Below are 144,179 nucleotides of genomic sequence, written 5' to 3'. Positions count from 1 at the left end.
CTAAAGTATAAGTGGGGCAACCAGGGAGTGCCCCCCACAGAACAGGGGTCCCACTAGGGCTAGAGTAGTCCAAAAATATTAAGAAATGTAATTTCTGCACTTATCCTACGTACAGGAACTGGCCGCCTCTGCTGACAACCAACGCTATGGAAGCAGCTAGTTCTCTTTTGAATTAAGGATTTACTCATGACACCGTGACATCAGCATGTCATGTGACTACTCCTGGCCCTTGATGCAGAGATCATAAATGTGTTTGAAGGCATATAGGGCAAAAGAAGCTGAGAAATGGGGTTTGTGGGTAACAAGCAGGTATGGTGTTGCCATGTTATGAAGAGGGGGGCAGGTGGAACACATGTTGTTGATGTGGGGGACATATAGAGCTATAAATTGCCACTATATAGGTTAGTCACAGAACTAAAAGGTAAAGGTTAGGGTATATGTATAATTTTTATTGCAGTAATAGTGCCAAGTTTTCAATCTATCAATGTTTATAACTGTTGCTGCCCCATTATTGTATTTTATTTGTAATGCTGAAAAATAAATATTTTTAGCATGCATTGAGTGTATTCTTTTTTGTCCTTTTTACTCAATGGGGTGAATTGGGGCTGGGGCATAAGAGTGATCAACATGTCATCAAGCCCCTTCCACATCTTAGTGCACAGAAAATAGAGTACTTGTCCTTTTTTTAGGACTCAAGCACTGCCCCCCTCATTTGGCACTCTGTAATGGGGCAACAATGCACTGACAAGGCTGAAAAGCATTACCTGCGGGCAGTCAAGGTAGTTTTTTTTCTGGGCCTGTGGATCGGCAGACGCTGGCTTCATTTTGACAATGATCTAGTGGAATATTTTACTCTTTGTGGGGGATTTAATTAGCCGCCAAGTGTCTCTGAAACGTCCGTGAGACACTTAGTGGCGGAGATTTGACAGAAATCTCTACTCATTTTTCCTTGCACCCCATTAAGGTGCAAGGAAAAATGAGCAAAGATTTCTGCCATAATTGCCGGTAATGAGCACGGTGCAACGTCCGCGCGCCACATCGTCGACAATTGAATTCTCCCCTTTACCTTCTGTAGACTTAAAGAGCTTTTGCCAGTGGGCACTAAGGATTTCTATACAACATTACAACATGCTATCAAACAGCTTGGTCACAAAGCAATTGGGATGATACACAGAATCCGTAGCCAAAATACGGACTTGGCTTAAAAGCAAGGGCAACTTATTGAAGGTGCAAGCTCAAAAAGCTACAATTAAATGCAACACATGTCATGTACTGTACATCAGAGTGAGGGGACTCCGCAAGTAACTTGCCATTAAGACCCCATGAATCTTTAGCCATATCTGGTGTTAAGTGTGACTGAAATCCAACCCAGTGGTAGAGATAGATGGATTGGATGGTGGAACCACTTCATTCAGGAGGTGGCTGTCATTTCTAGTGGTGTAAGGTGTGGATTTTAACACTGATTTTAGCAACTTTATCAGTCTCCATCCAATACAGTGTAGTTTAGAGCAAATCTGAATTGTTGTGGGTCCGAGGACGGCAACCACTACCAACATACAGACTCACACGTGGAAACACGTGTTTGAAAAATTTAGATTTATCCTGATAAAATCAGAAGATGAATAAAAGTTTCTCAACTTTTCTGTGAGTTTTTTTTCTTTTTCTGTAATTGTCCACAGAATTTCAAAGATTTGGCCAACGCAATTTGGCTTTGGGCGTTCCGAGTCCTACGCCATCCACACCACACAGCAGAATGAATTGACCACTGTCGTCCCAGCTCTCTTCTTAGATTACAAAGTCAAAAACTGAAAATTTAAAAATATGGTGCAGAACAGAAGTGGAACTCCAATTTCAGAATTTCACACCCCCCATGTGTAAGTGTTGTATACAGTATAACTTTTTTAGCTTGTAGAGTTTAGTTGTTGCACTGTTTGTGGTGTATGTTGGAGGAAGTGTGAAATCCTTGACTATTCCTGAAAGCAATGTCACAAGACACAGTAATAATGTTCTTCTCTGTCTGCTGGTGCCTCCTGTTTCTAGATCCTCTGAATCGTAAGTTTATTTTTTATTTCTCTTGTATTATAAATGCAAAGTGTCTTGAAAAGTTGTGCTAATTTACAGGTCAGTTTCAGCACTGTGAGAGCTATGGGCACATTTTAAATGGTTTATTTCACAGATTTTAACTGGGATAAAGATCATTTGTTTACAGACATGTACATGCATAATCTCAGTAATATCGCAAATTAATTTCAGTTATTTGATATGAAATACATGCTAAATGAAGTAATATATTAAGGTTGGTTTAGAGGTGTTTCTTGATTTAAAGGTAACATCCCAGAAGAGTGTTTTTTAGGAATGTTATAAATATTCTCTCCAATTCCATTAAAATACTTTGACGATACTCAAGATAATGATAGTTATGCTTTTATTATTTTTTTTTATATACTTATGGGCATTAGTCTGAATGTATTTGAATTTATTTTTTATGATTTGTAGCAATAGGGTAGTTTTGAGCACCTCTAGTGACCACATGCACAATTATACATGAATAAATCTATACTATAAGTAATACACAAGAAAGTTTACAGTAGATGGAACGGGTAGTGGATATAATTCTCCAGACTGTGAAGACCTTCTACCATTGACTTACATGTTCCGTACCGCTACTTCTAAATTTTAATTTCAACCAATGGTTATACTGTTTTTTTAATTGTCAATAATATGTTCTGATTTAAATTGTATGTAGACCTTTACTTTAGGTTAATTAAAGATGTCGGGCCTGATTTATCAAGAGATGTAAACAACAATTGTATTGCATTATCTGCAAAATCACTCTGCGCGTGCCCAGAACTGTTCCATACACCACAGAACGCAGCAATTAATCCTCAAACACAAAGGACACTAACTACAGCCTATGAATTCAGGGAGGGAGCTTTGTGGGGAAGGGGCGCTTGACGGTAGTCAATGTAAAGTAGGGGCGTGACAATAATGAACGCACACAGCAACGTCTGATTCAAACTCTGGGCATCTCACAGTTGCTTGTTTTTTCTGCCGTATCTCTTGCTCCAGCTACAGGGCTAGTCTAAAATCCTGATCAGCAGGGACGACATTCATTTTTTATTTTTTTTTGAGAATTTATATTTCACATAGGTATTGGACATGTTCAACAGTGTCGAGTGCAGTAGAGCAAAGCAGACCTAGACCCGAATTCATCAGTGCACATATCTTTAGGTCTGTTTTTTGTTGAATTCGGGCATGTGCAGACCAAAATTACGTGAGTTCTGAAGCAAATGCACATTGCGCTCAGTATGCGTGTCTTGATTCAGGTCTCTGTTCTCTATATTACTTTTATTTCTAGCAGACTTTACACAATTTACTTATTTATTAAATTCTGTGTTGCTTTTTTGATTTTGTTTCTCTCCAGAAAAATTCAAATAAAGTTTTTTAAAAAAAGAAAAGAAAAAAGAAATCCAATTACAAAAGCAGTATTTGAAGTCACATTCGCCAAAATTAAAGTTGGGATTGCTCATAACACTAATTAACACCAAATTTATTTTGTCATCATTCTTCATATTACCATATTTTTGCTTGGTAAGAAAAGAATCCTCATTTGGTGGAGCGATACATCACATGTAACAGTTTCACATGTAATGTGTCCTGACATTTGAGATGTACAGCATTGGTGTATGTTTCTAGATCTATTTTGCTTACAGCTTGAAGTTGATGATTTAAATTTCCTGGATGAGCTTATTTATCATACCATAATATGCTGCTTTTGGACCCATTGAAACTGGATTGCCCATAATAAGCGTAAATAGGACAATTTTTAAAATAATAAAAATAATGTTTGTCTTTCAGTACGCACAGTAAGACACGAGGGAAACTGTGATTATTCAAGTTCCCCTTTTGTTAGATATTGGAGAACCAACAAAATCAAATAGAAATTTTTAGAAAACCACAACATCTAATGCAGATTAGGATCTTCTGACATCACTTCCTTATTGCTCTACATTTACGCAAAGACAGAATGTGACTTCACAGCTTTCTAAACTCAAAACACATGAATATTAATTTACAAACGAACATGTGTGACTATTTGCCAATCAGTGCATTTCAAGCCGACATCATCAAAAATACTATATGCTCCTAGTTTGGCAGTTTGGTTATGTCGGAACGAATATAAAAGTCACTTCAAAGTCCAGCCTACTAACACACTATTCTTCAAAAGTTCTCCTAAAGGGTGGGGACATCAAAACATATAATAGGAAATGCACATAGCACAGCAATAAAATATTCTATATAAAATGACGTGTCTCTACAGGGTACAGTGTGGACTCTTCCACAAAGCCTCAATATACTTCTCACCTTCTTGGTCAACTCTATTCCACTCTATTCCAATTAATACCATCTCCGAATATATCTGCAATACATTAGAGTACAAAAAAAATGTATAGAAAATCAAAGCCTTTATTCTCAGACCGTATGTACCAATTTAGGTTTATCAAAAATAATCCTGTTTAAACCTCTGTAATGGATTTCATTGCTAATATCTTGTAATGAGTTGGATGGTCAGATCATTGTACTTCATTACAATTGTATGACTAAGCTTCAAGATTTTAATTTAATAAGCTTATTACCTTAATTACTTAAGTGGTATCTTTTATATTGGTGTGAGTATAAATGTTATGCAGAACATATTTGGGTGTAAGAAAATTTCATCCAAAAACAGTCATTTAATTATCTTAATTTAAGATCATTCAAGTGATTCCACAAGCCCTTTGGTGAACTTCTCCAGTTTGCTTCAGCCCAAATCAAAGAGAAACAAACCCCTTTAGTAGTTCTAAGGGTAAATGTATCAAGCTGCGAGTTTCCGACGGGTTTGAAAAGTGGAGACGTTGCCTGTAGCAACCAATCAGATTCTAGCTATCATTTTGTAGAATGCACTAAATAAATGATTACTCGCAGCTTGATACATTTACCCCTTAGAAGGAAGTGACTAGAGCTGTCTCTGGTTCTCTATTATCAGAACATAAATAGCAAATAGATATGGGTAAAACAGCTATTTACTGATATATTTGATCATATGTGTTCATGTGAATTTTTTTCCTGCATTTTTATTGGCCCAAAATGTATTTAAACTACGTATTGGATCACTGCCAATATCATAAATTATATTTTAGGCCTTTAAATAACAAACCAATTATTTTGACCTGGCAATGCCATTTAGATTACAACATGCCAGAACCATTTTGGTTGGCTCTATAAACATATCCGTAAGGAAATAATTAAATATTTTTATTTTTCTGAGGTAGTTGGGGAGTGTGATTGTTAATACTTCTAAATATTATAAAATAAACTAAACAGTCGGTTCTTTGAAACAAATGTTACTGAGACTGACGAACCGATCTTACTTGTAACAAAATGCTTCTTTTCATTTTAGATGTTTTCTCTTCTCCTTGTGGATCTACAAAAACTCTTAATGTTGAAGAGGGGAAAGACGTTATCCTACAACTGGACCAGCAGACTCCAATCACTTCTACTACTTGGGAATTTGAAAAACATCTTATTGCTACCACGAAACCAGGTCAACCTTTAGAGCTGGGGAAACATAGCTCAAGTTATATTGGGAGACTATTTACCTTGGATGAAGGTTCTTTAAGAATTACGACGCTAACTACGAAAGACAGACGGATATACCGTGCTGAATTATTTAATAAAGATTCAAACTATATTTGTGCTCAGCTTTTTGATCTCAGAATTGATGGTAAGTTGTAAATTGAAACATTCACAGAATTTCTTGTAATTTTTTGGGGGAAAATCATTATACCTTGAATAAAACTGTGAAGGGGTCATATAAAAGGACACACTGTATTTCTACTGTGGATTTTCGCCTCAGAAGCAACATGTTTCTCAATCGTCAATGACAAATGCGTTAGTGCAAGGTTGGTCTGCACCAGTGTTGGCTAACCTGTAACACACCAGGTGTTGTGAAACTACAAGTTCCAGCATACCCTTCCAGCAATAAGCTACTATATATTGGCAAAGCATGCTGGGACTTGTAGTTTCCCAACACCTAGAGTGTCACAGGTTAGCCAACACTGGTCTACACCATTTAACGTGACAATCAGTTTTTGTGCCTTAACATTCATGACAATATCTTGTTGCTTTACATTTTGAACACTTGAGTGCAGATTCAGGCACATTGCTCAGACATTAAATAAACAATCCACCCATCCACTCCCACATCTAGACATGCTAATTTATCTGCCGACCTATAAAATAGACACGAGTGCACAGAAATAGGTGCATATCGTAAAAGAAGACAACATAGGTTTTTCCATGTTGCAAAATTATGTTTAAATTTGCATTTCATTTATTGACAGTTCTTATTCCTATTCAATTTCCAGAGCCCAGTCGGATTCCTCCAGATATTGGTAAGTTATATATTCATCAATCTCACGTATGGTAAATGTATTTGAACACTGCACCTCAAACTCACCTTCTTGTTAAAAGATGTACATTTTCTGTGGAAGTGTTGGGGCATTGGACAAGGATATAGAATAATTGCTCTGTAAGTTGTTTTTCAAGGGACAATTCTGTCCAAAACAAAACATTTTATTTTTGGTTCCAATAGGTGATAAGTGATAAACAAAAACATTGAACTTAATTGTGTTGCACCAATCCTACAATTCAACAGGTGCCTTGATTCCTTTTACGATCCCAAGCAGGAGTTCGTCTCTTCCACTCAGGTTCACAAAGTCCCAGTAGGCTTATCACTCCCGGTGAGCTTCCTATTCCGAATGATCCATTAATGCTACCTTATCAGTATATTTGCACGCTAACATTTGTTTGTGTGAAAAAGCACCTCTGTTTATTAGAATATAATCCACAGTAAGAAAATCCTTATCTTCTCTCCCTTGATTGATTACCTAGTCTTCAACCTTCAATAATTTGAGTTTCGCACTGGGGATTTCAATACCTCAGTTGCCGGTAGGTGAGTTGGCCGTTGGGTACAACCCTCTGAGTAAAGACAGGCAAATTCTTGTCATCCAATTACTATTTGATACAGGTTGGTAGAAAGCATGTGATCAACAATTTAAGGAGCTTCTTTCTGTACAAATCGACCCTTTTAGTTTATTAAGTACAAATAAAATAAGTCTGCCAATGTAGACGTTTTAATTATAGTTATTAAAGATCAGAACTTACAGTATAAGAATAACTCTATCATTTATCTATTTTTTCTTAATATATATTTGAGATAATAGGATAATTTGACCTAGGAATGAATTCTAAGATAAACACTATGGACCTGAATCATTAAGGAGAGTAAAGCAAAAAACAGGAGTATATTTGCTCCTGGACAAACCATGTTACAATGCAAGGGGTGCAAATTACTTTATTTTTTTGCATGTAAGGAAAATACTGGCTGCTTTTTCAAGTAGCACACAAATATGTGATAGCTTTATTTTTACACTGACATTTAAAGTTGATCTAGGGCTTGTCCTACACCAGCTATAAATCTGTCCCCATAATTTAAATTTACCTCCCCCCTCCAATGCAACATGGTTTTGCCAAGGTGCAAATTTGCTCCCTGAGGTTCAGCCGTCAGAAAAAGAGAGTAGAAATAAACTTTTGAATTTGCCGCTGTTGTTTACCCTTATAAGTCATAAGAGAGAGAGAAACCAGGTGACCTTGACCCATTCTTATCTCTAAATAAATCTTATCCTGAACCCATGTTGTCTCCAACAAATTTGTATTAAATATAATCATTGCCATTTATTTCTTAATATATGCAAGTTAATTTACATTGACAATCATAGGAATAAACAGAGCTGCTGACACAAGAGGCTGGTAGCTTGGTAGGTAACATTTTCGAAGCCCTCTTATTCTTACCTCACTGTGACTGAATACGTGACCCCAAAACTAGGACCCAGAGGAGAGACACAAGGGACTTTTGTTGAGCTGAGCACAACCGAAGCAGGATAGAGATAAGGTTGGGAGAAGAGGCAATTGGAGTGGTCAACAGTCAGGAGTTGGTGTACACTGACATCTGGGACGGGCCCTCTGGTCACTTAGACCCTCACCCATGAACTAGCCAGGACAGAGGATTTGCAAGTGAGGAAGTGCATTGACCATCTATGTACCACAGGACCACACACACACACACACGCACTGACAGGGGGTTACATAAGTTATGGCCACAATTCCATGAATGTATCAAGACTGGCTTCACAACAATAATTATAGAACTGGATCTTGTTCTTCTAAAGTATTGATTGACTAATGCTTCATTCTAGTCCCACCCCTTTAGCAATTGATTGAATACAGACATCTCTGCAAAAGAGAACTGAATACACTTGAGTGTAGATTTATCAAACCTAAAAAGGAAAACCAGAGTTGTTGCCCATAGCAACCAATCAAATTCTAGCTATCATTGTCTAGAATGTATTAGATAAAAGCTAGAGTCTGATTGCTTGTTTTTAGAAGGTTTGATAGCTCTACCCCTTAGTGTTCATAAATATATAAAAAGTTATACATTGCAATCTTCTAAAATATGTCTTAAATTAGACGTGTAAACATTTACTTAATAAAACCTTGCAATTATACAGCCAATATTTATACAAACTAACAAACCACCTTATGAATGTGAAATAGCTAATATATCGATGTGTCTGTATATTTTATTAGAGCCTTCAGAATCCTGTGGTACTACAATACGATTGGTTGGGACACTTGGAGGAGAAGTTACTCTGCAACTTCCTAATCATCCTAACGTGGCTTTCATTACTTGGGATATTAATAATATAGATCACATAGCAATTACAGGACCAGGACAAGTTTTGGAAGTGAAGAATAATAATTATGTTGGAAGACTTTCTGCCACAACTGATGGATCTTTAAAAATATCTGGCTTAACCACGAAAGACCAGAGAGTCTACAGAGCTGAATTATTCACCGGATACTGGATTTACCGATGTACACAGTTTTATGACATCAGGGTCAAAAGTAAGTACAAAAGGCTGAATCATACTTGGGTATTGTAAAGCGAGATGGGATTTTTTTTTTAAATGAGATAAAGTGGGTTAAAGGGACATCTTATGCTTTGTAAGTATTTGATCTTCCTTCTTCCCAGCACAAAAGGATTTGATTTTTCTACTACCATTGAGATGTTGGAGCTCAGTTCTTGACCACTGGCGGAACTTCTGTGGGAGCAACCATCCAAGGGCCCTATGGGAGGCTGCCTGCACTCCTGGAGCCCCCACAACACCCATTGAGTCTACCAGCCACATATGTTCAGAAGAGGCCTTGTTTGCTCTTGACCTTGGTCTTGACACTAGACTTCTAATAGGATCCACTTTCAGTTGCCTTTCAGCAGTAATGTTAATTTTTAGGTCTAATGAATGAATTGGGTGCGCCTAAATTTAAATTAGTTAGTGGCGTCTTTACTGTTTCTACCATGTGGCTGTTCAGCATCATCCGCAAACCTGAAAAGCTAGGTGATTGGTTATATAGTGGTGCTTTCATAGATGTGGGCGTATACCGCGAAATAGAAGAATGGGTACTTAGGTGCTACAAGAGTTAATTTGTGATGTAAGAGCAAAAACTGTTCCTTAAAAGGAGTTCTGGGGGTAGATTTACTGAACCTTCTTAAAAACAAAACTGGAGGTGTTGCCCATAGCAACCAATCAGATTCCAGCTATCATTTTCTAGTAAATTGTAAAAAAATGATAGCTAGAATCTGATTGGCTGCTAATGGGAACACCGTGACTTTTCCTTTATAGAAGGTTTACTAAATCTACCCTCTGGTCTCCTTAGAAAGTACAGAAATAATTGAACAGGAGAGTTATATCCCTCTTGTCTGCATATAAAAATAATTGGCAAATAATTAAAGCCTTAGGAAAGTAAGCCTAGGATGATATCAATTTTATTAGAAAATCGGAATTAAATTAGCTTAATGCTTATGATCATTTTCAAAATGATCAATAGGACAATTCAGTCCCAAACGGCAAAATATGACATCAATGACATTGCTATAGACAGCATAGGTGGAATAAATTGTGTAGCAGTCAATTATGTACAGCTACCAGATTCACCAGGTGTGAAGCAAAATTCATGGAGATACTCTCCTTTAGGAGCAAGTGCCTCAAAATATTCCAGAGCAGTAGAAACAATAGATATATGCAGCTTCACTCCTTAAAAGAATAAAAAATCAAATAAGGTTTAAGGTTACCATAGGTTAAAAATTGGGCAGACTAGATGCGCCAAGTGGTTCTTATCTACTGTAAAATTCTATGCTTCTATATGTGTACAGTACAGTATAAGCACAAGTTCCTGAACTCACATTTGGTTATTGTGTCCATGTTTCACTCTTCACTCTCACAGTTAACGTTGACCAACCAGTGATAACAATATCTCCTAATGAGGTGACTCTGGGACAAGAAGTTGTTCTGCGTTGTGAGTCCAAGAGAGGATCCTTCCCCAAACAATACCAGTTTTATACTAAAGAGAGATTCTTAGGAAGTGACAGAATCCAGCAGAAAGGAGTAGGACAACTACGGCTGACTATCACTTTACTCTCCATGGCTGGACCTTATTATTGCGGCTCTAACAATGACATCTCCAGAAAGGAAAAAAAAAGTAACATGGCTATTCTGACTATAAAGAGTGAGTAAAACTCTATGATAGAGGTCTCATGTTCATGTCCGTTTGCAATCCATGTATAAAATATTAGTGTACTTTATTTTACAATAAGAAATTGCTTTATCTATGATTATTGTTATTCTTTATTTGTAAAGAGCCAGCATATTATGTAGCATTGTACATTAAGGAAATCATAATATAAACAAATTATGTGCAATGATATGAACATAATCCATAATTTTAGGCACCAGTCACCAATATTAAAGTTGGTGATTAGCACTTCTGTTCAGCTTCCGGTGGTGCGGTGTCGTTGGCATGAAGAGAGAGACAGTAGAAATCTTAAAACATATGGTTGCTGACCACCAAGCCTGTCTATCATGGTATGCATTGACCAAACATCCTCTCTGTTCTGGTTATGGACAAGGCATTTGTTTTTGTGCTATATGGGTATCTCCCCTGGACTCCGAGCCAGGACACTTGTTTCCCATGTCTGCGAAAGTTGTGGTGGTAGCTGCTGCCAACAAGGAGGTTTCAGAGATCATCAAAGCATCAACAATAATGACAATTATAACCCATGGCTTGCAGTAGATGTACTTAAAAAGTATTGCTGTAGATCTGTGAAACAAGCCAATGGTGTGATCGCACTCCGCGGCACTACTCCCTCTGTCTTCACAAATTTTTACAAACCTTTGAAGCTTGCCTTAAATCCTTCAGAGGAAGAGAAATATTGTGCCAATTATGTGACCTAATGTCTTATGAGCCAGTAAAATAAATAGGTTTATATACAGTTAAATAGTTTCAAACTGTACTTTAACCCACAGCAGCCAGGTATTATAAGGTTAGATTAGGGGCTCACTTTAATCAGCCTTGTGGAAGTTACACAACCACCTTCACTACACAGGAAAAAATAAGGAACAATAAATAAAGTTCACATATACTTACAATATTGTAAGTTCAATTCTACTGAGAGAATAGAATAATCTTTAATAAAACTTATATTGTAGCTGTTTGGTGTTGAAAAATCATAAAACTAAAGTTTCAGCACCTGGACAGCGGTATTATTGCAGTTAGTAATACCCCATTCATACTACACCAAAATCCCGGGTTTTTGCCGGGGCGAGCTCAAACGAACCGGGTCTTGGTGCAGTATGAATGGTACAAGTCAAAAATCCCGGGTCTAAAAACCCGGGTCTTCAACCCGGAATTTATCAAGGGGTAATTCCCGGGTCGGACCCGGGTTGCCTGCACTATGAATGGTGCAACCCGGGTTTTTCAACCCGGGTTGCACAGAAAACAAGCTGATTGGCTGTCTGCCAATTCTATTGTCTATTCTATTAATCCAATTGTCTACCTTTCAATGACATCACCATTTTTCAGCCAATGAAAATTGCTCTGGTGATGACTCCCACAAATTGCCAGGGCACAGACTTGTGCAGTATGAATAGGGTCAACCCGGGAAATTCCCGGGTCCGAGGTGCAGTATGAATGGTGTTTCTGAGCTGGGACGCTCTGAGCCCCGGCAAAAACCCGGCTTGAAAAACCCGGGATATTGCCGGGGCGGCAGTATGAAAGCGGTATAAGAGGCTCAGCTTTATTGGGTCTCCAAAAGCAGTTTTCCATTCCCTGGTCTGTCTCCTACTTACTGCTGAACACTGCCGGGGTTATAATCACCAGATAAAGCTGCTGTTCATCATTTATCTTAATGCCTGTTGTTTAGTAAGATACCAATGCAATATCTGGCAAAGCAGAGCAATTAGCAATAGCAGTAATTTCCACTTCTCAGTAAAAAACCACCTACGTAGGTTCTTGGAGAACCACTTTTTATAGAAGTTGCTGTTAAAAAACAATATATCATTATCAAGTGCACTAAAACAGGAATGTTTTAGCGCACCATACTGATTAAGTTTAAGCGGAATCCCTACCGTAGGGATTAATTTTAAGGTAATATGCAAATATCATGATTGGCAAAAAAAAATAATTTAGACATATAGCCTGATTTTGCTAGAAGGATGCTCAAAAAATTCACCTTTTGTGGTGAAGATTTTTTTTATGTAAAAAAATTCCTTTTCTTGACTATTGCAACCTCCTGCTCTCTGGCATTCCTGACACCCATATATCCACACTTCAATCCATCCTAAATGCTGCTGCAAGACTGATCTTCCTCTCACTGCTCCACATATGCTGCACCACTCTGCAAATCCCTACACTGGCTCCCAGTGTCCTCCAGAATCCAATTCAAATTACTCACCCTTGCACACAAAGCCCTCAACAAAGCCATCCCTTCATACATCTCAAATACTCTCCCTCTCGCCCTCTTAGGTCTACCTCTGACCTGTGCCTTGTCTCGTCTCTGGTAACTACCTCTCACTCCTGCCTACAAGACTCCCGTGCTGCTCCCCACTTATCGAATTCCCTACCACGCTCAATCAGACTTCCCCCTAGCCTTAAAATCTTTAGACGCTCTTTTAAAACCCATCTCTTTTTTAGAGGTGACCTTATCCTCGATAACACTATTCACACTAATGTATGATAACAACTCTCCCAATCTTTACTCTAAGTTACTCGCTCCTCTTGTTTCAGCTGTGCCCTCCTCCACTTAGAATGTAAGCTCTCTAATGAGCAGGGTCCTCCGTACCCTTTGTTATCATGTCTGCTTTTATTTTGTCTACTGTTTTATGTATGTCCTGTTTTATGTATGTACTGTTTACCCTACTGCAAAGCACTGTGACGCCTTACAAATCTACGATAATAATAATAATAATAATAAAAATAATAATAGTATTAATAATCTTTCTTTGTACTCTGCTATAATGTCCATAGAATCTTCCTCTTCCCTCTCAGTTACATAGGCTACACATATCTGAATATCCGAAACAAATGCCAAATGTACACTATGTATTCATGTCAGATGCACTTTGCACATCACATGTAACATTGTCCTTAAGTATAAAGAAAACCTAAATTTCTAACAGAAAACAGCCAAAACGGGAAGTTACACATTGCAGGATAGAGTGATGCCTGTTGTGACACATTGGTTAGAAAGAGGAAGTGAAAATTCATGGTGAAACCAGATATAGGGCCCTTATCGAGATACATACTTAGATGTTGACTTGCTACATTAGCTCAGCTATAAAATACGATCGGTAAAAAAGTCATATTTTATTTTATCATATATATTTTATTATTTTTGTAACATATACATATTGTTCTACTGAGTTTTTATCATCTCCATTTCTAAATCAGCTCTCAATGGGAGCTCCAATATGTCTACGGTAGACACTATGGGCCTGATTCAAGTTTGGACGCAACCTGCATGAAACTTGCTTTTTACAAACACGCACAGAACTTGAGCGTAATTCCGACCGGATTCAATGTCAAGCAGATCTCAAAGCATGTTTTCATTGGAATCCGGCTGGAAGTACGCTCTGCCTAAACTTTACTTGCCGCATGTAGACAGATAGAACAGACTACAGTATACGCACAAGCGTCTGTTCCCTAAAAGGTCACATTACAGAAAAAAATTATAAAATAAATGAACTACTCTTAACAGTAAAATCATTAATACAAATATAGATTTTACATTTTTTTACTTTTTTTTTTTTACATTAAATACATAAATCAAGATGCTTTTTAATGCACGCTGTACATATGTGTTTATATATTCAATTTTTCTTGCAAAAACATTTTCGTTGCTATATTGTGGCACGCCGCATAGGTGTAGTTTTTAATACAAAGACTATGTCTAGTCAGTCATCACTATCAGTCAGCACTTACACCTGTAATAGCTGGTACAAATGATATGGCTTAAAAACACGTACTTTTGAGAAACCGGGACTTGAATTGGCTGCATCTGCATTGGCACAGCCCTTTTTGTTCATTCCCTCCACTGTTCCGCCCTCCAAGTTACAGGCAGTAGTAAGTGTCATTTGCGTTCAGACATGAACTGCATGCAATTGGCATAAGGTCCATTTCGGAGCAGCAGGTGCAGTGATAATGGGTCCAGCGGCACTGGGAACTAATGAGCTGTGGGCCCCTGATTCCCTCCTCCCAACTTCTCTGCACTGGAGCCCACAGCTCTCTAGCTCCACCTGTTTCAGAGCATGCACAGAGTGAATTCACACAAGATACAGAACACAAAGAGGCTTACGTCCAAACATGAATCAACTTTGGTTATTGTTTCCATGTTCTTCTCTTCTGTCTTACAGTTGGTGTTGACCAACCAGTGATGACAATATCTCCCAATGAGGTGACTGTGGGACAAGATGTTGTTCTGCGTTGTGAGTCCAAGAGAGGATCCTTCCCCATACAATACATGTTCTACAATGAAGAGGGATTTCTGGGAAATGTCACAAGCAGTAAGGAAGGAGCCGCACAGCTATGGCTGACAAACACATCACTGTCCATGGCCGGACCTTATTACTGTGGCTCTCACAATGACATCTCCAGAGAAGAGGTGCTGAGTAACATGACTGTTCTCACTATAACAAGTAAGTAAAACTCCATGATCCAGGTCTCGTGTTCACGTCCGGTTGCACTCCATGTATAGAATATTAGTATACTTTATTTTACAAAAGCAAACTGTTGCTCCTATTATTTATTTATAAAATACCAGCATATTATGCAGCTCTGTACATTGAGGAGCTCATAATAGAAGCAAATTATATATGTTGACTTAAAGCAGAAGGTACAGGTGGTTCTGCCCAAATGACATTATGATCTAAGAGGGGTGGGAAACACTTGATACATGAGGAAGCAAAAGATCAATGTTAGATGCTAGCAGGAAAAGCGCCTGTGGCTACTGAAGGCAGGGGCATTATTAGCCACCAAACCAGCCATCGGTGACTGGTATTTCTGTTAGGCTTCCGGTGGTGCGGTATGGTTGGAATGAAGAGAGACAGTAGAAGGTGGAGACAGAAGAAGGCTGTTGACAATGATGCCTTTTCATCATCATATACATTAGCTAAGCGTTTGTTCCGTTTCTGGGCAAAGATTTAGTTTTTGTCTTGTGCTGTGTTATATGTTCATCTCCTTGCTGGACACAGAGGCAGGACAATTGTTCCCCATGTTCGCAGAAGTTTTGGTGGCTGCCAACAAAGAGGCCACAGAAATCCCAAAAGGTGGAACAGCAATGGGAACAGCAATGGCAGCTGAACTCCCTGGGTCAACCGGCTGATCTGAGTATTGTAGTAGCTCTGTGAAACATCCCCATCCTTGGTGTGATCACACTCCTGGGTGCTATTCTGTAATTTCTCTCTCCAATTCTTTGCGAACCCATGAAGCTTGACTTAAATCCTTCAGAGGAAGAGAAAAATTATGCCAAGTTTTGACTTAATATGTCTTATAAACCAACACAATAAATACGTTTATACATAGTTAAATAGTTTCAAACTGTGCTTTAACCGATAGCAGCCAGGCATAATAGGGACTGATCAGTTGGTTACTTTCATCGGTCTAGTGCAAGTTATAGAGCTATCTTCCCCATACAGTACAGTGCAAAATAAGGCTCAGTAAGGTAATAATAAAGTAAGTAATAAAGTTCACATATACTTACAATATAATAAGAACTGAGAGAGAAGGAAAATGTTCTACATCTACTGTAGCTGTTTGGTGTTGAGAAAACATAATACAAAAGTTTCAGCACTTGGACATTACAGTTTAGTAAGCGGTTCAATTTTGCTGGTTCTCAATAACAAATATCCATTTCTCGCGGTGTCTCCTGTTTATTGCTGAACACTGCTGGGGTCTTCTCAGACATTGCTGCTCTTCACCATGTATCTTATGTCAGCTGTATAGTAAGATTCCTCTGCAATTTCCGGTGAAGAGGAGCAATTATCAATACCAGTAATTTTCACTTCCGGGAAGAAGACACCTATGTGGGTTCTTGGAGAAACACGTTTTATACAATTTGTTGTTAAAAACAATATATTATGGTCAAATGCAGTATTTGATTGATTTTAAGGTTATATGCAAATATCATTAATTAGCCAAATTATGATTTTTTCAGACTGATGTCCTCATTTTGTTAGAAGAATGCATCACAAAAGTCTCATTTTGTTATGAGTTAGTAAATGATTCTTATTTGATTTTTTTGTACATAGTAAAGATGATATTAATACCTGCTATAACAATGTAGTGCCAGGTGCGAACTTTCGTTTTATACTGTTATAATCTTCGAAGAATTTTAATCTATAAATTCCTTAAAAGGGAAATGTTAAAAATATTCAGGATTGGGATAAAACTAATGTACAGTACCCTCCCTTCCTCCCCCTCCCTCTCTCTCCCTCCCTCCCTCTCTCTCCATCCCCCCTCTCCCCCTCCCTCCCTCTCTCCCCCTCTTTCTCTCTCCCTCCCTCTCTTTCCCTCCCTCTCTCCCTTGCACTCCTTCCTTCTCTCTCTCTCTCTTTCCCTCCCTCTCTCAATCCCTCTCTCTCTCTCTCTCCCTCTATTTCTCCCCTCCCTCTCTCTCTTTATCTCTCTTTCTTTCTCTCTCTCTCTCCCTCTACCTCTCTCCCTCCCTCTACCTCTCTCCCTTCCACTCTCTCTCTCTTTCCCTCCCTCTCTCTCTCCCTCCTTCCCTCTCTCCCTCCCTCTCTCTTTCTTTCTCTCCCTCTATCCCAACCTCTCCCTCCCTCCCTCTTTCTCTCTCCCTCCCTCTCCCTCTCTCTTTCGCTCATTTAAAATTTTTAATTTGTATAAATTAATTAGATTAATCACTCAGTTGCAGTCATAAAAAAAAGCCTTGATTTTGCTTTGGCTGAGTAATTAAAATGTTTTCATTTTCTCCAGAATTCAATTCAAAAGTATCAAAAGTATCAGAAGTATCAAGAAGTTACAGTCTTCAGAATACAATTCGCCTGGGTCTCTCTGTCTGTATTCTTATTATCACTCTCTGTATATTATTCTACCACATGAAAACTATAAAACGAATCAGTGAACATTCTGATGCCTGAGCTGGGATTTCAGAGGATGAATGAAGAAAGATGTAGTTCTCTGCTTGCACCACAAGAGGTCACCAAACAGCGCAAGAATAATAAACTTTATCAATACCCTATGGTGACAATATATGATGGTGATTGGCACTTTGCTATACAGCAGTGTCTTTTTTCTTCATTTGGTGCATTGAAAGATTACTTGCTAAATACTTTTTATATTTGAAATAAGGTTTGTAATGGTTATTTGAAACAGTTATTAAAAAATCCTGTATTGGATTTGTAAATCATATCATTTTAAGAGCGTTAATTTTATTTTGCTGAAATTGCTCTGTAAAGAATATGTACATAAACCATTTCATAAAGAGAATTATCATCATCAACAATTATTGATGATGATGTTCTTGTTGAAATCACAAGCCTGCCATTGTTGTGTGGTGCAAATTGTGTATGTTTTCTGTAAAAGTGGGTGTGAAGACTTAAATACGTAGGTTGGTGTCTGTAAGTCTTTAGCCTGTAGAGTTTACTTGTTGTTCTATAGGCAGGGATGAACTATTAGAGGAAGTGTGCAACAATACATTATCCCTGAAAGTCAGAAATGTTGCAAGAAAAAAATATTCTCCTTCTGTTTGAGCCTTCTGTTTCTTTATTCTAAATAATTTATGTTTTCAATTTTTTTTATCTTGTTATATTATTATTATTGTTATGTGATGTGAAAGTTGTGCTAATTTACTAGTCTGTCTCAATGCTGTGATGGCTTTGGAAACATTTTCAATGGTTTAAATACAGATGATAACTGTGATTAAGATCATTTGTTTAGCTAGATGTATATGGATAATCTCAGTATTATACAGGTCATTTTAGATTATTTTCAGTTATTTAAAAGCAAATTAATTATTCAGATAACATATTAAGGATGGCTCAGGGGTGTTCCTTGATGTTAACATAATTTGTAGAGTTTCTGTGAGGTTACAAATGTCATTAAATGCCATGAAAACACTTGTGCCTGACGTGTCAAATAAGAAACAAAACAAAATAGAGTTATACTTCAATTTGAAGAATTTCAAGAATGTGTTTTATTTTTAAAGTGTAAATATATTTTTAGACATCTATAGTTTTGTTCCATAGTTTATAGTAACATATTTTATTGCATACAGTCTGTGACACTAACAACCGCCAGATGACGGACATAACCAACCTCTTGCTGGAAAAATAGTGGTCTTCATTGCTCACATCACAAATAGCGCTGCAGACTTTTGCCAGGATGACACCAGGCGACCCTCGCACTATCTAGACATAGTTCACCTTCGTAGCCATCTAGCTGGCATTGGTCGTCCACAAGAACAGACAGTCTTTTTATCCTCCACCCAAGCACTACAAACCAATCAAAAACCAGCAAACCAATTACATCCATATGGTGCACCTGTGTGTTTGTGCGCTTCATGAGAGACCCAGAGAGAATTTAATCCTGTCTGCAGCCTCTATTCAGCAGAGGTGTGGCAAATAAGTTTATTTGTCACAACCCATACTAAATTTATGCACAATTGTGGGGCTCAACACAAGTAGCGTTTTCTGCATATTAATACTTTTTTTTGCTTCTGCACATGCCACAAAGCATTAGTGACTGCTGTGGCCATATGCAGACTGAGTTGCATTTTGCTCTTACGGCTGCTGGCAACTCCTTCCAATAGAAAAGGTGGAACGTAAGAAGGTGGGGACATGTTGGAGCAAATGCCACTCAGACGCATATATGTCAGCGAGTAGACGGGAAAGTTGCGTGTTATCGATCAATAGCATAATTTATTAATGGAGAGTGATCATCATCATCATCAGCATTAATTTATGTAGCTCCAGCAAATTCCATAGCGCTTTACAATTGGGAACAAACATTAATAAAACATTACTGGGTAATACATACAGACAGAGAGGTAAGAGAACCCTGCTCGCAAGCTTACAATCTATGGAACAATGGAGTTTGATACACAAGGGTAAGTGCTACATCATATTGCCCATTGGTCCAGCTAGAATACAAAGGTAAAACGTATTGAGTGGGCTGTATGATCAGTCACACAGCAATGTTGGTCAGAGGGTTGTTGTCTTGTGTTAATTGTGTAGAGGGTGGTAATAGGGTAACCTAGGGAGATTAAGATGACGGTTGATGAATATTATAACCTTGTCTGAAGAGGTGGGTTTTCAGAGAACGCTTGTAGGTTTGAAGACTAGAAGAAAATCTTACTGTGCGAGGGAGGGAATTCCACAAAGTGGGTGCAGTCCGAAAAAGTCCTGTAACCGGGAATGGGAGGATGTGATGAGAGTGGGAAAGAGGCGTAGATCTTGTGCAGACTTGAGGTGTCGTGTTAGGAGATATTTTGAGACAAGTGAGGAGATATATGTCGGTGTAATTTTGTTGATGGCCTTGTATGTTAGTAGAAGAATTTTATATTGGATTTGTTAAAAAACAGGCAACCAATGTAGAGACTGACAGAGTGGCTCAGCAGAGGAAGAACGGTTTGCAAGGAAAATCAATCTAGCCGCTATGTACAAAATAGATTGTAGGAGTAAGTCAGATTTTGGGGAGACCAGAAAGGAGGGAATTGCAATAGTTGATGCGGGAGATGATGAGTGCATGAATTAAGGTTTTTGCAGTTCTTGTGTCAGATATGTTCATATTCTGCAAATGTTTTTTAGATGTATGTAACATAATTTAGAGTAATAACCATCAGCTTAGGTGCGCTCAGCTCAACATACCTGTATAAAAATGTGTCTTTTTATGCAGACGTTTTAGTCGTAAATCACATCTAATTTTATATAAGGCCCTGTATGTCTGAAGCAGAAAGAGGTTTATTAAAAATGTTGTGTCTCTGTTCTATATTTTTTTTCTATTTGAGGTACATAATATTTATTTCTATTAGTACACAAAACTCCTGAGTTATGTCAAATGATCATTTCAAACAAATTATGTATCTCTTGGATTTTGCACTGTTATACTGTCTGATGTTTTTCCCTCTGTAATGGACTAAACATGTTTCTCTTAGCTCAATATTCCAGTTACTGATTCAGTATCTGATGTTCCATCAACAAAATTGCAAAGTGCGGTGTAGTTACAATATTGATTAGCAACAAACTTGTTTTGCTAATGCAGTGTTTCTCAACTCCAGTCCTCACACAACCCCAACAGCTCATCTGTCTGTGGATACAGGTGGGATAATTACTGACCCAGCCAAGTAGACTAAGAAGTGCAACTAAAATGGTGCATGGCCTACAACACAAAACTTACTCGACTAAAAGATCTTTTTGAGCAAAGAAGGGAAAAGGGGGAAAATACATAAACTAATATATCAAAGGTTTTAACAAGCTACAGGAAGAGAAATATTAGAACACGAGGACATGCACTGACACTGGAGGGAAGAAGGTTCAGAGGAAAAGAAAAACTATCCGATTCTTTACTGGAGTGTCTGATTCTTTACTGGGGTATCTGACTCATTACCGGAGTATCTGACTTATTACTGGAGTGTCTGATTCTTTACTGGGGTATCTGACTCATTACCGGAGTATCTGACTTATTACTAGGGATGTGCACCGGCGACTTTTGAGGTCTCGTGTTTTGTGTTTTGGATCCGGATTTTCGTTATTTTTGAGGTTCGGATTTGTCTCGCAAAACACTTGACGAAAGGTCTCGGTTCGGATTTAAGGTTTTGGATTCGGATTTTTTTTTGAAAAAAACATAAAAAGTTTAAAAATCAAGTTTTTGGGCTTATTTTCACTCCTAGGCTATTATTAACCTCAATAACATTCAATAACAAGCATTTCCACTAATTTACAGTGTATTCTGAACACCTCACAATATAGTTATTAGTCCAAAACGTTGCAACAAGGTATCTTTCTGGACTGCGTAGAGGAGTGGGTCACCACAATATATTAAAAACCCTGAACTTTTATGATTCGCACCAATAAATGTACCTGGACTGCGTAGAGGAGTGGGTCACCACAATATCTTAAAAACCCTGAACTTTTATGATTCGCACCAATAAATGTACCTGGACTGCGTAGAGGAGTGGGTCACCACAATATATATTAAAAACCCTGAACTTTTATGATTCGCACCAATAAATGTACCTGGACTGCGTAGAGGAGTGGGCACTGGGCACCACAATAAAATATATAAAAAACCTTCAACAGATCTGCATTACACTACACATACGGCTGCTCCTCCATCCTCTCCATCATATACATGTTGGAGTTTTAGCGTGTGACAACCTCTTGTTTTTGATAATGTCAGTGCATTTTGAATATTTTTCAATTTGCCCCACACCACTGAATGTACTTTATCTATGATACGCAATACGCATCTATCTATCTTGACTGCGTAGTGTGGTGGCCCCGGTACACAATTTGGTACCGAGGCCACAATATAATTAAAAAACCCTCCACGTGTCAGAATTCCACCAAACAAGTATCTGGACTGCATAGTGGGGTGGCCCCGGTACCCAATTTGATACCGGGGCCACAATACCTCCTCCAAACATGGTACAGACAATTCGTCATTGAGATCCCAGACAGACAGGGTCGAAGTGTTATTCGTTGACTTTGTAAACCCAAAAAACTGTCCCTGTTGCACATAGTCGTGCAATGAAGACTGACTTTTTCATTTAAAGGCACGATCTTTCAAGTGTAGTGTTTGTAAGTCTAAGTCATATTATACTTTTGGTAAAATTGGTTTATTTTGTTCCTCTTTATGGTAATTAGTAATAGAATTAAAGTATGAAATAGAATTAAAGTATGAAATAGAATTAAAGTATGAAATAGAATTAAAGTATGAAATAGAATTAAAGTATGAAATAGAGTGGTATAGAGTTGTAGTGTGGTATAGATAGAGTGGTCCACACAATATAATAATAAAACCCTCAACTGGTCTGAATTCCACCAAACAAGTATCTGGACTGCGTAGTGTGGTGGCCCCGGTACACAATTTGGTACCGAGGCCACAATATAATTAAAAAATTGGGCATCAACTGTCACCGTTGTTTAATATCTGATACACCTAAATATGGACTGCACAGTGGAGTGGCCCCGGTAGTAAATTTGGTGCCGGGGCCACAATACCTCCTCCAACTTCCAAGTGTAGTGTTTATAAAGACAGACAGCGTCGAAGTGTTATTAGTTGACTTTCTTAACCCTAAAATTGTCCCTGTTGCAAATATTCATGCAATGGACAGTTACTTTTTTATTGAAAGACTCAAGCTGTCAAGTGTAGTGTTTATAAAATATAAACAACAATACAGTAGTTTTAGAGCACGTCAATACCTCTTGTTTTAAATTATGACACTGCATTTTACTTTTGGTTTAATTTCTTGTATTTTTTTAAATTTGGTTTTACTTTTTGAACATGGCAAACGACTGTTGATTGGTCATATAATGCAAAAAAAAAAGGTCCAAGATGGAATTGTCCTTGGGCCCTCACACCCACCCTTATGTTGTTTAAATAGGACATGCACACTTTAACAAACCAATCATTTCAGCGACAGGGCCTACCAAACAACTTTGGCTGAAATGATTGGTTTGTTTGGGCCCCCACACCAAAAAAGCTATTCATCTCTCCCTGTACAGACTAAACAGGCTCTACTGAGGCAAGATGTCGTCCTCATCCTCAACCTCTGATTCCTCTCCCCCTACAGTGTGTACTTCCTCCTCATCACACATTATCAATTCGTCCCCGCTGGACTCCACAACCACAGGTCCCTCTGTAGTATCTGGAGGGCAGTGCTGTACTTCATTGAGGAATTGATTATTCATTTTTATAAACATCATTTTTTCAACGTTATGAGGAAGCAACCTCCTTCGCCGCTCACTGACCAGGTTCCCCGCTGCACTAAAAACTCTTTCCGAGTACACACTGGAGGGGGGACAACTCAGGTAAAATAGAGCCAGTTTGTACAGGGGCTTCCAAACTGCCTTTTTTTCCTGCCAGTAACAATATGGACTGTCTGACATGTCTACTTGGATGGTGTCAGCAAAGTAATCATCCACAATTTTTTCTATTGTGACAGCATCCAATGCAGCGAGAGTAGACATGTCTGCAATGGTTGGCAGGTCCTTCAGTCCGGACCAGATGTTATCAGCATCCCCGCCAGTGCCTCTTTTGGGAAAACTGAGCTTTTTCCTCGCAGCCATAGATGTGGAAGAAAATGAGGGTGGAGCTGTTGGCATGTCACGGTCCTCTTCAGAGGACAATCTCCTGACCAGCAGGTCTTTGCACCGCTGTAGACTTGTGTCCGCCGGAAACAGAGACACAACATACGCTTTAAACCGAGGATCGAGCACGGTGGCCAGAATGTATTCCTCTGACTTTAAAAGAGTGACCACCCTCGGATCCTGGCAAAGCGTACGAAGGGCTACATCCACAAGAGCTACATGCTTGGTGTAATCGCAATGGCTTACCAGCTCCTCCCTCACTTTCTCCAGCTGCTTCTGCAACAGCCTGATCAGGGGAATGACCTGACTCAAGCTGGCAGTGTCGGAACTGACTTCTCGTGTGGCAAGTTCAAATGGCTGCAGAACCTTGCACAACACGGAAATCAGTCTCCACTGCGCTTGACTGAGGCGCATCCCCACTCCTTTGCCTATGTCGTAGGTGGCTGTGTAGGCCTGAATGGCCTTTTGCTGCTCCTCCATCCTCTGCAGCATATAGAGGGTGGAGTTCCAGCGCGTCACAACCTCTTGTTTGAGGTGATGGCAGGGCAGGTTCATGCTTTTTTGATGTGCCTCTAGTCTGCGGTAGGCACTGGCTGAATGCCGAAAGTGTCCAGCAATTTTGCGCGCCACCGCAAGCATCTCCTGCACACCCCTGTCACTCTTGAGGTAATGCTGCACCACCAAATTAATGGTGTGGGCAAAACATGGGACGTGCTGGAAATTGCCCATATTTAATGCCCGCACAATGTTACTGGCATTGTCTGACACCACAAATCCCCATGAGAGTCTAAGTGGGGTAAGCCACTGGGAGATAATTTCCCTCATTTTCTCTAATATGTTGTCAGCGTTGTGCCTCTTATTAAAGCCTGTAATACACAATGTTGCCTGCCTTTGCATGAGCCGCCATTTTGTAGTTGCTGCTACTGATGCAGCTGTTGCTGTTGCTGCGGAAGGGGATGCATCTACCCAGTGGGCTGTCACAGTCATATAGTCCTTCGTTTGCCCAGAACCACTTGTCCACATGTCCGTGGTTAAGTGGACAGTGGGTACAACCGCATTTTTAAGAGCACTGAGGACACTTGTTCGTACTTCTCTGTACATTTTTGGTATCGCCTGCCTAGTGAAGTGGAATCTCGAGGGGATTTGGTACCGGGGACACAATACCTCCATCAACCCTCTAAATCCCACTCCACTGATGGCGGACACCGGGCGCACGTCTAACACCAACATTGCAGTTACAGCCGCAGTTATACGCTTTGCAATAGGGTGACTACTATCGTATTTTGTGGTCATGGCAAACGACTGTTGGACGGTCAATTGTTTTGTGAAAGACTTAGCGGTCTTACGACTTCCCCTCTGGGAAGATGACCGACTAACAGCAGCAACAGCAGCAGTGGCAGTAGTAGGCGTACCGCTGCAGGATTCCTCGGATGAATCCCGTATTGAGGAGGACTCAGTCTGGCTGCTGACTTGGGCTGCAGGACTGAATCTGATGGAGATTGTGGAGGAAGTTGACGAGGAGGGTGTTGCTGGTGTGTATCCAACTGGACCACGGGATTTAGGTGTCCCTGTACCGATGAGGGTCCTAGCCCCAGTTCCTGAACTAACCACTGAACTATGAAGGTTATTCAGGTGACGTATAAGGGAGGATGTTCCTAGGTGGGCAAGATCCTTACCCCTGCTTATTTGAGCTTTACATAAGCTACATATGGCCATACATTGGTTGTCTGGATTTGGATAAAAATAACTCCAGACCGAAGAGGTGCATTTTTTGGTCTTCTGACCAGGCATGACGATGGGCTTTTTCATCCCATGGACATCAGCTGTTTCCCCCCCTGGTGCCTCATTTACAATAACCACATCACCATCCTCATCATCAAGTTCCTCCACAGCGCCAGCTACATCATCAATAGCCTCCTCCCAAGCCACCTCTTCCCGTACAGTGATGGGAAGGTCAGGCTTGACAACCACCAACACCCTTGGACTCGCCTTGGGGATTTGTGATAATTTCTCTTTAGAAGGCAGAGTTGTTTGCTGTTTTGTTGCTGACAGCATAACTCTCTTCAATTTTTTGTAGGGGGGAGGAGGAGGGCTAAGATCCGTGGGTGAAGCTGAACCACTAGTCATGAACACGGGCCAGGGCCTAAGCCGTTCCTTGCCACTCCGTGTCGTAAATGGCATATTGGCAACTTTACGTTTCTCCTCAGATGATTTAAAGTTTCTCTTTTTGCTACTTTTTCTTAACTTGGGCTTTTTGGATTTTACATGCCCGGTACTACGAGATTGGGCATCGGGCTTGGAAGACGACGTTGATGGCATTTCATCGTCTATGTCATGACTAGTGGCAGCAGCTTCAGCATTAGGAGGAAGTGGGTCTTGATCTTTCCCTACTTTATCCTCCAAATTTTTGGTCTCCATTATATGTAGCACAAGATACTGCAGAATGTGTGAACTTGGTAATATTGCAGTACCAATGGACTTATACTGCTGGATTGGTTTTGCAAATTTGGTTATAATTATTATATATTTTTTTTTATTTTAATTTTTTATTTTTTTTTACTTTTTTTTTATTTTTAAAAAACTTGGGAATAGTGGGGAAAAAACTATGCCCTTAGAAGCACAGAGCACAGGACACAGCACCACTGGACTGAACAGGACATGGCACAGGACCCAGCAGCACTACGGAACTCAGCAGGACAGAGCACAGGACACAGCACCACTGGACTGATACTGCAGAATGTGTGAACTTGGTAATATTGCAGTACCAATGGACTTATACTGCTGGATTGGTTTTGCAAATTTGGTTATAATTATTATATTTTTTATTTTTTTTAAAATTTTTTATTTTTTTTTACTTTTTTTTTATTTTTTAAAAACTTGGGAATAATGGGGAAATAACTATGCCCTTAGAAGCACAGAGCACAGGACACAGCACCACTGGACTGAACAGGACACAGCACAGGACCCAGCAGCTCCACTGACCTCAGAAGGACAGAGCACAGCACACAGCACCACTGGACTGATACTGCAGAACACAGCACAGCACAGCACAGCACAGCACAGCACAGCACAGCACAGCACAGCACAGCACTGCACTGCACTAAACAGCACAGAACTAAACAGCACAGAACTAAACAGCACAGATCTAAACAGCACAGAGGACCACCTAACACACCCTCCCTCTACCCTGATCAATGCCCGAGTGAAGATGGCGGCGACTAGCGGGGAATTTATAGGATCCGAGTATCGCGAGATCCGACAACGGGATTATGAGTCAGAGCCTCAGTTTCACTTTTGAATTTGGCGCCAATACCCGGATCTGTCTCGGATCCGACTCAGATCCGCAACGTTCGGGTGGGCTCGGATTTCATAAATCCGAGTGCGCTCATCCCTACTTATTACTGGAGTGTCTGATTCTTTACTGGAGTGTCTGATTCTTTACTGGAGTGTCTGATTCTTTACTGGAGTGTCTGATTCTTTACAGGAGTGTCTGATTCTTTACAGGAGTGTCTGATTCTTTACTGGAGTATCTGATTCTTTACTGGAGTATCTGATTCTTTACTGGGGTGTCTGATTCTTTACTGGAGTATCTGATTCTTTACTGGAGTATCTGATTCTTTACTGGAGTATCTGATTCTTTACTGGAGTATCTGATTCTTAACTGGAGTGTCTGATTCTTTACTGGAGTGTCTGATTCTTTACTGGAGTGTCTGACTCTTTACTGGAGTGTCTGATTCTTTACTGGAGTGTCTGATTCTTTACTGGAGTATCTGACTCATTACCGGAGTATCTGACTTATTACTGGAGTATCTGACTCATTACCGGAGTATCTGACTTATTACTGGAGTATCTGACTCATTACCGGAGTATGTGACTTATTACTGGAGTATCTTATTCTTTACTGGAGTGTCTGATTCTTTACTGGGGTATCTGACTCATTACCGGAGTATCTGACTTATTACTGGAGTATCTGATTCTTTACTGGAGTGTCTGATTCTTTACTGGGGTATCTGACTCATGACCGGAGTATCTGACTTATTACTGGAGTATTTGATTCTTTACTGGATATTACTGTTAGTACGGTAATAGTGGGCATTATTACTGTTAGCACGGTAAGATCCTGCTGTCACTTTTGGTTCATCGAGTGCCAGCATATCCTGGTAGCCATAGGTATGCTGTCATAGGTGGCACTACAAGTGCCAGCATGCCCAATCCCTTGGTCAAAATGCCAATTTAACTCTTCATTTAACTTTGTTAACCTTTACCCACCCCACCAGGGGTGTGGAAATAGCCCTAATGTTATTCAACACCAGGCTGGTTAATCCTGGGGAGGTCCTGCATTTTTATTTTGTGTGGGTCTAATGCTCCTATTGAATTCAGTCCCATGCTAATTGGACTAGGGCTAGTTGTCACTATGGTATGGTGGCCCCTACACTATAATGCCACCAGTGTTGTCTGGTATTATTGACTGGTATTGTCAATATCGGGGGGAGACCTCATGATTTTTGGCACCCCAATTTTTTCCGGAACCAATACTAGGCTGGCAGCAATAAGGCTGGTTTGGATGGGGGGGGAAGGCTCTCACTTTTCTTGTTATGTATTTTTTTGTCTGGCATATGCAGGGCTGGATTAAGTGAATGGAGGCCCCGGGGCTAAGGAGGCCCCCATTCCCCCATGAGGCCCCCCTGTTAGCCACCTGCCGCCTCCCCCCCATGAGCCCATCCCTCTGTTAGCTGGCCACCCCCCCCCCCAAGCGCTTACCTTCTCCTGTCACTGTTGTCCTTCCGTGGCGTGCTGTAAGCACCTTGCTGAGAAGATCTCGTGACACTCTCACGTGATCTCCTCAATGTGGAGATTACTGAGTGCCGCGGAAGGACAACAGTGACAGAGCTCAGCAGCATTGATCACGCCGGGGGCGCCCCCGGCCCGATTGATAATGCTGCTGAGCTCTGTCAAGGGCCCCCTGGATGCCCGAGACCCCTGGGCTGTAGCCCAGTTAGACCTTGGGTTAATCCGGCCCTGGGCATATGGCCCATAGCCTATGATACGCTTTAATCATATCCTGCGCATTTAACATATAATATCTTTAAGATGTCAAAACAAACACACATATATGGGGCGCTGGTTACCCTATATCAATCGATCAAGATGCAGCTATCTAAACGGGATCTGGACCCGTCAAAGGTATAAAAACTAATATAATAAGGTAAGATAGCGCAAAACTCAAATCGATATAAAATTTATTACAGATACATGTGTATCAACGATAAAAATGATAAGCAATTGCTTCAATATATTCTGGTTAAGTGAATGAAGTATCAAAGGAGACTTGACAATCATGAGACTAAGTCATTGGCATAATATCATTATAAATATCATAGTGGAGATATATATATATATATATATATATATATATCATTAGAACAATAACACTTGAGGCTTCTAAATTGTGTCACACAAAAACATATAGCCTGGTTCAGTGAACCAGGCTATATGCCAATGACTTAGTCTCATGATTGTCAAGTCTCCTTTGATACTTCATTCACTTAACCAGAATATATTGAAGCAATTGCTTATCATTTTTATCGTTGATACACATGTATCTGTAATAAATTTTATATCGATTTGAGTTTTGCGCTATCTTTAAGATATGTGCAGGTCTGATTACAGAGTAAACTACTGGATACAATTTAAGCTTAATATGTAAGTATTTGTACAGAGCATAAATAGTATCCTCATATCTAACATTGAATATAACTATGGGTGTCTGCAATTAAACAATTTAAAAAAAAATGGAAACAAAACCATATATACACTTTTGGGGTATGCACAAAGTGAATTCACCCAAGACAATCTACGCAAACTGGGGTACATCCACTCTCCATCAGCTCCAGGTGTACAAGAATCTCCTCTTTGTCTGTTATTTTGCCAATCTGTCTGACGCTTTCTAAAAAAAGGGAAGTTGCTCTTTGCAGAATGTAGAAGTTAGAGCTGCCTGTTGTCATATTAACCATGACCTCATTTCTGTGCCTCCCTCACGGGAAAGTTGGGGAAATGAAAGATTTGTTGTGACACTAAAAAAAGGACATGAATCACAAAACAATGTTTCCACTTTGAAATGCTACATTAGTACATCTTGCAAAATACCATGGGTACAATGTCATAATCTATTTTCTTATATATTCCTACGTTATAAATCAGCTTTTAATGGGATAGACCAAAACTTTTAATTGGTGGGATCCTTGTTGATTTAGGAAAGTTCATCCAAAGATATGGTCACTCTTGCACTCTTCGAAATTAGCTCACAATTTCCTCTAAACATAAGTGTTAATTAACAACAGAATATGGTCTCCAAAATTATTTCTCTGTTCATCAATATTAGAAAAACCTGTGTATTTTATTCTGAATTTATAATAGTCCATATAATGTTGAATCATAAAATGTAAAGGAATTGCATTGACAATATTATTGATACCCTTAATAATTGCTTCCACAGCTTTTGGGGAAAAAAAATGTCAAACAGCTAGTTCCAATAGCCATGGGTGAGCTTCCTGCATCTCCGTTCTGGTAGTGTGCTCCAGTCTTCTTGTTCAAACTGCTCTTGGTCTCCAAGATTTAAGGATGATTTCTACCAAGTGCTGTTTTCAGATGCCCTTGATGAGCTATATCTTTGACCCTCCCACCACCCATCATCTGTCATCATGTGTCATTATGACCCTCTTACAGTTATGTGTGCAGAGAATAGGACCCTAGCACTAACCTTCAAAAGCTAGTTGACCCTCCGTGCCATATGGCACATGCTGGCTTTGCCATGTCTTCACTATGACAATGAAGTTTTAATGTCAGCGCCCCCTACAAGCTACTTGGCCAACGGTCTCCCAAATATTATCCCATCGCTGATGTTGAGTAGCTCCATGAAGGTAAGAGAAGATTTTGGCAATCAGCTAATCTCAAAGTGCTGAGGTCTACCACACAGGTAGTTGGCAACATTCTTTCATTCATGAACTGGTTGTCATTTACATGTTTCATCTCTAGAATTTGGCCTATGACAACCAAACCACACAGGAGAATGAGTTCACCTTTGGCCTCCTTGCTGTATTCATAGACTTTAAAAAAGCCAGTTTACAAATATAGTATAGAAACAACGTAAAAGCAGAATTTGAACATTGTGTCACTGAAAATTTAGCACCCAGCTTTTTCTGAAATTAAACTTGAATTCTGCCTAATTTTTGCTCATCTTTAGTCAAACGTCTGTTAAAATGTTAAGATGTTTCTGTTGAGAGGTCATAGGACCTCCATGGATGTTTGATGAGCTTAAATTTGCTTCAATGTGGTTTTTAAAATAGTTTGTTTAAATGATTCTTAGATTCAAAACATCAACATACTTCTCAAGCTCCAGAGAGACTAAAGAGTTTTATCAAATTTCAAACATGGTCCAAACATATTTAAGCTTGTCCGAGCTTAAATATACATTGAATAGTATTTGTAATGGTTTTAATGTCTAATAGCTAGCTCGACCATCGAACTCGAAAGAAATTATTGCTATTCAAATTCCAAAATGTTACTAATTTGATAAAATATAGCTATTTACACTCACATAGGAACATTGAATGGTTTATTTTAACATCTTTAATGTAGACTGAGAGATGCAAATTCAAAATTCAAACTTAAACTTAGAAGAGCTAATTGGGCTTTAACAACTGAAGCCGATTTGAACCAGTCCAAAAACCACAATATATCACCAGCTATTGTAACAGTGGGAGTAAAGGTTGTATAGATAAATGCGTAGGAGGTTGTATAAAAGCTTTTAGCTTGTAGAATTTCGCTATTGTTCTATGTGTGGTGTGTAGTAGAGGAAGTCTGCAATCCTCGACTGTTCCTAGAAGCCGGAGATGTCACAACTTAAAGTAAACATTCTCTCCTCATTCTGCTGGTGGTTTCTGATTACTTATCAACAGAACTGTGAGTTTCTATTTTTTTTTACTATCCAGATGATCTCTAATTAGGTTCATTTAAAACACTTGTCTATGGCTTCACACAAGACAATGATTAGATGGGGAGAATAGTGTTATATTAATTTTTAATTTTCAATAATGTGTTTTCAGTGTGTTTTAAATTAAAAATAGATCTTTATATATGAATGGTTTGTTTCCATGTTTTTCAAATTACACACATACACATAAATAATATTAGATATGAGGAAACTGTTTCTTTTTGTGTTGTGCTCTGTCCAATTACTGTTTATCATCAACATTATGGAGTATATTTAATAGACTGCGGGTTTGAAAAAGTGGAGGTGTTGCCTATAGCAACCAATCAGATTCTAGCTGTCATTTTATAGAATGTACTAAATAAATGATAACTAGAATCTGATTGGTTGCTATAGGCAACATCTCCACCCTGCAGATAAGCAAATATACCCCTATGTCTCAAGCATTTTGCAGAGTGAGGTTTATTAAAAAAAATTGTTCCTATTGTCTATATTGTTTCCTATTATTCGCAGATAAAATCCTGAATTATGTCAACTAATTAGCACATTTAACCCAAATTATTCATATCTTAGATTTTGCGCTTGTATATTGCCTGTTTTTTTTTTTTCTAATAATTTAACGTTCCACTTTTAATTGCAATATCTAATTATATCATATTCAGTGCAATAACTAAGTTTGGGATCCTCACAATATTGGTTAATATCAGATTTTCATTTTGTACTTGTTTTTTTGCTTGATAAAACATAGATCTCCACTTTGGGGGAACAATACATCACAAAGTATATTTTTGTGAACATAACACTTTTGGGCACATTTATACCCATGATATATTTAGATGATGCAAATAATATTGGTCTTACTTGCAATGACATGAGGAAATTGCAGTTTCTCAAGTTCCTCTTTCTTAGATTTTTTGTGAACCAACACAGCCAAATCGCAATCTTAGAAAACCTCATAATTTAACGCAGATTACTATCTGCTAGCATCACTTTCATTTTTTATTGTTTCACATTATGCATAACTGAGCATTCTAATGTCAAAACGAGTGTTGACAAGCCATATAAAAGTGTGTGTGGCATTCTATGTGGCACTTTTGTGTGTTTAAGTGCTATTAACAAATTTTGCAAAGAGCACCTGGAAATGTTCTTTTCTACTACAGGAAGGTGCAAATCTGAGCTAGCAGACTACTGAGGTCCTGTTGCTGGGAGAAAATGCTGTATGGTCACCTGTAAAATAGAGAACACGTCTCTATGCGTGTCCTCCCCAATCCATTTAAAGCTCATTTACTTCAAAACTAGGAGTATTTTGTGCCTAATATATACTTAGAAAGGCATAACACAATCTGCTCACCTCCATCAGCAAATGTAAACTTTACACCCTTATATGCTCTCAGTTTGGCCAGCAATGGCAAGATCCTATCTGGATAATCCCTTATCTTTGAGCATGCTCAGTTGTGATCTCTATTCGGAAACCCCCTAGAGCCTCGGGAGCTTGCTCAGTGCATCTACTCACACAGATAGCCACTGCTGGTAAGGTAAGACTGGGTACGCACTACAGAATATTTCTCCTGCTGCAACATCGTTGACGATTTTACCAACGAGTGAAAGTCCTGATCAGCAGCCGATTCCTCTGTACGCACTATACACGGTTTACACCATTTACCGTCAGATCGGTGCTCTTCATCTGTCATAACCATCGGTTGCAAAGATTGTGACTCTGTGGGGATCTGCCTATACTACTGGTTGTGAGTGCTTCAGAATTTGCCCGACATTGTTTCGTTTATAGAAATTTTTAGTCCATTTATAAAATCAAATGAAATAATACGATGTGCTTTGAAACGATAAAAACATGATCGTGGAAGCGTACACACTAATGAAATATCGAACCGAACAGTCATTTATTGTGTGATTGGCCAGATAATCAGGTAAAAAAGCCTGTAGTTTGTACCCAGGTTTATTCACCTATTTAAAGCTTCATCTGAGAGCAAAGCTTTGACACGTCATCATCATCACCATTTATTTATATAGCGCCACTGATTCCGCAGCGCTGTACAGAGAACTCACTCACATCAGTCCCTGCCCCATTGGGCCTTACAGTCTAAATTCCCTAACACACAGACAGACAGACAGACAGACTGACTAGGGTCAATTTGTTAGCAGCCAATTAACCTACCAGTATGTTTTTGGAGTGTGGGAGGAAACCGGAGCACCCGGAGGAAACCCACGGAAACACAGGGAGAACATACAAACTCCACACGGATAAGGCCATGGTCGGGAATTGAACTCATGACCCCAGCGCTGTGAGGCAGAAGCCACCGTACTGCACATCATTGATTGTGTCTGTGTTCCAGGATCTGCAGTCTGTCTCTAATCCAGACTCTTTGTGCTTTGATATTTAGGGTTTGTGATGATTTTATATTTTGCACACCTAAAGAAAATGCAACACATTGGGGAATGTGATTGGTTAATACTTCAATATTGATTCAATTAATTGCACACGTGGCTCTTTGAAACACTCATGGAAAAATCTTACTTTTTTTCATACTTCTTCTTTTTATTTTAGATGCTTTCTCTTCCTCTTGTGGATCTACAAAAAGTCTTAATGTTAAAGAGGGGGAAGACATTATCCTACAACTGAACCAGACTTCGTTCACTTCTGTTACTTGGGATTTCGAGGAACATCTTATTGCCAACACAACACCAGGCCAACCTATAGAGCTGGCAAAATATAGCTTTAGCTATACTGGGAGACTATTTACCTTGGCTGATGGATCCTTAAAAATAATCAATCTAAAAACCAATGACAGACGGATATACCGAGCCGTCTTATTTGCAAAGGATTCAAGTTACCTTTGTGCTCAGCTCTATGATCTCAGAATTAATGGTATGTAGTAGATTGAAAAAAATTCCTGGATTTCTTACACCTATTTCACATTACAACCTGTTCTTCAATCAGTAACCTATGTGTTGTTGCAAGGTATACTGTAGGTAGTTCAGAAAACAAGGTACACTGAAGGTGAAGAGACCATCTTCTTAATCATCATCTATTATATGATAACATTACCAAAATAAAGTAAATAGTTTGCAGAGAGATATAGCCCATAAGTTAGTGTGCATATTAATTTCTTGTGGCCATGTGGATCATTTCCTCCGGCCATCTTCCTTGTGGTTTAATGAAAAGTCCCTAAAGTTCCACCTTAGTCAATATGTCTGGTTAATCTTCCATTGTGAACCAAACTCCGCAACCAACGACTACTGAAGATATCTCTGGCTGCTTCTCCGAGTTCTTCTGTTGGACTTGAAAAGGGCAGGGTTTGTAATGAAATGTATTTCTCTCTGTCTAGGGTAGTAATTGTATCCTCGTTTTTAGTCCTGTTGGAGGACTTGCAACGTCTTTTATCGTATCAGGAATTCTAGTTACATCATGACCCAATTAGATGAAGACTTTACATTTGTAGATGAATATTCCCCATTGGAGCTTCTCTTGTATTTTTAAACTAGTCATAGGAATATTTATTTCATGTGCTATATTTGTACTTTTTAAAGTTTCAATTCTATTGCTGTATGCACACATATAAGTATGATTAGTATATAAAAAGCTTAAAAGACTTCTCTTTGAAGATTAGGGCCAACAGCCAATCACAAAACCTTTACAGCTTGGGCAAAAGTCACTTATCGCTCTGCAGCACTTGGAATGCTATATAAATTTTCCATTTCTGTGCCCTAAAGGTCAATAGGTGTTCTTGTCCCATTAAAATAAGCAACTTTTAGATTCGGTCACATTACTTCAATGAGCAAGGAATGGACCATCCAGTCATCACAAGGACCAACATTCTGCTTCCCCACAGTCACTGCCACCTAGACATGCCAATTCATGTGTAGACCCTAAAAATGGACTCAAATGCACAGATATAGGTCAATATCATAAAATAAGTAGAAAACAGCATTTTTCATTTTATAAAATGACCCTTTGTGGTTACATTTCTATATTATGGATTCACACTTATGATTTTTTTTCAATTTTCAGAGTCTAGCCGGATGTCTTCAAACATTGGTAAGTTATTTTTTCATTTATCTCGCGCGGGACCATTTTGCATAGAAGAGTTGATGTTGCATTGTATTGCAGTTAAAATGTCAATATAGTAAGCTGTGACACAGAAAAATAATGTACACTGTGACTCCAACGTGCCTCCTGAATGTTGTCATTTTCTGTAGATGTGTTGGGAGGTTGGACTTGGGTATACAAATAGTTGTCCTGGAATGTGGCGTTTCAAGGATGATTGTGCCCTGAACTAAAAACTAACATTCAGATTAAAATAATTGAGATGACCAAGAAACCATAGTTGTGGTGACCAAGAATATCTACCACTTACCTGTGCTCCCCAAATCCCTCATTCCAGTTGGACTTGAGAACCATCAAAAGATCCGAAGCAGGAGATCCTGCTCTCCAGCTCAGGTCTGCTTTCCTCAAACATGGGGAAGTCTCTGTCTGGTGGGCTTCCCATTCTGACCGATCATTTTATGCTACCTTGCCATGATATATTTAAGTGCTAAAAATTGATGGAAAAAAATCAAATATTTTATTACAATATCCTCCATAGTGTTTATCTACCCCCATTCAAGGCACAGTCAATTGATGGTCCTGTCCTCAATATTCATCATTAGCAAAGTAATTTGTGTTTTGTGCTGGGTGCTTCAATACCTTTAGACACCCCTACAACCCTCAGAGTTAAGGCAGGCACATTAGTCACATCCAAGTGCCATCTGATCAACAGAATAAGATAGAAAAGGGATTATAATAAGTATAATTTCCAAAAAAACGGTGAATGTAAAAGTTTTGTGTAAAGGCTGATTATTAATTAGACTTAGCGCCTACAATGTAAGAATGATATGCCATTTTCCTATTTTTGCATAAATCATAACCAACATTTAAAGATAATTTCAGCCGAAACTGCATTCCACATAAAACCAGGTTCCGATAGATCTGGTGAATCCTCTAACAGCTCTCTACTCCCACTGGTATTTTGCTGTTTGTCGGCAATGTGCTACCTTCATCATCATCATCATCATCACCATTTATTTATATAGCGCCACTGATTCCGCAGCGCTGTACAGAGAACTCACTCACATCAGTCCCTGCCCCATTTGGAGCTTACAGTCTAAATTCCATAATATAGACACACACTCACAGACAGACTCATACAGACAGACAGAGAGGGAGAGGCTAGGGTCAATTTTTTTGAGAGCAGCCAATTAATCTACCAGTATGTTTTTGAAGTGTGGGAGCACCCGGAGGAAACCCACGCAAACACAGGGAGAACATACAAACTCCACACAGATAAGGCCATGGTCGGGAATTGAACTCATGACCCCGTGCTGCCCCTTTCACCTTTCCACAAATAACTGAGTTTTCTATTATGGATGAAGTTAGCAATTTTGCTAACAAATAACTTTGTTAACTCAGTTATATCAGCAATTATGGGGATGAACACACACAAGGCTGGTAGCTTAGTACAATACATTTCCATGGCCCGCAAGTTATAGCTGGAGTTTCCTGAATGGACAGCATAGAGTTGTCTTTGGCATTGAAGATAGGATTGTATTTTGCTATTCTTACACATTGATTGGCTAATATTCATTCTAATCCCATTCCCGTAACAGATGATGACATGCAGTTAACTGTGACAAGAAAACTAAGTACAATTAACATTCATACTCCAATTAAAGACTACAACAGTCATTTAAAAGATATACACTACAGCATTCTGTGTCATAAAATTGATCTATAAATGTTTAGCTTTAAAAAATGTGCAATTATACAGCCATCAGTAGTACAAATGATGACAAATCCTTATTAAATACGAAATAACTGAACTGTTTCTCTGTCTACATATTTTATTAGCTGTTTTAGAGTCCTGTGGTTCTACAAGACAATTGTTTTCGACACTTGGAGGAGAAGTTACTCTACAACTTCCCAATGAGACTAGAGTCGCTTTCATTACCTGGGATATTAATAATATAGATCACATAGCAATCACAAGACCAGGCCAAAATGTGGTGCTGGTAAATAATAGCTATGTGGGAAGACTCTCTGCCATGATCGATGGATCCTTAAAAATGTTTAATTTAACTACCGAAGACCAGCGAGTCTACAGAGCGGAAGTATTCATCAAAAACTGGATTTACCGATGTACACAGATTTATGACGTGAGAGTGAGGAGTAAGTACAGGAGACTCGATCATACTGGGGTACTGTAAAGCCTAGTCTTATATGGTCTCAGTGAGTGTGTGTATATATATGTGTGTGTGTGTGTATATGTGTGTGAGTATGTGTGTGTGTGTGTGTGTGTGTGTGTGTATGTGTGTGTGTGTATGTATGTGTGTGTGTGTGTTTGCCAGATAATTTAAACTGCTGCATAATATTTTTGAGCTATATAGAATAATACTACTACTAATAATAATAGTAAAAATAATAACTGCCTTCATCATGTGAATTGTCTGACACAATGTGACATTTTTGTTTTTCAATGTTCTCTATCACCATAGGACTGTGCTTGTGAATTGAGACATACATCCCTAGAATGTGAGATGTTTCACATTTTAGAACAGGGAACTATGACACATTGTTTGAGCTTTAGTGGAGAAATACCCCAACTTTCTATTGTTTTAAACCGTCTAATCTACAATAAAAGAACCTTATTGATAACTTGTTATTTATTATTCTTCAGCAAGATGGCAACATGAGTAGTTAGGTCTATGGAATATTGTTATTGGTTTTGAGAGATAATATGAAACAATTATACTTCTGTGTTCTACTTATAATTGTTCAGCATCGGTGTAAAATTAACGTATAGTAATTTCTCTCTCTCTATTTCTTTCTTTCTTTCCTCATCTCTCTCTCTGTTTCTCTCTTTCTTTCTATCCCTGTCACTTTCTTACTTTCTCTCCCTCCCTCCAGGTTTCTCACTTTCTTTCTCTCCCTGTCACTTTCTTTCTCTCTCTGTCACTTTCTTTTTCTCTTTCTCTCTCTGTTTCGCTATTTCTTTTTTACTCTCTTTTTCTTGACCTTTCTTTTTTTTTCTTTCTTTCTTTCACTCTGTTTCACTATTTATCTTTTCTTTCTTTCTTTCTTTGTCTCTCTCTCTCTTTTCCTCTTCCTTTCTTACTATCTCTCTCGGTTTCTCTCTTTCTTTCTCCCTGTCTCTTTCTTTCTCTCTCTCTCACTCCTTTTCTCTCTTTCTTTTTCGTTCGTTCTTTCATTCTTTCTTTCTATCTTTCTTTCTATTTTTAACTCTTAATTCAATACAGGTTATATAAATTAATTAGGTTCCTCTGTCAGTTGCATTAATACATATGCCTTGATATGGTTTCAGCTGGTAATTCAAATGTTTTGATTTTTTTCTCCGGCAATAGAAGTATTCAGAGGTTACAGCCTTCAGACCATAATTCGCCTGGCACTCTCTGCCTGTATCCTTGTTATCACTTTCTTTATATTAGTTCACCACATGAAAACAGTGACGGTTCTGGGGTCTGAGCTGAGGCTGAACGAATGAAGATGTAATTATAAGCTTCGACCACAAGGCCTCACCAAATACCTCAAGAATAATAAACTTTATCCGTACCATACGGAGACTATATATGAATATAAAGTCTTTCTTCTTCATTTGCTGCATTAAATGTTTGCTTGTTTGTTACTTTTTATATGTGATTTTTTATTGCAACATTTAACAGTAATAATAAAATCCCATAAATTGTGTTTTATTTTGTTTTAATTGTTCTGTAAATCATATGGACATAAACTATTTAACTCTTTTTGCCATATTTTGCATATACTAATATTAGTTAAAGAACATACAAAGATCACATCCGCAAATCGAAATCGGCTTTTCTTTAAAATCCTTCCAAACCCGTTTCATCATCACTGCTCTATAGCGCTCTATACCTTCTACCTTCTGCATCATGTACATTAGGGTTTTGTGACCTACTTGAAGAGAAAATTAGACACAGTGTTAATTTACAATCTCCAAAGATTTTCCAATATCCCCCCCCACTGACTATTTCCGATAATATTTTTCGAGTACCCTTTAAACAAGGCACAATCAAAACCATCATTGGAAAATCTTCTATGGGCCCCACGTTCCTCTCCAGCCTTCGATCACTCTTGCGTCTTCTCTTTCCACTTGAACTACTCAAACAGATCTATATTTGTACCTTTCATCCTGTTCCTTTCATTTAATTCTATACCTCTACAATCTAGTTTTCACTCTTCTCCAGCTATACAAAAATAGGCTCTACCACAATAGCCTCTTATTTACTCACTGCTAAAAGGTGACTATTTCCATATGTATTTTACTAGCTCTATCTGCATCCTTTGACATGGTTGTTTAATCACTACTTCTCCTCATATTGTATCTTCTTCAACATGGGAATCACTGTGTTCCTGTCACGAATCAATGCAGGAATACAGCTAAGGAGCCACGAATAAGGTGAAAAACATTCAATGCTGAAGAGTATAAACAGAAGGTGTAATAATGAGCTTTTTAGTAATTACCAGGTACATGACTGTTGCAGGTAAACAGGAGGTATGGAGAGATCCCAAGTAGCAAGTGCAGGGAAATGCAGAGGTAAATACCAGATTCACAGATGATGCAGGTAAGCAGAATATATGGAGGGATCCCAAGCAGCATAAACCCAGGAGCACAGCACAAGGAAGTAGCAACAGGATGTGACAACAATAACCAGCAATGTATGCTGAGAGTGACAGGTATAAATAGGGGAATCACCCAGGTGCAAAGAATAATTAGTGCAGCAAGGTTAACGCCTAAAGCACACAAGGAAGGCGCAACAGCAGCACCTCTGGTGAACAGAGGTACTGCCACAATACATATATATAATAACAAAGTCCAAAAGGCAGGAGCTGCCAGACAAAGCATCATGCAATGCAAGGCTTGCAGGCAGATCCTGACAGTTCCAAATTCTACACCTTTTCAAGTTTGCTTACTAGGGGCAATTTTTTACTTTGTCCTCCCATTCACACATTACCTTCAATGCACTTACATTACCTTCTCTCTAAATCTCTTGTATTCGTTCCTTCCTCATGTAAAATACAGGCACATGTTGTCTGCAATACCTGCAATCATTTCCTGAATAAAAGAAATGGGGAACACTTGATACATAAAGTAACAGAATAAAAATTCTGTCTGTTAATTCATAGACTCCCATGACTGCTTTATTATTGTTGGCTGATAATACATGTGCCTTACAATAGTCGCACACACTTTCCCCAACATCTCCACTTTTTCAAACCCGCAGTTTAGTAAATAGGGTTGGGTACGGCTCCACGATGCCGAGAATTCCGACACCGAGAAGATCGACAAGAAAAAAACGAATCCATGAGAAAACGACTGCAATATTGACAGACTTACCTGAAAAACGACTCTGCAGATATCCAATGGCAGCAGAAGGCTGACAGGATCTCCTTCCGAATGGATAGCTCTCAGTGTCTGACGTCAGTGCGACCTGAATGAATTTAAATTTAAAGTGGCAATTGCGGGACCACACAGGTAAACTATTTAAACAGTGGTCCCGACATTGCTGCTTAAAATTTAAATTCATTCAGGTCGCACTGATGTCCGACACTACTGCCGGAGAGCTGTCGTTTTTTCAAGAAAACGTTTTTTTCTTGTAGGTCTTCTCGGTGTCGGATTTCTCGACATCGTTGAAGCGAGTACCACCATAGTAAATATACCCCTAAGAGTTGTACAATGACAACCATTTACTTATGTCTTCTTTGGTAGATAAAATATACAAAACTATCAAGTTAAACATTTGATAACTGAATGGATTAACAGACACCAAAAGGATATAAAAGAGCGGTATCACTTCTGAAGTTAAAAATAATGGCCAATTGAAAGATGAACTATCACCCCTGTTTTGTGTTTGTTCTGTGCACCGTAACTTCCTCCCCCTCCTCTCCTCTGCTGTCACATGACATACTGAGAGCTGTGACCATGTGGCAGCCATATTTTGTTGTCTTCCAGAGAGTTATTGAAAATGAGAAAATGATTTGTAGGAGGATAACTAAGTGAATGATGATGATGGGAAGATTATTAAAATCCTTTTGTGTGGGATCCTACTTGAATCTCAAATTATTTGCTCTTTGTCAAAGCCAGGTTGGGAAACATGGTTTTTGTTTACAAAGACTGTGTTTGAGGAAGACATGAAAGAGAAGCCAGTATTGGAATGATGATTATTAATTGCTAACTCTGAAAGAAAGTCCACCCATTTGTCTTTCGACTGAAATAGTTTTTCATATATACACCATGACGAGCAATGTGGGTTGCTAGTATGATATATATTCTGATTTCCAACACATAGGGGGGAGTGACATAGACCCTCAGAACTAGTCTGGGTGCCATTATATTGTCCATCCACCACTACATTAAGTGACTTATATTTTATCTATAAATCCAGAGGTGCAGTCAGGAATTCAAGTGGAAACAGACTGTTATCCAATAATTCTTTACCGGTAAATTATACAGACCAAGTTAATGGGATGTCGAAAACAGAAGTCATCAGAAAATAGTAGCAAATGGTCAGACAATGATACAGACACGGCTCAGAAAACGGGGTACTGGTAATAATGTTTCGGCTGCAGTAGGGAACCAAGAACAACAGGACAGTAGACCCACAGATACAGAAAAACTGGTAACTGGTCTTAGGTGGAGTACTCATAAGATGCAAGCAGAGAAAGTCAAGGAGCATTGAGGACAGCTAGGCCCAAAATCCAGAGGCAAGAAACAGGTGAAGTAGTCAGAGACAGACACAGATGAGGGCAAAAAATAAACCATATCAGGCATACAAGTCAAAATCTAATGCAGAAGGAATTAGGAACACAATCAGGCTACTTAGAGGACGGAAACGCGGAAACAAACTAAATAATCTAACAAATTAATATTCTCAATAAAATGTTTAAATAGGCCACAGATAACCATGATCCGCAGAAGCTCAGAGTGTGGGAAAAGCACCGAGCATGTTCTAGAGGAATGCATAGTGAGCAGGCTCAAGACTTAGAATCTCTCCCATACAATCTATTGCAACTGAACATGCCCATGACGTTTTAAAGCATAAATATCACAATTCGTCATCAGGAGAAGGGGGTGGGAACTATAAACAGGTTCCTGATGGGTGCTTTCGGTGCTTCAAGATCGTAAAGGGTACCAGTCTTCATCCCCTCGTCAAAAGAAGAAAGAAACATTTTATACACTCAACTCTGTAGCTCTTAATTATGCTTTAAGTGTACTTATATCCATTTACTACCTGGCTGGGTTGACCCGTTAATCCACTGGGTGGTTTTAACTTGCCCCAGTGACCTGGACCTCTTTCACTAACCGCAACGTGAGAGCTTCTAAAATCTTCAGGGAGGAGGGAAACAGAGGGTGATTCCACCTTCACTAGACTTGAGTAGACTGGCCGACTAGGTTCCAACCTGGTACTCTTGTCCTCATGAAAATACACACATTAAAAAAGTAAGTGCCATGAAAATAAGTAAGTGTCTGTTAAAGCCTTGTGGCTGGATTTATTAATATTTGTCATACCTGGTCAACAGGACAGGCAGAAGAAAAGCGATTGTGTCCTAATCACATGCGATTACACTGGAAGGACTTGTGACGGTTTCAAGACCAGCTGCATGAGCCCACGTTATAATAATTACAGAGTGTACAGTTTTACAGTTGGGCTTGAGAAGACTCGGAACAACAGTGTTGGCTTCTGTGTGCTTTTATGTTTTAGTAAATGTTTTGTACAATGTTAGTACCGTATAATATCATATGCTACATTATGCTATTTTGCTTGTCGTTATATGTTGATAATGCATATTATGTGTATTATTATTTTGCTTTCTAAAAGAGAACAAAACTTCCTTTGAGATGCGTGGCTGCTTGGGGTGATGAGTTATAATGGTCTAATTCACAAAGGGACCATTTAAATATTTAAGTATAGATTTGAGTAACATGTAAGGTTCCTCATAAAAGACATGAATGATCATTGGAAATTTACATTTCATAATTGGTTATTTAGTAATTAAACAAATTGTCCTTTGTGCAAATTTCTTTTAACCAGGGTCAGAATAATAAAGAGGAAGCGAAACGCGTTTTTAACAGTAGCTGTTACAACAAAATATATTATTCTGCATATACCAAATACAGGAGCCATGCCAACTCTGTTGTTATTCTTGGTCTTCATCTGTAAGTACTGAGATTTTGTTTTTACCCTATTTTTCAAGGTTTTTTTCTTAATGATTTATAATCATTAAATAATGAATTATTATACTATATGCAGAACTTTATCATTATGCTATATAATGATGGACAATTCATTTATAAATTCATTATTGATGACAATGACAATGGGCTGGTGATGCCACCTTATGCTAACCGCATGCCTAGTAAAGTATACTTTGTTTTAATGTTTCTGATGGAGTAAAGTTTTATTTGTTTAAATACTCCTCTCTATGTCTTCAGCATTATTTGATGTATCAGTAGTTATTAACACTTGACTCTTGTGTTTCCAATTTTTGCAATACTTTTTTTCAGTATGCTTAATTATTTACTAGGAGGTGTTTGTTTATGTGACTAAGGGGTATATTTACTAAACTGCGGGTTTGAAGTGGAGATGCTGCCTATAGCAACCAATCAGATTGTAGTTATATTTTATTTAGTGCATTCTACAAAATGACAGCTCGAATCTGATTGGTTGCTAAGGCAACATCTCCACTTTTTCTAACCCACAGTTTAGTAAATATACAGTTTTTTGATGACCAATATATACATTTTTCTTTAAATGTTATTACATTTCCTAATGAATGTCAATGTGTCGGTAAAACAATTAATAGTTCATTTTCTAAACACCTACAACTTTTGGACAAACACACTTTGTGTATTTCCTTCGTTAAAATGGTTTTGTTCATCTTATATTAGTGTATAGATGGGCTTTATTTAACCTATACAGAATTTACAGGCATTTCAATTTTTTTTTTACCATATCTACCAATAAATTGACTAACATCACTTGCCAATAGCAATAAAAATAATGAAGGTTTTTAGCATTTTACTTTTAGAAATGAATAATTCACAAAACCATGTAAATATCGCTTAATGATTTTTTAAGAAATTTTAGATTTTTTTTAAGGATAGGATGTTATCTGTAAATGGCCCATTAGCTGGACCTGTGTCACATCATTTTGAAAAGATAGTAGTCTGAGCTTTTACATCTATCTTCCATTTCTGTTCATTAATTTAGAATATTATCAGCGGTCAGGACTTATGTTAGTTTCTACTTTGTTGTAACAAAGTTGCTGAGCTCTACAAAGCAAAATAAAGGCTTAGGTACACACTACAGAACATTTCTCCTGATGGAATAGCACTAATGATGTTACCAACAGCTGGAAAAAAAAAGTCCCGATCAGCAGCCGATTCCTGTGTACACACTAGACACGTTTTACATGATTTGCCGTCAGATCTGTGCTCTTCATCTGTCATAACCATCGGCTGAAAAGATGGTGACTCTGCACACTCCATAGAGATCTATGGACACTGCCGGTGCTGAGTGCACACACACTGTAGGACTAGAACGACATTGTTCCATCACTGAACAAGATTTTTAGTCTGGTTTAAAAATCAAACCGATTGGCCTGATAATCGACTGTAAACCCTGTGGTGTGTACCCAGCTTGACCCCTGAGTGCTGCAAGCAGCTAATAAGATTAATGACCCATTCACACCTATCTGCTGTTAATGCACTTTTCAATCGCTGACTAACACCTGCAGTGGGCAGCACTGTGGCTAAGTGGTTAGCACTCCTGCCTTACAGCACTGGGGTCATGAGTTCAATTCCCGACCATGGCCTCATCTGTGAGGAGTTTGTATGTTCTTCCAGTGTTTGTGTGGGTTTCCTCCGGGTGCTCTGGTTTTCTCCCACACTCCAAAAACATACTGGTAGGTTAATTGGCTGCTAACAAATTGATCCTAGTCTGTGTGTCTGTCTCTGTCTCCGTCTGTGTGTGTTAGGGAATTTAGACTGTAAGCCCCAATGGGGCAGGGACTGATGTGAGTGAGTTCTCTGTACAGCGCTGCGGAATTAGTGGCGCTATATAAATAAATGGTAATAAATAAAATTAATAAGTGCTTTAAAAATAAAATGAATGACCCTATATACCATATCTAATTTTTTGCAATACGTCACAATCTATTAATCACGCATTAATAAGCACTACCAGTACAATTGATTGTTGTTTGTGAACCATAAGATATCAGAAAATAAAGTAGCAATCTTTGCAAATGATTAGTTTGAGATTATGACTTTAAGAAATAATTTGAATAAACATATTTTTAAGATCCATATGGCTATGCCATGTTTACACACCTTACTCATACAATGACCATGGTATGATTATGTAAAGTGCTGTGTGCTTCACCTTAATGGTAATATTAAACAACTTCTGGAGCAATGTGTAAAATGGTTAAAAAGAGCCAAACAGCATATAAATAGTATATATTTCAAAGTACAACATTGCTAAGATCTGATCATTTTTATCTTGTGTTTCAGCATCCTTTGTGGATCATTCCCGTGAGTACATTTTCTATGAAGCTATTATTTTCTCAGATTTATTTCTGTAATGTGCTATGTATGTAACTAACTTGCATGCAATAACATACGTATACGGTATGTAATATAGGTATACTGTGTGTATGAATTGTTCAACCATTATTTGCATAATGTCTTCTTTTATATCTTCACTGTTTTTCTTTTTTAGGCAGTGATATTTTTGAGACAGACTCAGAAAACCCATATTTTCGACAAAATAAAAATAAATACCTTTCATTCGGAATGTAGACATCTATATTCTTGTTTAAAATTTAGACCAACATCCAGAATTTTCTGTGGTCAAAGTGTGGTCTTAGTGAAATAGAGCATGATTGTGGGTCGGCTGTGTGGTTTATGTGGCGGTGATGATGGACAGAGCAGAATATGAAATTCTCCTCCTTAACATTGTGTTCAGGATGAGCTACAACTACAAACATCCTGTGGGCCACCTGGGTTTGGAGAAGAACTTTATGAATGTCCAACTGCCAGTAGAGCTTTGGTTGATGGCTCAGTGGTTAACACTTCTGCCTTACGGAACTGGGGTCATGAGTTCGAATCCTGACCATGACCTTATCTGTGTGGAGTTTTAGACAGCGCTGGGCTGCTCTCCAACTCTTCCTATCCCCATCATATACACAGGCAATTCCTATCCCCATCATATAAACTGGGCAAGCCACCTCAAGCATACAGTCCCCCAGGCTGGGAGGGGGGTTTCCAGGCACCATAAACCCCCCTTCCTGTGTGCACCCGTAATATTGGGTTATATTGGTGATCTGGCTGTGTATATAATTTAAGATGATGTTACACTGGTTTTCTATTGGCTAATCTGTCTGTTCCCAATCATTTACCTGTGAAATGTTGCTGTTTTCTTAGAGGCTACATTCAAACCTTGGGTGTCCTTGGCTCCAAACTGGAATAAAGTATATAGAGGATCAGTGACATTAACATGTAATATCAACGTTACCGGATGGAAAGAACATGATTATAAGTGGTACAGAAACAATCAAGGAATATTTACATCTCACAAGGCACTGACAATTGGTAATGTTGAGGAGAAACATAGTGGAGATTACCAATGTGAGACCACAGATAGTGAAAGAAGTGATCCTGTCAGGCTGGATGTTAGTAAAGGTGAGTTACACAGATACATGTTTTTATATGTGTTAGACGAGAGATAAATCATTACGTTTATTAATCCTGTACAACTGTTTCTGATTTCCTTTCAGAGTGGCTGATTCTTCAAGCACCACCTTATGTTTATGAAGGAGACACACTGACATTACGATGTCATGGTTGGAATGACAAATTTAAAGAATACTCATCATTTTATCAGGATAATAGTCCAATACCATCCACAAATTTCATTCTTGATATAGAAAATGTGACTCGAAGAGCGTCCGGGAATTACAGATGTACAAGAGAAAGATGGAACGTTTTTTTTTATAAAACAGAAACTGCTGAGACATTTGTATCTGTTCATGGTAAAAAAAAAAAAAAAGATCCCTGATTAAACTAACTAATAGGGGTTAGACTTACTTTAAAAAGATGGGTCAAATGTTTGAAATTAATAAGTTTTACTATGCATTCATTGTACTCCCATTTATGATGTCATTCTGTTACAGTGCGAGTGTAATGGGACTCTTTAGAAGGCCACTAATAGCAAATATTTAGTTATTTTAATTGAATTTGAGGATCCAAAATATGAAAGATTGGAGAATCTTTGCTTTACCTAAAATAAGAAATTTACACACATATGTTGATTTTTAAAACACCAATCGGAAATATTTTACTTAGCCTCTAGTAAATCACACTCTCCTGACCTCCACAAGCTATCTATTTGAATAATTTTTATATATATATTTGTTTGAACTCTCCCGGTGTCCCTGCTCCAAGAAAACACTTTAAATAAAAGTCAGCCTTTCATGTGTTTAATGATAGTTAAGGCTTATTTATTATTCTTCCTAGAGCTGTTCTCAGTTCCCGCAATAAAATTGGTCCGCTCTCTAGTGATGGAAGGAGATGACCTGATGCTGACATGTGACACAACGCTCGCTCCACCCAGACAGACCACAGGACTGCAGTATGCATTCTACAAAGATGGACGGAATGTTCAGGAATTCAGTTTCTCTGATACATACAGAGTTCCGTCAGCTCAGCTGGAGGATTCTGGGAATTATACCTGTGAAGTAGGAACTTCCACCGGGAGCCTGAGGAAGATAAGTGACAAGTTATTTATTCAAATAAGAGGTGAGTGTAATAGTGTAACAATATTATTATGCAATTTAATTAACATTAGTTCCTGGCTCTCCCTTCTTATCTCTTGTCTGACCCAGTGACCCTCTAACATACTGTGCCACTAGATTTGATAACAGATTTGTGGCATAGATACAATAGTGTGCAATTCTGAGACCTAAGCTTATTTGCTGTTGAGCACAAATTAAATCTTCCTTGTAGTTAAAATCAACTATGAGGTGATGCTCCTTTCCAACTCTATATGTAGTATTGTTATTATATATTGCTATTGTCATGGTAAATGGAACTTGCCGCATTATGATCACTTTTGCTTGTATTCTATTGTGTAAGCAATAACCAATTAAGCACTTGTCATGAACTGACATGTAAAATAGACAATATGTGGCTTCATTTATCACATCAAACTAATGGTGACGCTATCTCCTTTTCAAATAATAATAAAATGCCCTTTATGCTTTTGGGCACGATTTGTAAAACAAGGTGTAGAAATAAGTGTATGTCCCAGGAATCTTATCACTTAGAGCAGACCTGACCAATCTGTGGCTCTCCAGGAGCTGTGAAACTACAAACCCCAGCATGCTTTGCTGAAGATAGCTAGCCGGTTGCAGGACAAGCTGGGACTTGCAGTTTCACAGCACCTGGAGAGATGCAGGTTGACCATTCCTGACTTAGAGTAATACATCATTCTAACATTTTTGAAAAATATGTTCTAGAGTTATTCAAATCACCAGAGATACGAATGATCCCAGCGAAAACGGTCACAGAAGGAGCAGAAGTGAGACTACAATGTGTGACTACTGCTAATACAGGAAACCGTCTCTTATATACCTTCTACAAAGACTCACAGACTATACAGGGGGCTACTACTGACAGCAATTACGTTATCCTTCACACTGAAGAAGAGCACACAGGAAACTATAAATGTTCTGTACAAACCACGGATGGTAACGTTCAGAAAAACAGCCCAGATTTACATCTCCTGGTACAAAGTGAGTGACAATGTGGTTACTTTGTGTATATTTAATTTTGCGCAATCACTCAATTGTTTGTGCCAATTCAGATGGAAATACAATATAAAAGTAGCATAGGACAGCTATATAAAGGATTAATGAACCTAAAGGCCCCTGGAGCTGGAGCAAATTATCAGCCAGGTTCACCGTACGTCCGCTCAACAAAATCACAAGTACTATGTCCATTGATTCACATGTTAGCCCGGGGAACAACACTGGGCTCAGCAGCTGCTTAGGAACATTTCAAAGGAAAAACATGCCGGTAGCCCAGTGATCCAGCCCAAGGCAGCCCACTATGGGACTGGCCCGGGGACAGAAGACCCCTGTCCCCCAGCCGAGCCAGCCCCTGATCATGGTACAATAAATATTATACGTAGCGCTCTCATTGTTCATGTGAATCTTGTGCGGGAGGATGGTAAATTCAGGTGATTTTCTTTGTTGATTCAGTTCCACATTCTTGGTGGACTACTGGCTGTACTTTCTAATACAATCCCACTAGCAGCACCAAACACACATTCAGACAAATCAGTAGAACATAGGTAAGAAACATTTGATAATTCTGGGCACTCATCAAGCTTCTTCCATCAATTTTCCAGGGGATTATAATCTGGTAAAAGTACTATAGAAAAATTAGGGTATGTTTACGCGATTTTCTGTCCCTATGAAGGTGGGCTGCTTTTCACCTTATGGTTCAAAAAAACCTTTTGCATCATTAATATGAGAATAGATTTGGGGGGATTGTTAAGAGATGTTCTCTTTCACTGGAATGGAATTTTGATGACAGTTGCTGAATTTCATTATTACGTTTATTAACGTTGATGGTTGTTGTGAACACTTTTTTTCTGATTTTTTTCCTTTTATAAATGACTGATCATGCATCAGCAATCTGTTGTGTTCCTTTCTTTTTCTGGACAATTTTCTGATTGTAATATTTTAACACATTAAATGGTCAACTTCACAAAAAATTGTCTGAAGCAGCTAAGAGCACTAATTAATTTCACAATTTCTCAACCTCCTTCTGTCATTACAGAAACCTGGCATTCTTCCTTTGGCAGTACATCCCCTGGAGCCTTCTCGGATGGGGGACTCGCCTTCAACCACACTCCCAGACCCAGAGACAGACAAGGTAACAGAGTGGGCACCCTACATTATAATGCTGTACATTCCGAGTCAACCTCCCAGAACCCGCTCTCTTGTTTTCTTCCTTTGAAGTCCAAATCATCTATCTATTATTTTTCCTTTGTGTTGCTGTCATTTATCAACCCCAGGTTGATGTTACCAATTCTTTGCAAAGTTTGGTGCCTGATTCACCTGTTTTCTATAATGTGAATGAATTCAGGTGAATTCTGCTTACCCATTGACAACCTCCCTGTCCACAGTACTTTTCTCACTTTGGTCTTTCCCAGTGAATTTATCATCAATAGTACCACAATTTTGTTACCTACTTCAAATACAAAATCAACACAATTGGACAAGATATTTCATCATTTCCTGCAAGCCCAGCAATTCTCTCATATTTCCCACCAATAAATCCCTTATTTATTTTCCCCAGTAACTGAGGACAATGTCTGTGTACTCAACTTTATCATCTTGCCCTACAACCTGCCCGTTTACTCTGTTCCCTCTCAAGAACTCTGCTTCTTCTCCCACCTGTATGTACACCTGTAGCTCACCTCCTCAACATCATTCTCTCCTCTGTAACATTCCCATCCTCCTGTAAACACACAATCATCTCACCAATCATAAAGAAACCATCTCAAGACCCAACATCTCTCAAGTGACTCGAGTCACTTGTGCACAGCTGTCTATATGCCTGTCTCTACTCTCACTCCATTCTTGACTTTCTAGAATCAGGCTTCCAGGGACAAGGGCCTTCATCACTCTTTGTTTTCATATCTGCATTGAGTTTGTCTGCCTTTTACATTCATGTTTTATGTATAACCTTGTGAGGGAACGGTGTCTACCAAGGCTGAACAGCCTACCGAGTTCCCCTGTACACGGGTAAAAACTTACACACAGGCAGATATCCAACTTGACCAATGGTAGCTTTAATTAATGCAACAGTAACAACAACAGGCACAAAAACAACATATGTACAGCAGTAATAATTACAGGTATGCACAGCTGACACAATGGTAGTACATACAATACAATACCAATCCTTTTAAGGCCACATTGGGAAATCCGACTATAGGCTTACGCTTTGTTACCAGCTCCTACTATGTTCCTTAGCGAAAGACTTGGGATTGCGAAGCCTCAGTGACTGCCAGCAAGGCAGCGGTCCGTCTTTACTGTCAGCTCACTTTTGGCAAGGACACAGATTCACAAGACCTGGGGTAACTTATCCTAAGGAAGAGGATCAAGGGTCCTCGCAGTCCTTCTCCCAAACTCCGTCCTCTGTCAGCAGGCAGGAACCTTTACCACTTACACCACCTTGATCTTTTTCCTTCTCCCCTACAGATGTAGCTAAAAGCACAATCTTGCAGTTCCTCATTTTTAGTGTGTAATGTGTGGTCAATTAGCAATGTGAATAGCAGGGGAGAATAGTTCATACATGCAAATCTCCCGGAATGTCCGCGAGACTCCCGAATTTCCAGGTAGGCCTCCCGGAATCCCGGGAGAGCTGGTGATTCTCCTGCATCTTTCCACTTCACTAAATTAGAACCTGCATGTACAGATGTAGGGGGCGGGGCTTCACAAATTTCTTCTTTTTGATCCCTCCCCAGTGATGTAATGCTTGTTTGGGATCTTTTTACCATTGTAAAAAGACCCAAAACAGGCATTACGTCACTGGGGGCTGGGCCAAAATGGCGCGATTCGTGAAGCCTCGCCCCGTCCACCCGTACACCCCTTGTGCCCTCCAGGAACGCCCGGACCCGACCAACATAAGGTTGGCAAGTATGGAGTGCTTACAATCTATAATGTAATTGTGATTACTCACTTCATTGTGCTTTAAATATGACACCTGCCTGAAAAGATTTGGTACAGTGGGGGACACTACCCCTAGCTAGATCTCCTGTGGTTTAGGTAAACAATGATAGCTTCTATTAAACAATAGCCTGGTCTACCTGATAATATAACTATTGATGTATTGTTTCTGCAGATCTAGAATACACATAGACCTTCTCCTGTGGCATAAGCATAAAATAGGAAGCCCTAAGACTAACATGAATAACTAACCTACAGTGTAATAGGTAATATATTAAAATATATATTATATATTATTAATCTCATATATTGCCAATCTTAAGGCTGATATTCAAACACAGCATGGGGTGAGCAGGGATATGCTATGGGGAATAAAAACACACATACTGAATACACAGTCATAATGTTTGCTAGGACAGACATTTTAGGGGGACATGGGGATAAAAAGTACACGTTCAACGGTGTTGTCACAAGCCTGTTCTCTTAAATTTCTGAAAGTCAAATGTTATTCTGAAAAATGACAGTGTGGTGAAAATATAGAGATCTGTCTATAAAGAGTCAGAAAAACGCCCGAGTAGTTTTGCAATATGTGCTAAAACATCTGAAATTTGCCCTCTATTCCCCCTAACACGATCACTAAAATAACTCATGATCGAACATTTAACGGTTTAGTCGGTCAGTCAGAAGTGTCGAGAAATAAGAACTTGCAAATTTTCAAAGTAAGTCATTTATTAGTAATTTTTTATTAATTAGTAAATAATTGAATTAATGTATACATTTTATAATCTAAATTTAAATGAATCTCTCAAATCTGTGATTCACACTTACTAAATACATCACTGCTTCCTTTTCTACAGTGGGTGTGGATCAACCTTGGCTAACGCTCATACCTGAAGAGGCAGCCGTGGGGGATGAGATTATTCTTTTATGTCAGTCCACAAGAGGCTCCCTACCTATACACTACCGGTTTTATCATGACTGGACATTCTTAGGAAATATTACTGTGAAAGAAGAAAAGAAACCAGCAGAGCTAAGACTGACTATTAAGTCACCGACCATGTCTGGACCCTACTACTGTGATTCTCAGAATTATTTCTCGCCCCAGAAACAACTCAGTAAGACAGTCAATTTGCAAGTTATGGGTAAGTACTTGTTTGCTTATATAGTTGATGAAACGTCAACTAGACCGACATTAACAAACAAACATTTTACAAGTTATCGTTGACACATTTGCAAAATCCAGATACAAATTGCAAAATGGACTTGTTTCTATGAATACATACTTCTATATACTTCTCTTTAAGAGTTACAATCCCAATATTTGCCATTTTTATACCAGAAAAACTTGGCGCAATCACATAGCCTGTGTCGTAGGGTCATCCAGTTATGAAGATTCACAGCCATTATTTTCAGGGATCAATGAATGACCTTTGTATTAGATATGAGCAAAATTGGTCAGAGTTTAATTTGTTGTCGATTAGTTGACAAGTTTCTAAATCTGAATCGACTCATCAACCTGCAAGTAAATCAATGTTTTCTACAATCTTTGCCTCTCCCTGCAGTCACTAATGTGGGCAGGAGATCAGAAGGAATTTTGGTAACACTGGTATTAACTTTTCTTATATTTTATCTGCCTATATAATTCTATAAAAAATGACAATAGATATGTACTGCACTGAGGCTCCCCACAACACTTATATACACATAAAATGACACATAAAATAACAGTAAAGAGCTCTACAAATGATATATAAAGAATATAGCTATAAATATTTACCACAAGTCAAGACTTGGTATGTTATCAGCCCCCAAAAAAGACTTTAATTGAGTATAATGCTAAAAACTACAAAAATAAATAATACGTTAATTTATGACAAAATTCACACTCTAGGATTGATATAAACACATATCGTTATCATCAGCTATTTATATAGCGCCACTAATTCCGCAGCGCTGTACAGAGAACTCACTCACATCAGTATAAAAATATTGTGTGCAGTTATTTTCTAAACACACAAGCCACAGTTATATCGGGAGGTAGCAGCCATCTACATGTGTGTCCAAAACAGACATTGGTCTTGTTGTTAGGCTCAGGATAGACCCTGACATCACTGGTAAACGAGGCTACTCTTACTGACTGCGGCGGTAATTACTGTCCAAAAGGCATCATCAAGCATTGGATTATTTCTTTCAAAACAGATCTCCTATTTGATTTTTTAATATATTGTCTTATTTATTTTTTTAAATAGATTTAAGTGTTTTTGTCCTTCCCACCCAGTGGTACACAGTAGTAGTGTCTCTTGTTTCTTTTTTTATACTGACAATGTGGTCAGTGCTCTCTCTCACAGTACTGGCCTCAATTCCTTCCTAAAATACCAGTAACTGTACAATTGGTGCTTTCAGCAACTTCTGCTTTTATAAAAACTATGTATTTGCTTTTGTAAAGAACATCGAACAGTTCTGTAATTGCCACATAAGATAAAAAAATAAATCTGTCTTACAGAAACTATATTTTGGGGGGTATGTAGCAAACTTATAGAGAGGGTATTCCCTTTAATTCTCACCTCCTAACCCTCGTGCCCATGGGTGTTGGGGTAATTGTTAAAATAGACACACTTATAGGGCTACTATAGGGCTTGGAGCCCCTATTTCTCGCATTTGGTATCTCGTTTTACGACAGTTATAACAGTGACTGTAGATATTACAAAGACTCCCAATCCTCTGTTAATTTTTGTCAGTGTGTCAGGGGTTGGCCAACTCCAGTCTCATTCTTTATTTTACTATAAAAAATTATTTATACATTATTAAATAAATGTTATTATTAATATTAACTACCAATTAGTACAACAGCTGTTTCAAAGTAAGATAAATTCAATTGTTCATCTTAAAAATGTACATAACCTATTTTTTATTTAGATTTCGGTGACAGCCTAATCTAATTTGATTGGGAGTATCTTTAAATCTATAGTCCCTGCCTCACTGGTTATGGTCTGTGCTATAAATTTAAATTGCTATATCTCATGTTTGTTACTAGACGCACCGCACGAAATTCAGGGTAAATGTAAAGTGAATAGTTGTTCATCATCAATGCAGGTTATTTATTAAACGTCTATGAACGGAACACTTAGGGCTAGATTTACTAAGCTGCGGGTTTGAAAAAGTGGGGATGTTGCCTATAGCAACCAATCAGATTCTAGCTATCATTTTGTAGAAGGTACTAAATAAATGAAAGCTAGAATATGATTGGTTGCTATAGGCAACATCCCCACTTTTTCAAACCCGCAGCTTAGTAAATCTAGCCCTTAGAGTTTTTTAAGTAGACAAATCAATCAATCTGTATTAAATCTAGACTAAGGCAATTTATACTAAAGAACATTTGGTAGCTATACTAAGACAATCTATCATTTAAAAAAGTTATACAAGTTTAGAACAGCTACCATGACTTCAGCAAGTAGCATGAAGGCTTTCATGTAGAAGTTCATTGGGGGGGGGGGGGCAAAACACAGTCTTTGCCCACACAACAGAAATCATGGGGGGCAACTGCCTCTTCTGCCCACCCCCCCATTCCTACGTCCCTGTATAGGGCCAATGTTATTCAGTGTGTCAGTGACCAGGACTATTGCATTCAATTCTTTTTGCGGTGCAGTCATTAATAACCCATGGTAATATAATAATATATCCATGCTCACTTAGACCAGAGGGTATATTTACTATAGTGTGGTTTTGACGATTTTTTGGTGCTGTTTTGTTAACAGGAAATGTAATAAAGGTCGAACCGCACAGAAAACCACATATTATTAAATCGCATGATTTAAAGTCTCTGTTCTGATTTTTTTTAAAATGGTAGCTTGACAAACCTTACGATCTAAGAACCTGCGGTGTGCAAACACTATTACAGCTACATTGTCTGTGTCTCGACTGTAATAACAACCCATCAATGGTTCGTAGCCATCAGGGTTGTGTTCTGCAGTCTCCATTTCCTGTTTATTTCCTGAGTTATTTAAGTATTAGTGTGGGTTTGGAGCAGTGTGTATGTGCTACACGGTGTAAGGAGTAGTTTTAGAGAAATACAGTCTTACCCGTGTTTATAATTGGTAGTAAAAATCTTCAAACATGTTACGAAGTCACGAATGATGTCGGAGAGTAGTAATTTTGCTCTGAGGGTATTTTGAAGACAATTTTCTTTGCAAGTAGATGATCAAATCTTTCGGCTTATTAAATTTTGGTTTCTATATCAGCGCAGCAGACTCTATTCTTGATACATGAATGAATCAGTTTTGTGTTTCAACATTAAAACTGCTTTGGTAGAACTGGGCAGCACAGTTGGCTAAGCGGTTAGCACTTCTGCCTTACAGCACTGGGGTCATGAGTTCAATTCCCGACCATGGCCTTATCTGTGTGGAGTTTGCATGTTCTCCCTGTGTTTGCGTGGGTTTCCTCCGGGTGCTCCGGTTTCCTCCCACTCACCAAAAAAAACATACTAGTAGATTAATTGGTCTACTATAAAATTGACAATAGTCTCTGTCTGTCTGAGTGTGTATGTTAGGAAATTTAGACTAAGTTCTAATGGGGCAGGGACGGATGTGAATTAGTTCTTTGTACAGCGCTGCGGAATTAGTGGCACTATATAAATAAATGGTGATGATGATAATGAACTGTGCACCATCCATTCAGAGATGACCCCACAGACTCAACTTACACACATTGATTTTAACTATTGCAATTTTATGTATCAAAATCCGATTTTGTGCAAAATACACAGTGTACTTTAACATTAAACGGTCATAACGTCTCCAACCTATGTATGTCTTTATTGGAGATAAACAAAATTAACGACGAATGTTGCACAAGTCAAGTGTTACAGCAGCAGAGGTTGAGTTACAGAGGTGCACGGTACGATGATATGATCTTCAAGGTCCACTTTCGTTTTACATTTACACAATTCTGTATTGGAATTCATAGACTCTTAATAGAGCTGTTCAATTCATTCTGCTCTATGGGGGTGACTGGGGCAGGACTGAGTACACTTAAGTCTAAATTGAAAAGGTGCAACATTCCGACAACAAATGCGTAAAGGATCAAATAGTTTGCTGAACAGTTTTTGAAAATTTTTGTTCATCTTTAGTTTTATTATAATTGTGGGTCGATCTCATCTACGGATATATTTGTTCATCTTTTCTGACGCATTTTATACCACTTTAATCCTGTACATGTGACATTAATTTACATTAATTTCCCCATTCTTTTCTGAGAAACTATCTGTAACTCCTGCCAATTTTTTATACTTTGTGCTAATGTTATCTATTTTTAGTATTGAACTTCCTTCCTTTCTTTAGTTGTCAGAAGTAATTGTGCTATGATTATAGAACTTGTGTAAATTCCTTAAAAGTTGACTTGCTATAATTTGCCCGAGTTCGGTTTTCAAAATTCACAAATGTCCTCGGAACTCACATTTTTCTATTCCGACCAGCAAAGTGCACCCCCATTCTACTCTCCCACTTCTCTGTCACCTTCACGTTTCTGTACAGCAGTGTTTCAGTAATGAGTACACCTGTGCTTCAGCAGTAAGGTATGGAAAACCTGAGCTATGAGGGTTCCTGTGGACCAAGTTTATGAAAAATTGTTGTAGAGAAAGGTATTTTTTACATTTTTATAGTGTTTCTCTAGATAGATTTATGTTTTGTTTGTATTCAGACAATTTTATTGTTTTTTTTTTGTGTCATTTTAGTAAGCATAAAAGTTAATGTTTAAGTTTTAATTTGGTAGTCTTTCTTTAGATAGTAGTTTAAAGCCAATATATTTTTTGCTAGTATAAGCTCTGTTTCAATTGAAGATTATGGGCCTGGGGACTGAAATAAGATACTTCTTAATTTAAGATCCTTAATGAATCAGGCCCTATGTGTTTAAATATGGGACTGCAGAGAATCAGATCAGTCACTGGATGTCACCAGAAGCAACCCTAGTACAATATATACGGCTTCATTGCCTATGGATGCTATGACCATTATCCTTACGTTCTAATGAGCAATGCTGGCTTTCCAGATCTGGTTGATAGGACCATTTTTGATGATGTTGGTTTCAGCAGTGGTTTCTGTGAACATTTTTTATGTCTGGGACAGTGTGGAGAACTCACCACGCTTCCTAGTGACAATAAACCAATTGACATTGTGTTGCACACATTGCCCGAGACAGAAGTGTAGGTGCCATTGACAGTAGATCTTGCCCATGGTATGGCATCCGACACAGACAGCTCTGGTAATGTTAGGCTGATTTGCACTTCTCCTACAGTTTTGGCTGCTTAATTGGAATACCACCTCCTTTCTGACTATTTCCACTAACGCAGAGTCATTAGATGTTAGCTGTACAGTCAGCTGCCTCTGCGAATATTTCCTTTCCATGTTGTGGCTCACAAGTCTGTAGCATCTGCTACATATGTAGGTTACCCAAAGTCTTGCCCATGGTTTTCTCAGGCTAGGCCGTGTTTCCCACTGCCCAGAAGAGACTCTATGAAGGACTCAGTTATGGTTACATGCCCCAGGCACATGGTCACCTCCAACCTCCACCAGCACCTCCAGATGGTTCAAAGGAAAGACCAGGGCCTTTCTCTCCCCCGTGTCTCTATGTCAGTCTTCCCCACCCCTTAGATTGTACGCTCCTTTGAGCAGGGTCTTCTCTCCTCCTGTCTCCATCACTTTTAACTCTGCTCACCAGCTACCTAGCCTTCCTCCGTCCCCTCTCGCTCCCTCCTCTTCCCCCTGGGGGTCTCCCTCTTTTCCGTGCCCTCCTTCCTAGGTGCCGCTGTTGGCGGACCTACCCCTCTCCCCTCCCCCACCTCTCTAGCTGTGCCCTGAGCTCACTGAGTTACTGTGATTATTGTTTACTGTTCTGTGCTGTCTCACCTCGTATTGTAATTTTGTTTGTCCCTGTAAGGCGCTACGGACACCTAGTGGCGCCCTATAAATGAAAATTAATAATAATAATAATAATAAAGGGCAAGGAGTGGTATCTGTGTTGTGTCATATTACCAACAATTAAATGAATATTGCTATGTTTTTATATTGTACGCCTGCCTAGGTGTAAACTTTTGCTATGCATGGCACAGTAGCCAGGGGTCAGTGGAAGCCGCCACTTACAAGCCCATTAATGTGGAATAGTGGTATCCTGGTATGATCCTAGAAGGTAACCCAGCCCTGGACAAGTGGCAGTGACCTGGAAACTTTGTTGAACATTCAAGCAGAGCATAGGCACATTGGTCAACATGACCAACTCCAGATTATGGAATGTGAGGCTGAGCAGCAGAGTGTTCAGAATGAAGCCACATGCATCTTCGGGTGTAAATGTTGGAGAGTCACTATCATGTTCAGCGTAGCCATGGCCAGGTTAGATGGGAGACCTACTTACACATTTGCAGGCACTGGTTTGGCCAGTTTGCCATTTTTTATATTTGCCGATTGGCTTCTCTGCCCTCCATGCACTGTTATTTTCCAGACTCTCCAATGACATTAAATATTTGCTGAATCCAGTCCGATTTGCTAATTAATTAATTCCTCAGTTAGCATTAACAATTTTTTGCTATTTTTGCATATTATGAAATATATTGATTTTTTTGTATGCAATTAATTTTTATTTACAAAATATTTTTTTTCCTTTTTCTACCAGCATCAGTTATGGTAAATTCAGGTAAGTAGATTTAAAAAAAACCCCAGTAAATAGATGGGTTGTTTTTTTTTACGTAGTGGAAATATCTCATGCCTTTAGTATTGATTTTTGGCTATTGGAATTTATTTTGCTATATTTCTAAATATCTTTCCTTATTAATCTTGTGCCTGTAAAGGAATTATCGGACCCTCAAGAGATTGTAAGCATTGTCGGGAGGCTAACAGGAAACTGAAATATACCCCAGTGGCTAGAGGAAAAAGAAAAGCATAACCAAAAATGTAGCCAATATGTCAGATCTAGATAGAGTATTTGTACGGGACAGGAGGATTGTCAAACAAAGCCAAAGTCTGAGCATAACTGAAGTTCACACAGACAGAAATCTCGGGAAAGCTGGATTAAGGCACCTGGCACAATCATATAGCAGTTTGAGCAATTGACTGGCAGACTTCTATAGTTCCAGAATGAAAGGGTTTGGATACAGATAGCAAGTGGACACTAGGCTGATCTGAGCATGCTCCATGCAATTGCGCAATATCCAAGTTCTCACGAATAAGAGTTGAGGTTAAAGGCTGTCGCTCTGGCTTACCAGAAAGTGCCATGCTCCCCCAGGGGCGGTGCTAGATTTTTTTTAGGGGTGGTGGTGATTTAATGCCCTACCCCCTTTTTTGCTAATAGAAGTAGTTGGCTGTTAAAGCACAATCAGAGTGACCAGACAGGATCCACCCAATGGAAACATGAAAATAGTGAGCTGCCGCTAGTGCTAGGGGAAGGACGATTGTCTTGATTGCCCCCCCCCCCCCTGGATCCACCACTGCTCTCCCCAAACCAACAAGACCTATGTACAACTACTGGAACACTACTACCCTACTATTATTGCCTATGGGTACTTGTCCTGCAGCAATTACGGGACATCCTTCCACCTTGATAGACATCAGTGCTCGTTATTGCTTCACAGCAACAGCACTGTTTGAATTAAAATAGTTAACCAATTTAAAAACAGAAAACATGCCTAACCTCCCTAAATCTTCATCCAGCCCAGACACTAAGCAGTCTGGGCTTTCTTCCACCATGACGGTGAGACCACAAGTATGGGCTCAGCCTCCGGTATAGCAACAAAGTAAAAAGAGGGAAAAACGAACCTTGAAATAAACATTTATTTGGAAAAAAAATCCCCAGACTCTCCAAACTCTCATTCACCACTTTAAATTACATTTAAACATTTAAAAATTAAAAAATATTCATTTATGATTAAAACAATGACCTGTATGCTTATTTTATAAGGCTTTAGACGTGTATCATTTGTTAATGCTTGCTGATTGGCTGATCTCTGATGATAAATAGTACTAAGAATAAATATCTCCTTCTTTAAAACTTCTGAGTCACTAGAATACTTTTTGCATCACTGTATGTATAGCTTTATTCTCTACCATCTTGGTATAATAAACATTTGCTATTTTGGAGATGCCTCGGTGCCAAGACTTCTTATCTATTCTCCCTCCTTAGGAGAATTGACCTATAGAGCCCTACAGAGTGCTGGGTGTATTATTTTTTAGACTTGTTCTTACTGTATAATCATTATTGCTAAATAAAAGCTCTTTTTCATTTCAAACGCTGAAATTCCAGTAAGAAGCCTCTAAAATGTATTGAAACATTTAGGTAGATTTACTAAACTGCGAGCTTGAAAAATGGAGATGTTGCCTAGAGCAACCAACCAGATTCTAGCTATCATTTTGTAGAATGCACTAAATAAATGAAAGCTAGAATCTGATTGGTTGCTATAGGCAACATCTCCACTTTTTCAAACCTGCAGTTTAGTAAATATATCCCTTAGTCATTGAACAATAAAGACCTTTGAGGCGAATCCATCGCACACTCAATATGTGACTTCTTCCTTTTCTACAGTGGGTGTGGATCAACCTCAACTAACGCTTATACCGGAAGAGGCGGCAGTGGGGGATGAGATTGTTCTTCTATGTGAGTCCACAAGAGGCTCCCTACCTATACACTACCGGTTTTATCATAATTGGACATTCTTGGGAAATGTTACTATGCAAGAGCAGAAAAAAGCAGAGCTAAGACTGACCATCAAGTCACCAACCATGGCTGGACCCTATTACTGTGACTCTTCCAATGATTTCTTCACCCAAAAACAAAGAAGCAAAATAGCCAATTTGCTTTTCGTAGGTAAATATGATTACTAATAAATTGTAGGCATAAAATGTAGGTAAAATCCTGCAAGACAAGACTAAATTCCAGTAGAGAATTATTGCACAGTCTGTACCCGAAGGCAATCTATAGGGTGGATATTAAATTGCTCTAGAGTACAATCCACAGTTTGGATTAACCAATTTACTTGTAATATTGGACGATATTACAAGTAAATTGGTTAATCCAAACTGTAAGCGTTAGTTGAGGTTGATCCACACCCACTTTATTGTTCAATGACTAAGGGATGTATTTACTGCAGGTTTGAAAAAGTGGAGATGTTGCCTATAGCAACCAATCAGATTCTAGCTTTTTTTTTAATTAAACACTTTTATTTCTGACACAGAACAGAAGTGAATTAGCTTCTTGTAACTAGACACGTTGGTTTTATTGCTTTTACTATAAATATAGATGGGGATTCATTATTTAAAATCAACTTCAACATGGCACCATCTCTAGATAAAGCACTACGATCATGTTGCAGAATATCAGTCCATGTCTTTATTTGTCAGATAGAATGCTTACACTCTGACCCTCCCCGATCAAAGCACTCCTCATCAGGGGCAAATGCAGGATTTGTAGAGGGGGGTTTCCACACCACGCCACCAGTGGGCGTGACCAGCATGCATGGCGGCGTGGCTATAAATTTAGACAGTGCTTGGCTGCTCTCCAACTATTCCTATCCCTATAATATACATGGGCAATGCTGCCTGCACTACTGTTAGCTGCACGCAGCAGGGTCCAGCCACCTCAATTATACAGTGCCCCAGGCTTAGAGGGGGGTTTCCAGGCACTAGGAACCCCCCCCCCCTCGGTTTGCCTATGCTCATGAATGCAGTGATGCAGGAGGAAGCGCATGGTGATTGGAATAATATGTGTGAGATGGGAGCCCATGTTCATCAGGTCATGGTGGGGCCCTAGAATTTGGGTCCTGCAGAGAAGCATGACACATGTATGCACAAGATGGATGTTGTTATAGGTTTACAAAAAAAAACAAACCTTTCGGTAGACATCAAGAAGGGTATCCACATAAACTAGAAAAAGGACAGATTTTGAAGAAATCTGGTGTAAGAGACATTAAGATGTAAGGATTAATAGAACATACAACTGTTAGTTTATCTGTGTTATTAAAATGAAAAGCATACTGGAAGTAATATAGAAGATGCCTCAAAAAGCCAAACAGGATAGTTGTCTACAGTAAACAGCTAAAGAGAAAGTCAGTGAGAAGTTGCAATCTACACCAGCTTTGAGCTGGCGCAAAATTTTACTCCTTTTAGGAAATGGAAATCATCTTTTAACTTTCCCCCACAACAACTCGGAAGAACACATCCTCCTCTTCCCCTTATAAAAGTTTCAATAATCTGGCTTTCGAGCCGGAACTAGCGATGAGGGAACTAGGGCCCCCGACCCTCTACATCTGCCATGCAGCGGGCCACATTATATCCATGGGCCGTGTCATCTCACATGACTGGAGGACTAACCAGTCCTCTTCGGTAGAGCTTTAAAGAGCTTAAATGTAAAGGATTGAAAAGAATGTTATAAACATTCATCATGGCCAATCCCAAACAGTAAAAGCTGAGACTCTACAGCTGATATACTTTAGAATAAAATAAGTATTTATTTAGATATTAATGATTTTATATTAGGTTTATTTTTAGGAAACATTGGACAGTTACCTTTTTTTAATCAATGCAGTCCCTGATCCCCTGACAAATAATTCAATTATTGTTACAGACATATCTAACATCATCAAGATAAAATATCTTATTGGATTGTAGGTGAGAGCCAACTTCTCAATAGACAACCAAAAATTAATCAGAGATTCGCATCAATTTAGGGTTGATGTTTCATCTATAGATTAACTGAAATGGAGAATGTTACAATTATTTGGATAAAACTAATGTATAGTACATGTGAAATAAAAATATTAAAAATGACAATTAATATTATGATTTCTCATTAAAACACAAGTTGTATGAATTAATTAGGTTAATCACTCAGTTGCGTTGATAAATCTGCCTTCATACGATTTCAGCCGGCTAATCCGTTTTTGTTTCTCTCTAGAAAAATATTCAGAAGTATCTAGAAGCTACAGTCTTCAGAATACAATTCGCCTGGTACTCTCTGCCTGTATTCTTGTGATCACTATCTGTATATTATTCCACCACATTAGAACAGTGAAAGTTCCAATACCCAAGCTGGAAATACAGAGGATGAACCAATAAAGATGTAGCTTCCTGCTTGGACCACAAGAGGTCACCAGACATAAAGAATGATAAAGACTATCAGTACCATATGATGACAATATATCATGTTATATTAGCAGTTTTATATATTTACCATATATTTACTATATTTTAATTGTAATTTGCTGTAATTGTTTTGTAAAGCAAATGTTCAAAGAGATGGGAGAGCACGGTCTTCGCGCCCTGTGGATAGAGTCCTGACGGCTTGGGAAGCTTTCCTCAGTCACTGCCACAGGGAAGACCTAGCAGTTTGAATGGAGAGGTAGTGCGCTGAAAGAGATAACTCATATTACAAGAGCTGAAAGAAAAGTTACTATGGCATAAAAAAGTACATAGCTAGGGTTAACCCAATAGTATCCTCCCTGCTGTACATTTAGGAGCAAGTCTTCATTCTACAGACAGGGGAATACATTAAACTTGTCAGGTAATACAAGGTAAATGTAAATAGATACACCCAAGAAAATGAATTACATGTGCGTATTAAAAAAGAGATAGTGCAATGTGACAATTTGCATTTTTTTTATATTTCAATAAATCTGTTTTCGGAACTTGATTTAAGTGAGGTCTCTGTCAAGCATAAGGATATAATCCATTTTACATAGAGAATCCTATTTTTCTGCATAGTTTGAAATTAATAATACCGCTTATAGAACATACATAGAATTGCATCCACAAAATCCACAATCCTAAACATTTTTGAAAAAAACATTGACCCCTTTCCTTATCAACCTTTATTACCTTCTACATAATGTCAGAGGATTTTACAACCTTCTAGAGAAATTAGGATACATTAGATACAGTGTTAGTCTATAACCTCCAATGGTTTTGCAATCTTTGATCCCAAAACCCACTTCCCCCATCACCTCAATATCCCTATTAACATAACGGTCTCCTTTCTCTTCTGCAAATCACACCTTATGCTCTGTTCTTTTAACGCTTCGCCTTCTCATCTCATCCTGCCTCTCTCCTTTCTATAACTTATATCTTTCCGCTGGTTCGCTCCTTTCCGGTTAAACAAGGTGTCATCAAACCTATCATTCAAAAAACCCTCTCTATACCCCAAGTTCCTCTCCAGCTTTTATTCGATCCTGCTTCTCCTCTTTTTATCTGAATTGCTCACATAGCATGTATATTTGGAGTTGTAATGCTATCTTACCTCTTGTTCCATTCTAGGCTCTTTACAATCTAGTTTTTAGTCTCATCGCTCCTCTCATGCTACTTCTTACATATTCTACTAAATCTATCTGCAGCTTTTGACCTTCTTCTCCAAAGTCTCTTATTTTTGAGAATATAAGGTCTTGCAATCTATTCAATCTCATCCAACATAGGAATCATTATTTTATTGCACAGTGGCCTAGTGGTTAGCATTTCTGCCTCGCAGCGCTGGGGTCATGAGTTCAATTCCCGACCATGGCCCTATCTGTGTGGAGTTTGTATGTTCTTCCCGTGTTTGCGTGGGTTTCCTCCGGGTGCTCCTGTTTCCTCCCACACTCCAAAAACATACTAGTAGGTTAATCTCTTCCTCTCTCTCTCTCTCTGTCTCTGTGTGTATGTTAAGGAATTTAGACTGTAAGCTCCAATGGAGCAGGGACTAATGTGAACGAGTTCTCTGTACAGGGCTGCGGAATCATTGGCGCTATATATATAAATGGTGATGATGATGATGATGAATCTCTCTACTGTTACAAGCTCAGTGCTTAGTGGGTTATAGGGGTTAGGGGTTAGGGGTTATTTTTGACTTTGGTCTCTTCTTCACTCATTACCTTAATGCTCTTGCAACTAATCTGCTATCTACAGCTTAAAACATCTCTTTCGTCCCTTCCTCACTCATTATACAACTCAAATATAGGTGCAGGCTCTAATCATTTCCCAGCTAGACTATTGCACACATCAGTGGTCTACCACTAAGGTTGTCAAACCTGCAAGATAAATTAATTAGTAACAATGGATAAATCAAGTAATGTACAATACTTAAGCTGAGTACACACTACACGGTTTTCATCCAATAATCGGCTCAATCAGCCGACATACGACCGCTTGTTCAAAAGTCGGGTCAGTGTGTGCAGTGACAAGATGGTCGAAAGTCTGCCCAAAGGAACGATTGTCGCCTCATTTGGTTGGTCGTACCGTTTGATATTTTCGTTCCAATCTCGTTTCCGCTGTGTAGTGTGTATAAACTTCCGACCGATCCACAACAGTGAGTACAAAATTACAGTCATTGCTCACGACAACATGGCTGTTAAAAGTCGCTAAAGGGAGGTTCGCTCTTCCCTTTATCGTCCTAAACAAGGCTAGTGTGTATGCAGTCCATGGACCGAGCGATCGGAACATCAATCGCATGAAAAATTGATCGGCATGAAAAGTTGGTGGAAAATTCTGTAGTGTGTACCCAGCTTTAGGAAGCAGTCGCAGCCTAGCTGTGTTTTCAGCATACATGCAGCACTGAATTTGAATAGTAAGTCTGGGTGGGGAAACCAGCAAACCAAACACAACATTTTCCTTGAAACTAAAAAATACAGCTAAGATTTGTCTTGTTATCTTAAAGAGGATCTGTTATCTGTGAAACAAGCCCTCTATTATTAAATAGAAACCACTCAGCGTTTAAAGGGAAAGGAATCTATCTGTAACAGCCACAGCAGATTATGCAGTACATTTATTCATAAAAATTGATGCCTTTCATATGGAATACTTAATTTTGCCCCTGGTTTTACCTTACTATAAGAAATAACATGAAGGGCTAATTATGCAAAAGGTTTAATTTACAAGTGTTCAAATACAAGTCTGCAATGTCTTATACCCCCGTGACTGGTGACACAAAGTGGAAGTGCTTTACAATAACATGTAATGCTAGGAAATAAAAACAAGGTGGATGTATGAACTGTGTTTGATATAGAGGTGTAGGAGGGTGACAGGAGCCACACATCATGACTCACATCAGAAGCCTCACACCACGTGCTTTTGAGAAACTCTGCTCCTTCCACTATATAACTCTCAGTCTGTGACTTCCTGCTGCCTCCATTCCCCTCCTCACATCATGTCACTGCCCCTGTGTCACATGCAGCCCTGTCCTCACTAACACATCATTCATCTCCAGATATACTCTGTGCTGCTGGGGGACCCTGCTCCTTCCACTATATAACTCTCAGTCTGTGGCTTCCTGCTGCCTCCATTCCCCTCCTCACATCATATCACTGCCCCTGTCACATGCAGCCCTGTCCTCACTAACACATCACTCATCTCCTGATATACTCTGTGCTGCTGGGGGACCCTGCTCCTTCCACTATATAACTCTCAGTCTGTGGCTTCCTGCTGCCTCCATTCCCCTCCTCACATCATATCACTGCCCCTGTCACATGCAGCCCTGTCCTCACTAACACATCACTCATCTCCTGATATACTCTGTGCTGCTGGGGACCCTGCTCCTTCCACTATATAACTCTCAGTCTGTGGCTTCCTGCTGCCTCCATTCCCCTCCTCACATCATGTCACTGCCCCTGTCACATGCAGCCCTGTCCTCACTAACACATCACTCATCTCCTGATATACTCTGTGCTGCTGGGGGACCCTGCTCCTCCCAGTATATAACTCTCAGTCTGTGGCTTCCTGCTGCCTCCATTCCCCTCCTCACATCATGTCACTGCCCCTGTCACATGCAGCCCTGTCCTCACTAACACATCACTCATCTCCTGATATACTCTGTGCTGCTGGGGGACCCTGCTCCTTCCACTATATAACTCTCAGTCTGTGACTTCCTGCTGCCTCCATTCCCTTCCTCACATCATGTCACTGCCCCTGTCACATGCAGCCCTGTCCTCACTAACACATCACTCATCTCCTGATATAATCTGTGCTGCTGGGGACCCTGCTCCTCCCAGTATATAACTCTCAGTCTGTGACTTCCTGCTGCCTCCATTCCCTTCCTCACATTATGTCACTGCCCCTGTCACATGCAGTCCTGTCCTCACTAACACATCACTCATCTCCTGATATACTCTGTGCTGCTGGGGGACCCTGCTCCTCCCAGTATATAACTCTCAGTCTGTGGCTTCCTGCTGCCTCCTTTGCCATTCTCCCAATGCAGAAAAAATGACATATAAAGACGTGAAACAGAAGTCAAACACGACCCTGCTCAAATGAGCTTCCACTCTAAAAGGTGTGGGGGACACGATACATAAAGTACTAGAATAAAAGCTCAAGCAACAAATGGGGAAAGTGTGTGTGTGTGACCATTGTAAGGCAGACGCATTATCAGCCAACAATAATAAAGTGGCCATTGGCGTTTCTGTGCAGCTATTAGTGGTGGATCATGGTTGGAAAGAAGAGAGATAACGGGAGACGGAGACGTGAAACATGAACCAGTCAACTGATGTCAACCATAACTGTCCTTCCCAATTGTAAAGCGCTACGGAATTTGCTGGCACTATATAAATAAATGTTGATGATGTTGTTGATGATATTTATCCCAACTGCTCTTCTCTTAATTCTAGAAAAGACATTGGCTATCGTGCTGTCCAAGTACTATTGCAGTTATCCACCAGTTGGGAGTAGCTGTGTGTCTGGTCTTTTGGAAACAGAGCCAGGACGGTCATTCCGCATGATGTCCAAGAGCAGCTGCTGTTACCAAAGAAGCAGTAAAATTTGCCAAAAGAGGAACTGAGAGGCCAACATGCAGTTCATGTATTATCCATGAGGTCACATGTCAGGCATGGTGATGTCCTATGTAAGTGCACGGCTCCGGTTGAATCCTTAGTCACCAAGCTCTGACATAGATTTTTCAATGTAAACGTATATAAATGCTGATGTTGGCGTACAACTTATAGGTGAGCTGATGTAGGACCACCTGACATTAAACATTTTTACTATATTTTTTTCAGTAGAATCAAAATAAATACTTGTATTATTTTAAAATCTGTCCACAGCGTCAGTGAGTGGGTTTCCACTACTTGGTTGAAAATATACTGTGGTTTCAGTGGTACAGGGGACAGCACCCAAGACACTCTGTCTGTTTCAGAAGCTTGGGGCCTCCCTTACAACGCCCACAGTCAGATGTCAACAGTTGTCTGGGCTGTATATTTTTTATACTGTAGGGGTTAAACAATTGGTTGGACACCGCACTGCGGGGTTGTAGATGACCTGACTGTTTTTTCATGTAGCACACAAATATCAACTTCAAATTTCAGTGTACAAATAAGCTATCAAGTATTTGTGTGCTGCATGAAAAAACAGTCAGTATTTAACTTATGTGCAAAACAGAAAACTAATTTGCACCCCGTGCATTATAACATGGTTTTATCCAGGAGACTGAAATAAGAAGCTTCTTAAGTTAAGATCCTTAATGAATCAGGCCCCAGATGTTTAAAAGTTATTGCTATTTAAAAAAAAAAAAAAAATTGTGCGAAATCTCAAAGCGCTAGTTGTTTGGCAAGAACAGGTTTGAGAACAGGATTTTTAAACTGCCCTATGTATTAAAGCAAAAACCCCAGATAAACTTTCCAAAAACTGTTTTTTTCATCCAGCAAACATCGCCGCCCCAATTTTTAACCTTGACGACATACAAACCATCAACTGTATAAAGCAGCGGTTTCGCAAACCACCGCAATACCACCTGCAAAACGGCCAAAACAAACAAAGTAGCTAAGAGAGGCGAGATTGGCTTAAATAGCGTGTTGTTTTATCTATCTTGCCATTAATAAAATACGAGGAGGCACCATTGAATTATGAATTATTCTGGCAATCATTATTTAATGTTTATGGGGCAAAAATTAATTTAGAATGAACTTATGGGGCAATTTTTACTGTTCGTTATATATAGGGGCGATATTATTGTACAGGGGGGTCCGTAAGTGTGGAAAAACTTGGATTTGCATCCAAGATGGCCACCACACTGGCCACATACCCTAAAATTAAATTGCACCGCACCCAGATCATGTGTGTAGACAGTGGATTAAAATTTCCTTACTCATTTCCGTTTTAAGAGGGTTTTTCCCACACTTATGGCCCACATTGTTTTATTATCTTATGAGGGAAATGTGACTATATAATTATAATTAAAGGCAATAATATTTGATTACTAACAGTGGCAATAATTATTTATGATGGGGTCAGTACTTATAATAGGACACTTCCGCACATGTCCATGGAGTAGAGTGCATAAAAGATCCCAGTCTTTTACTTCTCTTCAAAAGGAGAAAAGCCCATTTTATACACTCAACTCTGAAGCTCCTAATTATGCGGTGAGGGTATTCAGATCCATTTACCACCTGGCTGGGTTGACCCTTTATTCCACTGGGTGGTTTTAACTTCCCCAGTGACCTGGTCCTCTTTCACTGACCGTAAAGTGAGAGCTTCTAAAATCTTCACAGAGTTGGGAAGCAGAGGGTGATGCACCTTCACTAGACTTGAGTAGAGAGGCCGATTAGTTTCCAACCTGGTACCCTTGTCATCATGAAAATACACACATTAAAAAAGTAAGTGACATGACAAAAATGAAGAAGTGGGTATTTGAAATAAATAACTGTCTGTTAAAGCCTCGTGGCTGGATTTATCAATATTTGTCAACAGCATGGGCGGAAGAAAAGCGAATGTGTCCGAATCACATGTGATTACACTGGAAGGACTTGTAAAGTCTTGTAGGCTACCAGAGTAGCTGCATGAGCCCATATTATAATAATTACAGAGTGTACAGTAGGACAGTTGGGCTTGAGAAGACTCAGAACAACAGTGTTAGTTTCCGTACGCTCTTATGTATTAGTAAATGTTTTGTACAATGTTAGTACTGTATAATCTGATGTGCTACAGTATGCTATTTTGCTTGTCTTTCTATGTTGATAATGTATATTATGTGTTGTTATTTTACTTTCTAAAAGAGAAAAAAAAATCCTTTGAGATGAATGGCTATTTGTGGTGCAAGTGTTATAATGATCTAACTCACAAAAGGGGCCATTTAAATATTTATGTGTAGATATGAGTAACATGTAGGTTCCTCATAAAAGACAAAGATTCATTGGAAATTTATCTTTCATAATTGACAATTTAGTACTTATGCAAATTCTCCTTTGTGCAAATTTCTGTTAAGAAGTGTCTGTAAAAAAAAAAAGAGGAAGTGAAACGCGTGCTTGACATTAGCTGTAAAAGCAAAATGTATTATTCTGCAAATGCCAAATACAGGAATCATGCCAGCTCTGCTCTTGTTGATGTTCATCTGTAAGTATTGAGGTTTTTTTACTTTATTTTTCAAGGTTTTTTTTTCCCTTAGTGATGTTTAATTATTAAATGATGAATTATTATACTATGCAGAGAACGGCATTTAGAGTGTATGCTGCCCTATGCAATTTTATAGAAACATGCCCAAAGAACTGTTATAAATAGCTTCAATATAATCTTGTGTTTTACTGGATAAACGGATGCCTGCATAATACTTTAATTTCTCGGATTTTGACATTTATTACTTTATTTTTATGCGAATAGTAATAATAATAATAATAATTTTTTTTGATGGAGTAATGTTTGATTTTTTTAAATTACTTCCCCCTAAGTCTTGAGCACTATTTAATTTATCATTAATTCTTAACACTTTTATGGCATATTTGCTATTTGTGCTATATTTTTTTTCGTTGTGCTGCAATTCCTGATTCTTTACTAGGAAGTGTTTATGATGTGTCTTAATGTTTTGCCCAGTCAACTGCCGTTTGGGTGGCTTGGATATAGCACATTTCTCTTTAAATATTATTACACTTACTTATGTGTTTCAAGGTGTTGCTAAAACAATAGTTCTTTTTTTAAATACCTACACACAAAAGGCTAGCTTGGGATACCACATTTGATTGGGCGAGTGAGTACTAACCTTCCCCATGAAATCAGTTTAGTTTTTTTTATTTTAAATTTCCAATTGGACTACATCTAGAAAGAAGATTTTTAGTGTGAAGAATGAAGATTTCTGTATAATAAAGTAGGGTCTCCATTTTTTTTTAAATAAAATTGTATTTTATTTGGTGTGTATCTTTTTTCTATTGTACCATTGGTGGAACTATATGTTCCATCAGGCACTGTCTGCCATGGGCATACAGTTCCACAAGTACCAACATACCCATGCAGCCAATAGATGTCGTGGACTTTCTGGGACAAGTAGTTACATAATAGTGTGTAATATAATTTTTACAAACGCTATTCCCTGGCACCCACAATGCTAAGAGTGCCAGGAAGAGGTAGACAACACAGGGTAGGCTGGATCAAAGAATTTGGACCTAACCGCTTGTTTATTCCTGCCACCCACTTGGGATCTCCAGCCCGGCACTGAACAGACTAGAGCACATGATTAATGTGGGATTCCATGCTATGGGTCTCAAAGCTATAGTGTGACCAGCCTGGTATGGCAAAATCTTGTGTTGGTTAATGCACTGGAAGGGGGACTCCATGCTTGATGCCCCCTGCTTTACCAATAACCAGCAACAGGATAATGCACAGGTGCTGGGCGAAGCACTTCCTCTCTGTACTGAACTTGCATATGACAGCCCCCGGTCCCTCATATTGAGAAATAAGAGACTGCAAGCTAAAGTTACATTCAGCTTGTCCATGCCTGGTGCCAGGAATGGTGTTACATCCATCTCTAAATAAGGACCTCAGAGTGGAAATCACAAAGATATCAGATGTGCATTATTGTATATTTTGCCACTTTATCCTTTAGCAAAGAACTCACCAACAGCATGTACTGTATTTGCTGCATAAATGAGGACATTGGCAAACATCTGCATATTTAGCAAAAACTTTTATGAACAACCTATTGAAATATTCTTTATTTACATCCCACTTTTTTTTAAAAAAAAATAAAATAAAATTATTTTCTTTGTTAAAATTTCTTCTTTCAACTTATATTAGTATATAGATGTGGTTTATGGTAATCTACACAGAATTTACAGGGCTTTAAAATATTTAGTTTGGCCATATATGCCCATTACTTGACTAACATCACTCGTCAATTACATTGAAAATAATGGAGATTTTTAGCATTTTATTTTAAGAAATGAATAATTCACAAAACCATGAAAAATACTCTTAATGATGTGTTAATTAATTTTAGATTTTTTTAATGATTTGATGTTAATTGTAACCTGTCTATTAGCTGGACATGTATCAAGTAGAGATGTTCACTGACCCCCCTGTTCTGGTTTTGGTTTTGGCTTTGGATCTGGATTAACTTCATGTTTTGGTTTTGGCAAAACCGCCCTCGTGTGTTTTTGTTTTAGTTTTGGATCTGTATTCTTTAGAAAAATTGCTAAAATATGCTAAAATCACATAATTTGACTCTTTTTTTTGTTTCTACATTATTATTAACCTCAATAACACTAATTTCAAGTCATTTGCAGTCAATTTCGACAACCTCACAGGTCAGAATATTATTTTCATACACTTTCAAACAAATGCTGCAGATTTAGAAGACCAAGCCTGCCAGACCTAGTATTTGTATTTCAGCAATGACAATTAGCAATGGAGCAAGGGAGCTCTCCTCTTTGTGTGTTACCTATATAACACTGTACATTATGGGACTGCAGATTTAAAAGACCAAGCCTGCCAGACCTATTAATTCTATATCAGCAATGAAGCTCTCCTGAATGTCACTGTAGACTTTGAAAAACACTACTACCCCCTCCTCTTTCTATTCTACCTATGACGCTGCCCAACTGCTCTACAGACTGCCAAGAACTGTGCTACCCCTTCGGTGTCCCTTTGTGAAATGGCGCTGGATCGCTGTGGAGGGTGGTACTTATAGAATCCAAAACTCGCGAGATCCGACAATGTAACAATGATGTTTTGCCTCGTTTTCAATTCCGAGGGCGTGCAAAAGTACCGAGCCGGCTCGGCTCGGTACTCGGATCTGCTAAGTTCGGGTGTGTTCGGTTCTCGGGGATCCGAGTTTGAGCATCTCTAGTATCAAGTGAGTTTGAAAAGATAATAGTCTGAGCTCACATCTATCTTTCGTTTCTGTTCATTAAATGATAACATGACAGGCGGTCAATACTTTCTACTTTGTTGTAACAATGTAACAAGTGCTTCCAGTACAATTGATATCAGAACATATAGTAACAATCTTTGCAAATGATTAGTTTGAGGTTAGGACTTTAAGAAATTGTTTGAATAAACATATTTTGAAGACATATATGGCTATTCCATGTTTTCACGCCCTGGTCATACAATGACCACTGTATTACTATGTAAAGTGCTGTGTGTTTCACCTTGATGGTACTATTGGGCTTGATTCATTAAGGAAAGTAAAGGCAAAAAAAGGAGTAAATGTTCTCCTGGACAAAAACAATGCAATGGGTGCAAATTAGTTTATTATTTTGCACATAAAATAAATACTGTCTGTATTTTCATGTAGCACACAAATACTTGATTGTTTTTTTTGTACACTGAAACTTAAAGTTGATCTAGGACATGCCCTACCCCAACTATAAATCTGTCCCCACATTTTAAATTCCCCTCCCCCTCCAATGCAACATGGTTTTGCCAAGGTGCAAATTACTAATTGTTTTGCTTAATTCCCTTAATGAATCAGGCTCCTTGTGTAGAATGGTTACTAACAGCCAAACAGCATATACATAGTATTTATAGGACAATATTACTTTGATTTGATCATTTTTATTTTATGTTTCAGCATCCTTTGTGGATCATTCCCGTGAGTAAATCTTTTATGAAATTGTTATTTTCTCAGATTTATTTCTTTAATGTGTTATATACGTCACTAAGTTGCATGCATTATGTTTACGGTATGTAATATAGGTACACTGTGTGTATGAATTGTTCAACCACGTAATGTCTTGTTTCATATCCTCATTGCTGATTACTATGTTTCCTTTATAGGCAGTGATATTTTTGAGACAGAAAACCCATAGTTTCAATATTGCAGTGCGTATGGGGGTAATTTTAAGAGTATTCACAAAATAGTGTCAGTGGCAGGGGCGGGGGCAGGGGCAGTCGCGGGCTGGCAGATGGCAGCCCAGAGGGGCGCACAGGCGGCCGCATCCCATGACATGTGCGCTGCGGTGGCAGTATCACGTATATTATGATGCGGCCGCCGGTGAAAATAGACTAAATTGCATCCGGGGGGGGGGGGGGGGGGGCGGCCCACCCCTGGGCAGGGGGAGAATATTAGAAGCGGTACTAAAAAGCCATAATATTGTGAAGATGGACGGAGCAATCTGCTTCCTGTTCAGCATAGAAGCAGCAAACGTTTTTTTTTTTTATAAATATTGGTTAACAACAACCAACCCACCCTCACTATACCCCACCAACTCTTTGAATTTCAGTCTAAAATTTTTGAATCCTGTAAATTTTGCTCCAATTTTCAAATGGGAAAAACAAAACGTCACCAGGCCTGATTTAATACTTTTTCCTATGCAATAAATAAAAACAGTTCTATGTTTTTACTCTCCCAATACTTCACGGCTCTGTTTTAATCCTCATACACCTCCAATTATCCTTCCCACACCTACTGCACTTGTTTTTAATCCCCCCAAAAATCACACCAGTTGTATTTCTCCTCCCCATGTCAAACCTCCATTTTTAACCCCCTTTCCTTCTCGGCTCTGTACTTTTAGCCCCAACACCTTAATCCTCCATGTTTCTAACCCTCACATCTAATTTTGTAGCGCCTTCTTCACCAATTTTTAAACCCTCCAACATCATAGGCCTTTTTAACCTACCCTAGTTCAAAAATTATGATAGAATGTTATATAACAAAGTCATCTTAAACCTCCCAACATTTTTACAGGCCAAAAAGGATGTGCATAGTTGTTCCGAAGTGCTAGACATTACCCAACCCCTGCTCCCTTAAAAGACCATTGAATTTCCATACACACCAGTGAAAGCCGCCCACGGACCATGATGAGGGGGATATAAATCCCAACATTCCCAGCAGTGGGGACAATAGTCCCGACTGTTGGGATAGAGGCACAGTCCCATTATAATTGGGACATTTGGGAGGTATGTTATCTCGAAATATCTCAATACTTACTGACAATTAGCTGGAGAGAACGTATTGAAGTTATAGTGTACAATTATGGGTTATATTAGTGATCTGTCTGCCTATGTACTAAAAATGTTGGGAAATAATTTAACATGATGTTATACTGGTTTTCTATTGGCTAAACTGTCTGTCCGCCAATCATTTACCTGCGAAATTTTGCTGTGTTTTAGAGGCTGCTGGAAAACCTTGGGTGACTTTAGATCCAAACTGGAAAAAGATATTTAAGAAATCATCAATGACATTAACATGTAATATCAAAGTTACCGGATGGAAAGAACCTGATTATAAGTGGTATAGAAACAATCATCAAGTACATGCATATCAGAGGACAGTGACAATTGGTTATGCTGAGGAGAAATATAGCGGAGCTTACCAATGTGCGACCACAGATAGTGAAAGAAGTGATCCTGTCAGGCTGGATGTTAGTAATGGTGAGTAAAACAGATACATGTGTTTATATGTGTTAGACGAGAGATAAATCATTACGTTTATTAATTCTGTACAACTGTTTCTGATTTATTTTCAGAGTGGCTGATTCTTCAAGCACCACCTTATGTTTATGAAGGAGACACACTGACATTACGATGTCATGGTTGGAATGACAAATTTAAAGAATATTCATCATTTTACCAGGATAATAGTCCTATACCATCCACAAATTCCATTCTTCGTCTAGAAAATGTAACTCGAAGAGCGTCCGGGAATTACAGATGTACAAGAGAAAGATGGAACGGTTTTTATCATTCAAAAGAATCCGATAAGACATTTGTATCTGTTCATGGTAAAAAAAATACTGATTAAACTAACAGGGGTTAGACTTACTCTAAGTAGATGGATCAAATGTTTGAAAATTAATAAGCAAGTTTTGATATGCATTCATTGCACTCCCATTTATGATGTCATTCTGTTACAGTGTGAGTGTAATGTGTAACTGTAGAAACAATGTTTTCATCATCAACAAAGGGATTTTTCACTGTAAGGGTAATAAGACTGTGGAGTTCACTGCCTGAGAAGGTAGTAATGGCAGAATCAGCAGATTGATTTGCAAATGCAATGCATGCTTATCCTTCAAAGTATTGTATCAATCAGTCTAATGAGTAATTGAAACAGTTGGACTGATTGATCCATGGAATAATTCTGGGCAACATTTCTAGGATCAGGAAAGAATTGTTTATACATGTGAGGATAAATTATCTAAGAAACAAGCAAAAAATAACTATCATCATCATCATTTATTTATATAGCGCCACTAATTCCGCAGCGCTGTGCAGAGAACTCATTCACATCAGTCCCTGCCCCATTGGAGCTTACAGTCTAAATTACCTAATATAGACACATACTCACAGACAGACACAGACAGGGAGAGACTATGGTCAATTTTGGTAGCAGCCAATTAACCTACTAGTATGTTTTTGGAGTGTGGGAGGAAACCGGAGCACCCAGAGAAAACCCATGCAAAGACAGGGAGAACATACAAACTCCACACAGATAAGGCCATGGTCGGGAATCGAACTCATGACCCCAGTGCTGTGAGGCAGAAGTGCTAACCACTAGGCCACTGTGCTGCTATATGTAACCGTAATCTTCCTGGCAGTTAAAATCACCTGGAGGTGGTGCTCCTTTCTAACTCGATATGTGGTATTGTCATGTCATGGTAAATAGAACTTTGGTTGTAATCTTACACTTAAGCAATAACCGATTTAGTACTTGTCATGAATTGACGTAAAATAGGCAACGAGTGTCTTCATTTATCAATCAAGCTTTATGTCCTAATATGTCTCCTTTTCAAAACAATAAAAAAAATACACTTCATGTTTCAGGGTATGATTAGCTGTGTAAGGTAATATGTAAAAATAGGTATATGTCCCAGCAATCCTATTATGTAGAGTAATCATCATCATCATCATCATCAACATTTATTTATATAGCGCCAGCAAATTCCGTAGCACTTTACAATTGGGAACAAACATTAATAAGACAATACTGGGTAATACATACAGACAGAGAGGTAAGAGTTCCCTGCTCGCAAGCTTACAATCTAGAGTAATACATGAGTCTAACATTTTTGAAAAATATATTCTAGAGTTATTCAAATCGCCAGAGATACGAAAGCTCCCAGCAAAACCTGTCACAGAAGGAGCAGAAGTGAGACTACAATGTGTGACCACTACTTATACAGGAAACCGTCTCTTATATACCTTCTACAAAGGCTCACAGACTATACAGGGTGCAATTACTGACAGCAATTATGTCATCCCTCGTGCTGGAGAAGAGCACACAGGAAACTATAAATGTTCTGTGCAAACCACGGATGGCAATGTTCAGAAAAACAGCCCAGATTTGCATCTCCTGGTACAAAGTGAGTGACAATGTGGTTATTTTGTGTATATTTTGATTTATATAGAATGTGCGCTGATCCCCGTGCTTTGGATGTGTTTTTGGTTCTACAACATCATCGTGTTTTGATTTTGTTACAGGTTTTGCCCCAAGAACATGAAAGGTTTTGGTTTTGGATCTGGGTTTAATTAAAGTTTGTGCTACTATATTACTATTTATTTCATTAACTTTCATTTACAGTCAGTTACAGACTATTTGTAATGAACCCATAACAACTGTCCAAATTTTCACTGATTTTGGCCAAAGTCTGCAGTGAGAGAGTAGCCGCAAAGAGTAGTCGCAAAAATACAGTTTACTAAAAGATACAATCACCATTTCTGCTTTCATTTTTTTTTTAATTCAATACCATATCTCACATTATAAGTCGCCTTTTCGGTCCTACAGTCGGAGCTTTGTCAAGACAACGACAGAACCACAGAAAAGACAGTTTAAAAAAACATGTAGTTACCTGACTTGTTATGCAATCCCAGATTGTCTTCAACCGCAGCTTAAGATTCATCAAATGCACACTCCGGTAGTAAGTGTTCCAGCTTGGAACGCATTATCCTGCAGTGCACTTCCTTTACAACAAGCGTTTTAGTTCCATATTTTCCTGAAAATTACAATTTGCCTCGTTTTCAGATCCGATTTCGGCGTAAAGAATGGAGTCGTGGTTTGTATCTATTCAGAACCCCAAATCTTGGATCTTTCGGATTTCTCGAATCCGAACCGCTCATCTCTAATTTTGTACTATCATTCTATTGCATCGTGGCAGAAATACAATCATCATCACCATTTATTTATATAGCGCCACTGATTCCGCAGCGCTGTATAGAGAACTCACTCACATCAGTCCCATGGGAGCTTACACACACACACACAGACAGAGACATAGAGACTAGGGTCAATTTTATAGTAGACCAATTAACCTACTAGAATGTTTTTGGAGTGTGAGAGGAAACCGGAGCACCCGGAGGAAACCCACGCAAACACAGGGAGAACATACAAACTCCACACAGATAAGGCCATGGTTGGGAATCAAACTCATGACCCCAGTGCTGTGAGGCAGAAGTGCTAACCATTAGGCCACTGTGTGAAGTACCATAGGGCAATTATGAAAAGTTGTCGGATGAATCCTCAAGGCCCTTGGAGCTGGTGCAAATTATCAGCCAGGTTCACCTTACACCCCCTCACCATTATTAACAAACCAATATGCACAAATATTACAACTACTATTTCCATTGATGTTTCATCTGAGTGACCGGATTAACTTCGGTCTTTCTTTCATCGTCCTCATCTTGCCTGTTCCTCCCTCGTTTCCTACCTGTCAAACCTATTAATGAACTGTGCCAAATTTCACAGTGCACCGGTGAATCAGTGATGTACTTTAAGTCACCAGTCTAAGTCTATGAATATCCATTAGCCTCATCCACTTTTCAGAATGGTTTTTATGGTGTAAAAAGTGACGGAAGCTGCTCCTATAATTGGGCACTTTCTCCCCTCCTATCTCATTTTAATATTCTCAATCCACAAAATGAAATGTTCTACAAGGATCAGCAAAACTAGTTACAACGTGCACTTAACCCGGCGTCATTGAGGTTGGGTTTTAATGACCTGGGGCGTTTTAATTTACGTGCATCTTTTTACTTAGTTATGCAATGTTGCCAAACCAATCAGCAGCTGTAGCTAGGACTCCTCCCTAATGGTTTCCCCGCTACCACTCAGTCAGCCAGCATCAGCACAGAGAGCTAGTCAGGCGCAAACTCCAAAAAGGTTATTATGACCCAACCTCAACGTCGGTGTAACAATTTTGTGCAATTTTTTTTTACGAGATGTTTTGACAAAAGACAAAGTAGATGGTGCAGACGAGCTTTGTTCAACATATGATGTGAGCCGCAATTTGAGAAAATGGCCCATGACTATTTTTATGCCATGCTAAATATGGCTGGAATCAATGCAATCACAATATATCAGTGTAGCAATATTAGTGTGTCGCAAATAAAACCCTGGGTCTTGATCTCCTAAATGAACACTTGACCATCCGCAAAGATGTATTTCATTCACCAAGAGAAATGTGCAAAAGAATTAGAGATTTCACTGGAGAATCTTCAGAGAAGCCACCAGCAAAAGTACCAGGAGTTCGAAAAAGATGTCAAGTGTGTCCGCTAAAAAAGATCATAAGTCCACTCATACTCGCCAAAGTGTGTTACATATTTATATGCCCGGAACACCCGATTGCCTATTGCAGCGATTGTAGTGATAAGCTGGGTGAAACTGATTAGTTGTAATAATGACTGTTTTTGTATTGTTTTAATTTTCAAAGATCTCATATTTAAGTCAACGAAAAAGTTTAATTTCAGATGAAAACTTTATTTTTGTCAAAATATTAGTAATAACACAGTAAGTTGTCCATTTTTTTATTTATTTTTAAGACTATGTAGAAATAAATAAAAAGTTCATTCTCTATTCTCTTTGTTGTTTAATCAAAATTCCTCAATTAATTAATAGTTCATTATTCCAAATATACTAATTATCCTTAAAATGTCAAAATCAGGCATAAAATATACCCGGGTCATAATAACCCACCTCAAGGTCCGTGTAAGAACTTTCCACCATGATGACGCCAGGTTAAAGAAGGATAGCCCCACTCACTCCAATTCCTACCATCAGCCAGTGTGAATGCCAACATCTCACCCCACAGCACCATGCACTCTAGTGTTATATCAATCCCATTATTGATGTTAAAGACATCACCAGAACAAGACTTTGCATGTCACATACGACCTAATGTTCAAATCTACATGTCTCATGACAGTTCTCCAGAATATCAAAGTCCTCTCAACGTTCTTGTGAATCTTGTGCGGGAGGATGGTGAATTTCGGTGATATTCACTGTCGATTCATTGCCACATACTTGGGGGACTACTGGCTGTACTTAAGGATATAATTCCATTAGCAGCACCATACACATATTTAGACAATACAGTAGAACATGGGTAGGAAAGTATTTCAATAGAAACATTTTATAATTATGGGCACTGATCAAGCTTCGTCTGTCAATTTTCCAGGGGATTATAATCTGTAATAGTACTATAGAGAAATTAAGGTATATTTACACTATTTTCTGTGCCAAAGAAGGAAAATTTTCTTTCATAAAACGTTTGCATGATTACCATGAGAATAGATTTTTAGGATTCTTAAGAGATGTTCTCTTTAACTGGAAGGGAGTTTTGATGATAGCTTAATTTCATTATTACGTTCCTTACCGCTGACATGCGGTTGTTGTGAACACAATGACACATTTTATTATGATTTTTTTTCCTTTATTAATGACTGATAAGTTTGTGTAAGAATTTATTGACAATGCATCAGCAATCTGTTATCTTCCTTTCTTATTCTGGCCAATTTTCTGATTGTAGAATTTTAACACATTGACTGATTAATTTCTCAAAGAATTGTCTCAAGCAGCTAAGAGCGCTATGACAAGTACAGAAAAAAGTAATGTGTACCAAATCCATTCATTTCACAATCCCTCAACCTCTATGTCATTACAGAAACCGGACCTACCTCCCTTGGCAGTACATCCCCTGGATCCTTCTCCGATGGGGGACTCTCCTTCGACCACGCTCCCAGACCCAGTGACAGACAAGGTGACAGAGTGGGCATCTTACATTATCTATGCTGCACCTTCCGAGTCATACTCCCAGAACCCTTTCTCTTGTTGTCTTCCTTTGAAGTCCAAATCATCTACCTATTCTTTTCCCTTTGTGTTGTTGTCATTTATCAACCCCAGGTTGAGTTTTCCAATTCCTTGAAAAGTTTGGAGCCTGATTCACATGTTTTCTGTCCTCTGTCCTACCTACTCTCATACTGGGTGAATTCTGTATGCCCATTGACAACCTCACTGTCCACAGTACTTTTCTTACTTTGGTCTCTCCCAGTAAACTCATCATCAATGATACCACAATTTTGTCAGCTATTTCAATGTCAAATCAGCACCATTGGATAATATTTTTCATCGTATTTTACAAGCTCAAAAATGTTCTCCTACTCTCCCCAATCCATCCTTAATTAATTCTCCCCAGTAACTGAGGATGATGTCTCCGTACTCAATTTATCATCTCACTCTACAAAATGCCCCCTCTACCTTGTTCCCTCTTAAGTACTCTTCTCCTTCTCCCACCTGCTCCTTCTCCCACCTCTAGCTCACCCAAGTAGTGTTGCAATATGTACTAAAACATCTGAAATTTGCCATCTTTTCCCCCCTAACACAATCACTAAAATAAATCATGATCAGACATTTAATAGTTTAATTGATCGGCCAAAAGTGTAGAGAAATAATTACTTGCAAATTGTCAAAGTAAGTAATTTATAAGTAATTTAGTAAGTAATTTATTTTTTTGATTTAATATATATCTAAATGGAAATGAATCCCTGAAATGTGCTTCACACTTACTAAATACATCACTGCTTCTTTCTCTATAGTTGATGTAGATCAACCTCAGCTAACGGTCATTCCGGATGTAGTGGCCGTGGGGGATGAGATTGTTCTTCTATGTGAGTCCACAAGAGGCTCCCTACCTATACACTACCGGTTTTATCATGACGGGATATTCTTAGGAAATATTACTGTACAAGAAAAGAAACCAGCAGAGCTAAGACTGACCATCAAGTCACCGACCATGTCTGGACCCTATTACTGTGATTCTCACAATTATTTCTCCACCCAGAAGCAACTCAGTAAGACAGTCAATTTGCTTGTTATGGGTAAGTATTTGTTTGCTTATATAGCTGATGAAACATCAACTACACCGACATTAATGAACAAACATGTTACAACTTATCAATTACACATTTGGAAAATCCTGCCAAACCCAGATACAAATACCAAAATGGACTTGTTTCTATGAAAACATTTTTAAGTACTGTTTTTTTGTCTTTAGGTAATAAGAAATATAATAAGGTCCTTTGTCAGAACAGTATACTTCATCATCATCATCACCATTTATATAGCGCCACTAATTCCGCAGCGCTGTACAGAGAACTCATTCACATCAGTCCCTGCCCCATTGGGGCTTACAGTCTAAATTCCCTAATATACACACAGACAGACAAAGAGTAGGGTCAATTTGTTAGCAGCCAATTAACCTACCAGTATGTTTTTGGAGTGTGGAAGGAAACTGGAGCACCCAGAGCAAACCCATGCAAACACAGGGAGAACATACAAACTCCACACAGATAAGGCCATGGTCGGGATTTGAACTCATGACCCCAGTGCTGTAAGGCAGAAGTGCTAACCACTACGCCACCGTGCTTCCCACTCTAGATACTTGTCTTTAAGAGACACAATACCAATCTTTTTTTTACACAAAAAACTCAGATTGGCGCCGTCACATAGTCTGTGGCGCAGGGTCATCCAACTATGAAGATTTATAGCCATATTTTTCAGGGAACAATAGCGATCAGAATTTAATTTGTCATCGATTAGTTGACTTCTGTCAGCATGTTTCTAAATCTGTGAATCGATTCATCAACCTGCAAGTAGATCAGTGTTTTCTACCATCTTTGTCTCTCTCTGGTGTCACTGATGTGAGTTGAAGCTCACATGGAATTTTGGTAGCACTGGTTTTAATTTTTTCTTATTTCTTATCTTACTATATTATTCTATTAAAACTCGCATATCTTCTTTACTAGATTCTCATAAAGTTTACAAGTCAAAATGTATTAACATTCTTAAATAGTTTTGTTACATTATTTTGGTTAAGTTTAAAGACATATTTCACTACAATTTGTATAATGTAAAAATATGATTAAGTTGTACAGGAGTACAATAAATTGAAGGAAACATCAGAGGGAGTACAGTTATTCTGTTTAAACTGATTCCTACTGGCTTGTTTTCATTGAGTTTGATTTTCTTTAGGTAGTACAGTATTTTGTTTAGATCGCACATTACTTATTTTGACTTTTATTATAGTATTTACTGTATGTCTAACACGTTTGCTCTTTTAACAGACCCTCAGTCAGATTTCAGCTTGCCCATGGAAGAAGAAGGTGAGGGTTTTGTATTTGGTGATCCCCTGAGTATTACATCCTCTATAGAGCACAGCACTATTTAATTTTCTATGACAAGTTGGGGGAGAGGGACTTGGAGGCCTACAAGTAATGACGAGATAGTATTATCTATCTACTCCAAAATATACATAGAAACATATAAATGTTGTAGTAAAAACAAATTATTACTCAACAGAACCTTGTCTGTGCTGAGTAAAATTCGAGACCATCAATATTTTGGAACAAAGAACAGTTGGAAACATCACTTACACAACATAGGTCTGTTGTGTTAAACCTATTCCTATTGATCGTATGTGTTTCCCTATCGGTTTAGTCCAGTTTATAGATATCTTTTAATCTAGATAAATTTAGATTGAGATATTCAGATAATTTTAGATAAACAACTCAATTCTGGGGAAACAACTACAGAAATATGGATCAATATTAGTATTCTTGAAGAAAACATCAGGTAGAATAGTTAGTCAAGCTCCTGATATCAATATCCAATATGTTTTCCATATAATTGAATGCATTATTTGAGCTTACAGAGTATTTATTACAATGATGGAACAGTCTCCATCAACTGGGGTTAAAGTTCCATTGCATTGGTGAACTACTACTCTGGATGACATGATTAAATAAAAATCTCTGCTATTAAAGTTGAAAGTGTCTGTCAACATGACGTATTGATTAGCATTATTGTTAGCTTGTATAGAGATATAGAATTTGATGGCATTTGATCCGATTTAAAAAAAAAATATTGTCTTCAAGAACTCTTAACTTTATTTTCTTTGATATACTTGAATGGTTCTATCATAGCTTTTCTTTACTCTAAGCAGTACGTGTGCAGTCCTTTCTGATAAACTTTATTATACAACTCATGCATCATCATCGTCATCAATTATTTATATAGCGTCACCAGTTCCACAGCGCTGTACAGAGAATATCGCTCACATCAGCCCCTATCCCTTTGGAGCTTACAGTCTAAATTCCCTAACATACAACACACACACAGACAGACAGACTTGGGTCAATATTGATAGCAGCCAATTAACCCACCAGTATGATTTTGGCATGTTGGAGGAAACCAGAGCACCCAGAGGAAACCCACACAAACACGGGGAGAACATGCAAACTCCACACAGATAAGGCCAATGGTCGGGAATCGAACACACGACACCAGCGCTGTGAGGCAGAAGTGCTAACCAGCACCATTTTATAGCATCTTCTCTGAAGTTTTGCTATTTTATTAATGTTTCAGAATAAAACTGATGGGCATTGTAATGTTTTTGATCTTACAAATGTACTTTTTAGTGCAGGTCATGTTTTTGGTAAAAAATGTTCCTAAATGTATTTCATATCCTTCTTCTGACAGAGGGGAGTACCGTGTGGCCAGCACTTGGAATTTTGTTGCTTATTATTATTGTCACCGTTGTCCTGCTCTTTATGTATAGACACAAAATGGCTCCTTTATTTACAAGATGTGTCCAGCAGCAACCCAATACAGGTAATGTAAATCTTATACTTCTGTAGAGCTTGGGACGTTGTCAGAGGTTCACAGTATTGTACTAGCATGAAATATTCTAATATGAATGTTTAATCATCATCATCATTTATTTATATAATGCCACTGATTCCGCAGCGCTGTACAGAGAACTCACTCACATCAGTCCCTGCCCCATTGGAGCTTACAGTCTAAATTCCCTAACACACACATGTACACCACCTATAGGCTAGGCTGAATAAACTTTATTTTTTTACAGTTATCGCTCTAGTTGAAACTTTAAAAGTTAGATGTGAGACCAGAGGCGGAACTAGCTAGCTGTGGGCCCTGGAGCAGGGAAGCAAGGAGAAGGGAACCAGGGGCCCAATAATTAATACATATTTTGGGGCCCTCCACTTCATAAGACCCCGCAGGTGAACATATAGGTCCAGTATACCTTCTGTAAAATAATGTCGAGACAATAAAACGTTGTACTTTTAATAATTAAAGGCACTAACAATGATATATAACAATTTTTCCTATAAAACTAACATGGTTAAACAAAATACTGCATAACCAGACCTCTGTGTGTTGCTGCCATTATCTAGTTATTCTGTACGTTTTAATGAAAGAGGAAATTGTGACTTAAAAAATCTGTTTACTGGACTACAAAAAAATGATGTAAAGAGGTTTTTAGAGTTAATTTTGTAAGTAAATTGCTGGATGTTCCCATTAGTGGCTTGAAATTTACAACCTATATTTTCTCTGTGAAATTGAAATTGTCCCAGTTCTCTAAATGGTTGAACCCAGTTGTGCCAAGTTAGATGGCCCATATGAGATTAGAATAATATTATATATTATTCACAGTTCTTTCATGTGAGTTTTGTGAGTGATGGGGTAACTTTACAATCAAAGACTGTATAGTAGTTGAGTGGGGGGGGGGTCCTATCTTTTGTTGTTAACGGCAATCATAACGATCTTCCTCTTCCCATATAATATTTTGATTGTTGCTTTTCAAATGTTTGTGGTTATGTTAGGGGTACTTTATCAGTACTGTAGTCCTCTTCCTCCCCAAAGGTAATAACAAAATATAAATAATTATATAGTTAAACGTTACACCAGTGAACTTTACGCCAAGAACTGATCACACAGACTATTAGGTGAGTGCAGTATTCTAGTGAGAATTAAATAATATAAAGAAAGGTTCCTTAACAAGATAGTGTAGTAATGTGAGAGTCCTACTGTGATGTCCAACACACCTCTATATGAAACCAAGTTCGTAGATCCAATATCTTCAGTTACAATATTCAAAATGTAAATTTCCAAGCCGATTTGTCACTGTGTTTTCCTTTGTTTGTTTTTAGATCAGACATTTGTTAAAGCCAGGGCCAGGTGAGTAATGGAGCGTTTTTAAGTCTTTTGTATTATACTTGGGTGTGTACTAAACAGTAATTACCACCGCGGTCAATAAGAGTAGTCTTGCTTACGAGTGATGTCTGGGCCTATCCTGAGCCTAGCGACAAGACCAATGTCTCTTTTGGCCACACCTGTTGGTAGCTGCACCTTTTCGGTGTAACTAGCACCTGTTAGTGTGGTTATACTGGACAGTAATTACCAACGTGGTCAATAGGAGTGCTCTTGTTTACCAGTGATGTCTGGGCCTATCCTGAGCTTTGTAACAAGAGCAATGTCTGTTTTGGCCACACCTGTTGGTAGCTGCACCTTTTCGGTGTAACTAGCACCTGTTAGTGTGGTTATACTGGACAGTAATTACCAACGTGGTCAATAGGAGTGCGCTTGTTTACCAGTGATGTCTGGGCCTATCCTGAGCTTTGTAACAAGACCAATGTCTGTTTTGGCCACACCTGTTGGTAGCTGCACCTTTTCGGTGTAACGGGCACCTCTTAGTGTGGTTGGAAAATCACTGTATACACAATGGCAGAGAGTTGTCATACTCTGAATGCCTTTTCCAATATGCCAGATAATTTTCCGACCGGTTCAAAGCATCTGGCTTGTTTGGAGGCCAAATACATTATAGTACAGGGACAATTGACTGCATTCCTCTGCTTTTATCAATTATCTATTGACTTATTTATTGCTCTTGTTTAATTATTATATTAAACATTTAGGGGTATATTTACTAAACTGCTGGTTTGTAAAAGTGGAGCTATTGCCTATAGCAACCAATCAGATTATATCTGTCATTTTGTAGAATGCACTAAGTAAATGAAAGATAAATTCCGATTGGTTGCTATAGGCAACATCTCCACTTTTTCAAACCCACAGTTTTGTAAATATAACTCTTAGTGATGCTCAATAGGGTGGAGTGGGGGGGATCCTATTTAAGGAATGCAACAAAATACAAATGTTATTTAGAGCCGCAGTCTGAACTCACTGCCCTGATTATTAATAATTAGCTTCAAAAAGTTTGTCTGCAAAGCTAGCAGCCATTTATAGTGTTGGTTCCAAGTGCTCATATTAATCTCTGCAGTCAGGTCCCAGAGGTGTGGGAGGTGGGGGCAATACTGGGCACATACCATTCACTGTAGCGGGGAGTTTCAGCTCAGATTTTGCATCACGGTATTGAACAAACAGGTCTTTATCCCTCCAGTGTAGAAAGATAAATATAAATTAATCAATAATGTCACATTAACATCATCTTATCTGACACCCTTTTTTGATCATACCCTATACAGAGTTGGACAAAGACCGACAAATGAAGACATTGACCAATCACATTCTACAAATAATGACCAGGAAGAATATAGCAACAGTAAGAAAAACGCAATACATTGCTGTGTCCATGTTTTTTTTTATGCTTTAGAAGTTTTCCAATCTTTATAAGTGATTTAATAGAGATCTGTCATCAATTCCCTATTGGAATATTAGCTAGAACTGTGTTAATTACCATAAGTTTTAAATGTTTAGCATTTAGAACCAATTGACGTGCGTACAAAGGGCATAACTGAAAAGAATAAACAAAAACAAAAAACATTCACAGTTGACGATAACGATGACTGTGGCAATTTTGCTCTGACTGCAGGTGTACAGCAGATTTAAGGGTGCAGGTATCTCACGTTGGTGCAACTCAAAATACAGATGTGGAAACGCCAATGTGCAGATATATATTTTTACAGAAATGGGACATCTTCATGTCCTAATCAGGCTCAAAATGATGTACTTGCTCTATGAGTTGTTTAACCTATAATTAACATGATTTGCATATAGTTAGACATGGAATGAAAATGTTACACTTGCTAGGTTTTTAATGACCAAGTTATATATGCTGATTGCCATGGAATTAGCAAGCTGTACACATAGTTATCAGGTACAGACAATACCTCAATTCCTTTATTTTCTTACAATGTATACAATGTATACTGCAGTACCAAATGTTACATCCATGTAAAATGGGGAATTGTTTGCTAATTCCATGACTAATCCCCTGCCCACTCCGTCCACCCCCGCTGCTCCAAACCCCAACCCTGGCACTCCAAATTTACCCGCTTCCTCCAAAAATGCTCCCGTTCCGCCGAACGTCACTGGAGAAAATCCCGCTCCCTGGCTGACTTCCTCCACTTTAAATTCATCCTTTCATCCTACAGCTCTGCCCTCTCACTCGCTAAACAATCTTTCTTTAAATCCCTCATCTCTTCACAGTCCTCTAACCCCCGCCGCCTCTTTGCCACCTTCAGCACTCTCCTGCACCCCTCCCCTCCCCCCACCCCCTCCTCCCTGACTGCCTCTGATTTCGCCTCCTTCTTCTCCTCTAAAATCGAGGCCATCCGACTTGAAATCTCCTCCTCCACTCTCTCTTCCACCCCTCCCACTCTTCTGTCCTCCCCCCCAACCACCTTCCCCTCCACTCCTTCCGTCCCACCACCGGCGAGGAAGTCCACTCTCTCATTTTATCCTCCCCCCCACTACCTGCCCCCTGGATCCCATCCCCTCCCACCTTCTTCGCTCCCTTTCCCCCACCTCGCTCACCTCTTTAATCTCTCCTCCACTGGCATCTTCCCCTCCTCCTTCAAACATGCTCTCGTATCCCCCATTCTTAAGAAACCTAATCTCGACCCCACTTCTCTCTCGAACTATCGCCATATATTTCTCTTCTCCCTTTTGCCTCCAAAATTCTCGAGAGGCTCGTCTGCAGCCGTCTCACCTCCTACCTTTCTGAATACTCCCTCCTTGATCCTCTCCAGTCTGGTTTCCGCCCCCTCCACTCCACTGAAACTGCCCTGGCTAAAGTCACCAATGACCTCCTCTCTGCAAAAGCCAGGGGCCACTTCTCCCTTCTCATCCTCCTTGACCTCTCTGCAGCCTTTGACACCGTTGACCACCCCCTCCTCCTTCACACCCTCCAGTCTTTCGGCCTCTCCGGCCCAGTCCTGTCCTGGTTCACCTCTTACCTTACTCACCGTTTCTTCTCTGTCACCACCTCTGGGTCTCTCTCCCCCCCATCAACCCTTCCAGCCGGGGTCCCTCAGGGCTCTGTTCTGGGACCCTTACTCTTCTCTCTATACACCTCCTCCCTGGGTGAACTCATCAGCTCCTTCGGCTTCAGCTACCACCTTTACGCTGACGACACTCAACTATACCTCTCCTCTCCTGATTTCTCTCCCTCCCTCCTCTCTAGGGTGTCTGCTTGCCTCTCTGCCATCTCCTCCTGGATGTCCTCTCGATTCCTCAAACTTAACCTTGCCAAAACTGAGCTCATAGTTTTTCCTCCCTCTCATACCCCATCCCCTTCTGACCTCTCCATCACTGTCGACAACACCTCTATCTCCCCTGTCCCCCAACTTCGCTGCCTTGGTGTCATCCTCGACTCCTCTCTCTCCTTTGGCCCCCACATCCTCTCTCTTGCTAAATCCTGCCGCTTCCAGCTGCGCAACATCGCTCGCATCCGGCCCTTCCTCTCCCAAGATGCCACCAAATGCCTTATCCACTCTCTGATCATCTCCCGCCTGGACTACTGCAACCTCCTACTCACTGGCCTCCCCCACTCTCATCTCGATCCCCTTCGATCCGTCCTTAACGCTGCAGCTAGGCTTATTTTCCTCTCTCACCGCTCTTCTTTTGTCTCCCCCCTCTACCTAGCCCTTCACTGGCTCCCATTCCCCTTCAGAATCCTCTTTAAGCTCCTCACACTCGCCTACAAGGCCCTCGCCAACTCCACTGCGCCCTACATCTCCACCCTCCTCTCTATTCATGCTCCATCCCGCCCTCTCCGTTCTGCCTCTGACCGTCGCCTCTCTTCCCCCCTTATAACCTCCTCCCACGCGCGTATCCAAGACTTCGCCCGCGCTGCCCCCCTCCACTGGAACAAGCTCCCTCCCTCCATCAGAACTTCCCCTAATCTGTCCAGCTTCAAACGGGCCCTAAAAACCCACCTTTTTCTTAAAGCCTTTCTGTCTCCCACTTAACTTCCTACCTTATCTTCTGCCTCTGTCCCCCTACTTTCCCTCTCTCCCCTGCGTCTCTCTGTCTGTCCACCCCTCCCCTTAGATTGTACGCTCCTCTGAGCAGGGCCATCTCTCCTCCTGTTTCCACCACTTCTAACTCTGCTCTCCAGCTACTTAGCCCTCCTCCTCGAGGGTCCTCCACCCCACGTCCACTCTCGCTCCCTCCTCCCCCCTGGGGGTCTCCCTGTCTTCCGCGCCCTCCTTCTTGGGCCCCGTCATTTGCGGATCCTCCCTCCCCCTTCCCCGCCCTCTCTAGCTGTGCATTGAGCGTACTGAGTTGCTGTGTTTACTGTACTGTGCTGTCTCCCATTGTATTGTGATTTTGTTTGTCTCTGTACGGCGCTGCGGATGCCTTGTAGCGCCTTATAAATAAATATTAATAATAATAATAATAATTAATTTATAAATATGCATACATTGATTCTACACTATATCCTGCATCATGTTATACGTATGTGAACATACGTATAGCAGCATGGTGGCTCAGTGGTTAGCACTTCTGCCTTACAGCACTGGGGTCATGAGTTCAATTCCCGACCATGGCCTTATCTGTGTGGAGTTTGTATGTTCTCCTCGTGTTTGCGTGGGTTTCCTCCAGGTGCTCCGGTTTCCTCCCACACTCCAAAAACATACTGGTAGGTTAATTGGCTGCTAACAAATTCACCCTAGTCTGTGTGTGTGTTTATCCGTCTGTGTGTGTGTATGTGTGTGTGTATGTTAGGGAATTTAGACTGTAAGCCCCAATAGGGCAGGGACTGATGTGAGTGAGTTCTCTGTACAGCGCTGCGGAATTAGTGGCGCTATATAAATAAATGGTAATAATAATAATTATAATAATACAATAACATGGACATGATCTTGTCCTCTTCTCTCTTTTAGTACCTACCATGAAGCCTCCTATTGGTGAAGATATTTGCTATGCCTACATTGAGATTAATCGGACACAAGAAGGTCAGGGCTCTATTCTGTGCCGTAAAGATCGTTTACATTTTGTAATCTATGGATTCATCTGTAACTGAGGTCAAATATTAATCAATAATACCATATATATGGGTTCTATATTACCATTATCACTATCAATGGACCTGACTACGTGACAGATTCTGTCAACCAGCCAAAGCTGGAGATCAGCCTGTTTACATAAAGATTTTTAAAAAAGATTTAACCTACTTTGCATTGTATCCATCGAACGTGTTATGAAGACACGTCAGACATTTCTGGATACTTATAATAATCTTTTTATAGGAAGACTCACTGCATTATTATATAATGATGGGAAGGTAATGGTATAATATAACAGTACATGTTTTACTTGGGAGTTTTGAGGCCAGTAGTGGATAGTTACCCTGCACACCCAGTAGTTTAACCTTTCTTTAGTTATCTTTTATCAAAATTGAACCCTTTGGAACCACGTGTAGTTGAAATCATATATTGCAGTCATATATTGTATAACATTATAAAGCTGAAGTCAGTTGTTCCTGTTTATGACGGCAGTTCAGGAAAATTTATTTCTGCTTTTTCTCCTCCAGCCTCTGCAACTCCTACAAAAAGAAACGTGAGTATTTATGAGACTGATAAAGACAGTAAATTTAGAGATCTCGTAAGATCTCATCTACAAGATATAAAATGTGCCACTGGGGGGGTCCTGACATGGAACGTCATGTGTACCGGTATAGAGTCTCTTATTTCTGAAAATTCCAAAACACAGAAAGAAATTAAAGAAATAATTGCATGCAGATATGGTCACCAATGAATTTCTCAAAAGATACTGTGAGGAGCATTGAAAAAACTATGTAATGAAAAAGAGGAAAAGCCAGTGTAAAATAAGCATGTGGCTGTACAGTAGATTATGGAAAGTAGGACAGTTGCAAGCATTCCAGATGATAGATCCCACATTTCTATATTTGTAGGATACACATTTTCAAGTAAACCCCCTGCCCAAAAAATACTTGACAATACTCCAAATAAATAAAAGCATTAAGAGCTTTCAGAAATCATTTACAGACTGACAGCTATCTTATAACATCCACAATAACCTGCATTACGTGTTTAATGTGCCCCTATGGGAATGGGATTACATTATCATCATCATTTATTTATATAGCGCCAACATATTCCGTAGCGCTCTACAATTGGGGACAAACATTGTAAACTAATAAACAAACTAGGTAAAACAGACAAAGAGATGAGAACGCCCTGCTCGCAAGCTTACAATCTATGGGACAATGGGAGATGACACATGAGGCTAAGTCTACATTTTGCATTTCGACCCAGCCAGGCTGCAAAGGTAAAAGTGACTCATAAACTAAATAATCCTGTCGCACAACAATGTTGGTCAGGGGGTAGTTGTCTTGTGTGAAATTGTGTAACGGGTGGTAATAGGGTAATGTAGTGAGGTTAAGAGGGTGGTTGAGGAATATTATAAGCTTGTCTGAAGAGGTGGGTTTTCAGAGAACGCTTGAAAGTTTGTAGACCAGAGGAGTCTTATTGTGCGAGGGAGATAATTCCATAGAGTGGGTGCAGCCCAAAAAAAGTCCTGTAACAGGGAATGGAAGGATGCAATGAGGGTGGATGAGAGACGCAGATCATAAGAAGGCCTCCCCAAAAAAAGATAAATAAAATATACTTATCCTTCCTGAAACCATGTGTCATTGAAAACAGGCCAGTGGAAGCTAAATGTCATGGATTGTGTATTGTTTGTTTTATTCAGGATGATCACTCTGTTACATATTCTGCAGTCAAGTATTCTGAGACTTCACTGGAGACAAGAGCCTCTCAAGAGACATCTAACCCTACCGACCTCTACCAGAACTTCACTGTCAAAGAGCATTAAAGAGTTTGACACTTAATGCTAACAATATACTGGGCCTCATGTACAAAGTTCTCCAGTTGAGCACCACAAAATGTGACGGTACACCGGGTGGTCCAGCCTACGTATTTCACGATGCCAACTCTTCAATCTTCAGAGCTCCCTTCTCAATCTAGAAGTGTACCTAGATGAAGAGTGGTGGAAAACATGGAAATTCGGCCTCTACAAAAGTGTCAGCGCCACTTAAAATTCCAACCCCCTACCACTATGGAACCACCACATTCATCAAAATAAACCCTTGAGATTTCCTCCTGCTCAGTTTAGCCCTATGGATGACTAGGGGACATCTGGCCTGGGGACTTCTGGGCTGTTTTTATTATGTTTCCCTGTTGTGCATCTGAAGCTTTTTATGTCATTGCTCGGAGTACCCATCTAAATGCCCTTCAAATGCCCTTCACTAAAGAACTACATGATGCTGCAAAATGGGTCATCCAGGAGCACATTCGTAGTTCGAGGTGCACAGAGGGACCAGAGCTGTCTGCTATTTTGGTAAAGGACCTCATCTGATATGTGATGGCACTGGGTACACTTCCTCACTGTGCCATAGTGATAAACAACAAACTTCTGAGTAGTATATTGTTCATATGTATATATATTGTATATCTGTCATTAAAATGTGTGTATAAATATGCCTCATTGTTTTGTTATGTTCACAATACATTTTGGGACTCATTACAGGGCACTGATTATATAAAACATATAAAAATAATCAACCTTAATCCAGTTCAAAGAGTTGCAACTGTAAAGACAAAGCCTGAGTCATTAAACAGAGAAAAACATAAAAATATATAACTTTGCACCTGGGCAAAACCATGTTGCATTGGAGGGGGAGGTAAATTTAAAATGTGGGGACAGATTTATAGTTGGGGTAGGGCATGTCCTAGATCAACTTTAAATTTCAGTGTAAACATAAAGCTATCAAGTATTTGTGTGCTAGATGAAAAAACAGCCAGTATTTAACTTATGTGCAAAATAATCTACCAATTTTCACCCCTTGCATTGTAACATGGTTTTGTCCAGGAGAAAACTTACTCTTTTTTTGCCTTACTTTCCTTAATGACTCAGGCCCACAGTGTTAGTCAGCATCTGTATCCACAATCCAGAACCTCGAATTTAAGAGGAAGGACCCACATATACAATAACCACAGTGTATCACTGGTGGAGATGATTCTTCATGAGAACATGTCCATATACCGCCAGCCTATGTTCTCATAGATTCTTGTCATTGAACGTGTATGACATGCAAGTTGCTTTGTAGATCATCATCATCATTTATTTATATAGCGCCACTGATTCCGCAGCTCTGTACAGAGAACTCACTCACATCAGTCCCTGCCCCATTGGAGCTTACAGTCTAAATTCCCTAACATACACACACACACACAGACAAGGGTCAATTTTGATAGCAGCCAATTAACCTACCAGTATGTTTTTGGAGTGTGGGAGGAAACCGGAGCACCCGGAGGAAACCCACGCAAACACGGGGAGAACATACCCCTCACAGATAAGGCCATGGTCGGGAACTGAACTCATGACCCCAGCACTGTGAGGCAGAAGTGCTAACCACTAGGCCACTGTGCTATCACTGTTTTGTGCAGATAATGATGCTGGTTATCCACAATGATGGGAGAAGTATAAATGTACTTTATATGAATAAATACTCCTTCGGGAGTACTGTTTACCACCTGGAATTACAGCACTGCAGGTCATGAAACACAGACCATTCCCACAGTCCTGAGGATGTATTGAATACAAGCTACTCTGTTTCCCCAATCCTCTGTTACCAGCAGCAATATAATTAGTGTGTCAAAGAGAGGCAATGTCGGCAATCCAGTTTAATAGATCCTTCTACTGACGCGTTTCTCTAGCAGCAGTCTAGTCTCATCAGAGGGTGTATAGCTGGATCTAAAATCGCATTGCATATTTAAACAACCTATAAGCAGTTATTACTTCACGTAATTTGGGAACGCTTCGTTATACTATATCTGGGGACAGCTCACATAGTTAGTATCAAGAAAAATACAATGTACTTGTCCAGATCTGTCTGTCACTAGCGGAGAAGTTTCAGAGACTTTACAGAGAGTCAGAACAATGCGGTGCTTTCATGGAGATGCTGTACATAGTAGATTATCACTATTAAAAGTTCAATATGTGGTTGACTGAGATTTTTTTGGGGGGGGGGACACTAATGATCAGTGAAAAAGTCCAACAAGAGCCATTTGTGACATTATGAGATTGCTTTTGCATTTGTTGCACTGATGGACATCGATTTGTTTGGCAGAATGGAATATCTTGAAAACACACATTTGCTCGGAATGATGGTTCAAGGTAGGAAAAATCTTATGAACAATGACATAGATGAAAACATTTACTGGATACTCAGTGTTACTGATAAAACCAGACTTTAATTTATTGGCAGGATATTGAAATGACCTGCAAGAGAATGAATTACAGACTGTGGGATGGAATTCTCAATATTGTGGTACTGTGCACAGTTGTAGCAGCAGAGGTGGAGGTATTGTCCATTACTTTTAGAGTCATTTTTTTACTTTATTTTTTCCATTTAGATTGCAACGATGACAGATGACATTTTTGATTAATGTATTAAGCAATCTTCCAAGGACAGCGTATCCTGTAGGTGGCTGTGCCGACGATGGCTTTACTTACCTGAAAATTCCCTTTGTCTGTCTCTCCACTCCGGCCGTTATTGCAAAGTGGCTATGGTCACGTATGCACAGAGACATAATGCGATAGTAACCTGAGAGGAGAGCAGATAAGCCACAGTGAGGGATCTGAGGATCCCGCTACCACAATGATCTCCCCATAGGATTCAATGGCGTACGCCATTTTCAAATGGCGTCAGCTATCGTGGACAAGTTACACATTTCTTTCACAAGCGGACAGTCAAGATAGCTTAAACCACCTGCGGTTTGATCCTTGCCTCTGACCACCACGTCTTTGTTTTGGTGGGGGTTTTTTTCTGTCAGTCTGTGAAACCTCAGCTTCAGAAAACACTCTTTGCTTGTTAGAAACCAGGACGGCAATGTATAATGTGGAGCTTTGTAAAACGTTTGGTCTCCAGTGGTTTTTTCCAGTGGTTTGAGATGTAGCTACTGATTCCTCAGTGCTGTACAGAGAACTCATTCACATCAGTCCCTGCTCCATTGGAGCGTACAGTCTAAATTCCCTAATATAGACACACACAGACAGACAGAGTCTGAATGGCTTATTCACTTACTCTGGACTATAAATCAGCCGAAACCACCAAAAATTCATTATCTCACTGTTTTCAAAATCTGATTCCTAAGCCCTATTAACAATACAGTTTTAAGTATATACATTCAAGAGTATAGGAGATTTAATTAGTGCCTTAATCATTTTGATTCAACCACTTGTGTTCAAGCCCGGACATCCTTAAAACCTGGACAGTTAGCGGGGGAAGGTGGATTGAGGACTGGAGTTTTGAACCAAAGCATTAACTACTCTTCCCCCAACCCAATAGTCCCATCTTTCAGTTAAATGCTCACATACATATGCTAAATCAGTCTCTAACTCATTTAGAACAAGGGTTCAGTCACAATGTTACGAAAGGCAAATCTTACAAATGTTATAAACCTGATTACCGCGTTTTTTAAAATGGTAACAACTGCAGATGGAGCAGCCTTAAGTGAACTTACTGGGTGCACTGATCAAAATATGTTTCTTTATGCCACAGCGAAAGTCATTAATATTAATGGAAAAGTATCATATATATGTAATTGTAAGTAAAACAGTTGCTTACAGCTTTTGACTCTAAGAATGGTTGAAAATTATCAGCAATATACGACACAATGAGCAGACTATAATACCAATACATCTGTGGTTTATAGCCACCAGGTCGTATTCTGAAAACCTCCATTTCCTGTTTGTTCTTCAGTGTAATGTTGATTTTACTGCTAGGAAACCCTTACTCTGATCTTCTGCTATATATAAATGTGTGGGGGAGTAACAATGGTTGCCAGCATGTTTCCTGGCTATTGCTTTTTATAAATCATAACTAAATATGTTGAATAAAAAGAGGAGGTGATTAGTGTCGGCATACAGAGCTTAGACTGTTCTCCGTTACACACTGAAGTCATCATGCCCATCCTGGCGTTAATCATCCTAATGTGTAAGTGCCAAAACTTTCGAAATTGTTAAAATTGTACTGAGTTATTTAGGTGGGTTTGCAGCGGTGTGTATGTGATTCAATTTGTAATGGAAGTATAGTTTAGAGAAATAGTTGTACACGTGATTATAGTCAATACTAAATATCTCCAAACATGTTAAAGTCACTAAAGGTATCCGAAAACAAAAATAGATTCACGCTGAGGGCATTTTCAAGACAAATTTCTTTGCAAATAAATGAACGAATCTTTCGACTTGGTAACGTTTGGGTTCAATACAAACGCAACGCATGCTTTTCTTGGTACATAAATCTATCTAGGTTTAAAGCGCCACGTTTTTTAATGCAATCATACCTACTTTACTGCACTCCACGTCAATTGTTGAATGCGTGAAAGAGCAGCTTCATAGCCCGTGTGCTTAGACAGTTTGTAGGGTTATTGCGCATTTTTACTGTGAAATAAATATACATGTTTTGTAGAAGTGAAAAATTTAACATTTTTTAATTATCCTATAAAAAGTAAATTAAATAAAAGAAAAATCTATTACATTTGGAACACCCCTCTCTTTAGTTTGAACTGTTCTTGTTTTCGTCCCCTAATTTATTCTTAATTTCATTCTTATTTAGCTCTGGTGCTGTGTTTATATATGATGTATTATTATATTAATTGGAATGTATTATTTATTAATTATTTATTATTTATTTATTTGCACATATATATGATTGCATGTGATCATTTTGAGCAGCGATGGACATCCTGATATACTTCAAGTGTCCCATATATGACCCTCCAACCTTCAAAAGGACTGCAAATGACCCTTAATTTAAATAATATAAAACAGTCTAAAATAGACCTCAGCTACCCACATCACTCAACCCAAAATGTCCCTGCAGGCCACTCACTTCCTCTAAAATTCCACCGCATGCCCTCAGACCCTGTATTTGACACTCACACCTCCTAGATAGTGTGACTTTGAGATAATATTGTAACCTGGTTCTTTTGTGAAGCCTGTAGGCTGTGTGCTACCCCGTGTAGTGCATTGTAATTTCCCTTCTGGAAAACAAAATCATTTCACCAGTTTTGGTTCATGACAACTATTTCTTTATACATGTCTCAATTTGCCCTTTTTTGTCCACCCTCCAGATCAAAAAGAGGCGTTTAACAAATACGCCATCTTGCCATGGAAATCTGCATTCCTCGGCAAGAAAATATTGGCCCAAAAGCATTTGCGCTTTAACATTTCAACAACTTTGGCAGAACTTATTGCAGTGCACCACCTATTCAGAGATGACCCCATAGATTCAATTCAAACACACTCATTTATTGGAGAAAAGCAAAATTGAGGCCATACTTGGCACGACTCCAGTTCTATGGCGGCAGAGGCTGGTTGACGGACGTGCAAAGTTCTGATGATATAATCTTCATGGTCAAATTTTGTTTTACCATTCTGCACTGTTTGTAAATGCACCTATTGTGGAATTAATAGCCTATGAATAGAGCTGGGGCGACATCGTTCAATTAATGTTGATGTGTGGAGTGCCTAGGATACGACTGAGAAGACTTTAGGGCAAATCGAAATGTGCAAAATTATTACACCAAATGCGGAAGGAAGCGAATATTTTGCTGGACAGTTTTTTAAGATTTTGTTCATCCTTTGTTTCATTAGAGCTATGGGTAGATATCACCTATGGATCTATTTATTGATGGGATCTTTTTTTCTGGCAAAATCTATATAATCTAAATCCTGTACATGTGACATGATTTAGCATTAATCCCCCCCTCTCTTTTCTGAGAAACTATCTGTATTTGCTGCTATTGCTTATACTTTGTACTAATGTTATCTATTTTTAGTATTGCACTTCCTTCCTTTCATTAGTTGTTAGAAGCAATTGTACTGTGGTTTTAAAACTGTATAAAACTTCTATGAATTCCCCTAAAGTTGCCGTGCCATGATTTGCCCAAGTTTGGCCTCAAAATTCCAAAATATCCTGGAAACGTACATTTTTCTCTTTCTATAAAAGACCTGTCAAAATGTAGTCCTTAAAAAAGCATAGCGAAACGCGCGTCGGCGGTTCGCTGGGTGCATGCTAAACTCAGCCCGATACAAAAGTATAACTAGACATGACTTTTAAATCCAATTGGTATGGAGCTATTATAGGTAGATAGCAATTTACCTCCTATTTATGCATAGCAAGATTAGCCAAATAGGAGAACTAATAGCACTTAACATTGTAGTGGAGCTAGATACTGGGTTTTATGCCACGTTCATTTAACAGAAGAACAACTTTACTATTAGTAAAAGTAATACACCTCTACAGTGGGGATGCTTGATAGCTTCTGTAATATCTCATATATATTATAGGAACTGGTTGAGGAATCAAGTTACATACTACTTTTTATTTTTGTGAATACTTCCAAGAATAAATTAGGTAAGTATAATTCCACTTGAATCATGCATTATGATCTCTAGCTTCACCTAACACAAGTCTATATATGGCTATATAGGAGTATATCAGTAGTGCATCCAGTGATTTTAGTGCACACCATTTCACATTATTTATTCACGAGCACTTATATATTTCGCTATTTTAATTAATATTTTAATAGAAATAATAAAAGTTACATTTTAATTAATACTGATGTTCAATCAATCATCTTGATCCGATTATATTTAGGGAAATTTAGTGCACCTATTCAATAAACTTCTAGCTGTTCTCCTTTTGATGCTTGTATGTGCAAGTTTCTGGTCGCACCCCTCATGCAATTCATCAGAGGAATCTGGGGACAATGTATTTATGAGGGATTTCCCTATAATCAGTGCGATAAAACCTATCTTTCCTTTTCATTATTCTCTTTCTACCAGCAAAGTTCGCACCCTTTCAACTCTCCCAAATCTCCGTCGGCTTCAAATATCTGTTCATCAGTATTTCCGAAAACCAGTCCTCAGGGAGCCCTAACAGTGCAGGTTTTCCAGTTCACAAGTGACGTAATTACACCACCTGTGGATCTGTTACAATGTGTCAGTCAGTAATGAATACACCTGTGCTTCAGCAGTGAGATATGGAAAACCTGCACTGTTAGGGGGTCTGTATAGACCAAGTTTGCGGAAAACTGTTGCCGAGGGTACTTGAAAGTTATTTTCATTTGTATAGTATTTTTTTTAGGTAGATTTATGTTTTGATTACATTTTGACATTTGTGTTTGTGTTATTTAAGCAATTATAGTAGTTAATGTGTTAGGCTACCAAAAGGAAACTTTCTTTAGATAGTTAATTATATATATATATATATAGTATTAACCTTGTTTTTATATAAGAGTATATTTTTAAAGAAGTAACTGCAGAGCATCAGATGAGCCACTGGCTTTCCAGATCTGGTTGACAGGACCATTTTCACTAATGATGGTTTCAGCAGGAGGTGTTGTGACCATTTTAAATGCCTGTCACAGTGAGGAGAGTTCCCCACCATTCTTCCTATTGACAATGAAGCAATTCAGCAACAATAGATATTGTCCACGTTGTGGCTTCAGACATGGCCAGCTCTGGAAATACTCGGCTGATTCTGATTTTCCTGCAGTTTTGGCTACTTCGCTGGAATATCACCTCCTTTCTGTTATTTGCACTACTACTGAATCATTGGATATTAGATGTAGCACCCAAGTGCAGTCATCTACTTCTGTGATTATAGCCTGTCCATGATAATTCTCCAATGACTGCATCATCTGCAACATGTGTGGGTAGCTCAAAGTCCTGTCCAGTGTTTTCACTAGCTAGACAGAGTTTCGCACTGCCAAGAGGTGGCTTTATGAAGAAATCAATTATGGTTACATGCAATCTATGTAGTGACTTTGTAAGTTATGGTCTGGGCATGAGGCAAATGGACATCTTCGACTTCCAACAACACCTCCTGAGGGTTCATAGGATGGCCCTGGGCAAGGAGTGAAATCTGTTTTATGTTATGTTGCTCAGTTTTAAATAAATGGTACTAAGTTTTTAAATGGTATACCTGGCTAGATGTAAACTCTTGTTGTGCACAGTAGGGGGAACTGTCGATTACATGCCCAGTAATGTGGAGGCTGTGAGACTGCAGAGTGCTGGTATGATACTAGGGCCGTCCATGCTAAGAGGGATCCACCTCTTGGCAAAAGTTGGTGTTCTTTAATGAGCAGGATCTGAAATCGCCACTGCATATCCAGACTATGGAACGTGATGCTGAGAATCAATGTGTTATGAATGAAGTCACATGTGTCTTCAGGTGCTGATGTTGGAGGGCCACCATCCTCTTCAGTGTAACCAGGGACAGGTTAGACGAAAGATCTCCTTACACATTTACAGGCACTGCTTAGACCAGTTTTCCTTTTTTAGGCTTGATGAATAGGTTCTTTGCATTCCATGGCCTGATTCTCCAATGGGTTTTAAACATTTGCCGAAGTCAGCCCAATTTGTTAATTAATTAGCAGATAGTAAATTGTTTGCATCGATTTGCCTATATCTTTCGAATAAATATATGTCTTGTATATACAGTAAATTATGAATCCATTTCATGGTGGTATGAACATTTGCTCCTCTCTCTTGCATGTCCTCACTTATCTGCCAATAGGGCCCAGAACTTCCATATATTTAAAGGGAAATGCAGAAGAGATGAATGACTGTCAAGGGACCCAGTTAGGAAAGCCAAATTACTACTATTTTTGCGTATAATGAAATGTATTGATTTTTGTATGAAATTCACATTTACTGTTACTGTTTTGTTTTTTTACTAAGTTACTGTTTTGTTTTTTCTTTCAGCATCAGTTTTGATGAATTTAGGTAAGTCAATTAAAATAATCAAGTAAAGAGAAGAGTATCTTTGGTAGAGGAAAGTAATTTGTATAATATCTCATGAATTATTGACTCTTGTTCTTAATTTGGCTGCATTACTAAACTGTTATCCTTGTTAATATGATGCCTGTGGTGAGTAGAGGAATCAGGGACCCTCAAGAGATTGTCAGCATTGTCAGAAAGCTAACAGTAAACAGAAATCTGCCCAAGTAGCTAGAGGGAAATCCAAAACATAACTAGACATCTAGCCAATGTGTCAGATCCAGATAGACTAGCAGTCACCACCTCATACCTATTTTCCAATCAACTCTTTTTATATTTAACGATGCCCCTATCTCAATGATTTTCTCTTTTTAGGTGTTTACTATATTTCAACTGTCCAGTTGGGTGATTTTATTAATCCGTAGCCCTGAATGTCTCTCTTTTACACCCTGCTTTCTAGGGCTTGTGCAAGTCTTGGAGGCACCCTGGACACTGCCCCATCCACACACACTCAAAAGCACCCTCACATTTGGAATCGAGGCCCACACTCCCCCAGTCAGAGTGGGGGCTCGTCCCTGCTGCTTTTTACCTAGGTGGGCGAGAGTAGTAGTAATCGTTAAAGCGACGCTGCTAACGACACCACATATGTAGACAAAAAATGCCTATTCCCATAAACCCGACTTGAAAAATATATAGACTTACGAGAACACAGACAGAATACATGTCCGGCACCGCTGACATAAATTCTGGCTGCTGAAAATACTGCCCACTGGAATTCACGTCATTTGCAATTGCAACGGTGAGAGTTTTGCTTTTAGATTAGCAATGCTAAGACCTACAGTATAGATTATGTAATCAAAGGGTTAGGGTTAGGAATAGGGTTAGGGTTAGGGTTAGGAATAGGGTTAGAGTTAGAGCTGGGGTTAGGGTTAGGGTTAGGAGTGCTAGATAATATAGCCGAGTACTTGCATTGTCGCTTTACAATAAAAAATCTCCTTGTCGCAATTGTAAATGACGTGATTTTCACTGTCTGGCATTTTCACCAGCCAGAATTTAGGTCAGCGGTGCCGGACATGTATTCTATGTGTGTTCTCAGAAGTCTATATATTTTTCAAGTCGGGTTTATGGGAATAGGGTTTCTTTTGTCTAAATTGTTTTATTATCATCATCGTGAATCCATACCTCACTCAGCGTAGGGACCGGCATCCTTGGCTATGATGTCACAGCTATGATGTCAGTGAAACACTGACAAGGAGGAGCCACAGCCAGCAGAAGCAACTGGTGACTTCTCTTCCATGTCAGTAGTCAGCACTCTATCCAGCTGTATCACTGGATGAGCGACGTTATTATATAAGGTGCCCCCCTAACCATTGGTGCACTGAGCAACCTTAGATTCACCTGATGGTAGCAGCAGCCCTGCTATTTCCCCTTCCTTCCAAACTGATCCTTTTTCTAGTGTTTCCAGTTCTATGTGGATGCTCTCCTTGGTTGCCACCTAAATATTTTTTAAGGGCTTGTAAATATATTACAACACCTGTGTTGTGTATACATGTGTCATGCTGGTTATCAGGATCGTCATCAGAAATCTAGGCCCATCCCATGACCTGATGAACATGGACTCCATCTCTACTGTACACTTTCCATAGGTTTATAATGCCTACAGCTTGCCCATATACAGTACTATGTATAAAACAAGCATTATACAATGATTACAATATTTACATCAAACATATATCACATTAAGAAAACAAACTTCGCAATGGAAAATCTTTGCTGACATAAATAGACCAATCTAGCTCGCAACAGGTATCCGAGATGAGAATCTACAATAAATCAGAACTTATGGCAAATACTCTTATACCATGGTCACATGTACATCTCACCATCTACAGAGTATCTCTAAGATTTGTGCAGAGGTTTAGATCATACTGGTGTTTGAATTCGGTGGAAAAGCAGAGGACATTTATCCTGTTCAATGAAATCATTGAAATTGCAGCTTATTGATCTCAGTGGCCAGGATTCCGCACTATTTTTGTGTCCGTCTTGTGATTCCACACAATTTTTGTGTCCTTCTTGTGATTCCACACAAGTTTTGTGTCCTTCTTGTGATTCCGCACTATTCTCAAGTCCTTCTTGTGATTCCGCAATATTCTCGTGTTGTTCTTGTGATTCCGCACTATTCTTGTGTTCTTCTTGTGATTCCGCACTATTCTTGTGTTCTTCTTGTGATTCCGCACTGTTCAAGTCCTTCTTGTGATTCCGCACTGTTCTCAAGTCCTTCTTGTGATTCCGCACTAGTCTCATGTTCTTCTTGTGATTTTGCACTATTCTTGTGTTCTTGTGATTCCGCACTATTCTCATGTCCTTCTGGTTATTCCGCTCTATTGTTCTTTTCTTCTTGTGATTCCGCACTATTGTTCTTTTCTTCTTGTGATTCCGCACTATTCTTCTTTTCTTCTTGTGATTCCGCACTATTGTTCTTTTCTTCTTGTGATTCCGCACTATTCTTGTGTTTTTCTTGTGATTCTGCACTATTCTCAAGTCCTTCTTGTAATTCCGCACTATTCTTATGTTCTTCTTGTGATACCGCACTATTCTTCTTTTCTTCTTGTGATTCCGCACTATTCTTCTTTTCTTCTTGTGATTCCGCACTATTCTTGTGTTCTGTTTTTGATTCCGAACTATTCTTGTGTCCTTGTTGTGATTCTGCACTATTCTTAACACCACCACAGATACAAAAGTAATCTCAGATTCTCAGATAAATAACATTACCCACATGGTTAGATAGATCAGAGCTCAGTCAATTTGTATAGACCTAAAAGTCTGGTGAGAGATTGGGGTTACAGTTTACTTCTGCTGGGCACATATTGAGTTACTAAATCAACCACTTGCCCCATTTATCCCCCAAACTGGCGATTTCTTCAGAATGTGTGTTAGACTTCAGACATTGCCCATATTCATTATAAATTCTTTAAAATACCTTTTTTGTGATGCTGTAAGTTTGATGAAAAATACTGACAGTGAAATTGTGGTTGTATGTATATTACAACATATGTGCGTCTATTTTTATAATATTTTCTTTTGCAGGTGACGCAGTCAGACCTATAGTGACATTTACTCCTAACTGGAAAAATGTTTTTAAAGGGGATTCGGTGACTATATCATGTAATGTGAGATCTACTGAACAATTCATTGACAACTACTACTGGTATAAAAATGAAAAACGGCTAGGTAATGGAGTACAGACATTTATAATTACATCTGCAGGAGAGAAAGACAGTGGGGATTATCAGTGCTGGGTCAACACTTTTGGCTATAGTCTCCCTGCCAGACTGTATGTTACTTCTAAACGTGAGTAATCTTGCAGTAATCTGATTTTTGTTTTTAACAAAACATAAGTAATAAGTATAAACTATTGTGGAACAATGTATATTTTGCTTTTGGTGAAAAATAATGACAAGGATAACAATATATCTCACAGCTGTTCATCCAATGTGTTTCCTACCACTTCTCTGAATAGTATGTCATTAATTTATCCTGTTTACTGGAGAGAGATTACACCACCAAAATAACCCCCGGGGAGAGTGTTAAGTATAACCACGACCCCCTGCCACACCCTCAGGAAAATTATTTCACTGAAATCAGACATTCTTTTACAACTTCTTGCTATAAAATGCTTCATCAAGAGACATGTTGGGCATTAAATATGGCGGCAGTCATAATTCATGTATCAATAATGATTCAATTATTTTAGCTCTGTTACCTATGTTCTGTGTATAACAGCAATCTGTCATTCTCTCTCAGACCTTCTGCCTTCTGCGCGGCCAACAACAGCCTCACTAAGCCTTCTACTGACCTATTCACTAAGCTCTCAGACCACCTTGCCTCTTGCAAGACACACAACAGCCTCACACTTGAGCCCTCAACTCAGCTCCTCGTTGAGCCTCTGTCTGGAGGGTTCCAGTCTCCTGGCTCTCTTAGCTTCCTTGCCACTTGCAGGACTTATATTGGCTAAAGCTTCCATCTAGCCAAGATAATTCCTTTCCCAACGCATTTTGTTATTAATAGATTCCTTCTCCAGAAGATTGTATCTAATGGTACCTGGCTGGAAGCATCTGAAATTGTCTGTCTTTCCCCATGGTTACATTCTTCTGCAGATTATACAAGTATCATAATTGACTTTTTGGTTCTATTAGGCCTAACTTAAGAGAAAAATGCCCACAAAAGTTGAATGGCCATAACTCTCTTCAGGGAAAGTTGGTTTTGCAGCTTGTCCTACCCAGTTTCTGTACAGTAAAAATAATGTAGTTTGTCAAGCAAAGATCCTTTCTTCTTTCATGTTATCACATCGGATGTGGACTATAACTGTATTTGCTGTTCCCATTTCATCTTTTACAACTCTTCTCTAAAATGTCTCATGTGTATTAAGATTGTCTTTATAGCACATCATAATGTGCTTCCTTGGCTATGTGAAATTATATTGTGTGGTAGATGCATCTATTTTGCAGCTTCTGCAGTCAGACCTGTTGTGACATTTTCTCCTAACCGAAGAAAGATATTTTATGGGGAATCGGTGACTATAACATGTGATGTGGGATCTACTGCACAAAGAACCCAGCGATATTATTGGTACAAAAACAACAAGAAAATGCATAGCAAAGAAAAGCGGGATATACAAGTTAAAAATGCATTGGCGGAGAACATCGGGGATTATCAGTGCTCCACGCTAACTAGTGACTTAAGTTATCCCGTCAGATTGGAAGTTTCAGATGGTGAGTTTTTACATTCTTTATAACAAATAAATAAGGATGAATTAAAGGGGCTAATCGCTTGTGGCAATAGGCTGATGTACACAAACAGCTTGCTCCCAAAAACAATTCAGAGATTTCAGCATGCCATGAAAAACATATCCAGCTATGGGAGAGGACAAGAGGGACTACAGGCTCACTGAACAATAGCTTCTTGACTTCAACTAACTGGCGCAGATCTTAGGGGTAGGACTTCTATATATACCCCATAGCGGGACACATGAGACCACAGGGAGTTCTCCAGAAGTGGGAAAACACTTAATTATGTTTTTTCCTTAGTAGATCATTCAGTTTTTCCTTCTTCCTTACTTAGTTCTTAAAATCTCACTGTTTGCAAGGGCCTCTTCCATGGAATCTTCACCATTTGGTCAATTCTGCAGAAGCTCACTACTTACAATAGGTAGCGACCTCTGCTGGCCAGTCTCTGACATGTTACTATAAATGATAGCTGGTACCTGATTGGATGGCCTCTTCAAGCAAAGCATACTATATATAAACTATATATTGTGTATTCCCAGGCATGCGTTTTAGAATGTCGACATTTTTGTTGATATTCATGTTTATTAATGTACAGCTGCCATTGCAATTATATGTATTGTGGTACCTAACGATATGTGTTTAAGGCAGCAGTTGTTGTTAGAAGCACCTGTCTAGCCATTTAAATTATTGAAATAATTTTTGATGTTATGAATAACCCTATGAGTCTCTCTCTCTCTCTCTCTCTCTCTCTCTCTATATATATATATGATAAGTACACATTAAGTGTAAGACACCAGTTTTCATAAACGTTCCCAGTGGCTGCATTAGAGGAAGGAACAGTCATAGTGACAAATTTAGCAATTTTAAAAGGATAGTGGATAGATCTGTGCATGGGGCTGAACAAGGCAGATACGATAGATAGTATATAAATTGTTTGTAGCGATCCATAATGATCTGTATGGTAAGGCAAATATGGCAGGAGAATTGGGACATTTCCACTCTTTCCTTCATATATACTATCCCCAGGGGGAGTGTCTATAGGAGTTGTGTAGGAGATACAACGTACACACATGGTAGCGGCAATGCAACGTGTGCAGTGCTGCCTCACTGCCTCTGTGCGGCACAACCCTCTGCTGTGGGAAAGACCAATTATTTTTCGGTGTGATTTATGTCTGGATGAGTCTTCACTGTTCACTGTTTTCCTGACGTGTTTGCTTCTGTGTCTTACAGAATTAATAGCTGGTTTAGGCTGAATTTCTTACTGAGCTACAAAATTACGTTTTGTGGTGTAATATAGTACCTGTGTTATTATTTATAATTTCAGCCTCTGTCATAATAGAAGCACCCCCCTATGTATTTGAAGGTGACCCATTGATTCTGAGATGTCACAGTTGGAATACGGATGAAGATAAAGAGATATTTATCCAAACAGATAATAAAATTATGCAGTCCGAAAATAATATTTTATACATTCCAAATGTAAACACAACAATGACTGGGATATACCAATGTATAAAGAAAGCAGAGAGTAGATCTCTTGATCAAACAAGAAAGGATGAGACGTTTATATTTGTCCAAGGTAAGTATGGTAACTTCAGTAATAATATATTTACAATCCAAGTATGTAAGGTGATCTGGGTCACTGCGCTGTACTTACACTAGGAGTCCTCACTCCACACATTCTCCATGTAGTGCCAGACCGCTATGTGGGGTCACCTAGGTACAAGTCTTCAAATGCCCAGTGTGGTAAGAAAATATAAAGATTAGTTCTGTAAATGTGGGTTGTCGTCAAAGTACATATATATATATATATATATATATATATATATATATATATCTACTATATAAATGCCTAGTGGCGTGTGTGGGAAAAAAAAACCAAGCTGCAGCGCCACCTGGGCAGAGTTATACACTGACCTATATATTTCTTGAAGGAGAAGTGACAGTTGGGAGTGGTTGGTGGTTGCCGGGGGTGACAGTGGGGAGTTTTTAACACCTTAAGTAGCTTGATGAAGGATGTGGCGATGAAGATGAAGGATGAGGTGATGGAGAAAAATGATGAGGTGGTGACATGTGGACAAAACCACGTTAAAAAAGGGCGCTTGCATTGGGAAGTAACGTTCTTCCCCTGAGGAGGCCTGGGCTAGGCCCAAATGCATGACAAGAACCTTTTTAACACCTTAAGTAGCTTGATTTGACTAGAATGCATGAGTATCATGCACGGGTTAACTTGTGTGTGTTATATATATATATATATATATATATATATATATGTATATGTATATATATATATTAGAAGACATTGCGTTGCAAATGAATGAAGACAGTGCGCAATCCTCATTGGCGTTGTCACTTGCCTCTATGGGTGCTGCTCTGCCTATTTTGCCAACATGGCTTGGCAGGGGTAAATAGCGTAGTTTGCAGTAGCCAATGGGGAGTGTTGGCCACTCCCCCCATGCAGCAGACTGCCACAGATAGACAGAATCCTGTCACAAAACACAGGTCTGTGACAGCTTTTATCTGATCTATTTTTTAAAAATACTTTATATAATTAAAAGAAATGCAAGTATTTGCCAGGAACAACATTATAACTAATGTACTGAATGGAATAATGCACATCCTACTTATAATAAAGCATAAGGATATTATAAGCAGGGACAGGATGGGCAGGGGGCATCTGCTGGGTCACAGGACCACCTGCTGTTATTTCCTTTTAGAATAGACTGCTAAGTCAAGTCTGGCCCCCCCGGGCTAATCTTAACTAGAGATGAGCGGGCTCGGATTCCGCTAATCTGAGCCCACCCGAACAGTGCGGATCCGAACGGGATCCGAACACTGTTCGGATATTTCCGGCGGGCAAAAAAATGAAAACGAGGCTCTGTCGTCCAAGTCTCGCGTCGAATCTCGCGAGGGGTGGGAGGGAGGGCCCAGAACAATTCCATCTTGTACCTCTTTTTTTGGCATTATGTGCTCAAGCTACCTCGGTGCAACCTTTTGGCCTAAAAATAATATTGTGAGGTGTTCAGAATTGACTGGAAATTAGTGGAAATGATTGTTATTGAATGTTATTGAGGTTAATAATAGCGTAGGAGTGGAAAAAAAACCCCACAAAACTGGTTTTTAGCACTTTTTATGTTTTTTTCAAAATAAATCCGAATCCAAAACCTTAAATCCGAACCAAAACCTTTCGTCAGGTGTTTTGCGAAACAAATCCGAACCCAAAACACAAAACACGAGACACCAAAAGTGGCCGGTGCACATCCCTAATCTTAACCAACACCTCCCCTGATTATAAGGCACACAATTCCTTGTTGTATGTTAATATCCTTATGTCTACAGAAGATGGTGCATTACCATATATATATTCTCTATTGAAAGCTGCCAACGGTCCATCAGAAAAGTTTGCAAATAAAACTTTTTTGTGGAGTACTAATTTTTTTCCCCCCAAAATCACAGAAGTAAATAAATGTATAATGTTGACATGCAAATTAATTTCTTAAAGTCATGTCAGTTACATATAGAGATGCACACTGACCCCTGTGTTTTGGTTTTGGATCTGGATTACCTTTGGGTTTTGGGTTTGCCAAAACTGCCCTCGTGTGTTTTGGTGTTGGATTTTTTAGAAAAAAAACTAAAATAAGTCACATAATTTTGCTCTTTTTTTGCTCCTACAGCCTTATAGAGGTTAATAACACTTATTGCAAGTCATTTGCAATTAATTTTGACCACCTCACAGATCATATTATTATTATCATACACTTTTGGACGAATACTGCAGTGACCTGGCTGGATGGTAAGCGACAGAGCAATGACACAAACACACGGCAGTTCCTACCACATCTAGGACACATTGGCACACAGCAGTGGCAGAAAAGATAAATGGGGGTCCGCCCACCCTCCTAGCCTCCGTGATGTTGGAGTTTAAAAAGAAATCTTAAACTCGTGAGATCCGACGACGTCACGGTGACGTTTTGCCTCGTTTTCGATTCCGAGGGCGCGTGACAGTACAGAGCTGGCTCGCAAGCCGACTCGGATTCCCTAAGTTTGGGTGGGATCGGTTTTAGGGAAACCCAGCCCGCCCATCTCTAGTTACATAATAGTTTTCCATTTATTTTTTTCCTCAGAAAAAATATAGCGTTTAATAAATGTTATTTTTTTATTCCACTTTGACCAATTTTTTGGCCAATCAGAATTTTTCAGCAAATCCTCCAGTATAAGTTTGAAACAAGCAGGTAAACCACATAGCACACAGCAGTGGTTAGAGATGACTTTATACCTAGAGTGACCATTTATGTCATTTGTAGGTGTACACATATATTTGTGCACAACACACAACCAAGTTCAAAAGTACAAAATTAAATATGAATCTTTGTGTAACATTTGCTTGCTGACCCCAATTTTAATATGACCTTTTACAGATATTTTTGGTACTCCAAAAATATTAAGTAATCAATATTCAGTAACAGAGGGTGATTACTTATCTATGATCTGTGAAACAAGACGTAACCCAGCCAGAACTACTACAGAGCTGCAGTTTGCATTCTACAGAGATGGGTGGAATGTTCAGGAATTCAGTGTATCTAATACATACAGAGTTCCGTCAGCTCAGCCGGAGGATTCTGGGAATTATACCTGTGATGTGAGAACTATCTCCGGCAGTGTGAGGAAGAGGAGTAACGTGATATATATACAGATAGAAGGTGAGTGTGGAATACTGGGTGAGTCTCTGTTTTGTTTTATTCATTCCATGATATATATGTTCACAGTATCATGATGTAAGATATTTCTGTATCTTGTGCAAATATCTGGATGTTGGAGCTCTCGGGTTACATTATATTGTATCTCTCGTCATCAGCATTTCAACATTCTACTTTGTGTCAGGCCGTGTCATTGGGTGGATTAATTGAATGGTACAATTGGCTCTATGTTAATAATTAATTCAATTTTAGATTATTAATGGATGTATATAATAGGCTATTCTCAAACTGTTCGGATGATTTGTGGATGCAAAACCAGAAGAGAAAATATTTAGTTCACAACATATTCCAATAATTCACTGTTTCAGCCCCCACCTATTTATGTAAAATGATGCATATGTTACACCAAAGTTTGTCTATAACTTATACACTTTATCTCTTTGTTCCTAGACAAGCAATTTGTAATTTGCATAATTTCTCCTTGTAGAGCTGTTCCCATATCCAGAAATAAAAATTTACAACAGTCCAATAAAGGAAGGTGATCACATGACCCTGACATGTGACACAAACCCCCCTCAGCTAAGACAGACCCCAACACTGCAATTTGCTTTCTACAGAAATGAGCAGAACGTGCAGGAATTCAGTTTCTCCGATACACACAGAGTTCCGTCAGCTCAGCTGGAGGATTCTGGGAATTATACCTGTGATGTGAGACCTTGGACCGACAGTTTGAGGAAGAGGAGTAATGTGTTATCTATTCAGATAAAAGGTGAGTGTGGAATACTAAAATCATCTGTTTGTATATCCCCCATACATTGCAGAAAATCGTAAGAGAATTTTGTCCTTATAAATACCTCCTAATATTCCCAATTTCAATGGGTCCATCCCAGTTCACGGGCCTCGAAAGTGGGCGGGATAATTGGATGGTGTACATTGCCTCAAGAAAATGAGGGAGTGATTCGCCAAATTGAGGCAGATCAAGGGTGGGCTGGGGCAGTTTGAGCAGAGGCCTATTTTGCTCCACTTTTGCACTTTTGAATGTTAGCAATTATGCCTATGTCAACCTTAATCTGCCACATATATAAAATCTTAGCAAAGTATCAACACCCCAACAACTATAGAGAACACTTTTCTAAACCTGTAACAAGGTAATCTGATAGATCTGAAGCCCCAGGCTGGAAAGGTGGCTTTGATCTTTATATCATGACTATCGTAAGGCAATTTTCTCCAGACCATTCAACAAATAGCTAAATGAGTCATTTCTCCAAGGCTCAGCATGTATGTGTATTCTGATGAGACTCTTTACGAAGTCAAAGAACTCTTTGGAAGACAAGATACCCCACCTTTGAAAGGAATCTGGGGGTAAAGAGTTTCCGGCGGGTTTGAAAAGTGGACATGTTGCCTATAGCAACCAATCAGATACTAGCTGTCATTTTGTAGAATGCACTAAATAAATGATAACCAGAATCTGATTGGTTGCTATAAGCAACATCTCCACTTTTTCAAACCCGCAGTTTAGTAAATATACCCCTTATTCTTCACCTTAAATGCGAGTTTAGTTTTAATTTTAATCTTCACCTATCTATAACTCAGGTTTTAACTTTATACTAAACATACTGAATTTTAACTCTTAGCCAAATAAAAACTCCATGATTATATATAAAATAGTATTAACATACATATGATTTCCCGCACAAGAAAAAATCTTTATAAATTAATGTATATTTTCAAGGTATGATTTAATATGTTAGTCTGATAGTATGAGGTGCTGCTTCCAGTAGTAATGTATTGTATATAACCGGAGAGAAGGAGAAGTACTACTTGTATGGAAGGCACTACTTGTATTGTTGAAGGGACACTTCATTGTGGATAACAAGAGTGGATAGAAATGAGCAAAAAAATAAATTGACACTACACAATAAAACTACTATTTATTAGTCATGCAAATAAAACTGTATAGTTAAAAAGCGAAAATATTAAAATTTCGGAGTCTTGGTCGGGTACGTATATTCAGAAGATCAATACACTTTAATTGGTTCCGTAAATATATACCGGGAGTCTCTATCTATGGTAGTTATATTATACAGATGTCTTATGATGGGGTCTTGAAAATACCAACAATTCATAAATAGTGATCATATAAGGTGAGTGTATTGTGTTTCCATCATATGGACATGAGAATCATACAGTCACGTGTGGCTTACACAGATGAGGTACAGGGTCAGTGTCACTTTGATGAGTATGTCACTATAATATGTCAGTAAAGACCCAGAGATCCACAGTAATAAGGAAACAGTCCTGGTAAGTGTATTACTGTGTTAATCTTCAAATCACACGAATTGCCACGTTGGTATATAGATGGCAAATTATTTCATGTTTATATACACCTGTTCTGCTGTACCAGTGCAAGGCTAGTATATCTCCTTTTATTTGGAGTTTAAATACGTATAGCATCAGTTAAGGACATTCTACATGTGTTCTTGTATACGGATGGTACCATATATACATCTGTGCTGCTGAAGCAGTATTGCTGTATATCCCACATTAATTCTCATTGTTATGTGGCCACAAATTGGGTAAAGTCTCTAGCGTTCTAACATGTGTAGCTGAAATTCAAAACATTTTCAATAACTGGAGAATCTATAAAAATGTGATTATAGTATATCAATTATGCTTCCTTGATCTATATATATATTTATATATATATATATCTATATCTATATCTATATCTATATATATATATATATATATATATATCTATATATATATATATAGGTACCTGTCAGAAAAGGGGATAGTGTAGCAAAATATTTTAGTAAACTGAAGTTCGTATTTGCTATATTTATGACAAAACTATCATAGTTGGATACATATACCCTATTTCGTTTGGTATATATTCACTCAGAAACACAGACTTTTTCTACAACTGACATTCATCACAGCTGGTTAATTAGTTATACAAGTCACAGTTCCAATGCTATTTCTCAGATGTTTAGAAGCCAGGACTGATAGATAGATCTTAAATTGTATAGGTATTCTCATATATTTTTCCTATGATTCTTATGGAGTATTTTTTATATGGTCACAATTTATTTTGGGTTTCCAGTGTTCTAACACAAACAATAGAGACTTAGATTAGAAAAGATTTAATCACAGTATATCTGTTTTCTGGTAATTACATTTTTAATTATCTACCACTATATTCATATAGAGGAGTTCCTTTGTAGGGCAAAGATCATAGTCTGATATATATATTAATCCTTTTGTAACCAGCTAGATGCTGGACTCCTTGCTTGACCTGACTCACAGGCTCCTTCTAGGAACAGCACCTTTCAGTATACCAATTATGCTTTCTTAATCATAGTATATATATATATATATATATATATATATATATATATATATATATATATATATATATATATATAAAGTGCCTGTCAGGAAAGGGATAGTGTAGCAAAATATATTAGTAAAATGAAGTTCGTATTTGTTATATTTATGACAAAACTATCATAATTAGCTACACGTTCCCTGTTCCATTTGGTATCTATTCAGTTAGAAACACAGACTTTTTCTACAGCTGACATTCATCACAGCTGGTTAATTAGTTATACAAGTCACAGTTCCAATACTAGTTCTCAGATGTTTGGCAGCCAGGACTGATAGATAGATACATTTTAAATTATATGAATATTTTTGTATCTTTTTCCTCTGATTTTTATGGGATATTTTTTATACTGTCACAATTTGTTTTGTGTTTCTAGTAATCTGACACAGACAATAGAGACCTAGTTGGATTGATTTATGATAAAAAAAAAAAATCCTTTAAGAATTTCATCACAGTATACCTGCTTTAATTTCTGTTAATGAAATCTTTAATTATCTACCACTAGATTCATATAGAGAAGTTTCTTAATAGAGCAAAATTATATTCTGATATATCTATGATTCTCTTAAAACCAGCTAGATGCTGGACTCCCTGCTTGACCTGACTCACAGACTCCTTCTAAAAACAACACCTGACATATGTTTCACTAATTGCTTCTACTGTGAGGCAACCAGAGTGTAATTTGGGCTGGTTATTTAAGTAACTATCCACCAATAGGTACTTCATAATTTGATTGGCATAAGTTTCAACCAATGAAAAGAGTTTTAGTGTAAATTTTATTTAGACAATATATATATCAGCAGTTTTATAGCAGTTTATGATCACAGGCTATGAATGTAGTAAACAGATTATTATACAGGCATGCAATTAGTAATAAAAATGGTAATAGAGAAAGAACCAGAGATAAGCAGGCAAGATGACACAAAAAACATAAATAAAATTCAGACATGACGTATTGGAATATAGAATTGATTCAAGTGTGAGGCTAATAATGCAATATATTGAAGTATATAGATTAGATGTTTTTATTAGAGATCCAAATAGGTTCTTTATAAGATGTTATTTAATGTATGTATATCTAGAGTCCAAATGTGTTGTCAATGATATATATACATGTAAAATAATTGATATTTATGACATGAGAAGACATGTGATATTATATATTATTTAATATATATAATTGGTAGTGATGAACAGATAACTAATATAAAGTGAAAAAATATATGTACAGTGAAAATTAATGTGAAAATATATCTGACAATATACTCAAATATGAAAAATATAAATGTGATAAAAGTAACAAAAGTGCAACCTGTGAGTGTGCTAAAATATAATAAAATGGGTGAGAAAAAAGTGAGAAAAATGGAATAATGTGTACATTTAATACATACACTGACTACAAGCGAAGATAATAGTGAATAAAAGTGTATAAAAAAAAAAAAAAAAAAAAATATATAAATACTCCATATTTATCGTTGTGTTTTTTTGTGTGTTAATTGATTATTACATATCTTTACCAACCAGATCAAAAAAATTTTCCTTTTGTTCGATGTTCTCAGAGGGTCCATCAAAATAGACAGTGAAATATTATCCTCAAAATTACAAGGAGTGTGTGTTAAAATTAAATTTGGTGATTAATCTACATGGTGAATATAATAAATTCAAAAATGTGTGTCTCAAACTCGTCCTTCATGTCTGTTATTTTTATTATCTTATTTTATTTCTTGTTTCTTTATTCATTTGATAGTGATTTATGATGTTTTAACATTTTAACATTTTTGTGAAGTATTTCTTACCTTTTATTTTTATCTTTCATGTCTTACTTGCTTGTTCCCTTGCTGTTTATTATTAATATCCTTAAATTTTATTTGGTATTCTCTATTTAGCTTTATATATTTTTTTGCATAGATATTACTGATGTGTATTGTAATTTTATTCTCCTTAAATTATTGTATTTATAAGGTGAGAATCAATATATAAACATAGAACAATTAAATCATATACTGTAGATTCATAGAAAAGCTGTATAGTTAATATTTTCATTTAATCCCTTGGGGTATAGTGCATCCAAGAGAAAGATGTATCTGCTTTCATCTTTCAACATTTCCTGAATGAGATTGCCACCTCGATTTCCTAGATTAGTTCCCATAATTCCAAAAGCATATATACCTGTTGGGTTGGCATCATGTTCTTTCAGAAAATGTCTAGCAACTGAGGTTAAGACCTTCAAGATTTCTTTATCTGTTTTGGCTCTTTTACTGTTACCTATATGTTCTAGGATTCTTCTTTTTAGAGGTCTAGTTGTCATGCCCACATAATGTTTATCACATGGGCATGTAAGACAATATATGACTTGAGTGGTATTGCAAGTGATATAGTCTTTGATTTCTTGTTTATGCCCATATTTATCAAAGAAGTGGGTGGTCTTCCTCGTGTATGTACAGCATTTACAACATCCACATTTAAAAGATCCCTGTTTCTTATATATAACATAATATGTCTGTTTATTTGTTTGTTTATCTATGTTCTGAGAATATATAAATAAACCGCAACATAGTTTTCACCAGGAAAGTCCTAAAATTATTTACTTCTATTGTAAAAATAATGTATGAAAATATGGCATAATCTCGTTTTGGCTTTGGTTTTAATGCTTTTAATGTAGAGATGAGCGCACTCGGATTTCTGAAATCCGAGCCCACCCGAATGTTGCCGATCCGAGCCGGATCCGAGACAGATCCGGGTATTCCCGCCAATTGCAAAACTGAAACCGAGGCTCTGAGTCATAATCCCGCTGTCGGATCTCGCGATACTCGGATCCTATAAATTCCCAGCTAGTCGCCGCCATCTTCACTCGGGCATTGATCAGGGTAGAGGGAGGGTGTGTTAGGTGGTCCTCTGTCCTGCTATATCTCGTGCTGTGCTGTGCTCAGTCCAAAAAAAGTTATACATTTTTTTTTATAAAAAAAAGAAATTAAAAAAAAATATCCAAAAACAAACCTGCAGTATAAGTCCATTGGTACTGCTATATTACAAAGTTCACTGATTCAGCAGTATAAGTCTAGTGGTACTGCAATATTACAAAGTTCACTGATTCTGCAGAATAGACTGGGAATTAATGGAAATGATTGCTATTGAGGTTAATAATAGCGTAGGAGTGAAAATAAACCCAAAAACTTGATTTTAACACTTTTTATGTTTTTTTCAAAATAAATCCGAATCCAAAATCTTAAATCCGAACCAAAACCTTTCGTCAGGTATTTTGCGAAACAAATTCAAACCCAAAACCTCAAGCAAATCCGAATCCAAAACACAAAACACGAGACACCAAAAGTGGCAGGTGCACATCCCTATTTTAATGTATGCTGCATGTCCAGAAATAACTTTTTTATACACCACAATACATGTAGACATGTTAAGAACAGAGTATAATGAACAAGTAACAATATTATAAATCATTTTATTAAAGGAACTAGAGAATTTCTAATAACTTTAAATTCTCTCACAGTTTCCAGATCACCCAGCAGGTGCACAGGTGTATTTCCAACTGTCACATTTTCCATAGGACAATGGTAATGCATTGCTGAAGGGCGGACGTTTTGCAAAATAACACTCAAACGATGCAACCGATTACAACGCCATTTTTCTGCGAATCTACAGACCAAGGGCTAGATTTACTAAGCTGCGGGTTTGAAAAAGTGGGGATGTTGCCTATAGCAACCAATCAGATTCTAGCTTTCATTTATTTAGTACCTTCTACAATATAATAGCTAGAATCTGATTGGTTGCTATAGGCAACATCCCCACTTTTTCAAACCCGCAGCTTAGTAAATCTAGCCCCAAGACTTTTAATTTGGTATATCACGTGCTCTGCTCAGACAACTGCATCATAGAGATAAGTCACTCATAAAAGTGTTACTTATGCTATTAATATATAGATAATAGAGGACATATCTTTGTACCACTGAAAAAAATGCATTTCTGTGTTACCGTCCTTGGGAAAATGTACAGTAACAGGTACACTAATAGACTGGGCTTGTTTGGGAGAGGGGTTGCGTATGCACTGACAAAACAGTGTCTTCTACTAGAAAAAAGTAATACTTAGCCGGTCATAGAATGCAGTGTTGAGTAATTGTCCTGAATGTGTGGAGTAATTGTCCTGGATGCGTGGAGTAATTGTACGTCCCACATATGGATGTTCGGAGTGGTGTAGTACAGATTCCAGGAGTTCATAGGTGGTTGGGAAGCGTGAATTGAAGGTGTCTTTATAGATGGACTGTGTTAAATGCTAAAAGGTAAAAGGATATATATATATATATATATACTTTCATTTAATCCCTTGGGGTATACTGCATCCAAGAGAAAGATGTATCTGCTTTCATCTTTCAACATTTCCTGAATGAGGGGAAAAGGAACCTGTTTACAGTATTGTACTAGGGTAAATACTTGGGATGCAAGATGCAAAACCGGCAAGTACTCCTATGGAAACCAATTACATAAAAGAAATGACCAACCAAGGTATACCACTACTAGACAATCACAAATATTATTACGTTTGTCCCCAATTGTAAAGCGCTACGGAATATGTTGGCGCTATATAAATAAATGATGATGATGAAATAGAGAAAAGCATTAGGAAAATTGTTGTATATTTGCCAGCTGTAGGAATTTTCAGTAGAAAGATCTCCAAAAAAAAGTCAGATGGACTGGACCACTGTTAAAACAGTAATACATCACTTAAAGGGATCCATCAACTTATTACCTAAACTTCCAGAAAACAGGATATGTTATCTGACCGGATATGTGGACACAGATTGGGCTTGAGACCCTACCGACAGAAAGTCCACAAGTGGTTATCTATTTCTACTTGGTGAAGGACTAATCAGTTGGACAAGTAGAAAACAATCATTTATACCACTTTCTTCTCCAGAAGCAGAATATATTGTGTCAGCGCATGCAAGTCAAGAGGTGATATAGTTGAGACAATTGCTAGCTGATTTGGGACAGCAACAAGCAGAACTTACAGAAATCTTTGAGGATAATCTTTTTGGCACAAACAGAACGTGTCAATCCAAGAACCAAGCAAATTGATGTGAAGTACCGCTTCTTGAGAGATTTACAAAAACAAGGTCTTCTCAACTTGCAATATTATCCAAAAGAGGACAAGATCGCAGATATTTTTACTAGGGGTGTGCACCGGGCACATTTAGTGTTTTGGGTTTTGGATTCTGATTAGCTTGAGGTTTTGGGTTCTGATTTGTTTTGCCAAAACACCTGACGAAAGGTTTTGCTTCTGATTTAGGGTTTTGAGTTCTGTTTTATTTTTAAAAAAGCATAAAAAGCGCTAAAATCCATTTTTTGGTTTTTTTTACACTCCTACCTCAATAACATTCAATAACAATCATTTCCACTAATTTCCAGTCTATTCTGAACACCTCACACCTCACAATATTCTTTTTAGTCCAAAACGTTGCACCGAGGTAGCTTTCTGGACTGCGTAGCGGAGTGGCCCCGGTACCCAATTTGGTACCGGGGCCACAATATATCACCCTCAACAGTTCTGAATTCCACTGCACAGCTGCCTGCTCCTACATCCTCTGCAGCATATACAGGGTGTAGTTCGAGCGCGTCAATACCTCTTGTTTTTGATGATGACAGGTCATTTTCATTAATTTTGGATTTGGCCCCAACACTGAATGTAGTTGATACACATCTATCTGGACTGCGTAGTGGAGTGGCCCCGGTACCCAATTTGGTACCGGGGCCACAATATATAATCAAAGCGTACGAAGGGCTTCATCCACAAGAGCTACATGCTTGGTGGAATCGCAATGGTTTACCAGCTCCTCCCTCACTTTCTCTTGTAATATAGATTGCAGTACCTATTCTCTTGCACTTCTTAAAAATTGAACATATTAAATGTAATATAGATTGCAGTACCTATTCTCTGGAACTGCTTAAAGAATGAACGTAGTAAATGTAATATAGATTGCAGTACCTATTATCTGGAACTGCTTAAAAATTGAACGTACTAAATGTAATATAGATTGCAGTACCTATTCTCTGGAACTGCTTAAACAATGAACGTAGTAAATGTAATATAGATTGCAGTACCTATTCTTTAGAACTGCTTATATATTTATTTTTTTATTAATTTTGTATAATTTTTAAAATAATTTTTTTTTAGTAATTTTTAAGAGATTTTAATAATTATAAAATTTGTATGGACTTAGCACAACAAAGCACAGGACTAAAGCAACACTGGACTCAGCAGGACAGACACTGGCCAAAGCACCACTGGACTCAGCAGGACAGAGCACAGGACAAAAGCACCACTGGACTCAGCAGGACAGACACCGGCCAAAGCACTGCTGGACTCAGCAGGACAGAGCACAGGACAAAAGCACCACTGGACTCAGCAAGGACAGAGCACTGGACACAGGCATAAAGCACCACTGGACTCAGCAAGGACAGAGCACTGATCACGCAGGAGCACCACTACCCTACACACCCTCCCTCTTCCCTGATGTCAGGCAAAATGAAGATAGCGGCTGCAAGGTGAGTATTTATGACATCCGAGTATCGCGAGATCCGACGCGAGACTTGGATGTCATAGCCTCGTTTCGGATTCCTTTGGCGGCCGGAAGTACCCGAACAGTGCTCGGATCCCGTCGGATCCGCACTGTTCGGGTGGGCTCGGATTAGTGGAATCCGAGTCCGCTCACCCTTAATTTTTACCAAGCCCTTAGATAGAGAAAGACATCACAGACTATCTAGAAAGATGGGTCTAGTGGATTAAGCCTCATCTGTTGAGAAGGATGTTGAGATACTGCAACTGACTCAGATTTACTGTTGCGTTCACTTTGCGTTGCAAGATTAAACAGGCTCAGCAATGATTGTTGCTGATGAAAAGACTGTCATTATTATATGTCGACAATATAACCTTTTATATTAGCAGTTTTATATTTTTAGTTATTTATTTCTTCATTTGCGGCATATTGTTTGCTTGTTTAATACTTTTACAGTTTAAATTATTATTGCAACATTTTTTTTTGTTTCAACCACTGGATTTAATATTGTAAGAAATCTATGTAGTGAACTTAAACGCTTAGTCCAATGCCATATCAAGACTACGTTTGATGTGAATCCCTCACTAATTTAATATGAGACTCCTTTCTTCTCTATAGTTGATGTGGATCAACCTCAGCTAACGCTCATACCGGAAGAGGCGGCAGTGGGGGATGAGATTGTTCTTCTATGTGAGTCCACAAGAGGCTCCCTACCTATACACTACCGGTTTTATCATAATTGGACATTCTTAGGAAATATTACTGTGCAGCATAAGACGGCGGCAGAGCTAAGACTGACCATCAAGTCACCGACCATGGCTGGACCTTATTACTGTGACTCTTTCAATGATTTCTTCTCCCAAAATCAACAAAGCAAAACAGACAATTTGCTTGTTATAGGTAAGTATGAGCTTCAAAAAATAACTGAAAAACTAAAAAATATATCCAAACTAGCAAAAAAGAGAAAAATGTTCACTATTTGTCTAAAATGAATGTACAGTACATGTAAAAAAAAATATTGAAAGTAACATATATGACTATGTAATACAACTACATAACAAAGTGTTTCCTGATTTAATATTATGCTCTTTCTCTCTCTTTCCCTCTCTCTCTGCCTCTCTCTTTCTCCCTCTCTCTTTCTCCCTCTCTCTCCCCCTTTCTCTCTCTCTCTCTCTCTCCTTCTCTCTCTCTCTCTCCTTTTCTCTCTCTCTCTCTCCTTCTCTCTCCCTCCATTTTCCCCAACCCTCTCTCTCTCCCCCCCTCTCTCTCTCTCTCTCTCCCTCTCTTTCCTTCTCCCTCCCCTCTCTACTGCTCCCCTTTTCTCTCTCCCTCTCTTTCCCTCTCTCTCTCTCTTTTCCCTCTCTCTCCCCCTCTCTCTCTCTCTCCCCGCGCTCTCTCTCCCTTTCTCTCCCTCACTCTCCCTCTCTCTCTTCCCCACCTTCTCTCTCCCACCCCCTTCTCTCCCTCTACCTCTCCCCCCTCTCTCTCTCTCTCTCCCTTATTAATTAATTAGGTTAATCAATCAGTTGCATTCACAAAAAAGCCTTAAAATGGTCTCAGCTGGGTAATCTTTTTTTTTTTTCTTCTTATTTTCTTTCCTCTAGAAGTATCTAGAAATTACGGTCTTCAGAATACAATTCGCCTGGCACTCTCTGTCTTTATTCTTGTTATCGCTTTCTGTTTGTTATTCCACCACATGAAAACAGTGACGGCTCTGGAATCCAAGCTGTAAATTCAGAGGATGAATGAAGATGTAGATTCCTGCTTGAGCTACAAGCGGTCACCAGACGTAAAGACAAACAAAGTCTGTCATTATTATATGTTCACGATATAACATTTTATATTAGCAGTTTTATATTTTTAGTTATTTAGTTCTTGCGGAAGGAACTGTGCCTTTCTTTTTTGATACCCTACTATTTAAGGCACCTTATTGGAGTCCAGAGAGGACATGCAGAAAGGTTTTTTGGAGATCTCTGGTTTGTGACTGACCCTAATGAAAAGCCGTGGATCTTAGAACAGAAGTGATATTATTGTGTGGGTGACCACCCGAACGTACACTCCGTGTATCAAGTATGCTGGGTCAGCTGATTTATTGCATTCTTAATGCATTTCCAAGGAATTGGGTAAGAACCTTCAAGTGATTATTTGCTGGACTCAGAGACTACACAGATACCGAGTGTCTGTACCTATCATTATCCTTTGAACGGAGATTTCATTCTGCTGAATGTTTATTCTACTATCTCTGATGCCACATTTGTAGGGGGTCATTTATTACATATATTTTTATGCTTATTGAACCTGATGTGAATTAAGTTATAGAAAGTATCTTGTCTCCTATAGGAGTTATTTTGATTTCATTCTGTGTCCTTATTTATGTATGTGGTTTTTTTTAGTGTATTTTGTGTAAGAAATTAAAATAGGAGTTGTTACCAGTTTTGAAATCTCTACACATTCCTGCACTTCGCCGAAAATTTTGTGTTCCAAGCTACCGGATGAACTAATTATTACCTATATTAAAGTCAAACTGCCAGCAATGTGCAGATGTTTCAAAACCACTAAGTTGCATATGGTTTAGGGGAATCCGCCATCGTAAAAAAAAAAAACCTTCAGTAACGGACCATGCTAATTAGCGTTATTTCGACAACTGTGCCCACTTTATTAAGGAATCCATAAATTGTGACACCTTTAAAAATGAATAAATAAATGGGTTTCCCTTTAGAAAAAATAAATAGATATTGGCCCATTTTTGTTTCTTTATCTGACATATTTCATAGAAGAAAATACAGTCCTATTTAAACTAAACAAACTGCTTTGTAGGAGTTCATGGTGCAAAGTAGATAAGCCCGGTAAGCCCACTTACTCAATATATGGCCAACCAAGCAGAAATCTGTGACAGGATGGACCGCCTATGCCACCCTGTCTGTTGCTGGGAACTGGCTGATCTTAGTTTGCTACCGTTCCTTTACGTTATCCCAAATGCACCCTCTTGGGGCAGTAAGATTACAATGCTGCCACTACTGAGCTCCTTTATGGTGCTCAGAACCACATTCCTCATGGGTAACTGTCACTGCTAGTGTACTCCTGTGCTGGTACACTTGGGCTGGTAAGTCCGGACCGCTTACTATGGGTCAGGGTTGATGGGTAGCAGGCAGAGCGGTGATACTGGAGAACTGGGTCCAACCTCAGAATCAGCCGGAGAACGGATTAGATTTTAGGGTCTAATCGGCAGGTCACAGGATTACAGCAATATTGAAGAAGTTGTCAAGCAGGGTCTTGAAGCAGAGTGATGTTTTATTGCTCAGGTGTCCTGACAAGGACAGTTCCACTGATTTAAGATATCAGTGGTCAGGTAAGATGGAACATCAGAATGATACATTACATGCTCACACAACTCACCTTTTATACAGTTCTGACATAACTCCTAGCAGATGTAAGCCAGCCCCTTGGACCTAGCTGGCTTCAACCCGTCTAGAATATTCCCTCAGATCTCAGGATGTAATCTAAGCGGTCTCTCATTCTGACAAATATTTGGGCCTCCCATAGAGCAGTAATCAACATGGTCCGAAAAGTAAGGAAATAAGGTTTCATTACAAATAATTTTTTCGCAAGGTGACAGTCAAGGTAGGTTTGAGTCTTGCCTCTGACAACCACTTCTTTATTTTTACTGTTTTTTAGCAGTTTGTGAGACCAGAGCTTTATAGTCCTCTTTACATGTTAAAAATCAGGATGGCAATATATAATGTGGAGCTTTGTAAAACGTCAGGCTCCCATTAGTTTGTCCAGTCTTTTGGAATTTAGTAAATTTAGCAGCTTTGAAATTGTCCAAAAACACACAGAAAATCAGCGGTTTTGCAAAACCACTCTTAAGTCAATCTCATCCTCAGTCTGTTGCTTCCTGCTGGCGTCCAGTCTCAGATCATTACACAGCCCCTGTCTCATACAGTCTTGTCCTTCCTAACACAATCACACAAGTTGTTGTTAATGCCCTGTGTTGCAGTTCAAATTCCACTGTTCTGACTTCTCATTACTTGGGGCTTCTATTTATGATAACTATAAAACTGAGTAAATAACAATGAGTGAAGGATTAATATAAAAATTGCTCGTTTATTCCCTAATCTTTTTACTCTTTTAATCAAACCCATTTTTTGAAATGCGTTCATCAAGCTTGGGATTCATTTTTTTCAAAACCAGAAATGATCTCCTATTTGAATGCTTAATATATTTTCTTATTTTATTGAAATAGAATTCAGTTGTTTTGTCCCTCTGTCTCTATGTTTTTCTTTATTGGAAATGTGGTCAGTGCAATCTCTCACTTTACTGGACTCAATTCCTTCCTAAAATAAGGTCTCCGGTAACTGTACAATTTGTGCTCTCAACTTCTACTTCTGCTTTTATAAAAACGGTGTGTTTGCTTTTGTAAAGAGCATTGAAAGACTTCTGTAATTGCCACAAAAGATTAGAAAAGATCTGACTTACAGAAACTATATTTTCGAGGTTATGCATCAAAATTATAGAGAGACTATTACCTATAATTCACACCAAAAGCTTTGTACTATTTATAAATGTATAATCTGCAGTAGGGAACATCTACACGCTTAACACCATGGGGCTCTAGATGAATTGGACCTATGTCTGATGGTTTAGCGTAACATACACTTTTCTGCACTGTTCATGTTCACAAACAATTTGCATGAGTATGTCCATGTGCAGATGCAGACACGGCTTACACTTCCGACTCGTTAAGCTTAGAGAGGTTGGACGGAGGAGGGAAGTGTTGGGTAGACGAAGGCAGAGCCCAATAAAGACGTGTTCGGGTATATGGACACAGCCACATGTATGTCTATCAGGAGCTGTACCTGCGACTACTGGATCGCCGGTGCAACAATCCATGCGGATGATCATCAGGATGGACCTTTGCAATTAAAATAAAAGGTTTAAACTAAATATTTCTTAAAAATAAATTGAAGTGCCCTGTTGTTCGCCCCGCCAAAGTGATCTAAGCACCAGCGCTATTTGCCCCCGCCCCCCGCTTCTGCATCGTGCTTAGATCACTTTGGGCAGGGAGACGAACTGTGCTGGCTCCCTGTACCGAAGCCACTGTCAGCACCTGGACTGGTGTCACTATAACAGGAAAACCTGCAGAGTGGGTTTCACAAATAAATAGGCAGCTCCTCCCTTAGGAAACAAACAGCCCAGTGCTGACAGCATTAGGGCTCCATCCAACACTCGTGCCCGGTGCATGTTGGGGTTAAAATAGAGAGCATTTATTTCTCTGGCACTACCGGTCCCAGGAAGCCCTGGCAGCCATAAACTGGTTGGGTATGCTGGCGCTTGTAGAAAAACAAGAGCCAGCATACCCATGGCTGCCAGAGCTTGGTAGCACCATCTTACCTAACTTTGTTACTTTTATACCTTAGCCCCTCCTACTCCTAGCACAGTCCCATTCCCTGTCCACAAATATTCACTTATTCCAGAGTCCTCTTTGTTTTTCCTCTAAAGCTCATAGCAGGTAAAGAACATATATAGGACCAATGTTATTCAGTGTGTCAGTGACCTGGAATAGTGCATACAATTATTTTTGCTTTCCAGGTAATAATAATATATAATAGTATAATATATTTTCACACTCACTTAGACCAGAGAGTATATTTACTAAAGTGTGGTTGCGTCGATTTTTTTGTGCGGTTTTGCCAAACAGGAAATGTAATTAAGGCCGAACCTCACATAAAAACTGCATGTTATTAAATCACATGGTTCAAAACCTCTGTCCTGATTTCTATAAATGGTGGGTACACAAGCTTGTGGTCTAAGAACCTGTGAAACCTATCAAGCTGCCAATATAGAGGCATTTGTTTTTAGACCTGGTTCTGATAGATGAGAAAGCTCAAAACGCATGCGGTGTGTGCTGCCTTGCCTGTCAGAGCATTTAATAAAATAAATATATTAAACAAGATAAGATACTGCTTCTGATTGGCTGCCCGGTCAGTCGGACCCTAATTCATTTTGGATGGTCCTTCGGAACAGCTCGTCTAATACATCAGTTGTTTTTCCTCAATTTTTAATGGAGCATGTCAGACCAAAACAGGATGGAGGTGTCAGGTAATTATTTATTAATCATTTTTAATTTAAAAGTGTCCACTATGTTTTTTTATTTACAGAGCATTATTATTCCACACATTATGGGGCAATATTATTTGGATTAAAATCAGTGATGATGCCCCTATTAGATAGAGGTCAATTAAGGTCTATTTTATGTTCTTCTTTATTGATAATATTCGACTTACACAGTTTTTGCAATGTCAGTCTACATGTAATAAGCATTTTTGATGTTGAGAATATATTATTGTGTTTTGTCAGCGATATTTTTAGGGCATTTACATTGCACTTACATTACCTTAATTGGTTCTGATAAATAAATAATATTGAAGCTCCTAGGTGTATTGTTTTATTTCTATTAGAATTATGACACTTCTGTGCCAAAAATATCCTACTCTCCATTCACAGATTCAAAGTATCATGAGACTTTAGTGGTGACAATCCATGGACCCACATGGACATATATGTGTTATTCCTAATTGCCCACTGAAACTTTCTTATTGTTTAATATTGCCTACGAAACACACTGATTTTAAGTTGTCATTAGAATGCACAACAAATCCTTTACTCAATTGTTTTCATATATGAGGGAAGCCTCATGCTCAAAGCATGTTTCCCATTAAATTAAACATATCCCAAAGTTCATTTCAATATCTAAAAAGCCAAGTACTCCATTTTCAATTAACTTGTGTCCAGATGACACCTAAAGTACAGTGATGGCCAAAAGTATTGAGAATGAAACAAGTATTGGTTTTCACAAAGTTTGCTGCTTCAGTGTTCTTAGACCTTTTTTGTCACTTATTGCTATGGTATACTGAAGTAAAAATACAAGCATTTCATAAGCGTCAAAGGCTTTTATTGACAATTACATTAACTTTATGCAAAAAGTCAATATTTGCAGTGTTGACCCTTCTTTTTTAGGAAATTTGCAATTTGCCCTAGCATGCTGTCAATCAACTTCTGGGCCACATAGTGACTGATGGCCGCTCATTGTTGCCTAATCAATGCTTGGAGTTTGTCAGAATTTGTGGGTCTCTGTATGTCCACCCGTCTCTTGAGGATTGACCACAAGTTCTCAATGGGATTAAGGTCTGGGTAATTTCCTAGCCATGGACCCAAAATTTCGATGTTTTGATCCCCCATCATGCTGGAAAAGGCATTGTTTATCACAAAACTGTTCTTGGAGGGTTGGGAGAAGTTGTTCTTGGAGGATGTTATGGTACCATTCTTTATTCATGGCTGTGTTCTTAGGCAAATTTAGGAGTGAGCCCACTCGCTTGGCTGAGAAGCAACCCTACACATGAATGGCATCAGGATGCTTTACTGTTGGCATGACACAGGATTGATAGTAGCACTCACCTTTCCTTCTCCTGACAAGCATTTTTCCAGATGCCCCAAACAATCTGAAAGAGGATTCATGAGAGAAAATGACTTTACCCCAGTCCTCAGCTGTCCAATCACTGTACCTTTTGAAGAATATCAGTCTGTCCCTGATGTTTTTCCTGGAGAGAAGTTGCTGCCCTTCTTGACACCAGGCCATCCTCAATTCATCTCCACCTCACTGTGTTTGCAAATGCACTCACACCTGCCTGCTGCCATTCCTGAGCAAGCTTTGCACTGGTGGTGCTCCAATCCCACAGCTGAATCGACCTTAGGAGATGGTCCTGGCACTTTCTGGGCATTCTTGGCCGCCCTGAAGCGATCTCCAGCCTTGTCCTCGTTAACATGCTCACCTGTGATAACGAGAGAATCACTCACCTGATGTCAGCTGGTCCTTTTGTGGCAGGGCTGAAATGCAGTGGAAATGTTGTTTTTGGATAAAGTTCATTGTCATGGCAAAGAGGGATTTTGAAATTAATTTCAATTCATCTGATCCCTCTTCATGACATTCTGGAGTATATGTAACTTGCCATCATAAAAACTGAGGCAGCAGACTTTGTGAAAACCAACACTTGTGTCATTCTCAAAACTATTGGCTATGACTGTACAGAATTAAAATGTGAGAAGTCTAGACACGGCCATGGGCACTGAATTGCCCCTTAAAACACCCATAATATAATCTATAATTGCTAACCTTAATGTAAATACATTGCATAATGTGGTCTGTGTTTGAGCACAGAAGAAGGGTTATCGTGACCCAGAAGAAACATACCTACATCTCTAAAATCATCAAAGCTTATTCACTTACACTGGAGTCTAAATCTGTCAAAACCACCAAATATTCATTATCTCAGTGTTTCCAAACTCCGATCCTCAAGCCCCTTTAACAATACAGTTTCAAGGATATTCAAGATTATAGGTGATTTAATTAGTGCATCAATCATTTTAATTCAGCTACCTGTGTCCAAGAATGGATAACCTTAAAACCTGGACAGTTAGTGTGGGGGGGCAACAGGGTTTGAGGGCTGCAGTTTTGAAACACAGCATTAGCCACTCATACCCCACCCCAAGAGTCCCATCTTTCTGTTAAATGCTCATAATTAAAGATAAATATGCTAAATCAAGTGTTCAGTTACAATATTACGAAAGACTCCATATTCAAAGTTTCAAGCCAAATCTTACAAGTTTAAGAAACCTGATTGCCGCATTTTTTGAAATGGTAACAAGTACCGATGGAGCAGCCTTCAGTGCACATACTGGGTGCACTCATCAAAAGATGTCTCTTTATGTCACAGCTAAAGTCTTTAATATTAATGGAAAAAGCATCATATTGATATATGCCATTAGTTATGTAAGTGAAACAGTTGCTTCAATAAAGTCTGATCCATCTGTATATTCTCACAGCATTTGACTCTAGGAATGCCTGACAAATTATCAGCAATATGCAGCACAATGAGCAGACTGCAACACCAATCCATCCGTGGTTTATAACCACCAGGTTGTGTCCAGCAATTTCTATTTCCTGTTTTCTTCTCCAGAGTAGTGTTGATTCTATTTATAGCAAACCCTTACTTTGCTATTCTGCTGTCTAAACATGGTTGGGGGAGTAACTCTATGTGCCAATATGTTTCCTGGCTCTTTTTTATAAATCATAATGAAAACATTTTTAATAAAAAAAGAGAAAATGATTAGTGTCAGCATTCAGACCTTAGACTGTTCTCCAATACACACTGAAGTCACCATGTCCGTCCTGACATTAATCATCCTAATGTGTAAGTGCCGAAACTTTCTTTTACTTTCTGTAAGTCACCAGATAAATACATAAGTGAAAATAGGAAGCTTAAAGATGGAGTCAACATTATAGATTGTTAAAATTGTGCTATGTTATTTAAGTATTAGTGTGTGTATGTGATTGTGATACAACGTGTAAGGAAAGCACAGTTAAGAGACATACAGACTTACACGTGTTTATAATTAATCCGAAACATCTTCAAACATGTTAAAGTCACGAATGGTGTCGGAGAGTAAATAATTTTACTCTGAGCTTATTTTCAAGATAGTTCTCTTTGCAAGTAAATGGTCAATTATTTTGGCTTGTTAAATGTTGGTTTCTATATGCACACAACAGTGGCTGTTCTTGCTACCTGAAAGAATCCATTTTGTGTTTTAACATTCCAACTGTCTTGGTAGAACTGTGCCCCATCCATTCAGAGATGACCCCGCAGGCTCAACTCACAAACACACACTATGTCAATTTTATGTATCAAAATCCGATATTGTATAAAATACACTGTGCACTTTAGCATTAAATGGACAGATAATATTTAAATTTTATGTACGTCTTTATCAGAGATAAGCAAATTTGAGGACAAATTTTGTTTTACCATTCCGCCCTTCTTCACTGGAATTCATAGACTATTAATAGAGCTGTGCCAACATTGTTCAATTCTTTCTGCTCTGTGGAGGGGCTGGGGGAGGGCTGAGAACACTTGAGGACAAAGGTGCAAAATTCTGACACCAAATGCGGAAAGGAGAAACTATTTTGATGCACAGTTTTAGAAAAATTTTGTTCATCTTTAGTTTTGTTACAATTCTGGGTAGATATCATTTATGGATCTGTTCGTTCATCTTTTTTGATGAATTATATATATCACCTTAATCTTGAACATGTGACATTAATTACCATTATTTCCCAATTAATTTCTGAGAAGCTATCTGTATTTCCCGTTATCGTTTTATACTCTGCACTAATGTTATCTATTTTTAGTATTGCACTTCCTTCCTTTCTTTAGTTGTCAGAAGCAATTGTACTATAACCAATATACAATTAAATAAATTAATAAAATTAATACAATTAATAAAACTGTATGAAACTTGTATGAATTCTCCTGAAGTTGCCTTGCCATAATTTGTCTGCGTTCGGCCTCAAAATTCACAAATCTCCTCAAAACTCAGGAAGCCCTAACAGAGCAGGTTTTCCAGATCACAAGTGAAATAATTATACCACTTGTGAATCTGTAAAAAAGTTCCAGTCAGTAATGAATACACCTGTGCTCCAACAAGGAGATATGGAAAACCTGCACTTTTGGGGGTTCCTGATGACCAAGTTTAGGGAAAATTTTGTGAGAATACTTGAAAGTTATTTACATTTGTATAGTGTTTTTTTTAGATAGATTTGTTTTTTTGTTTGTATTTAGACAATTGTATTATTTTTTGTGTAATTTTAGTAAGTATATTCCCCATCATTCTTCCTAGTGACAATGAAGCAATTCAGCAACAATAGATATTGTCCATGTTGTGGCTTCCGACAAGGCCAGCTCTGGAAATACTCGGCTGATTCTGGTTTCTCCTGCAGTTTTGACTACTTCATTGGAATACCACCTCCTTTCTGTTATTTGCACTACTATTGAATCATTGGATATTAGCTGTAGCGCCCAAGTGCAGTCATCTACTTCTGTGATTATAGCCTGTCCATGTTATTGTTCCAATGTCTGCATCATCTGCAACATATGTGGGTAGCTCCCCAGTGTTGTCACTAGCTAGACAGTGTTTCACATTGCCAAGAGGCGGCTTTATGAAGAATTCAATTGTGGTTCCATGCAATCTATGTAGTGACTTTGTGAGTTATGGTCTGGGCACGTGTACACCTCCGGCCTCCAACCACACCATCAGAGGGTTCATAGGATGGACCTGGGCAAGGAGTGCCATCTGTATTATGTTATGTAGCCCAGCCGTAAATAAATAGTGCCAGGTTTTGAAATGGTATATCTGACTAGATGTAAACTCTTGTTGTGCACAGTAGGGGCAGTGGGAGCTGTTGCTTACAAGCCCAGTAATGTGTAGGCCATGCGACTGGAGAGCACTGGTATGATACTAGGGCCCTCCATGCTAAGAGGAATCCCACCTCTTGACATGAGTAGGTGATTTGTAATGAGCAGAATCTGAAATCACTGCTGCACATTCAGACTATGGAACATGAGGCTGAGCATCAATGTGTTCTGAATGAAGCCACATGTTTCTTCAGGTGTCTTTGTTGAAGGGCCACCATCCTCTTCAGCATAACCAGGGAAGGGATAGATGAGGGATCTCCTTACACATTTACAGGCATGGTTTAGGCCAGTTTCTCTTTCTATGTTTGCTGATAAGGCTCTTTGCATTCCATGCACTGTTATTGGCCTGACTCTCCAATGGGTTTTAAATATTTGCCAAATCCGATCCAATTAACTAATTAATTTGTAGTATCAATTTGACTATATCTGTCTAATAAATATATTTTTTGTATATACTGTACATTATGAATCCATTTCATGGTGGTATGAACATTTGCTCCTCTCTCATGCATGTCCTCTTTACTTATCTGTAAATAGGGCCAAGAACTTTCATATGTTTAAAGGTAAACACAGAAGAGAGGAATGACTGTCAAGGACTCCATTTAGGAAAACCAAATTATTACTATTTTTGCGTATAATGAAATATATTGATCTATCTATGAAATTCATATTTATTTATAAGTTACTGTTTTTTGTCTTTCAGCATCAGTTATGATGAGTTCAGGTAAGTCAATTACAATAATCGAGTAATCAGCAGGTTTTTTTTTGGAAGTGGAAAGTAATGTGGAAAATATATTTTGAATTAGTATTGATTTTTGTTTTTTGTTCTTTATTTGGCTAAATTATTTAATCTCTTCCCTTGTTAAGATGGTGCCTCTGGTGGGTAGAGGAAACAGGAGACCCTCAAGAGATTGTAAGCATTGTCAGAAGGCTAACAGAAACGTACCCCAGTAGCTAGAGGGAAATCCAAAATCATAACCGAAATTGTAGCCAATATGTCAGGTCCAGATCGAGTAGTTGTACGGGACAGGAGGATTGTCATACAAAGCCAAAGACAGACAGAAATCTCAGGAAAGCTGGATTAAGGCACCTGGCACAATAATATGGGAGTTCATATAGTCCATATAGTCCCAGAATGAAAGGGTTTGGATACAGATAGGAAGTGGACACTAGGCTAAACTGAGCATGCTCCACAACCCATTTGAAAGATACAAGTTCTCATGATTAAGAGTTGATATAAAAAGCTGTCTTTACAGAAAGTGCCATGCTCCCCCAGGCATTTTATGAGTTGATCATTTTTTAATAATATATTTGTTCCATAAACAATTGGACACTTCATCCTCCCCTCATATTGGAGTTTCCACTTGCATTCCAATACATATATTAACAAAAAGTTGATACACAACTCTTACATGACAATGGACGGCAATACTATTCCTACCATGGCTTGCTATACTGAATTTGCATCATCCTGGTGCTTGTAGCTTGAGTATAAATAATCCCTTAGCTATAGATATTATGCCTACTAATGCATAAAGAATTTTATAGTGTTGGGGAAGAGTCCTCCAAGGTGGTCTTAGATGCTCGTCGGGAATATTATCATACGCTACAGATACAAATAACACATCAACCCCACCAGGCAGCTTTTGTTCCCACCTGTCCGCCCAAATTCTAGGTGTCAATATACCCCTTAGAGCAGGGTTCAGGGAACTTTTTTAGCTTTTACCCCCAAATATATTGAGATATGCCAACATTACCCATTTTATTTGAAAGGAAGAAAATCATATATTATACATTATTGGAATTCAAAATTGTATTGAATGTATTGAAAATTCCTTTGAAAACTTCAACTTGAAAACTTCAGGTTTTGGAGAAATGATGTTGCTTCATTTTTGATACGAGAGCATCAATATTGCGGCATTTTGATGTCAGAGCAATTTGGATACAGTCTTCAGCGCCCAGTCGATTTCTCTGCTTTGTTTTTATGATCGTTACAGTGTAAAATCCTTGTTCGCAGACGTAGGTTGTTGCAAAAGGCAGCACATTTTTGACTGCCTCCTCATGTGCTTTTTTGATGCCTTTGCAGCTGTTGACATCCAAATATATGACAGATCTGCTTTGTTTTCCAATGCAATACGTGATTCATTATTACATCGAAGCTCAAGAAGTGCCTCTGCCAACCCTTCAGGCTCTTCTGGTACAACAGAAATTTTGTATTTAAAGGGGTCTACAATCCAACTGACAGCATGTGAATCAGCAGCATTACCCCCAGGAATTTCCTTTTTACCCCATTTGGGGTAATTTACCCCTGTTCCCTGACCACTGCCTTAGAAGCTAACTAGCGCCTTTATACATCTTACTTTCTAAACCTCACCTTGTAGAGCCATCGTCCCGCCCTCCCCTTCCCCTTCATTCCCCATAATCTTTGTTTTTCTCTGTCTTTTGTGTCTTTTTTTTCTTATTATCTAAAGAAAATGTATGTTTACTGAAATGATTGTGACCATATTTATACCTTCTACATACAGCTTTGATATTATTGTACCACTTTACTGCATGGTATATTTTTGCTTTTTTTGTATCTTTTTCAATAAAAACTAATTACACAACAGAAAATGAATGCATAACTCAAATTACTGTTAATAAAACTTTTTACCATAAATGTTTTTTGACCACTGACACTATTCTTATTATTAGGGAGCTTCAGAATAGATCTTACCTACTCTTCAAATGTCTCTATTGAGTAACAATTCCTCTAAAGACATCGTTATTTCCCTTTAAGTATATTCTTCATCCAGGTATTTTAGCGATTCCCATGGTAATGAAGACAATTGTTTGAATCAAGTAGTCTTCTGAGAAATACAGGTAACAATTTTTGTGCCCTGCACTAGGCAATTAACTACTGATTTGTGATAAATGTGAGTAATTTAAAGATTATAATTGTTAGAAATCAAATATTTAGCAAAAACAAATACAGAAAACGAACCTCCATCCAAATAACCATTAGATCATCTATATTATCTAATATATATAAGCCTAGCGGCGTGTGTTAGTGTGTGTGTGGAAAAAATTATTTTCTCAGAAAGGGCTCATCCAATTGACTTGAAATTTGGTATACTGACATTATTTGACAAAAAAATTATAATAGTGAAGTCAGGTAACTTCCATCATCCCCCCTTCCCCCCGTGGGAGGGGTAGTAAAGGCTAAATTTAATACACTTTCATCTCTGACTTTGTCTCTTTATCTATATGTGTATAACTATTTTTGAAATTTCTTGTTTGTATGTGCAACAGTCACTTTTGTGACATTTACTCCTAATTGGGAAAATGTATTTGAAGGTGATTCAGTGATTTTATCATGTAACGTGAGATCTTCTAAAAGAGTCTTAGCCTACAACTGGTGCAAAGACAATATAAATATAAATAAAAGTCTACAGACATTCACAATTACATCTGCAGAAAAGGTTGACAGTCTGGATTATCAATGCGGGCCGGATTTAGTGATAGTAGTTACCCTGCCAGACTGTATGTTCATTCTAAGGGTGAGTTACCAAACATGTTTATTGAGCCTAGACATTATATCCCCTTTGTCTTTTCTTTTCATACTTCTCACTAGCTTCCGCCTGTGTTTTTACTATTTTCTTTTGCTTCTCCTTCTCTGTTATTTGCTGTCCCCCTTTTTTTGACCCATTTTTGGGTGGTGCCCAAAAATGAACCCTGTAAGTTCCATTTAATTCAACATTTGTCCCACTCTCGGGGATTGTCGGTGAATGACGCGACTGATCGGGACGTATGTAAGGGGGTGTATCAGTAGTTGGAGGATGCATTGGTTCAAGAGTATGGGTCTGGTGCATTGCTGGCAAAGCTTGATGTGGAATCGGCTTTTCATCTCCTCCCCCTGCACTCTGATCCCTTCCAGTATATGGGTCTTAAGTTGGTTGATGGGTTTTGCTTCCCTATGGGATCTGCTGTGTCATGTGGTTTTTTGTGTGTTAGTTCATTCCTCCACTGGTGCATCGTTGCTGGAACAGGCCACCACAGTGTGGCTCATTATTTTGATAATTTTTTGTTTATAGTCCCCAGTGAGTCTGCTGAATGTCAGTAGGTTTTGATTTCAAAGCAGACCTTGTTTGCGGTGCTGGGGGTTCCAGTTGTGGTAGTTTGGATGAGGCTTATTTGGGTCGGGGCTGTAAATGGTTGAGACATTGCGGTGGTCCTTGTTGACCAAGTTTCAGTTCCGGGCAGTTTTTCAGAAATGTTTACGTAAACTGGGTTTGGACTCTGCCGACTATGGCACTCATTCAGCTAGGATTGGTGCCACAACGGAAATTTGTTCTGTTCAATCCATCATGGCATTGCGTGGATGGAAGCCTGGGTGTTATAAGAAGTATATGAGGATGCTTGAAGCACGTTAATGCTAACTTCCTTCTCTGGTGGGGCTGACCCATGACGTGCATTGCTTGCCTTGTTTACAAGGGGGCATGGATTTGCCTAATTTTTCCTCAATATGGGGGGCCTGATTGGCTTGTGGCTCCTCAAGGTTTTTGATGGTTTTACCTCTATATGGGTCAATCTGTGCATTCTTTTCCCTGGTTGCGCCTGCTGTGTTTAAATATTGATTAAATGCATTTGGTTCTTTCATATATTTTGCCTTACCTCCATGTTTCAGGTTCATGACGGGACTCCATGTCGGTGTGGCTTGTGGGGTGGGTCATTCCTTTGTATATTGGGCTTCATTATTGGGTATTCTGTCCAGTGTATAGTGTAAATCAACCTGTAGTTGACCTTTGGAATTTATTAATGCAATCAAAGCATTAGAAGTGGCCACCAGCACACAGAGAATAGACGCAAATATAGAAGTTTATTCAACCCATAGGGGTGTAGAGAAACAAACTAGCTGACGGCAGCTGTTTCCATCCAAACTCAAGGGATCTTTACCAAGACTGAAGTGCTATTAAACAGATTCTCATATTTAACTACTCGAAAATGGACCCTACAGGAACCCTGGTGTCATTACTCTCCACAGCATGTCATCTCGTTGACCGCTGAACATATCATGACGTGGTGCATCATTCTGCCAGTTACCGTGGCAACTGCTACTGGCACCACTCACTTAAAGAAAGCAAACATAAACAATAAAACATGTAGCAATAGGAGAAAAAGTTAAAGAAAAAACATAAGATGAAGCAGAAATAGAAAATAAAGAGCGGGAGGACAATGTAAACTCACAACAAGTGTCACAATTCTTACACAACTATGCTCATTTTCTGCAGATAGGAAAAGGAAACTTTGGTTTACCTTGAATTTTGTTAATGGCCCCCAGTGATGGAATTGCCAGAGTCAGATAATTGTCACATGACTACTTTTTGCATTGCCTTTATAAGGGTCCTCCAAAATATTGTATCTCAGATGAAGGTTTATCATTCATCACTAGGTAAAATATTTTGTGGTCATCTCCAACAACCCACAAATAGCAGCTATCTCAATCTTAAAATTAATACCAAACTATTCGCAAAACTATCTCTACCCTTTTTTAACTTCAAACCTGAAAAATTGGCACACAGATCGCATATGAAGTGAAATGTTCAATTATAATTTTAAGAATTGCTATGACAATAAATGTAGGGACAAATGATGCTGATGAGGAACATATCAGGATGTGGGGTGAATATCCAATTTCTGTTCAGTAATAAGAATGCAGTTTGACACTTTTCTTTCTTCAGATGTGTATTGTATATATTGCTCCCATTTCATTTTTTGGCAGCTCGTCTTAGAAATGTCTCATGTTTATTAAGATTGTCTTTATAATACACCATAAATGTCCATATTTTAATACTAAAAATGTTGTAGGGTATGTTCATCTACTTGTGATATATGTTATTTTGTAGGTTCTGCAGTCAGACCTGTTGTGACTTTTACTCCTAACTGGAGTAAGATATTTTCTGGGGAATCTGTGACTATAACATGTGATGTGGGATCTACCGCACGAGGAACCCAGCGATATCATTGGTACAAAAACAACAAGGAAATGTCTTCTACAGAACGTAATATAACAATTACATCTGTAGCAGCAGAGGATTGGGGGGATTATCAGTGCTCAACAGGAAATGAAATTTTAAGTCACCCTGTCAAATTGGATGTTTTTTTATATGGTGAGTTTTTACATTTATTATACTTAAAATAAGTTAAAATATGTTTTGATTACAGTGGAGAACCACATTTGGACAGCTCCACAAATTGTACCCCCCCCCCATTTAGCTAATCATTTCCACTGATCCCAAGGTTCCCTTTCATAACCTCAATGTTGGAGTATCTGGCTGAGTCTTCACCGTAGCCTTCACCAAGGCTCTCTCTAACTATACTGCCCCTTATATCTCTAACCTCCTCTCCATTCACACTCCTGCTCGCTCCCTGAGCTCAGCCAATGATCGCCACCTCTCCTCCTCTCTTATCACCTCTTCCCACTCCAGAATCCAAGATTTTTCCCGTGCAGCCCCCCTTCACTGGAATGACCTCTCTCGTTCCATCCGCCTCTCTCCGACTCTGTGCTCCTTCAAACGTGCACTAAAAACCCACCTCTTCCTTAAAGCCTACCAACCATCAGTATAACCCCTTCACCTCCTCCACTCGCTCACTCCCTTGCCTCATCTGGCTCCCCTTGTGTCTGTTCTGTTTTCCCTCCCTTAGGATGTAAGCTCAAATGAGCAGGGCCCTCTTCCCTCCTGTCTCCCTACCTCTTCTTCTGCTCCGTGTCTATTGCTTTACCTGCCTGGAGTTCTGAAGTACTGGGATTTTTGTTTATTGTTTTGTACTGTCTCACCCTGTATAGTCTACTGTTTGTATGGTGTACAGTGCTGCGGAAATCTTGTGGCGCCTAACAAATAAAGGATAATAATAATAATAATAACATGGTCAAATTTGTTTTGGGAACTCTTCCTGCATTGGCAATAGATGGAGTAGACTGAACGTCTCTCTGAGATACAAAAATATGTTTTTCAGTTTAATATAACATTATCATTTCTATTTTCAGCCTATATCATCCTGCAAGCACCCCTCTATATATTTGAAGGGGACCCATTGACGCTGAGATGTCACAGTTGTTCTCCATATGAAGATGAAGTAGAGACATTTTTTCAAACGGATCATAAATATACACAGCCAAAAAAGCATATCTTATATATTCCAAATGTAACCACAGCTATGACTGGGAGGTACCAATGTAAAAAGACAATAAAGAGTTTTGATAGAATGGATGCAACATTTATCTTGGTCCAAGGTAAATATGGTACTTTCATTTAGAATATATTTGTAGTATATAAGAGTGATTAAACAACATATAAGATTGACTTAGATCACCTCTAAGGCAACATTATGCAATGTAAGCATATTCACTTTGTATTCCTTTATAATTGAAACTCTCCATTTCTTTTCTTTATAAGATATCCAATTCTGAACCATGTGAAGCTCTCCTACAGTTTTCATACAGCTCTCTCTTTCTCTCTCTCTTTCTCTCTCTCTCTCTCTCCCTCTCTCTCTCCCTCTCCCCCTTTCCCCTTCTCTCCATCTCTCCATCTTTCACCTTCTCTCCATCTCTCCCTCTCTCCCTCCCTCTCTCGATCTCTCCCTCTCTCTCCCTCTCTTCCCCTCGCTCCCTATCTCCCTCTCCCCCTTTCTCCCTCTCCCCCTTTCTCCCTCTCCACCTCTCCCCCTCTCTCCCCCCCTCCCTCCCGCCCCCCCCCCCCTTTCTCCCTCTTCCACTTTCCCCCTCTCCCTTTGATTCCGGCGACTCTCACATCTGTAACTTTATAAAAGGCACCTGGGACACTTACTAGATTGTACTAGAGGAATAAAGTGTGAAGTCACTGTAATTAGTAAAAGTCCTACAACACTGTCGGCCACAAGACACAATAGCTTTCTGTACTTGTCATTATTACCATTGCATACCTAGGTGTAGAAATAGGCCACAGATAGAACTGTATCAATTCTTAATTCTAGGGTTAGCAAAATAAAAAAAAATACTATATATAATTAAGCAAAAAAGTAAATATTTGCCAGGAACAGCAATACTAATCATGTAGCATAAGGAATAATGCAAATGCCAATATAAAATATTAGGATATTGGAAGTCAAATATTTCTTGTTGACCCTGAATATCCTTATGTTCCATATGAGATGGTGCATTACCTCAGGGCCAGTGCTGCCTTTAGGCAGATTCATTTATTTTCCAATTTAAAGCTATAAGACATCTAGCTGCAGTAAGTAAACGGCTTGTAAGTTTCCAAACCTGTTTTGGAACCTCCGGAGGGAGACGAGGAACATAACCAATATTTTTATTATGATCTTTTTCCAGATCTTTTTGTTACTCCTGAAATAAGAAATAAACAATCATCAGTAACGGAGGGTGATGACGTGACTCTGACCTGTGTCACAAGACGTAACCCAGCCAGATCTACTACAGAACTGCAGTTTGCGTTCTACAAAAATGAGCGGAATGTGCAAGAATTCAGTTTCATCGATACATACAGAGTTCCGTCAGCTCAGCCGAAGGATTCTGGGGGTTATTACTGTGATGTGAGAACTTCCACCGGCAGTGTGAGGAAGAGCAGTGAGGTGTTATCTATTCAGATAGAAGGTGAGTGTGGGATACTGGACCAGTCTCTGTTCTGTTCTGTTCTATTCAAAGCATTACATGTATGTTCTCAGTTGTACCCTCATATTTCTCCAATCTCTGACAATCATATATTTTGGGATGTAGTTTCTAAGTTATTTATCTGTATAGCTTGCAAAACTCTGCACGTTGGAGTTCTGGGGTTACATTAGTATCTATTTTGCTCTTTTAAACATTCTACTTTGTAGAAAAAGAAGAGAAAAAAGTATTCTGCTTGGGAAACTCTTTGATCTGAACCAAGAATTCACTAATATAAAAATTCAACATCTTATCTAAAAAAAGACACATTTATATTCTGACGGGCCTTAAAAACCCACCTCTTCCTTATAGCCTTCCAGTACCCCACTTAACTGCCCTCCTTCCAGTCTCCCACCTACCTCCTTCCTCGTCGCTCACCTCTCCTCCCCTCTCCGTCAATGCCTCCGCTCTCCCCCTTTCCTCATCCTACCCTTGCGTTTCTGTCCGTCCTACCCTCCCCTTAGATTGTACGCTCCTTGAGCAGGGCCTCCTCTCCTCTTGTTCTCCACCACCTTAACTCTGCTCTCCAGCTCCTTGTCTCTTCCGTGAGGCCCTTTTACCCCTCTCTCTACCCCCGGGGGCTCTCATCTCTCATCGGCGCTGCGGATGCCTTGTGGCGCCTTATAAATAAATATTAATAATAATAATAATAATCTAGCTGTACATCGAGCTTCTGAGTTACTGTGCTTTTTGTTAACTGTACCGTGCTGTCTCACCCTGTACCGTGTTTCTGTCTGGCCCTGTACGGCGCTACGGATAGCTAGTGGCGCCCTATAAATAAATATTAATAATAATAATAATAATAATTCTGACCTTATTATAACTAAGGGCTTGCAAAATATTAAAGCA

General features: G+C 38.8%; 5 protein-coding genes across 7 annotated transcripts in view; all 5 read left to right on the top strand.

Moving 5' to 3' along the window:
- Positions 1-1,898: 1,898 nt before the first annotated feature.
- On the top strand, positions 1,899-18,569 carry LOC142108164 (Fc receptor-like protein 6). The gene is made up of 7 exons (XM_075191778.1): positions 1,899-2,052; positions 5,441-5,764; positions 6,408-6,434; positions 8,689-9,006; positions 10,384-10,665; positions 14,847-15,128; positions 17,428-18,569. Exons 1-7 carry the CDS (start codon positions 1,983-1,985, stop codon positions 17,589-17,591), a joined length of 1,467 nt encoding a protein of 488 aa, XP_075047879.1. The 5' UTR covers positions 1,899-1,982; the 3' UTR covers positions 17,592-18,569.
- A 13,016-nt stretch (positions 18,570-31,585) lies between these two features.
- On the top strand, positions 31,586-39,508 carry LOC142108165 (uncharacterized). The gene is made up of 5 exons (XM_075191779.1): positions 31,586-31,724; positions 34,316-34,636; positions 35,780-35,806; positions 37,655-37,972; positions 39,166-39,508. Exons 1-5 carry the CDS (start codon positions 31,655-31,657, stop codon positions 39,303-39,305), a joined length of 876 nt encoding a protein of 291 aa, XP_075047880.1. The 5' UTR covers positions 31,586-31,654; the 3' UTR covers positions 39,306-39,508.
- Positions 39,509-43,963: 4,455 nt separating this feature from the next.
- On the top strand, positions 43,964-95,584 carry LOC142108389 (Fc receptor-like protein 2). Its single transcript, XM_075192011.1, has 15 exons — positions 43,964-43,997; positions 46,356-46,376; positions 47,268-47,525; positions 47,621-47,875; positions 48,360-48,641; positions 49,361-49,636; positions 82,647-82,742; positions 83,578-83,859; positions 85,105-85,143; positions 86,519-86,650; positions 87,991-88,018; positions 89,323-89,399; positions 92,968-93,039; positions 93,618-93,643; positions 94,799-95,584. Exons 1-15 carry the CDS (start codon positions 43,964-43,966, stop codon positions 94,919-94,921), a joined length of 2,001 nt encoding a protein of 666 aa, XP_075048112.1. The 3' UTR covers positions 94,922-95,584.
- On the top strand, positions 71,865-81,978 carry LOC142108946 (high affinity immunoglobulin gamma Fc receptor I-like). Its single transcript, XM_075192918.1, has 6 exons — positions 71,865-71,898; positions 75,347-75,367; positions 76,888-77,148; positions 77,244-77,498; positions 78,801-79,069; positions 81,841-81,978. Exons 1-6 carry the CDS (start codon positions 71,868-71,870, stop codon positions 81,976-81,978), a joined length of 975 nt encoding a protein of 324 aa, XP_075049019.1. The 5' UTR covers positions 71,865-71,867.
- A 36,927-nt stretch (positions 95,585-132,511) lies between the features above and the next one.
- The window catches only part of LOC142108161 (Fc receptor-like protein 3), a 131,838-nt gene continuing 120,170 nt past the window's right edge, over positions 132,512-144,179 (top strand). For 2 of the 3 annotated variants that reach the window (XM_075191772.1, XM_075191773.1), the window contains exons 1-5: positions 132,512-132,589; positions 135,351-135,371; positions 140,533-140,796; positions 141,675-141,920; positions 142,995-143,276. In XM_075191772.1, coding sequence (XP_075047873.1) covers positions 132,559-132,589; positions 135,351-135,371; positions 140,533-140,796; positions 141,675-141,920; positions 142,995-143,276 — 844 coding nt within the window. In that variant the 5' untranslated portion in view covers positions 132,512-132,558. The remainder of the gene's footprint in view (positions 132,590-135,350; positions 135,372-140,532; positions 140,797-141,674; positions 141,921-142,994; positions 143,277-144,179) is intronic. The other variant, XM_075191774.1, reaches the window with a different exon arrangement.

This window comes from Mixophyes fleayi, chromosome 12, assembly GCF_038048845.1.
Source record: "Mixophyes fleayi isolate aMixFle1 chromosome 12, aMixFle1.hap1, whole genome shotgun sequence".
NCBI classification, from domain to species: Eukaryota; Metazoa; Chordata; class Amphibia; order Anura; family Limnodynastidae; genus Mixophyes; species Mixophyes fleayi.
Note: the sequence above shows the minus strand (reverse complement) of the source record. Positions and strands in the feature narration are given on the sequence as shown.

Bases quoted from the DNA above. Each gene is read 5' to 3' on its own strand.
- LOC142108164 (XM_075191778.1), top strand. From the start codon at position 1,983: ATGTCACAAGACACAGTAATAATGTTCTTCTCTGTCTGCTGGTGCCTC. The intron at 5,765-6,407 runs GTAAGTTGTAAA...TTCAATTTCCAG, and splicing joins TTTTGATCTCAGAATTGATG to AGCCCAGTCGGATTCCTCCA. The intron at 10,666-14,846 runs GTGAGTAAAACT...TCTGTCTTACAG, and splicing joins GGCTATTCTGACTATAAAGA to TTGGTGTTGACCAACCAGTG.
- LOC142108165 (XM_075191779.1), top strand. From the start codon at position 31,655: ATGTCACAACTTAAAGTAAACATTCTCTCCTCATTCTGCTGGTGGTTT. The intron at 34,637-35,779 runs GTATGTAGTAGA...TTCAATTTTCAG, and splicing joins CTATGATCTCAGAATTAATG to AGTCTAGCCGGATGTCTTCA. The intron at 35,807-37,654 runs GTAAGTTATTTT...ATATTTTATTAG, and splicing joins CCGGATGTCTTCAAACATTG to CTGTTTTAGAGTCCTGTGGT.
- LOC142108389 (XM_075192011.1), top strand. From the start codon at position 43,964: ATGCCAACTCTGTTGTTATTCTTGGTCTTCATCT. The intron at 82,743-83,577 runs GTGACAGAGTGG...CTTTCTCTATAG, and splicing joins CAGACCCAGTGACAGACAAG to TTGATGTAGATCAACCTCAG. The intron at 88,019-89,322 runs GTGAGTAATGGA...TACCCTATACAG, and splicing joins TTTGTTAAAGCCAGGGCCAG to AGTTGGACAAAGACCGACAA.
- LOC142108946 (XM_075192918.1), top strand. From the start codon at position 71,868: ATGCCAGCTCTGCTCTTGTTGATGTTCATCT. The intron at 77,149-77,243 runs GTGAGTAAAACA...ATTTATTTTCAG, and splicing joins CAGGCTGGATGTTAGTAATG to AGTGGCTGATTCTTCAAGCA. The intron at 77,499-78,800 runs GTAAAAAAAATA...AATATATTCTAG, and splicing joins GACATTTGTATCTGTTCATG to AGTTATTCAAATCGCCAGAG.